This window comes from Rattus norvegicus, chromosome 15 (genome assembly GCF_036323735.1).
Source record: "Rattus norvegicus strain BN/NHsdMcwi chromosome 15, GRCr8, whole genome shotgun sequence".
NCBI classification, from domain to species: Eukaryota; Metazoa; Chordata; class Mammalia; order Rodentia; family Muridae; genus Rattus; species Rattus norvegicus.
In genome coordinates this window covers 10,697,227-10,841,405 of record NC_086033.1, presented here as the reverse complement: position 1 = coordinate 10,841,405, position 144,179 = coordinate 10,697,227, and the positions used below count along the sequence as shown (strand labels likewise).

General features: G+C 41.4%; 1 protein-coding gene across 1 annotated transcript in view; it reads right to left on the bottom strand.

The window, feature by feature from the left end:
- Rarb (retinoic acid receptor, beta) overlaps positions 1 to 4,154 on the bottom strand; it is a 644,786-nt gene extending 640,632 nt beyond the window's left edge. The window contains exon 1 of the mRNA XM_017599578.3: positions 4,053 to 4,154. The gene's annotated coding sequence lies outside the window, so the exon portion shown is untranslated. The remainder of the gene's footprint in view (positions 1 to 4,052) is intronic.
- Between the last annotated feature and the right edge of the window lie 140,025 nt (positions 4,155 to 144,179).

The following is a 144,179-nucleotide window of genomic DNA, read 5'->3' as shown; positions in this document are numbered from 1 at the left end:
TCCTCACATCAGTTGGCTTTTATTTCTACTCTGCCAACGAATCTGTATGCCAATATGTAATAGCCATACAACAGTCTCTTAATTATATTTTAAAATTAGGTTCTTGGCCAAATGTACTATGTTTACCTAGACAGAAAAAAAATAGTTCATCCACCACTATGATTATGTTAATCTCATTTTTAAGGTGGCAAAACTATCTAATGTCCTTTCTATAAAAGATAAAAGTGAGCTTTCTGAGTCAGCCTTTTGTCACTATTAGAAAATACTGAGAAAAATCAACTTAAAAGAGAAATGACGTCTTTTGGCACACAGCTCCACAAGTTTCAGTCAGTATCCTTGGGTAGCCCTGCCCATGATGATGCGAAGATCATGGCTGGGACATGGGGAAAAGCAGGCTACCTCATACAGGTGGAAAGAGAACAGAAGGCAGGGAAGGGAATTGCTTAGGACAAGATGCAGGAACAGGTCCCATGCATGCCTCCGAGGAAACAGGTCTCAACTGCTCTGCTTTATCACCTCAGTAGCTCCCAGCAGCCAATGCAAATCTCAGCAGAAGCTGACTCTGTGGGTGGTGGATGGAGAACACAGCATGGCGTGCTGACGGACAGCATACTACAGTAAGGCAGGGAGCAGGACAGACCTCATGCAGACTAGCTCAAAACATGTTTGGGTGACAGGGAGCAGAACCCAACCCTTTGCATTGCAGAGTTCCAGGATGCATTGCAAATATTCAACTGTGTTTGTTTACCCACATATCTATCTCTGTTGTCTTTAAAAACGGCAGGATGTACTTATATAGATTACAGAACCCACTTCTCTGAAGTACTGCGACTTTAAATCCCTAGTACATAGTTCAACCCCTGGTTTCCAGCACTGCTCACCGGATCAAGGAATGTGTCAAGAATCAGTAAAGTGACACAAATCAGATTTGTGCCTTTTAAGAACACTAAAGGACTCCTGTAGGGCTTCTGTGAAGAATGAAGAGAATGCAGAGAAATTGGTCACCGTGCAGAACACATAAAATATAACAGTAACGACACAGAGATGCTGGTGTGATGGTGAGTGCAGTGACAGAGCACTGACCCAAAGGGTTCTTCATTCACACCACTGTACCCCCAAGTTTCTTAGCAGTAAAATGGTAAGAACTTGCTCCAGTCTTACATATAACCATCTCCACGGTGAACAATGTAGTCTTTTAATATTTCTCTGTTCCTAAATACACATAGGAGGTTCTTGTCCTCACAGGGAATCCATTCCTAGGTAAGGCTGAATTTACAGTGTTGTCTCACACGAGACCCACATGTTTGCACGGGGAAGGAAAGGCCCCTTCAATCACTGTGGTGTTGTGTGTGCCTGGCCAAGATAAATGGACCCTTTACAAAGCCATTCATGTGATTGACTGATCACTCCCAGCTACCACATGTGTGGCTCAGCTGTTTTCCTGGCATGTACTTCAGAGGCCTTTTAATACAGTTATTAATTGTTCTCTTTATCATATGAGTAAAGGCAGTTATAACAAATATTCCAAGGTCAAGATAATTCACGATCATTTTTAAGATGAGTGAATGCTGATTTTTTTCCCTTGAGATGTTAATAACTTAAATGTCTGCTGAATTTCGACTTGAGTGTTTTCCAAAAGTCATCTGCCTTTACCTCCAGATGATCTGTCCTTGGAAACTCTGAAGAGCAGAAAGGAGTTTTACAGTCCCAACACAATTGCTCCGTGCTGTAATATGTGTTCTTAATACTTGGTTGGTTTACCTAAGATTAGCTAGAGTAGGGGTATAAAGTCTGTCCATCGACAACTTAAATGCACATCAAGGCAAATGATCTGAGTGAGGTTAAATAAAACAGCTATGGCTATGGTTGGCCTAATCTACGATCCCACTCTCCTTAGGAAGCTTCAAATCTTATGAAAATTACAATGTCTTCATGCTGACCGGAAGGATAATCTCCTAAGGTTTGTACCCCCCCTACCCTCCCAGTATAAGTGTCAAGTATCTTTTCTTTTCCTTGAAAACAGGATATACTATACAATTTAGCTATTCACTTATGCAAATGATGGTAAACAGAATTCTAAAGGCAGATAATAAACAGCAAATGAGGTTATTTTGTTTCACGCTTTATGTTGTCAGAGTTCTGAGCATGGTTTAGTGTTTTCTATTCATGCTTTATATTACCAAATTACTCCCTGATGGTGTCTCAGATGTGCTTTTGTCTGCAAATGAGAAGAAATAAAATACCAGGACATTAACGTTAAATTACAATCGTTAATGGCGTAAATACGAAAATAATTACTGCATCATACCATCAATTGTTATGTGTTCATTACTGAAGTTCTTAGAAAGCCTTCATTTTCTTGTTACAATTATTTTTTTCCTTTATTTTTGTCTGGCTATTTTATAACCCTGACAGTACTTTAACAACACCCAGCAGTTACACAAGCCATTTAATCCCGCTCAAAGCTTCATTTAAACTTCAGTTAGCTACGCTTTATTTTCGTATATGACTTTTACTTCTTCCTTGGCACTCGAAGGTTTTTCTGGATAGGTGCAGGAAAGATGTGTCAGAGGGATTGCCTAAAACCAGTCATAAACTCTAAAGAGGATTTCAGACTTACTTTAACACCACTCTGTAAAACACCTTTGGAAATAATCAAGTTTATTGTGCCATAGCCACTGCAATGTCGGCTTCATCTTTTTTTTCTTTTCTTTCTCTGATGTTCTTTTAAAAGTCAATTTATAATTTTTCAGCTTATGCTTCAAATCCTAGCTCTCTTCTCCCCTGGGCACCTGTCTTCCTCCTCTCCTGTCAGTGTTCTCTCCGGAACTGGCAGGGAAAGGACCTGGTCTATTCACGTGTACACACAGGCAGAAGCTCGCCTAGGGTCTTCCAAGTGTGTCTTTTCGGAAGCTCTATTCTAAGACCTTCCTTCACTTTGCCTCTCCCCTGTCAGAGCCTGAAACAGAATGGCTCAGAATTCAAAAGCTGTCAAAAACGCAAAGGAGGCAGGGAGAGGGTACTCCTTTGGTCCAGCTTCGCAGTATCGCCACTCGTTTGTGTTCACACTCTCACAAAAGGCACACACACACACACACACACACACACACACACACACACACACACACACGGGCACATATGCGTCTTCTGTCACCATCACCTGTTCGCTTTCAAAGCCAATTCTAGTGCTAGCTAAAACTTATCCCTCACACACCACTTCTGCCATATTTCCAGCTCTGGGACCTAGGGTATAGGCAGGTACCCCTTGCATTGTTCTTCCAAAATATCCAAATGCAGGGCGCTAATACAATCCTGGTACCACCCTCCGTTTACACCTCTTACAGCAAGCCACCTTGCAAGCTGTGGCCAAGCACCTATATCAGTCACAGATCCAGGCTCAGAGCTACAGCCTCCAGGGCTCCGTCCTGGTCCTGCTCTCTCTGCTCATCCTCTAGCGTCTTACATTCTCTCCAACTCGTGCTACCAGTTCTTTAGACCCAGACTATGCCCCAAACTTTTTCTGGATCCCTCGCATGTCCCAAATCAGTACAACCCAGAGGTGCTATGCCTGGACTCCGGGTCCAGACCCTCAAGGAGCGATCATCACTGTTCAGGTGGGCACTACATCTCAAGGTAGTGAGCTTTGGACAGCACCCCTTAGGGATGCAAACCCAGCGGGCCAGCAGGTGCAACTTGCCAGCGTCTCTCAGGTTCACACCCTTGGAGACCGCGGGAGAACAAAGCTGGAGTCCGGGGAGCTGGTGAGACTGGAGGCGCTAAGACAATGGCAATAAAGGGAACTTGGAAGAGGAGCGCTGCGCAAAGTTGCCTCCGAGTCAGGACAGCCTAGCCTGGCTAGGGAGTCAGCAGCGACCCCACTCCTCCAGCCCCGGACCCAGGGCCACGCATGCCAAACCCCCGCTGGGCAGCCACTGCCCCTATGCCACACAGAGATGCCCAGGCACCTAAGCACGGCTTTTGTGACCCGGGACGCTCCGGGTTGGCACCTCAGCGACCGGGCAGGAGGCTCGCGAGCTCGCTCCTGTCTTTACCTTTCGCGGGCTGCTGGGAGTCCACGGCGCGCCGCCCGCTGGCTGTGCCCTCAGCCCCTGCCGCCGCCGCCACCAGCCACCAGCGGGAGCCCCGGCCTTTGTGCCCCGCCCCCGAGCGCCAGGCCCCGCCTCCGGGCGCCAGACCCCGCCTCCCCACGCTGGCTCTTTACCGCCAGCTCCAAGCTAGCTGGTGGGTTTTCCTTGGAGCTGCTTCGGGTGCTACCGTCACTACTGCCATTGATGCCACTGGCTAGGACATCCCAAATTGCCAAGTGGTATCACCTGACCCAACAAAGGAGCGCATTGTAATTGAAATCAGCACCTTTGCTGCCAAGTGCGGACCTTGTATCACCTGTGAGCCCCATAGAAAGCTGAATCGCTGACTCCACCCCGCACCTACTGAATCTGAATATTTGTGAGCTGGTGCTGGCTGGGGATATTTCAGCACGCTGGGAAGGAGGGTTTCCCCCGAGCGTAGTAAAGTTAGAAACCCGCTGGCTAAGAAAGGGGCGTAGGAAAGTCAGTCCTTCTTCCTGTGCCTGTCTGAACCCAGGAGCTGCCCAACACAGAGCTTAACTTAGCACCTTCTGTAAGGCTCAGGAGCAGATTGAGTACGCCCTGGATGTCGTTCATCTTTCTTTATTGACTGTAAAGTCTTTAGACATAAACAGAGAGAGGAGCACATTTACTTTTGATCTGACAGCTCTAATGAGCTCAAGGAAGAATTATGTAAACATTATTAAGTGTAATAAACACATGTCGGCACCAGGCAATCATCTCTGGAAAAGAGCTAGCAAAAGTCGGCATGAACCACAGTTTTCTTCGTAATGTCTTTTTAACTTTATGTGGCCTCTGTAATAGGCCTTTGGCAATGCTGTTGTCCAGACGGAAAATCATTATCCCAGTAATGGATGAGACCTTTTGAAGGGAGAGCCACCGGGATGTGAAACACTTTCATTCATAAATGCTGAGAATCCAAGACAAGGGGAGCCATCTCTTTCGTTTCCCAGCTCTTGCCCGGTTTAAAATATAAAACTTAATAGAAGTTACCCATCACTTGCCTTACCCCTTCGTTATGTTTTCTCCCACCGTCTCCGTTTCTCCGTTCGCTTTCCCTTTCAACCCTCTTCCTCTGGGTTCAGGTATGATAAATTGATGGTCATTTGAGTGGGAGCCCATAGGGTACTTGCGGCCACCACAGGTACTGGATATGGATTTGGCCTACAGTCAGTGGTAGAAAGAAGCATGATGTACCTGAACATGCAACAAGAAAATGAGAGCAACAGCTACCATTAATAGGCACTTACAGATACTACCTTTGACACATCAGTTTACAGAGTTACTGCTAAGCGTGTCAGTCTCTAACTCAGAAAGCGTAACTTCCCCTTTTCCTACCTGCCCATTTCCCTTCTCCAAACACTGGGCCAAATCCTGCACCTCTTTTGGGGGGATAAGAAATCAAGTACTTGCGTTGATTGTTATCAAGATGATCTGTCCAAGAACAGAAACTAACCATGATCCTCAGTGCTCGTTGAGAGAAGGCTAGAAGTGGAGGTGAGGTTTATTTTATCAAGGAAGCAAGAGAAAGGGAAAGACTGGGAAAAAATGTGTAGTAAGAAGCTAGGGTCAGAGGGAGTGAGGAGGAAGAGGAGGGGAGAGAGAAGCATTCATAGCCACTCTGCCTCTGGAATAAACCAAAAAGGAAGTTGTAACAGGGTGGGCAGTAGTGATTGTAGAGTGAACACTTACCCAGCAGGCTGCCAGGGTGGGTTTTCCAACCTAAGTTCCACCAGGGCAGACCCTGAGTGACAAATCTTGAGGAATGTTGAGAAATTCTTCTCAGGAGACAAGAGTAAGGGCATTGGAAGGGTGGAGGGGTGGAAGAATGGGGAAGAGGAGTAAACTGGGGTCTCAAGTTCCCAGCAAGTTGTTTTGGGACTGACCCTGCATAGGAGTATTGGGATCTCAGTGAAGCCTCTAATGGTTTCTAACTGTGTAAGGAGAGCTGGACATTTGGATTGCTTTTCTGAATAATCTATTGGTAAACACCTGCCCAAGAGGAATAAATTTCTAAAGAAATAGCACTTCCTTAAGTTCCAGTAATCCAAGAGCTGACTTTCAAAGAAGAGACAATGTCTGAGTGATGGAAAGCAATGGACCTTGGGGTTTGGAAGGAGGTGGTAACCATTGCAGAACTACCAAAGCGGGTTTTAGAGTACTTGAACCGACTTCTGAGCCTATCTACTTGAATATGGAATTCTCTCGTTCTGCATATCAGGCACCAACTGGGAGGGGTAAGCCCCACCCAAGGAACAGCGCCTCAAGCAGAAGCAAGTATGGACCATTCTGTGGAATACAAAAGTTGGGGCACCGAAGAAGAGGGGCAGTGTTAGTGCAGAGAAGGAAGATGTGGGAGGTTTCAGTAGCCCAGTCCCAACTCTCAGTAGCCAAGAGAGCTAGCACCCTCATATCGAGCATAGAACGAACAGGGGGGGGGGCACATATAAAATTACGTAATGAATAATTACATAATTATTGATGGCAACATGAACAGAACAAGAGGATGTTATGATCAAAGCCATAAGTCAGACACAAGAACATAAATCCTCATGTTCTCATATGTGGAAACTAACAAAGTTGATCTCAATAAAGTAGAGAATAGAATGAGTAGAATAGTGGCTCCCAGAATTCATGGAGAGGGGTAGGCAGGAGGTTGGTAGAGCAAGGGGGCAGGGCTAATGAATATAGAGCCACATCTGAATAGCAGACATGACTGTGTAATTTTGACAATCTTCTACAGAGATGCAGTGTATTCTTCTACCCACATCCTCTCGTTACCCTCTGTGGCTTCCTCTCATTGAGCCTCTTCTTCTGGATTCCAGGAGGCATGTTTATAACATTCCTACAGGTTGTTATACGGATAATGATAACAGGCAATAATTAATCTGTGTATTTCAAAATGGCCAATGGAGAGGATTTTTTAATATTCCCACCATGAAGATAAGATAAATGTTTGAATTTATAGATAGCTAAATTTACCCTGATTTGATCATTGCATTTTTATACACAGGTATTTAGATATGACACTCTATCACTTCGATGACTATAATTGCATGCCAGTGGAAATGAGTAATGAAGACTGGATTGTGATTTAATAAAATTTCTCAGTATATACAAGCAAAGAAAGTCCTGAAAAGGACAAAAGGGATGGAAGGGAGAGGAAAGGAAGGGAAGGGACTGGAAGGGAAGGGGAGGGGAGGGGAAGGGAGGAAAGGGGAGAGAAAGAAAGAGGAGGAAAGGGAAGGGAAGGGGCAAACAGGAGGAGCTGGAGGGCAGGGAAGAAGATGGCAGGGAAGGGAACTTTTAACCTTAGAGGTTATGAGAACAGTGTAAGAAAAGTCAAGCAGCAAGAACTTGCCATCTTCCTCTTCTCTTTCCAGCCTCTATGGCCAAGGAAGTGAGTCGGGCTTTTCAATGCAGAAGAGGAGATTGCACCTAGGCTCCCAGTCGTCATGCTGCTGCTGGTTTCTCTACTTAACTGTCTGAGGCTAGAGCCCCACCTGAAAGCATGGGCCCCTCTGCCTCGGGGGTGAAGGTGCAAGTTTAGCTGATGGATGTGACAGCTGTAGGCGGATAATTGAAAGTGACACAGTCTTGGGAATGGGTGTTCTGCCCAATGCGAAGAGAGTTGGACATAAACTTCTGACACCTGCAACCTGAGGGACAATGAACAGCTCCATATTTACACTGAATGGGTTACTGCTGGAATCCTCTACTCCTGTTAGCATCCTGTGACAAGTCCTCAGTCAAGTATCCTCCTATCTCAGGAGAGCCTCCGCACCAGCAATCACTGGGACCACTGTCAGCATGTTTGTCCTGCTCAGCTATGCTGTCCCCTGGCACACTGAGCCTGCCAAAGAAGACACCAAGAAAAAGACTTTGAAAATGCCGTTCCATACTTTTACAAATCTATTTTGCTTTCTTTCAAAGAAAGTGCCTAGCTTAAAAACATGCACGGGATACAATCCTCTCTTTCTATATCAAATTTCCTTTAAAACGACAGTTTTAAAGGGATTTCCTTTTTTAAGTTTCCTCAAAATGGTTTATTTTAGTTGGAATGTTTCGCGCTGAGTCTATGGGCTCAACAATTCAGGAAACTGGTGTTCTCTTCGTATGGAAATGGCCGTGGAAGTCAATGCCAAGGAAAAGTCTTTAATCCATGATTTTTCCACTTTATGTATATCAGAGGACGGTGTATCATCACTACGGCACTTGAATGCCTTTGGAGTCCCGCCCATCTTGTCCGATTGGTATTTCTTAACACACCTTCCATAAGACTCCTCAGACATCACATGTTCCATTTTTCCCCTTGGACTACGAGTATGTGATACAGTCTATCCTGTTCTGCTGTGGATGTGGTAAATAGGATTCATTGGACAGCACACATCAGTACCAGGTTAGGGTACAAAACACACATTGGGCACAATGAAGTAGCGTACAGTTCAAGGTTTCAGACAGTACAGTTGTCCTACAGAGGGTTTTCAGAGGTGCCATCAGTCACAGAAGTAAAGCTGAAGTGGTTTGTGGTTTACTAGAACACCACAAGGACTCTCTCCTACCATCCTTCTCCATCTCCCAACCACAGACACCTGCTTTCCTTACATATGTAAAACCAAACCCTACATGTGAGAAACTCAGTAACCCCTTGCTTCTCTTGCAGGCACCCGTAGGGCATCTATTAGCATTACATTAATGTCCAAGTAAAGCTATCAAATATAAACTTCACAAAGGTATTCCAAGTCTGTGGAGTTCATGGCTTCAGATCCCAGCATCATAGAAGGTGATGGAGCTACTGATTGTCTGAAAGCAGAATGTATTTTAACAACACTTGGGGATCTATTCCCAAGTGTCAGCTTTAAAAGTTCCTGGGGCTGGAGAGATAGCTCAGTGGTTAAGAGCACTGGCTGCTCTTCCAGGGTCCTGAGTTCAAATGCCAGCAACCACATGGTGGCTCACAACCATCTGTAGTGGGATCCAATGCCCTCTTCTAGTGTGTCTGAAGAGAACAATAGTGTACTCTCTTTTAAAAGATTTATTTACACACACACACCCACACCCACACACACACACACACACACACACACACCACATAATAAATGAATAAATATTTTAAAAATTACTCTCAATACACAAACACAAAAGTTAAATCAAGATCAGATACACAATTCAAATAGACCTATAATTCCTAATTAAATAGAGGCAGTAATTAAAAGCTTCTAGGCAAATAAATCCCAATGCTCGATGGGTTTAGCTCAGAATTATACTAGACTTTAAATTATTCCACAAAATAGGAACCGGAAGAACACTGCTTAGTTCCTTCTCTGAGGCAGCAGTTATTTTGATACCCAAACCAGGTAACGAATGTTCTAACAAAAAAACAAAAAACAAAAAAAACCAAACAAACAAACAAACAAACAAAAAAAACAGGAATACAGAGCAATTCTCCTTATGAACACAGAGACAAAAATAAAATGCTTGCAAACTAAATCCAAGAGCACATCCAAAAGGTCATTCACCATAATCAAGTAGGATTTGTCCCAGATATAAGGGATGGTTCAACGTATGTAAATTGATAACATGACCCAACATATAAACAAACCAGAATGCAAAAAGCACGTGCTCATTGCATTAGATGTAGAAAAGGCCTTTGACAAAATTCAGCAGTGCCTTCATACTGAGAGTCCCGGAGAGATTAGGGACAAAAGAAACAAACCTAAACATAATAAAGGAAATTCACATAAGCACATAGCCAGTATCTTTTTTTTTATTTCGTCTTTTATTGGTTATTATGTTTATTTACATTTCAAATGTTAATCCCCCTCCCCTGTTTCCCCTCTACAAATCCCTCTATCCCATCACCCTTCTCCCCTGCTTCTATTGGGGAGCTCCCATATCTACTCACCACCGCCCTAGCATTCCTACATTGGGGAGTCCAGCCTTGGCAGGACCAAGGGCTTCTCCTCCCATTGGTGCCCAACAAGGCCATCCTCTGCTACATAGGCAGCTGGAGCCATGGGTCTGTCCATGTGTACTCTTTGGTTGGTGGTTTAGTCCCTGGGAGTTCTGGAAGGTCTGGTTGGTTGATGTAGTCGTTCTTCCTATGGGTTGCAAATCAATTCAGATTCTCCAACCCTTTCTCTAACTCCTCCGTTGGGGTCCATGTGTTCAGTCTCATGGGTGGCTGTGAGAATCTACCTCTGTATTGATCAGGCTCTGGCAGAGCCTCTCAGGAGACAGCTCCACCCAGTTCCTGTCAGCAAGTGCTTCTTGGCATCAGCAATAGTACCTAGATTTGGTGTCTGCAGACGGGATGGATTCCTAGGTAAGGCAGTCTCTGGATGGCCTTTCCTTCAGTCTCTGCTCCACTCTTTGTCTTTGCATTTCCTTCAGACAGGAGCAATTCTGTGTTAATATTTTTGAGATGGGTAGGACCCTCAAACAGGGCCATGCCTAACGTCTGGATATGATCTCTACAAGTTCTGTCTCTCCATTCTTGGGTATTTCAGCTAATGTCCTTCCCTTTGGGTCCTGGAAGCCTCTTGCATTTCTGGCATTTGGAACATTCTAGTGGCCACCTCCAGTTCCCTATTTCCCACTGCTACACACCTCTGTTCAATTCCCTGATCCTCTGTACTTCTCTTCAGTCTCCTCCCGTACCTGATCCTGCCCCCCTCTTTCCCTCCCTCTTCCTCTCCCTCCCAGGCCCCTCCCTCCCTCCTCCTCTCCCTCCCAGGCCCCTCCCTCCCTCTTCCTCTCCCTCCCAGGCCCCTCCCTCTTCCTCTCCCTCCCAGGCCCCTCTCTCCCTCTTCCTCTTTTGATTACTTTGCTCCCTCTTCTAAGTAGGAATGAAGCATCCACTCTTTGGCCTTCCATCTCCTTGAGCTGAAATCATATGGTCTGTGAGTTGTATCATGGGTATTCTGAGCTTTTCGGCTAATATCCACTCATAAAGTGAGTGCATACCATGTGCGTTCTTTTGTGACTGGATTACTTCACTCAGGATGATATTTTCTAGATCCATACATTTTCCTATGAATTTCATAGTCATTCTTTATAATAGCTGAGTAGTAGTCCATTGTATAAATGGATTTTCTGTATCCATTCCTCAGTTGAAGGGCATCTGGGTTCTTTCCAGCTTCTGTCTATTATAAATAAGGCTGCTGTGAACATAGTGGAGCACGTGTCCTTGTTGTATGTTGGAGTGTCTTTCAGGTATATGCCCATGAGTGGTATAGCTGTGTACTCAGGCAGTACTATGTCCAGTTTTCTGAAGAACTTAAAAACCACCAGACTGATTTCCAGGGTGGTTGTACCAGTTTGGAATCCCACCAACAATGGAGGAGTGTTCCCTTTTCTCCACATCCTCGCCAGCATCTGCTGTCACCTGAGGTTTTGATCTTAGCCATTCTGACTGGAGTGAGGGCAAATCTCAGCGTCATTTGATCTGCGTTTCCCTGACAACTAACAACATTGAACATTTCTCAGCCATTTAAGATTCATCAGTTGAGAATTCTTTGGTTGGCTCTGTATCCCGTTTTTTAAATAGGATTATTTGGTTATCTGGAGTCTAACTTCTTGAGTTCTTTGTATATACTGGATATTAGCCCTTTATTGGATGTAGGATTGGTAACGATTTTTTCCCATTTTATAGTTTGCCATTTTGTTCTGTTGACCATGTCTGTTGCCTTGCAGATACTTTCCAATTTTATGAGTTCCTGTTCGTAAATTGTTGATCTTAGAGCCTGAGCCATTGTTATTCTGTTCAGGAATTTTCGCCTGTGCCAATATGCTTGAGGCTCTTCCCCACTTTCTCTTCTACTAGAGTCAGTGTACCTAGTTTTAAGTGTTTTGATCCATGTGGACTTGAGCTTTGTACAAGGAGATAAGAATGGATCAATTTGCATTTTTCTACATGTGGATTGTCATTTGAGCTAGCATCATTTGTTGACTAGGCTGTCCTTTTTCCACTGGATGGTTTTGGCTCTTTTGTCAAAGATCAAGTGACCATAGGTGTGTGAATTCATTTCTTTGTCTTCAATTCTATTCCATCAATTTACCTGTCTGTCTCTGTACCACTACAGTGCTGTTTTTAGTCACTATTGCTCTGTGGTACAGCTTGTTGTCAGGAATGGTGATTTCCCCAGAAGTTCTCTTACTGTTAAGAATAGTTTTTGCTACCCTGGGATTTTTGCTATTCCAGATGAATTTGAGAATTGCTCTTTCTATCTCTGTGAAGAACTGTCCTGGAATTTTGACAGGGATTTCATTGAATCTGTAGATACCTTTTGGTAAGATAGACATTTTTACTGTTATTCCTGCCAATCCACGAGCATGGGAGATCTTCCCATCATCTGAGGTCTTCTTCAACTTCTTTCTTCAGAGACTTGAAGTGAAGTTCTTTTCATACAGATCCTTCATTTGCTTTACTAGAGTCACAGCAAGCTATTTTATATTACTTGTGACTATTATGAAGGGTGTCATTTCCCTAATTTCTTTCTAAACCCATTTATCCATTGAATAGAGGAAGGCTACAGACTTGTTTGAGTTAATATTATATCTAGCCACTTTGTTGAAGTTCCTTATCAGCTCTAAGAGTTCTCTGGTGGAATTTTGGGGGCCACATATGTATACTATCATATCATCTGCAAATAGTGATACCTTGACTTCTTTCTTTCAAATTTGTATTGCTTTGGCGTCCTCTTTTTGTCTAATTGTTCTGGCTAGAACTTCAAATACTATATTTAATTAATAGGGAGAGAGTGGGCAGCATTGTCTAGTCCCTGATTTTAGTGGGATTGCTTCAAGTTTCTCTCCATTTAGTTTGATGTTGGCTACTGGTTTGCTGTATATTGCTTTTACTATGTTTAGGTATGGGCCTTGAATTCCTAATCTTTCCAGGACTTTTATCATGAAGGGGTGTTGGTTCTTTGAGAAAATCAACAAGATAGATAAACTCTTAGCCAGACTAACAGAGGGCACAGAGACAGTATTCAAATTAACAAAATCAGAAATGAAAAGGGAGACATAACAACAGAATCAGAGAAAATTCAAAAAATCATCAGATCCTACTACAAAAGCCTATATTCAACAAAACTGGAAAAACTGGAGGAAATGGACAATTTTCTAAACAAATACCAGGTACCAAAGTTAAATCAGGACCAGATAAATCATCTAAACAACCCTGTAACTCCTAAAGAAAGTGAAGCAGTTATTAAAAGTCTCCCAACCAAAAAGAGCCCAGGACCAGATAGGTTTAGTGCAGAATTCTATCAGACCTTCATAGAAGACCTCATACCAATGCTGTCCAAACTATTCCACAAAATAGAAACAGACAGAGCAGTACCCAATTACTTCTTTGATGCCACAATTATGCTTATACCTAAACCACACAAAGACCCAACAAAGAAAGAGAACTTCAGATCAATTTCCCTTATGAATATTGACACAAAAATACTCAAAAAATTCTTGTAAACTGAATCCAAGAGCACATCAAAATGATCATCTATCATGATCAAGTAGGCTTCCTCCCAGGAATGCATGGATGGTTCAATATATGGAAATTCATCAATGTGATCCACTATATAAACAAACACAAGAGAAAAACCACATGATCATTTCATTAGATACTGAGAAAGCATTTGACAAAATTCAACACCCCTTCTTGTCTTTTCTAAGTTATCAGGATGACATGCCTGGCAAGATTTCTGGTGCTCTTCCATAAGGAATCCATTACAGATCATGGTAATTTGGGGAGGATGATCTTTATAACCATACTAGTTCTCACCATCAGTGAGCAGGAACTGTGTGTGTGTGTGTCTGTCTGTCTCTGTATGTGTGCCTGTCTGTCTCAGTGAGTATGTGTGTGTATCTGTAGTGTGCATAGGTGTTTGTCTGTCTCTGTGTTTCTGTGTGTCTGTCTGTCTCTCTGTGTTTATGTGTGTGTGTGTCTATATCTGTGGTGTGTATGTGTGCCTGTATGTGTATGTCTGTCTATATTGTGTCTGTTTATATGTAGTGTGTGTCTGTGTGTGTCAATGTGTGTGCCTCTCTCTGTATGTCTGTATGTGTATGTATCTGTATGTTTATAGTGCATGAATGTGTGTGTGTGTGTATGTGTGTGTATGTGTGTTTCTGTTTATGTCATTGTCTGTCTCTGAGTATGTTTGGTTTGTGTGTGTGTGTGTATGTGCATATGTATGTGTGTGTGTGTCTGTATATCTGTGGTGCATGTAAGTGTGTGTGTCTGTACTTTTATTTATCTGTGTGCATGTCTGTGTATGGCTGTGTGTATGTGTGTGTCTCTCTGTGTATATATCTCTATGTGTGTCTGTATGTTTATGGTGAGTATCACCATGCCTGGATCTAAATTTCACTGGGTAGGATCTTTCCCCCAAATTTCATATTCTGTTTTCTCTTAAAACATAGTATTCAGTTCTATTTCACTTACTGATGTCCCTTTAATACTTGGACCTTATATTTTATATTTTTTTCTTTCTAAGCTTGCTATGCTTATTCAAAACAGTCTTCATGAGATTAAGCATAGAACAAAGTCTTGGTTGGATGTTTTTGAGACTTCCTTTGTCATTGCAATTAATATAAATCTCTTTACCTTAGACTTAGGTAGACTCTTCAGACAAGAGCATCCACATTCTTTACTAAAATTCCACAAAAATAGTCTCTAGGCCACATTCTAAAATTCTTCTTCACTGGAATCTATTGGGTCAGGTCTATATAGTTCAAATCACGTTCAGCAACAAAGTCTTCCATATTCCTACTAGGATAACCCATTAAGCCCAGTTTAAAGCATTCTACAGCTTGCCAAATCCACATTCTTCCAAACAATAGCATGGTCAGGCCTATCACAGCAATACCCCACTCCTGGTACCAACTTCCTTCTTAGTTAGGGTTTTACTAATATGAACAGACATCATGACCAAGGCACTTAAAAAGGATAACATTTAATTAAGGATGGCTTACAGGTTCAGAGGTTCAGTTCAGTATCATCAAGCATGGCAGAATCTAGGTAGGCACGGCACAGGCAGAGCTGAGAGGTCTACATCTTCATCTGAAGGCTGTTAGTAGAAGACTAACTTCCAGGCACCTAGGAAGTAGGTCTGATAGCCCACATCCACAGTGACACACCTACTCCAACAGGGCCACATCTTCTAATAGTGACACTCCCGGGGCCAAGCATATACAAACCATCACACCTACTTATTCATGGTGAATGATCATTTTGATATATCCTTGGATTCTGTTTGGGAGAATTTTGTTGAGTATTTTTGTATTGATATTAAGGGAAATTGGTCTGATGTTCTTTCTTTGTAAGGATCTTTGTGTGGTTTAGGTATCAGCTTCATAGTACAAATTAGGTAGTGTTCCTTCTGTTTCTATTCTGTGGAACAGTTGGAAGAGAATTGGTCTTAGGTCTTCGTTTAAGGCCTGATAGAATTCTACACTAAAACCATCTGGTCCTGGACTTTTTTGGTTAGGAAACTTTAAATGACTGCTTATATTTCTCTATGGATTATGGAACTGCTTCAATGGTTTATCTGATCCTGATTTAACTTTGGTACCCGGTATCTGTCTAGAAAATCATTTGTTTCATCTACATTTTCCAGTTTAGTTGAGTATAGGAATCTGTAGTAGGATCCAATGATTTTTTTTAATTTCTTCAGTTTCTGTTGTTATGTCTCACTTTTCATTTCTGATTTTGTTAATTTGAGTACTATCTGTGTGCCCTCTGGTTACTCTGGCTAAGGGGTTTCCTATCTTGTTGATTTTCTCAAAGAATCAGCTCCTGATTTTGCTAATTCTTTGTATAGTTCTTTTGTTTCTACTTGGTTGATTTTAGCCCCAAGTTTGATTATTTCCTGCTGTTTATCCTCTTGGGTGTATTTGTTCCTTTTTGTTCTAGAGCTTTCAGATGTGCTGTTAAGCTGCTAGTATATGTTCTATCCAGTTTCTTTATGGAGGTTCTCAGAGCTATGAGTTTTGCTCTTAGCACTGCTTTCACTGTGTCCCATAAGTTTGGGTATGCTGTGCCTTCATTATCATTAAATTCTAAAAAGTCTTTAATTTCTTTCTTTATTTCTTCCCTGACAAATTATCATTGAGTAGAGAGTTTTTCAGTTACTATGAGTATGTGGGATTTCTGCTGTTTTTGTTGTTATTCAAGACCAGCTTATTAGTGCTTGGTGATCTGATAAGATGTATGGGATTATTACAATCCTCTTGTACTGGTTGCTACTTGTTTTGCATCTGACTCCATGGTCAGTTTTGGAGAAGATACCATGGTGTGCTGAGAAGAAGATATATACTTTTATTCTAGGGTGGAATGTTCTGTATATATCTGCTAAATCCATTTGGTTCATAACTTCTGTTAGTTTCACTGTGTCTCGGTTTAGTTTCTGTTTCCATGATCTCTCCATTGTTGAAAGTGGGGTCTTGAAGTCTCCCACTATTATTGGGTGAGGTTCAATGTGTGCTTTGGGATTTATTCACATTTCTTTTACAAATGTGTGTGCCCTTGCATCTGGGGTATAGACGTTCAGAATTGAGCATTAAACTTGGTAGATTTTTTCTTTGATGAGCATGAAGTGTCCTTGCTCAGATTTTTTGATAACTTTTGGTTGAGAGTCGATTTTATTCAATATTAGAATGGCTACTCCAGCTTTTTGGAACCATTTGCTTGGAAATTTTTTCCCACCTTTTGCTCTATGGTAGAGTCTATCTTTGTCACTGAGGTGTGTTCCCTGTTTGCAGTAAAATGCTGGGTCCTGTTTATGTATCCAGTCTGTTAGTCTATATCTTTTTATTGGGAAATTGAGTCCATTGATGTTAAGAGGTATTAAAGAATAGTGACTGCTGTTATTTTTGTTGTTAGAGGTGGAATTATGTTTGTGTGGCTATCTTCTTTTGGGTGTGTTGCAAGTTCACTTTCTTGCTTTGTCTATGGTGTCGTTTCCCTTCTTGTGTTGGAGTTTTCCATCTATTATCCTTTGTAGGGCTGGATTTGTGGAAAGATGTTGTTTAAATTTGGTTTTGTCATGAAATATCTTGGATTTTCCACTTATGATAATTGAGAATTTTGCTGGGTATAGTAGCCTGGGCTGGCATTTTTGCTCTCTTAGGGTCTGTATGACATCTGCCCAGGATCTTCTGGCTTTTAGAGTCTCTGGTGAGAAGTCTGGTGTAATTCTGATAAGTCTGCCTTTATTTGTTACTTATCTTTTTCCCCTTATGGTTTTAATATTCATTTTGCTCTGTGCATTTGGTATTTTGATTATTATGTGATGGGAAGAATTTCTTCCATGGTCCAATCTATTTGTCTTTCTGTAGGCTTCATGTAAATATATATTTGCATAAATATTATGGGCATCTCTTTCTTTAGGGTAGCGAAGTTTTCTTCTATAATTTTGTTGAAAGTGTTTACCAGTCTTTTGACTTGGGAATCTTAACTCTCTTCTCTATCTATTTTTCTTAGGTTTAGGTTTGGTCTTCTTATTGTGTCCTGGATTTCCTGAAGGTTTTGGTTTAGAAGCCTCGTGAATTTTGCATTTTCTTTGACTGTTATGTCAATGTTTTGTATGGTATCCTCTATACCTGAGATTCTTCTATCTCTTGTATTGTTAGTGATGCTTGCATCTATGACTCCTATTCTCTTTCCTAGGTTTTCTATCTCCAAGTTTGTCTCCCTTTGTGATTTTGTGATTTACTTATTGTTTCTATTACTGTTTTTAGGTCCTGGATGGTTTTGTTCAATTTCTTCAGCTGTTTGTTTGTCTTTTCCTGTATTTCTTAAAGGGATTTTTGTGTTTCCTCTTTAAGGACTTCTACCTGTTTACCTGTGTTCTCCTTCATTTTTAAAAAGAATTGTTTGTGTCCTTCTTGATATTCTCTATCATCACCATGAGATAAGATTTTTAGATCAGAACCTTGCTTTTCAGTGTGATGGGGTATCCAGGGCTTGCTGTGGTGGGAGAACTGGGTTCTGATGATGCAAAGTAGCATTGGTTTCTGTTGCTTATGTTCTTGTGGTTGCCTCTCACCATCTGGTTCTCTCTGGTGTTAGCTGGCCTTGATGTCTCTCACTGGAGCTTGTCTCTCCTGTCAACCTGTGAGCCTATGAGTCTGGGTGTGTCAACACTCCTCGGGGAAAAGTTTTCTCTGGGTAGGAATCAGGTAAGGAGTGCTGTGGCACAGGGGCAGCTCCTGGGCAGTGGTAGAAACTGGAATGATCCTGTCCCCAGCTGCCCTGTGGTTTCTGGGTCCACTGGACCATGGGTGGGTCCCTCTTGGGCCAGATATTGGGATGGTACTGCTGGTCTCACCTGTGAGCTTGGGTGTGTCAACAATAGCCAATATCTAGTTAAATGAAGGTAAACTCAAATCAATTTCACGAAAATCCAGAAGACAAGGTTTTCCAATCTTTCCATATACATCCAAGACAGTACTTGAAGTCTCAGTTAGATCAGTAAGGCACCTGAAGGAGACCAAGTGGATACAAATTAAGAAGAAAGAAGTTAAAACTATCATTATTTGCAGACAATATAATAGCATTCATAATTAAGCCTAAAATTCCACGTGGAAAATCCTACAGCTGATAAGCACTTTCAGCAAAGTGACTGGATTTAAAATTAACTCAAAGAACTCAGTAGCTTTCCTATATACAAATGACAAAAGGACTGAGAAAGAAATCAGGGAATTTATCTTTCACAATAACTTCAAATAATATAAATATCTTGGGGACACACACAGAGAGAGAGAGAGAGAGAGAGAGAGAGAGAGAGGGGGGGGGGGGAGCCAACCAGGATAGCTAAAAACAATCCTGAATAATAAAAGAACTGCTGGAGGTATCATGGTCCTGGATCTCAACTTGTACCACAGAGCTACAGTAATAAACACAGCATCATGTTGGCACAAATCCAGACACCCTGGTTAATGGAAACGAATTGAAAACCTACACATAAATCCATGCACCTATAGACACTAGATTTTTGATAAAGAAACCCAAAATATATACTAGGAAAAAAGACAGCGTCTTCAACAAATGGTGCTTGCCAAACTGAATAGCTGCACGTATAAGAATCTAAATAGATTCATACTATAACCTCACATAAAACTAAATCTCAACTCCAATGGTTCAAGACCTCAACCACTATTAGGTATGTTGAACATAATAGAAAAAAAAAGTGAGGAACAGCCTTGAATTCATGGGCACAGGGAAAGACTTTATGAAGAGGACACCATGAACACAGGTACTAAGATCAATAATTAATAAATATGATTTTATAAAACTCAAAACTCCTATAAGGTAAAGAACATCAGACAAAGTGGCAGCCAACAAAATTGGAAAATAACCTAATTAAAACGGGGTTCAGATCTAAAAGAATTCTTAAAAGAGGAAACTCAAATTGCTGAGAAACATTTAAGGAAATGTTCAACAATTTTTGCCAGCAGGGAAATAGAACAAAAAAAATAACTTTGTCACTCCCTCTTACACTTGAAATAATGGCTAAGATTAATCACAACTCATGCTGGTGAGGCCTTGGAGTATGTGGAATACTCATCCATTGCTGATGGGAATGTAAACTTATACAAACATTCTAGAAATCTTCCAGAAGATGGGAGTAGATCTACCTCAAGATCCTGTTACATCACTCTTGGGCATATACCCCAAGGATCCTCCATCTTACCACAGGGCCCACTTAGCTCCTTTCCTAATTCTTTTTTAAAATTATTAACTTTATGTCCTGATCACAGCACACCCCTCCAAGTCCCTCTCTCATATGCTCCTTCACCCAGACCCCTCCCAGTCACCTCTGAGAAGGGGAAGGTACCCCTGGGTACCAAACTACCCTGGCACATCATGTCACTGCAAGCCTAGGCTTATCATCTTCCACTATGTACAGACAAGGCAACCCAGCTAGGAGAACAGGATCCACAGAGAGGCAACTGAATTAGGGTAAATTACTGCTAGAGTTCTTGAGGGACCCATATGAAGACCAAGCTACATATGTGCAGGGGGACTCCAGACCTGTAAGCTCCTAGCATCCTGCCCTAGTTTCCTACACACACACACCACAAAAGAAAGTTTATTTGAGCTCACTTCCAGCCCAGGACTGTGTGTCCCTATTGCTTTGGGTCCAGTGATCTGGTCACTTCGGGCCATAGGGAGTCTCATATCAGGCAGGAGTTCACAATGAAGCAAATCTACTTACCTCACAGGCAGGAAGCAAAAGAGAGAAAGGAAGGGTCAATATCCAACAATTCCCTTTTAGCATCCCCTAATAATTTGAAGACCTCCCAGTTCCTACTCTTTCAGCAGCCTCCCAGAAGCATTGACCTGGAGTAGTCACACATACTGAGAAAATATAGATTTCTCAGGAAAATAGGGCTAGGCAGTCTATCAGTTGATGCTGCTTCATTCCAAATTTAGATTCCGTACTTTATAAACAATACAGGTTGATGTTAACAAAAAACAAACAAACAAACAAACAAAATCCCTCCACTCTCATCTCAAAGAGGACAAGAGATATTTTATTCAAGAGTCAAATATGTGTGAGTATGGCCACACTGTACAAAGGACACAGTCAAGTTTAGGGAGAAGCTCAGTGGTTAAGAGCAATTGCTGTTCTTGAAGACCCAGTTCAATTCCTGAATGCAAATGGCTGTTCACAATCAAGTCCAGGGAATCGGGTATCATTTTGACCTCCATAACCATGCATATGGCACTCAGACATACATGCAAGCAAACATTAACACATATAAAATGTAAACAAAGAAGTATTAAAAGAAACAAAGGACACCAGATCTTTCATATTATTTATATATGCTTTGGGGATCATTTGCATAGTATGGGTTTTATACCTTATTTGCGTAATCTAGGCTCTTTTTTCCTACTTTTTATTAACTCTTTGAGTTTCACATCATGCACCCCAATCCCAATCATCTCCCTACCTCTTCAGGTTCACCCTCCACTCTTGAAACCTTTTCCCCCAAAGGAAAGCAAACAAAAACAAAAATGTCTTGCCACAAAAGCTGCCCCACAGTATACACAGTTTTGTCCACACATTTTTCATTTCAAATGTTCATTACAATGAGTCACTGGTCTGGTTTGAAGCCTCTGACTTCTACTACACTATCCATACTGGCTTCCTACCAGGGTTCCTCTCAGACATTCTGCTGTTGCCATGTTTCATGGAGATCCTGCAGCTTTGAATCTGTAGGATCGTTACCTTCATGCATTCCAACAGTTTAAAGATGGGACAGATAGATGTTGGGATGGGTGAAGTCAGAGCCTGGATCTGGGCCTGGTTGGAAGCTGAGCTGGTCAGTCTACCAGCTATCCTGCACCAGTGCCACCAGGACCAACTCTCCTATTTTACTCAGTCAAGGGGGGAGTTGGGGCTATCCCTCCTGCTTACAGCAGCCAGTGAAGGGTGGGGTGGCTCTCCCTCACCAGCTCTCCCATACTGCCCAGGGTGATGTATGTATCCCACATCTCAGCAGCATCTTAAATCTCCACCCAGTGGTGTGCATTTTGGTATTATGTCAACCTCAGGTTCTGTTCAGACATTCTAAGTGCTTCTGTCCTAGCTGGTGACTCCAACCGTTTTCTTGGGCCATGACTTCATGTTTCCAGCCTTTCTCTTTGACAACAGGCCTCTCTTAGATGCTAGCTTTATAGGGGTTTTTTTTTGTAAGTCTTCCTGCACCTTACTCTACTTCCTGTTTCACCAACATAAAGAAAGAAAGCTGAGGAAGGAGGATCACTAAGCTTCATGATCAGCCTGAAGTGCTGGTCAGAATGGCTACAGGGCAATATTCTTTCTCTACTTAATTAAATGTTTTACCAATGTGTCAGACAGCTGTGTGAATCACTATTTTCTCTGGGCCTTACACGCTGTAGCCATTATGAAGAGTGGTTTCTGTGATGACCTACTGTGTACCTTGACCCAGTAGTCATGGCAATGAAATACACAGTGATAACTAGGCCTTATGGTAATGTCAAAAGGGGTGTTAGCACTCCTGAGTTGAAAAAGTAAAGGAGCACTTCTAACTAGATGTCACATGGGAATCCAGCTTTCCAGGAGCATGTGACCTTTGGGGACGATGCTACAGTACGTAGAAAGCAGAAGGTCACCCTTCAGTTCACGCAAGTTTTGTTTGGTTGACAGCCATCCTGAAGGGACACATTGATCCAGAGATTTTTTTGTCATCCATGGGAAAACCAAGACTATCATATAATATTTAATAATAATATTATGATATAATATTATAATAATATAAAAATAATATGATTTTATAATAACAAATTTAGGAGACTTCACATTGAAAAATTGAGCAGACAGATTTATTCCCTCTTCTACAGAAGGTACTTTGATATGCACACACACACACACACACACACACACATGCACACACATACACATATACAAACACACTCACACAGACACACATACAGACATACACATTCACACAGACATACACACAGACACTCAGACATATGTACATACACTCACACAGACACACACACACATGTACAAACACACTCACACAGACACACATATTCACACAGACACACACACTCACACAGATACACACACAGACACACAGGCATACACAGACACACACAGACACACAGTCGCGCCCGCGTGCGCGCGCACACACACACACACACACACACACACACAAATGCTGCTTTCTTCTTCCCACTGCCTGGTAGTTACCCCAGAGACTTATGATCACCCCTCTTATTCAACACAGCCCTTCCTGAAATTCTCTTCCCCTTTTCTGATACAAGGGCTTAGTCATTTAGCAAGCTACAACTTTTCAACCCTAAGATAAACTGAGAATGCATAAACAAGCAGGCACCACCCAGTTCCCTCTCTCCATTCATCTCCAATGTCTATTCTATTTCCCCTTCTGAGTGGGATTCAAACATCCTCCCTGGGGACCTCCTTGTTACTTAGCTTCTTTGGGTCTGTGGATTACAGTATGTTTATCCTGTACTTTATAGCTAATGTCCACTTATAAACTAGTCATACCATGCATGTCTTTCTGTGTCTGTGTTACCTCGCTCAGGATATTTTCTAGCTCCATTCACTGTCTGCAAGTTTCATGATGTCTTAGTTTGTAAATGTGCCGCGCTTTCTTTATTCACTCTTCAGTTGGCAGACACCTAGGTTGTTTCTGGCTATTAAGAATAAAACCGCTATGAGCACAGTTGAGTAAGTGTCCTTGTGGGATGGTGGCTTCCCCTTCTCTGGAGGAGGATTTTGTGAGGGTGGGAGTAAGAGGAGAAAGGGCACTGCTACCAGGATGTAAAATGAATAAGTAAATTGATTAATTAATGAGGAATAAGAAAAAGAAAAAGAAATAAAGGAGAACAAGGCAATTACCTAGCACACACACACACACACACACACACACACACACACACACACACACACACAAAACCAGCAAGTGTCAGTTGCTAGCAAGGGAAGATGGAGACCTAGTGCCTTCTAATTCTCTGAAGACTCCCAAGCATACTTTATACTGAACATAAACCATGATGATTTGTTTCACATGGCACATTTTCCTGTAAGTAACCACTTCCCCATTCCCTGCTAAGTAACCAAGAGCCTCACTGGCTGAAGGTGGATTATACCGTTTCTCTGTTCTCTCTTGCATGCCATGGATCTGGTGGGTACCCATGTTTGTTTACATCTCCCCAGGAAAAGTCACACGGCAGCAAGTGGCGATACTTCGCTGTGGTGGTGTTTTGCATTCTTCTAATTATTCATGGCTGTTTAACATGCTGCACTTTCAGAATTTTATTGACCTCCTGTATTTCCTTGTTTGGTGAATGTCTGTCCTTGTCTTTCTGTGTTCCAGTGGAACATTGATCAAGGGAGACTCTGATTTAAAAGCTTTAACGTTGACAAACGGGAGCCTTTAAAAGAACTTGGTGATATTAAAATGAATATAACTCACCCTTCCCAATACACTTAAAAATCACTCCACTTGATCTCAAATCCCCTTTAACTTCTCACTGCCAAACCCAACTAATCATAAATTTTAAATGCTGGGAGAAAATTAATTCACTTAAATTCATTAATGTGTCTGCATCTGGAAGATGGATTAGACAAAGCTCTTAGATACAATCTGTAAAACATAAATATAGTAAAAACTTTTAAGTTAAGTAATATTCTTGCCTAAAGTTTTATTAAAATATCAGAGATATTTCATTCTTTCTTTTAGGCAAAGGTGTACATTTGGAGTAAATTCATGCTCTATAAATTCAAAAGTATAAATAGCAATGTCATTTACTGAGTTTTACTTCAATAAAGGCAAAGGATGTGGTGTACATTGTTTTGCTTTCTCTTTAAGAAATAAAAGACTATCTCTGAATAATAAACAACTTCAAAGTGCTAAACAGAAACCATTTGCTAAGGTAAAAAAAAATAATTGAATTCATTCTGTTACCTAAAAAAAGAGATGACATTCTAAAATCTAATTCTGTATGTAGTTAATATATAGTCCCATTTCAGCTTTCCCAGTGTCAAGAAAAGAAAGATAACAGAACTGATGGACTCGCTTGTCTGAAGGAGAAGAGATTGGTAATCATGTTGCTGAAATAGCTAAGATTGTGGGGTATGCACCTGGGAGATGAGAGCAATGCCCACCCCACCCCACCCCATCAGCTCCAGAGTGTTAAGGAGCAGTTTGTAAGTTATTAACAAATGACAGGACTGTAGAATATCAGATGGATTTTATACTAAGCTAGGAGCAGAGGGCACCCAATGTGAAAGTCACAAGGCACCACCCCAGATACCATAAAAGACCTCACTCAGGGCCATGTCGTTAAATCCAGAGAAAAGGGTTCTTAGAGTCAACTCTGTGCTCTAGAGTGAAGACATGGCCCAGAATGAGAGTGAAACTGAAAACGGAATTTAAATAGAGTTCTAATAAAAATAAGTCCATCCTATAAGAACAAAAATATCCACCACTGATGTAGCTATTGACTAGAAGAAGCCAACATTTTTTAAGTAAAACAGCCTAATCTAACTTTTCAAACTTTAGCATATCCAGCATATAATCATAGAACTAGAAATGATTGAAAAGATTAAAAAACAAACAAACAATAAGACATACTGGAAACAAAAACAGTTTACATAAGTCAGTTACAAACAGATGCTAACATAAGCAGATGAAAACTATATGATGGTTAGTGTTTGTTGTGAGTATGACAGAATCAAGAGTCATCTGCAAGATGGGCCTCTGACTACGTAAGTGAGGGATTTTCTTGATTATTTTAATTTTGGTAAGAAGACCAGCCTCCTGTTGGTGAAACCATTCCCTGAGCAGGAGCTCTAGTTGCTTCTCTGTTGCTATAATAGATACCTTAATCTCATTCAATTTCTGGTTGAAAGGGTTTGTTTTAACTTAGAAACTTGTACCACCACTATGAAAATCAGTTTGGCTATTCCTTGGGAAGATGGGGATTAATCTACCCCAACATTCAGCTACATCACTCTTGGGCATATACCCAAAAGATACTTCATTCCACCCTGGAAACATTTGCTCAAACGTTTTTCAATGCTCCTCTGTTATCAATAACCAGAGATTAAAAACAACTTAGACACCCCTCAACAGAAGAATAGATAAGGAAAATGTGGTACATTTACAGTGGAATATTACTCCACCATTAAAAAAATCATGAAATTCACATATAAATCGATAGAACTAGGAAAAGATTATCCTGAGCGAGGGATCACAGTCATGGAAAGACAAATATGATATTATTTGCTTATAAGTAGATATTATCTGTTAAGCCAACAATAACCAAGACACACTCCATAGAAGCATAGAGGTTAGGTATAGAATGAAGGGCTGGCACAAACAGATAGATCTTCCTAGGGAAGGAAAATAGAAGAAAGTTATGCATGTGTGGGGAGATGCTGGAATGGATGGATTAAGAGAGAAAGGGAAGGAGAACAAGAAATGAGGGGAAAAATATGGTGAGAGACAGCTAAAACTAAGGCCACTTGAGGGGTAGTAAGGAGGAGACCTAATACACTAGAAACTTCCTAAAATATATATACATATATGAAGGTGCTCTAAACGAAATCATCAAACAATGGGAAAGGCAGAGTTGCAACTGGACATTTCTTGTCACCATATGAAGCTTCCAGTACCAGGATCATGCTGCATTTCATTCAGTTGTTGGCCAGTGGGGTCCCATGGGAATCCCCAAACAACCCAGACTGTTGCTACGACTATAGTTTGCTCTCTGCAACTCCAAAATCTGAGAGCAAGACTCTACTGTGAAGATAATATCTATACAACTCACTTAACATAGAGAAGTTGAGCATACAGAGAGGAAGCCTTCACCCCACTACAAAGATGTGGTAACATTTTTGGTACTCTGAATGCTATCAAAAGAGAAACAAACACCAGCCCGGCCACAAACCCTTTTACCTATGACGGTGTCCTGCCTGCAAGATGGGGTAGGACAATGGAGGCACAGCTCTTTGGGGAACCAACAATTACCTGATTGACTTAAGGCCAGTTCCACAAGATGGAACCCATTCCAAACACTGCATGGGTGACCAAGAGCCAGAGACTAGATGTCCTAGGAACCCAGGGTAAAACCAAATACTCCTGTTTTTTAAAAAATACAAGGTATCTCCTAATGACATTCTGCTTATCTTCATAGATCAGGGCCTTGATCAGCCATAATCATAAACGTTCCTCCTGCAGCAAACGGAAATAAATACAAGGACCCATAGCCAGACACTATTCAGAGAGTGAGAGACCCTGGAATACTGGGACATCTTCATTAAATCCCTCCCCTCAGGGTTCAGGAATCCCAAAGTAGAGAAGGCAGAAAGTAGGAGCCAGAGGGGATAGAAAACAAGATCTTCTAAATCATCGTGAGCAGAGCTAACGTCAACTCACAGACGCTGAAGCAGCACGCACAGGGCCTGCATGGGTCTGCACCAGGTCCTTGCTATATATTATGCCTTTCAAGTTTCCTGCTTTTAGGGAATTCCTCAGTATCAAGTGAATCTCTGATTCTTATACATTCTCTTGGGCTCCATTCCTTATGTTCTGTTCTGTTTTGTCCAATTCTAATGTGTTTTTTGTTTTGTCATATACGATAATGATATATCATATATATATATATATATATATATATATATATATATATATATATATATATATATATATATATATCCCTTAGAAACCAGGTTGTTTTCTAACTAGAGATAGAAAGAGAATGGATCTACATGGAAGGGATTTAGGGAGGAACTGGGAGGAGTAGAGGGAGAGGAAACTGTAATCCGATTATATTATGTGAGAAAAATATCGTTTGTCAATAATAAAAATATTGAAAAGATAATGGCCACACTTTTTATGACTTTTGTGAAAAATAACGACTTAAATTGCTAACCCTGTATAAGGGGAGGTTCTGTCACTAACGTCATTTCCCCAGTTGGCTTTTGGTTTGTCAATAAAGAAGGTGGGGAGGGGGCAATTGCTGGGCAGAGGATACAGGCGGGATTTGCAGGTCCCAGGAAGAAGAGTCAGTTGCGAGGAAGGAGAGGGGTTTTTCTTCCATGCTTTGGAGGAAGGAGGATGCAACAATCATGTAAGGTCTATGGGAGAGCTAGGGCCTGCCACCTCCATTCTGCGGTTTAGGTGGAACAAGCCACTATCCGTAGGGTGGACATAGAGATAATACGTTGGTGAGGGCACGCTTTTCCAAGGCGGGAGCTGTGTGCACCCAGCAATTGTGCATAGTAGTAAAAGTCAACAAGCTCTATAAGCCTGTGTCTTTTATATGCAAATTCAAGGGTCTCAGGTGGGGGCTGGAAGCTCGACCCCTGCAAAGGCAGGTACCCCCGCCCCCTGGAACAAAAGCAGGTAGAAAGAGAAGCTGTGTTTGGGCGAGTGGCAGCCCATTCCTCCGGAGCTAAGTCTGGTGGAACAAAAGGAAAGCTGCAAGGGGCTGGTAGCAAGGTCACAGTCCTGGGCTTTTTAAAACTACATGCAACGACCCTGTAAATTTAAAGTTTTATATTCAGCTGAAGTCATTTTTAAAATGAAGACGAAACTATGGGTTTTTTGATAAATGAAACATAGACAAGTCCTGTGGTGGTTCTCAACCTTCCTAATGTTACACGTCTTTAATGCAGTTCTTCACATTGTGACGATTCTCAATTATAAAATTATTTCATAGCTACTCCATGACCATAATTTTGCTACTGTTATGAATCATGATGTAAATATTTGATATGCAGGAAAATAGTTGACATGCGCCCCCAGTTTGAGAGCCACTCTGTTAGACCATGGGCTTCTCAGTATGGGCATTACGCGTGTAGAGAGGTGCACTGTAAGAGAAAACATGGCTTAATGAAGTCATCCAGTATTTTCTATTGTAGCTACCCATGTTCTCAAAAAGGTATGCTTTGTAAACCTATAGAACAATTACTAAAACAATAGCAGAAAGTATCTTTTATTTTACTTTTAATTACGCTAAAGAGCAGGAGAGAAAAATTCTAGTCTCTCTTCCCAACCTAACACAGTGGTAAAGGGCAACACACAGTGAGACGGGATAGCTAAAGAAAAGCTTAACAATTGAAGTTTGACATGACACAGGAGCTTTCCTTCACACATAAAAAACTAGGGTAAAATTATTATTCTTAGTCTGCTGAGAAGTGGAGAAACACAGAGAAGTGTGACTGTGTGAGAGGGTGTGGTGACAGACCAAGGGGCGACCAGGTCAGGTCTGTTCATACAGATGCTGTTTTGTAAGCCGTTTCTCCTCTGGGTCCAGGGCAGGACAGGCATCACACAGGACTTCAATGAGGCAGAAAGGTCCTATGTCTTGTTTTAGGAAACAGAAATTCTAGTCTCCGAGCTACAGGGTGGTAATGGCATGAAGAAGAAAAGGGAAGACGAAAGTCAGCAAGATTTCTCTTCTAAAGCCACCCCGTCTCGTCAGAGCAAAGCATTTAACATGCTAAGACATCATGCTTATAAGTCACATGTTTTGACTCTGACAGATAAATGCCATAAGCAAGGTCTAAAGTAGAAAAATATAAGAGGCTTACTTACATCGATCTTAAATCTCTGTATATTGCATGTATGTACGTCTGCTTGCATGTGTCTATCTCTGTCAATATATACATATATGATACATACAAATATATTCTTCCCATCCTGGGGTGGGAAGAACTTCCCCTGATTGCAGTAGCATGCCATTGTTCCCTGACTTCCACATTCTGAATCACCAACAGAGCCATCTTCCCAACCCCTCATTTAATTAACTATCGAAGTTATCAATACACTATGCGAAGTTCTCCTGTACCAGTGTTCACTTGCATCACTTTCTTACAACTGATGCGGTTTACACATAAGCAAAACCATTTGATTTAGCATTAGACTATACATTTTCCTTTCATATGGGTTTCCTTGCCTTTGAATTATTTTTTACAGGTTTGTACAACTAGTTGGGAAAAGTACAATCACACATAGAGATGAGGAAAAACACGCTGAATTTCAGGGTAAATAAACCTACCATCCAAAGTATTCATTTGTGTGACACAAATCAAACAAAGTACTCCACAATTAAATCTATAAAAATGTTTCTTAATTACCCAACATTTAGTTTTATTTTATAATCATGCACGTGCATTCTTTATAGCTGATAATCACATAATTCTTTGCAATTGATATGTAGTAAAGAATTGATGTACAACCTTAGAATGTTTATTGAAACATATGTATTGGTAGTAAAACAAGCCTGTTTCCACAGAGCCGGGAGAAGAAGCACACTTTTAGGTGGTACACATGTAATATGAAGGCTCACAGAACTCTAATTTTTAAAAACAAAACCCAGATTATACCAACAGTTTTCATTCAAAATGCACAGACCAACACAAAAAGACACATTAATTTTCTCATTTTGGTTTAAGTTAATAAGTCTTCCTATTGCTGCCAATTTAAAGTTACTTCTTAAATAATAACTCGAAACTAAGTCACAGAACAGAGTTGACAAGGTAGGGTATTGGCTTCTAGAAACAAAAGGAAGAATAAGAGATAAAAGAAGCCAAAAGCATTGGTTGGCCCACGACCTTTCTAGTTACCTTTCCAGATTTAGAAGTCTCAAATTATGACCAAGGCCATTAAGCTTCATAACTTCCATAGTTAGTGGTTTGGAATCAGTGTGAGAGTTTCTGGCTCGTGGTTCCTTAGGAGGCTGCTGTCAAGATATGAGCCCAGCTGTGGTGGGAGGATGGCTGACCTGGGCACCGCCCACTGCCCAGCTGTGGTGGGAGGATGACTCACCTGGGCACCGCCCACTGCCCAGCTGAAAGGATGGCTGACCCGGGCTCCGCCCACTGCCCAGCTGAAAGGATGGCTGACCCGGGCTCCGCCCACTGCCCAGCTGAAAGGATGGCTGACCTGGGCTCTGCCCACTGCCCAGGTGAAGGGATGGCTGACCTGGGCTCCGCCCACTGCCCAGGTAAAGCTAACAAGAGCTCCTGGCTTCCCTCATACTGTCTGTGAGACTCTTCCCATCACGAAGAGAGCAGTGGCAGCTCTTCTTAAGGCACGCCTTGGGAGTTAGGAAGAATGATTCCTTCTTGTGATTGGAAGGAAGGTACTCTGTCCAGTCAGTGGGGACTAGTGAGATAATAAGGCACCATCTTTTGAAGGAAGGGCTTTCACAGTTGCAGGCATATGTGGACACTCGCAAGGCAGCCGCACGACAGCTGCTGGTGGAACAAATCTGTCCTGATGTTCTGCTCTGGATTTTTGTCACTCGTTATGGTGACAGCTAAAAGTAAAATTGTCACATTTTCTTTATAGGTATACCTTTTGGTGACAATAGCAAAAATGTCTTGACTGGTATTTATATTAAAGGTCTATACCTCTATTATTAAAGATCTCTCTGTGTGTCTCTGTCTCTGTCTCTCTGTTCCATATATATATATATATGTGTGTGTGTGTGTGTGTGTGTGTGTGTGTGCGCGCATGCGCGCGTATGTGCGCACGTGTGTGTATGTAGAAAGATAGATAGATAGATAGATAGATAGATAGATAGATAGATAGATAGACAGAGATAGATATAGAGATAACTGTAGATATGGATATAAATATAGACACAGACATAGATATATCTTAGGAAATTATTGATAAATTTCTAAAAAGAATTGAAGATTTTATTTTTGACTGTGTCTTATATGTGGTTTTGTTTTTCAGATATTCACCAAAATATAAAAACTTACAATATGTAGCAACATTAAAATGTCAAATTATTCACATAACAAAACCTAAATGTATAAACACATACAAACCAAATATGCTCCAAGTCCTAGTGCACATGCTTTGACTAGTACAGCACATCAGAGTGTTTTTGAAGATTAAGACCACAGACTGCTCTCCAATCCAAATCTCAGGCTACATTAGATTTCCCACCTTACACAGCTACAGGGTTTCCACTCTTCAGCGTGTCCTCCCAGCCTATGGTGGAACTGCTCATAAAATTGTTTCCTCTTACTACTGTAGTTTAATTAGTAGTAGCAGTTTCCTCTTACAAATTATTTAAATTAATTATACCATCAATATAGCAATTTTTACTTTATAGCACCGGTTCTCAACCTTCCTAATGCTGGGACCCTTTAATACAGATTCTCATGTTGTGCTGACCCCCAGCCATAAAATAATTTTCTTGCTACTTCATAACTCTAATTTTGCTACTGTTATGAATTGGAATGCAATTTTCTGCTATGCAGTATATCTGATATGTAGCCCCCAGAGGGATCACAACCCATAGTTGTCTACTGCTTTATAGGAAAATAAAATTTCAAAATACTTTTTAATCTGGCACTGTTAATTTCTCAGAACAGGAGATATTTTCCGTAACATTGGTTTTTTTTTTTTTTGGTGTAAGTGTATAACCCTGAAAACCTAACTAGGGGTCTGGGTGTAAGCCCCTCAAGGAATGCAAGTGGTCAGCCCCAACCTGCACCCTTATTCCCCACACCTAGACTACTCTAAGGGCTTTAACAACCGTTTCCAGCTCCTGGAGATACAGGTGGACTGTATAGGGACTCTTTTGTGCAATGTATGAAAGTTTCACCTGTCAATAAAAAGTCATTGGCCAATGAGATGAAGCAGGGTTAGAAGGTGGGGCATCCAGCAGAAGGTGGGGAGGATTATGGGAGAGAGGCAGACAGGCCTGAGAATGGGATAATTAAGTTATAAGATAATCAGGGGACAAGCCAAAGCTATTAGCCTAGGCATTTGTTCATATATAAGAAGTCTCAGAGTCTTTATTTTCGGGAACAAAGAGGGCAGGTAGAAAAACACGAGATTACAGATGACACCAACTGCAGATGGCACACTGAATGCGAGGCTAGAGTCCAGGCCTGAAGACACTAGGAAGGACAGTCTAGCACTCTGCAATGTGGTGGTGGGCAGGCTGCTCTGTGAGTAGAGAAGCTGGAGTCCAGCTGGTCCCTTGAGCCAGCAAACTGGAGGCAGCAAACCACTAGAGAAGCCACCTGTGGAAGTGCAGCCTCCTCACCCTCTGTGGTGCAGCATGGCCGGCTGCTGGGGAAAGCGGAGGCCTGCGAGCAATGGATAGTAAGCAGGGAACCTGGGTGACAAAGCAAACTTCCCAGGTAAAAACAGTTCCCAGAGCTCGGGCGAATAGGCTCCGTTCCTGGCCAGTGAGCACATGGGCACAGGCATGAGACTCCACTTTCACTGAAGAGCAAACATCTCCAGCATAGAACCAACAAGGAGGCGGTCTGCTAAATTAACAGGAGGGAGGTGGAACCAAGAGCTAGGAGCCAATGTAATGTGCTAGCTGAATAAGAATGAATGAATGAAAATAAATAAATAAATAAATAAATAAATAAACAAACAAACAAATAAAATATTTTTTCTATGTTAAGTGGAAAAAAGAGCAATGGCACAAGGCATCTGGATTCCATATAATTTTGCTGTGTTTATCAGCATAGAAATACCTATTGTTCGGTAATAATTATAATCTTGTATCTTTTTAAAGAGAGATCGAAAGAAGGTAAACTTAGATAAGGAGAGAACCGAAAGATGGAATACTATGTTACAGGCCAGAGAACAGAGACAAGGAGATCTGGAACCTACAACAGCAGAAAAGACAGCTCCAGATGAAAAACATCCAGAAAGGTTCGAGGAGTTGGAATGGCAACCCATAGAGATGCAATATTCTGAGTTAATTCAGATGCTGAGGTGGGACTGGTTGAAGGGGGAGCATCCTCACAGAAGCAGGGGGATGGGAGAGGGGGAACCGGGAAAGGGGATAACATTTGAAATGTAAATACATAAAATATCCAATAAAAATGCAAAAGAACCCAATAAAAGAAAAGGAAAGAGAAGAATCCTGTTTGGTGACGTCATCTTAGAGCAATGTCGTGTAATAGTTATCTATTTCATTTTGTAGAGTTTGAAAATCTAAAATATGTCCATCGTACAGTTTATGTCTATTCAGACTCTCGGTGGGCTTCTGCCTTAAGTTCTAGAAAGGATGATTCTGAGATTGCACATTTATTAGGGATGGTAGCTATCTTGGAGATGTCTTTACAGATCTGAGCTGACGTTGCTTCAACATTTGCATTCATTAGAATACAACTGTGTGTGTGTGTGTGTGTGTGTGTGTGTGTGTGTGTGTGTGTGTGTTAGCCAGGTATGCCCGACTCACTATAAAAGGGGCTGCTTGCGCCCTCCTCACTCTCTTGCTCTCTTGTTCTCTTGCTTTTACCCTTTCCCCCCTTTGTCCCTTCTCTCCCCATTTTCTTCCCCACGTGTTCATGGTCAGCCTCTACTCTTCTACTTCTCTCCTCTCCTCTCCTCTCCTCTCCTCTCCTCTCCTCTCCTCTCCTCTCCTCTCCTCTCCTCTCCTCTCCTCTCCTCTCCTCTCTTCTCCTCTCCTCTCCTCTCCTCCTCTCCTTCTCTCCTCTCTCTCTCTCTCTCTCTCTCTCTCTCTCTCTCTCTCTCTCTCTCTCTCTCTGCCCCTACTACCCTCTTAACTCCCCTCCCCATGCCCTGAATAAAATAAATTCTATTCTGTACTATATCATGTGGCTGGTTCCACAGTGGGAGGGGATACCTCAGCATACGTCCATAGAACATAATCCCTACTCTCTTTATCTTTTTATAAACACATCAGTGTGTGTGTGTGTGTGTGTGTGTGTGTGTGTGTGTGTAGCATGTTACAGTACAAGGCAAGCTATTGCAGAGAGATCTCACATGACTTTAGAGGCAATGCTCATAGAACAAAAGGGAGATATAGAATCTCCCAAGATAGTTTAAGGTTTATTAAGCTTTATTTAAGCCTTAGCTTTATTGATTTTAAACCTTATAAATGTCAACGAGAAGATAACTGCTAAAACACACTGAATTTTAGAAAAAAAAACTGCTAAATTAGAGCAGCATAAATGTGTCCTAACTTCAGAACGGAAGGGAGGAAATGTGTTACATTAGAGAAGCCTTGCATTTGTTTCCACAGGAAAAGATAACATGGATTCCTTCAATATTATTAAAAGTCAGATTTGACAGGAGGAGACCCCCTGACTGCAGAAAGACAAAAGAAATAAAGAAGACCAACAAAGCAGGTAACTTGTACTCTTGTCCCTCTGCAGGGGAACAGCTCTGAGGCTGGCTGAGACATAAAAGTGTCTCCAGCCAGACCTTCAGCCATGCATAGCCAATAATTCGTTTTGGCTACAGAATCCTCAAGGCTTATCATCCCATCTTTTTAAATGGCATACATAGAAATTTAATTTACAGTTTGGTTTTATGACCCAAACTAACTTATAAAGACAAATGTGTTACCGGTTCAAATAGGGAGAAAAGAGTCATCTTTAACTGAATTGTTCTCACTGCACATTTCATACACATGTTATTACAGAAATGTATATTACCTGTGAGAATGTGTATGTTTACAGAGAAAAAGGCTCAAACACCAAACAACACAAGACAAGTAGCCCAGGTGATTCTACCTCAAACTGCCCCAATGCTGTTGTCCTCAAAATTCTGCATCCAGGACAGCTTCAAAGAAAACTGCTGACCCAAATTGGTCCAGCATCACAGACTGTTTCAGTCAGGACTTCAGTTAAGCACCGGACTTTCTCAGTATGCAGAGACTGGACAGCAAATGCTGCAGATGGCTTTTTAAAGTCTGACCAATATCTCAATTTGGGAGGGAGTAGGGGGAGTCAAAGAGAAACAATGCCCTAAGTCAGCAGGAAAAAAATGTAAGAGAATAACACTCCATTCCCCAAAAGTGGGGTAGGTGGCTTTTGGTCACTCAATGAGTGGTGGCTGTTTATCCTTGTCAAAGGGTGGTGGCTACAAGTTGTAATGGTCTTTGATCAAGGAAAAAACAAAGTAACAGAGGGATTTGTCTCTTTTCCTTTCCTCTATCCTTCTTTCTCTCTAATCTAGTATTAGGAGGAATAAGGGAGAGAGGTAAAAATAAAAAGTGGGTATAGGAATAATAGGACTAAAGGATGGATTGTTGGATCTACCCTTAAACTCTAGAGTTGCTACTAGCTAAAAATCTTATATTGGTATAGATCTTTCTACACTGATAAAAATATTAAGATTATATTTAGTTACACCATACTATGTATCAACTTTCTTTAACTTATTGTACCTAAGTAATTCTTAACAATGCAATGTTGAAAGTTGCCATTACAAAGTGTTTAGACCTTTAAACTCATGGTCATGTTAGATATTAGCCTACTTATATTTTCCAGGTTGAAAACATAGTAAATAGCTAGAAACAAACAATATTTACCTATTCAGATATACTATAGATCGATAGATTATCTTCAAAAACCTCAGAAATCCACAGAACATGCCACTTAAGAATATAAAAGGCTTTTGTGACAAAGAGACAAGTCTGTTCTTGGCAGTGCCCCCATTCTACTTCAAGGAAAATGATGGCCATCAAAGAACTTCCATTGGGACTTTGCTTTTAATGTGGCAAACAAGCCATTGGGCGAGAAACTGCCCTTGCTTCAACTGTGGACAATATGCTGTCCAAATTGGACAAACAAGATATATGGAAGGGAACTACAAAAGTTTGTCAATACAGGGCCAGCAGTCTTTCATAATTCCTGCATCACAGAAAATATACCAGGCCAGTAGGCTTAAGACAGATGCTCCAACATTATAGAGAAATTTGGGGAGACTGCCAGGCAGCCAGATTTCTCTGTCATTTCAGTAATTTTGGAAGCTACTTGCCTGCACTCAGGAGGATATTTTCTTTTTTTTTTAATTTAGAGAATACTTTATTAGTTTTTGTAATCAAACCCACGTATATAAGACCTTACATATTTAATACAGTGTGTTACCCCTGTACAAATGGAAAAAACTTAAGTTCAACATTTCTAGACCAATATGGCTGTTAATTTCTGTACAGTGCCAACTCAACACAGTAAACAGGGATACTTTTTTCCAAAGTTGACAGCACAGGTAAAGTTTCAAAAAATTCAAATTATATATCTGTATATATATATTTATATTTATATAAAAAGACCAATAATAGCAGTGTTATGCATCAACAGCAGCAACAGCTTTTCCAGGTTCTGCAGTCATCTGAACAAAACTGTAGAGACATCCAGCATACTCCATTAAAAAAAAAAAGTAAAAAAACAAAACCTGAGAAAACAGCACAGTTCTGTTACTCTTGTGGTACCTGGCACCATTTTTTTTTAAATTAGCTTCTCAATCATCATCTGGAAAGAAAACATTCTGAGCAACATCATTAAAAACAGCTCTGATAAAGCACGGTCACTACTACGTATCATAAAGCAGGTACAAGCTATTTTACATCCACAGAGGTATGATACAGTACTGTCCTACATCTATAATACTAGAGGATACAATTTAAAAGGCATTATTTGAGACTTGATTCTACTTTTCCAGCAGAGGGCCCAAAGGATGGTATGACACAGCTTTGTAAAGAAACATACTCTAGACAGGATTTCCTTTCACTAGTGGCACAGTTCTAAGGATTCATTCTCTCCATGAATGTCAGCTAAAACCGTTATTAAAAAAATGAAATATCCCTAGAACAAAACCATATAACCACCGGATTCACATGAAGATGACCTAGTGGAGACAAGCTGGACCTCACCTTACCAACAAGCTATCAAATCTGTTATGTTTAAACAGTGAGACCTCCAAGGAAGGAGATGCCAAGTAGTGCTTCAAAGCTTCGGACCACAATCAAACACAGCATCCTTTTCAACAGAAGCAGAAGCTCATCTGAATATGCTCATGGATGCTGACATCAACATTTAATCATCTCCTCACTCATCCAGGAAGAGGGGGAGATCAGTTACTACTGTACTTTATTGTGTTCAACCAAATCACCATGTTACAAAAATAGCAAGCTGCCATAATAAAAAATAAGGCTCCTCTATCCAGCACCAGATAGCATCATTTTACTTTCAAGCCTAGAAATTGCACACTTGTATATAAACCAATCGAAGATGAGGATTGAGAGTTCATCTTGGTGGATTTTTCCTTTGATGAATATGAAGTGTCCTTCCTTATCTTTTTTGATGACTTTTAATTGAAAATTGATTTTATTTGATATTAGAATGGCTACTCCAGCCTGCTTCTTCTGACCATTTGCTTGGAAAGTTGTTTTCCAGCCTTCCACTCTGAGGTAGTGTCTGTCTTTGTCTCTGAGGTGTGTTTCCTGTAGGCAGCAGAATGCAGGGTCCTCATTGCGTATCCAGTTTGTTAATCTATGTCTTTTTATTGGGGAGTTGAGGCCATTGATGTTGAGAGATATTAAGGAATAGTGATTATTGCTTCCTGTTATATTCATATTTGGATGTGAGGTTATGTTTGTGTGCTTTCATTCTCTTTGTTTTGTTGCCAAGACGATTAGTTTCTTGCTTCTTCTAGGGTATAGCTTGCCTCCGTATGTTGGGCTTTACCCTTTATTATCCTTTGTAGTGCTGGATTTGTAGAAAGATATTGTGCAAATTTGGTTTTGTCATGGAATATCTTGGTTTCTCCATCTATGTTAATTGAGAGTTTTGCAGGATACAGTAACCTGGGCTGGCATTTGTGTTCTCTTAGGGTCTGTATGACATCTGTCCAGGATCTTCTGGCCTTCATAGTTTCTGGTGAAAAGTCTGGTGTGATTCTGATAGGTCTGCCTTTATATGTTACTTGACCTTTTTCCCTTACTGCTTTTAATATTCTTTCTTTATTTTGTGCGTTTGGTGTTTTGACTATTATGTGACGGGAGGTGTTTCTTTTCTGGTCCAATCTATTTGGAGTTCTGTAGGCTTCTTGTATGCCTATGGGTATCTCTTTTTTTAGGTTAGGGAAGTTTTCTTCTATGATTTTGTTGAAGATATTTACTGGTCCTTTGAGCTGGGAGTCTTCACTCTCTTCTATAGCTATTATCCTTAGGTTTGATCTTCTCATTGAGTCCTGGATTTCCTGTATGTTTTGGACCAGTAGCTTTTTCCGCTTTACATTATCTTTGACAGTTGAGTCAATGATTTCTATGGAATCTTCTGCTCCTGAGATTCTCTCTTCCATCTCTTGTATTCTGTTGGTGAAGCTTGTATCTACAGCTCCTTGTCTTTTCTTTTGATTTTCTATGTCCAGGGTTGTTTCCGTGTGTTCTTTCTTGATTGCTTCTATTTCCATTTTTAATTCCTTCAACTGTTTGTGTTTTCCTGGAATTCTTTCAGGGATTTTTGCGATTCCTCTCTGTAGGCTTCTACTTGTTCTCTAAGGGAGTTCTTTATGTCTTTCTTGAAGTCCTCCAGCATCATGATCAAATATGATTTTGAAACTAGATCTTGCTTTTCTGGTGTGTTTGGATATTCCGTGTTTGCTTTGGTGGGAGAATTGGGCTCCGATGATGCCATGTAGTCTTGGTTTCTGTTGCTTGGGTTCCTGCGCTTGCCTCTCGCCATCAGATTATCTCTAGTGTTACTTTGTTCTGCTATTTCTGACCGTGCCTAGACTGTCCTATAAGCCTGTGTGTCAGGAGTGCTGTAGACCTGTTTTCCTGTTTTCTTTCAGCCAGTTATGGGGACAGAGTGTTCTGCTTTCGGGCGTGTAGTTTTTCCTCTCTACAGGTCTTCAGCTGTTCCTGTGGGCCTGTGTCTTGAGTTCACCAGGCAGGTTTCTTGCAGGGGAAAAGTTGGTGCTACCTGTGGTTCCAAGGCTCAAGTTTGCTCGTGGGGTACTGCCTAAGTCCTCTCCGCGGCGGCAGCAACCGGGAAGATCTGCGCCGCTCTTTCCGGGAGCCTCCGTGCACCAGGGTTCCAGATGGCATTTGGTGTTTTCCTCTGGCGTCTGGATGTGCACAGAGTGCAGTCTCTTCTGGTTTCCCAGGCGTGTCCGCCTCTCTGAAGGTTTAGCTCTCCCTCCCACGGGATTTGGGTGCAGAGAACTGTTTATCCGGTCTGTTTCCTTCAGGTTCCGACGGTGTCTCAGGCGCAGGGATCCTGCCGCTCCTGGGCCCTCCCCCACGGGAGCCCAGAGGCCTTATACAGTTGCCTCTTGGGCCAGGGATGTGGGCAGGGGTGGGCAGTGTTGGTGGTCTCCTCCACTCTGCAGCCTCAGGAGTGCCCACTTGATCAGGCGGTGAGGTCTCTCCCCCACGGGGTTTGGGAGCAGAGAGCTGCTGCGGGCCGGGATCCGCGGGTGTGGGACTTCTCAGGAGGATATTTTCTAATTCCATCCATTTGCCTATGAATTTCATGAAGTCATTGTTTTTAATATCTAAGTAGTACTCCATTGTGTAAATGTACCATATTTTCTGTACTCATTCCTCTATTGAGGGACATCTGCATTTTCTCTAGCTTCTGGCTATTATAAATAAGGCTGCTGTGAACATAGTGCAGCATGTGTCCTTGTTATATGTTGGAGCATCTTTTGGGAGTAGTGCAGCTGGGTCCTCAGGTAGCACTATGTCCAGTATATGGAGGAATCACCAAACTGATTTCCACAGTGGTCGTATGTGCTTGCAATCCTGCTAACAACAGAAGAGTGTTTCTCTTTCTCCACATCCTTGCCAGCATCTGCTGTCACCCGAGTTTTTGATCTTAGCCATTCTGACTGGTGTGAGGTGGAATCTCAGGGTTGTTTTGATTTGCATTTCCCTGATGACTAAGGATGTTGAACATTTCTTTAGATGCTTCTCAACCATTCAATATTCCTCAGTTGAGAATTCTTTGTTTAGCTCTGTTCCCCATGTTCCCCATTTTTATTATGGTTATTTGATTCTCTGGATGCTAACTTCTTGAGTTCTTTGTATATATTGGATGTTAGCCTTATATCATATATAGAATTGGTAAAGACATTTTCCCAATCTGTTGGTTGCTGTTTTGTCCTGTTGACAGTGTCATTTGCCTTACAGAGTTTTGCAGTTTTATGATTTGTCGATTTTTTTTCTTTTTTTCGGAGCTGGGGACCGAACCCAGGGCCTTGCGTTTGCCAGGCAAGTGCTCTACCACTGAGCTAAATCCCCAACCCCCCATTTGTCAATTCTTGATCTTAGATGATAAGCTCTTGGTGTTCTGTTCAGGAAAATTTCCCCTGTGCCTATGTGTTCAAGGATCTTCCTCACTTTCTCTTCTGTTAGTTTCAGTGTATCTTGTTTTATATGGAGGTCCTTGATCCACTTGGATGTGAGCTTTGTACAAGGAGATATTAAAAACAATGACTTCATTAAATTCTTAGGCAAATGGATGTAACTAGAAAACATCATCCTGAGTGAGGTAACCCACTTACCAAAGAACACACATGGTATGCACTCACTGATAAGTGGCTATTAGCCCAAAAGCTCATAATACCCAAGATACAATTCATATGAAGCTAAAGGAGGAAGACCAAAATATGGATGCATCAGTCCTTCTTAGAAGGGGGAACAAAATATTCATGGGAGGAAATACAGGGACAAACAGTAGAGCAGACATTGAAGGAAAGGCCATCCAGAGACTGCCCCACCTGGGGATCCATCCCTTATGCAGCCACCAAACCCAGTCGCTATTGCTAATGACAAGAAGTGCTTGCTGACAGGAGCCTGATATGGCTGTCTCCGGAAAGGCTATACCAGAGCCTTACTGATACAGATTAAGATGCTTACAGCTAACTGAGCATGAGGACCTCTGTGGGGGAGTTAGAGAAAGGGCTGAAAGAGCTGAAGGAGTTTGCAACCCACAGGAAAAACAACAATACCAATCAACCAGACCCCCTAGAACTTCCAGGGACTAAACCACCAACCAAAGAGTAAACATGGGAGACCCATATGTAGCAGAGGATGACATTGCTTTGCATCAATAGGAGGAGAAGCCCTTGGTTCTGTGAAGGCTCCTTTTCCCAATGTAGGTGAATACCAGGGAATGATGTGGGAGTGGATGGGCGAGAGGAGGAACATCCTCATAGAAGCAGGGGGAGAGGGAATGGAAGAGGGGCAAACCAGGGGATAACGTTTGAAATGTAAATACATAAACTATCCAGTAAAAAATAATGGAAAAAAAGGGATGTGCCTATGCAGACACTTACTCGATGAATCGAAGAAGAGGACAATATGCTCGCTCCTGCGTTAGTTTCAGGCTTGTTGTAAGTCTGGTGTTTCTAAGTCAGACACTCAGCTGACCGTGTTTCTGGTCTCCTCTGAGTTCTTCACAAATGGATAGATTCAGTTGGAGTGGAAGTCTTCATTCCAGTATACTCTAACTCCAAAAGAGCAATTCAATTGTGTGTTTCTATTGATTTTCAAGTTTGATTCTAGGCGAAGAATTTCACAATTGGCCTAAGGCTGTGACAAGCATGAGAGTTAACACACACACACACACACACACACACACACACACTCTCTCTCTCTCTCTCTCTCTCTCTCTCTCACACACACACACACACACACTCACACACTCTCTCTCTCACACACACACACACACTCTCTCTCTCTCACACACACACACACACACACACACACACACACAATCTTTCTCTATCTCTGTCTCTGCCCCCCTCATTATATTAGCCCTGTTCTATAACTGTAATTTTTCAAAACCTATTTTTAATGATGGTTCTTAAATGCTTTAACCTCCCTTTTAGCCCACCACCCACCAGAGGTAGTGGGAAAAAAAAGGATACAGGAGAAGTGAACCTGTTTCAAAATGATTCTTTGGAGCAAATCCAGTCTGTGTTGTCTGGAAATTGGCAGTTCAGCTCACAGGTTAACAGGCAGTGGCAGCAACATCCACTTGCAAACTCCTCATGGAAATATCATCAGTCGAGTTTGGTAGAGTAAGGGCAGCAGAAGCGGTGGCACAATCTACCTACCCAATTCATCCAAGCCTCAGCCTCAGCACAAGTCAAAAAGAAAGGCCGGGTCAACAGGGATGTTGGGAAATTTTCTCAGCTGTGACTCTCTAAGCAAAGTGAAGATCATTAACGATGCTAGACCAAAAGAAAAAAAAAGCATTTAGCTATGCAAGCAAGCCAAGCTTAGCCTCTCTTTTTGTCCATCCAGTTCTATTTATGTCCCTCCAAACATCAATGTCCTCTACAGGTCTTTCCTCAACACATGCATCTGTCATAGCTACCATCACTGTGCCAATCAACCTGGAGTCCAAGGAAGTAGCAAGAAGCCCCAGCCCACCACCAGAAGTTTATTTTTGTAGACTCTTTCTTTATAAAGTCCTGACAATACAGCTCAACTACGCAATGTAAGGTGGCCCGACACATGAGTGCTATTAGCAGAGGGTCCCTCATCATACGCTTTTTACATATGGTTGCTTTAGCAGAACATCATTTCTCCTGTATCTCCTTCAGTGAAATATTTCTTCCTGAGTCTGCCTTAGCCTTTCACCCGTGTCAACTTCAGGAAAACACTTCTTCACATGTTTGCCTCAGCAAAACACTGTCCAACACAACTGATCTTCCAAAGAGACCCTAAGTTTCCACTTCACTGTTCCTTCAGAGAGTCATGTTTTCTTCAGCAAGTATTCTTTTGGTAGTTTCTTCCGCTGTCATAGCTCTATAATGTCCTTTTATGTTTCGCCCTAAAGAAAATGTAGTGAACATTCCGTTTGTTTACCCAGAATGCCCTCTGTTCACTCATAGTTCTCTGCCCACCAAGATGCTTGTCTCAACCCAGCTCTCCACACCATATGTAAAGAGTCACTTCAGCACTTTTATAGATGAGAAGCCAGGTTAAATAAGATGAATGGTGTACTTTTTCTATAAAATTCTATAAGGAAAATGTTCCTATATGTAGAAGATGGGAGAATAGCACACTCTTCTACCAGAGCAGCTCCTGGAAGCCACAGTGAACATTCTACAATGTGAGTGTTCATTCAGCTCTCTACCCAAACAGCATTATCTGGAAGAGTCTGGAAACAGCGTTACGAAAGTGGCCAGCTATCAAATTTTACTATAAATTATTTGGGCAAGTCCTTCGTTTACATTTTGCCATTGTATATCCCCATAACTAAGATTATACTAGTGCATTATCCACTCTATTTTGTATTCTTGGCTAAAATTAGAAGGAAAATTGGTAGTACAATGTGGACATATCGATAATTTCTGCATGTCTAAGAATGTATTTCCCAGCTCGCTAACTTCAGAGGTAATCCTTTTCTAATGTGAGAGCAGTCTGCCCAGTTCCATTCAATGGGATGAATACTTACTGAGCGTTTTACATGCCAGATAGAACACACGGAACTCTTACCCGCCAGAGGTGTACTGCCTAGGAGAGTGATAGAAGACCACTGCATGCCACATCTAGTTATCGTGAAGTTTGTGTTATGAACCCAGAGTGGCCCCAGTGATGTATAACCCTCTTCAGGACCACCACACTCGTCCCTCCCAATATGGAAAGTAGAAGCTCAGCCCTTCTAAGGTGCAGCTCATGCTAAAATCTGGAATGTGCAGTACTGTAAAACCTCATCGTCCAGTGTTCCTGGCATCTACCGGAAGGTCCAGCCATGGTCCAGACTGCCTCTGGGAGCATCTTCAGAGAAGCACCAATGCTCAGGTATCCACCTCATTTGTGACACTATCCTAAGGTTTTGTCCTACAGCAATGTTCTCATAAACATCATATATGCACACCTCTCCCTCAGAGCCCATATTTCAGGAACCTCATTGCACAGAACCTGAGTCTATCATTATGTGGGCAGATCAGTTATTGTCTTCATTTGTATAACAACATTATGCATATTACAGATGCATACAGTCTTGGTCTACTCTGGGATGGTGTCACATATAATACCATTATCCCCATTTTGTAGGTCAATGGAAGAAGTGGCTTAGTTTTTTTTTTTTCCACTCTGACCATGTGTCTTACAGGAAGCAAAGCCAGAAAAGGGAAAGAATCTTTGCTGCCCAGGTCTTACCACACTGCCGCCTTTAACATTGCTGACAAAAGATTAAGGGGTCAAGCTAACATTGTGTTTGTTCTACACGTTGCCACACTTGGTATTCAATCAGGATGTCACTACCCAGCCACTACCTGAAGATCAAGAGCATGAAAAGAGACATCGCTTTGTGTAATACTTATTTCGGTCTTATCTACAAAATGTTGCTGTGTTGGAAATATTGCCCAGGGAAATGGCTGTCAACCAGTATAGCTAGCCCTGTGTAAAGAAATGCTATTTTGTCATTCAGTCACGGTTCAGTGATTTAAGTGTGAATGTGAATCAGCTGCAAAGATAAGAGAGAAAACAGGGAGTCTAGGTGAAGGTGAAGCTAAAAGAGACAAATACAATGTTACAACTCAGGGCTCCAAAATGAAACACATCAACTTCGAGCCACTGAGGGAACAGCAAGTGCTGCCAATCATAAAGCAAAGATGACATCACTGCAGTCTGCTTCCCATGCAACAACAGGTCAGCTTTTGAGTTAAATATCCTATGGTTAGTGTGTTCTGTGGTATACAGAAAGAAATGTACATCATTATGTTCAAGAATGCTAGTTAGAGTCCCCAGGGGTGACGGGTAAGATAAATAGAAGGAAGGTGGCACCCTGAAAGTGTTCACAGCCTCCTCTGGACATGCCTGATGACATACAATATTTCATTTGTTCCTACTTAATGCACAGATCAGCCAACATGCACAACATTGCTTCTGTAGACTCCAAACAACACACGGTGAAATAGCAGTTTCAGCACATGCGTACAAATTGCTTTCGGATGATTTCATTCTTTCAGAGGCCAATGGACTTTTGGGTGTACTGTTATAACCTTCTAAGTCGGGAAAAGAGAAGGAGATTGACCAACAAAACACAGACAGGAAATTGTGCAGTCACGATTTAGATCTGAGCAAAGAGGTGAGAGGGTCAGCCCCTGCCTCTCTTGTTCAGAATCAGACCTCATCCACTGTATGATCCTACCATGGAGTTGTTCTCATTACAGGGATATGAGTGACTGTTGCCTTCGCAATAGAGGCAGCAGCCACAGAAATATTTATGGAGCACTTACTACCTGTCAAGTCTCACGTCTCATGAGAAGCACTTTACATGCTTTTTGTCCCAAGATTTAAAAAAAGAAAACGTCTTAAGGGAAATGAATGTGCTTGACAAGAAGTGCCCAAGATAATGTAAGTGGAGGAATCGCTATGAGTTAAAGTGACTGAGGGAGGTAGGGAATGCTCTTTCCAGCTGAGGAGAAATTTATTCACAATCAAAGGGAATATACATTGAAGGCAAATTAGGATTTATTAAAAACTGCATGCCAGACTTTAGTCTAAGCTGCTTTGCATGCATACTGTCACCAGCATTAGTCAATATTGTTTCCATCTACAGATGAGAGATTTGAGATGTAGCCAAATTACCCAACCCACCCCATTCTGTGGCCAGAGGTGGCAGCCAGAACCAGATATGCTCTGTTTGACCCCAAGGCTACAGTATCCTCTGTCATAAGAGTTGAGGAAAGTTGTTGACTACAAAAACAGGTATGTAATGAACAGATGGCAGTCAAGGGACTATGTGATTAAAACATTCAGGGAGGAATTGCGAAGGGATATACATGCAGACAGATACACTAGGGCAGTTCCTGGGTTTAAATATTTGATTATAGAATACAAACTTTTTGATCAAAAAAGTTGGCATGTTACAACAGCATAGGAAACAAATGGACATTTAAAAACTGTTTTTAAAATTTCATGAAAATACCATGTTAACTCATTATATCTTTGTTGTTGCTGTGCTTATGTACCTATTGTTAAACTCATGGTCTGACCGTGATTTTCATCCTGAAGGAGGGACAGCCACTAGGAACATCCACTGCTGAATCACTTTCTGGCTATGGAAAATAATGGCATGATTCTCTCTTTTTACAGGCTACACACATTACAACATGCATGCTCTTCTGAGAGCTTGAAAACTAAGCTACTTAGAAATTACTTTAGCATGTACTTTTAAAGATCATAGAGATGAAAGTTAGAGAGATGAGAGATGGATGATAGATACAGAGATAGATACAGAGACAAGTAATGGAAGATAGATAAATGGAAAGATATAGATAGATAGATAGATAGATAGATAGATAGATAGATAGATAGATAGATAGATAGATGTAGAGGTAGAGATATACTGATATATAGCACCTTCAGTTAAGCCCCTGTGTCTTTGGAGCATCCTCTATCTAGGCCATGTGTCTGTGGATCAGTCTTTATATAACCCGTGTGTCTGTATTGCATCTTCTCTTCAGAGCACCTGTCTTCTACCCAGCCAGTGTGTTTGTGGATCATAGCCCACTAGTCTGTATATATGTGGAACATCTTCTACCCAGCCCATGTGGACGTGTTGGATCTTCTCAGAGAACATTCTGCCCAGAATATGCATTCTAGATATGTTTAGAAACCATCTTTCATCGTGCCCCTCTGATTGGGGATCATTCCCATCACATATGTCTGTGAAACACCCTCCATCAAGCCCACAGGTCTTCAGAACCTCTAACGTTCAACCGAGGTCTATTGAGCATCTTCTACTCAGCTCGTTTTCTACTGCCCGCTGCCAGCATCTGAAATCCCACCACAGAACACGGCAACTGATTACGGCCCAGCCTTCATCAGCTCCTTCACTGCCAAACTGAGCCATCAGGTGATCTTTGCACACTAAGTAAGACACATGCATCTAAGCTGAATAGGCATCGTTAAAAATAAAATTATGCAAATGTTTTACTAGATTTCCAAAGATGTAAGCTACTGGCTATTGGGTGCTCTATAATCTCATGATCATCTTAACTGACCCAAACACTGGAGAAATTCTGTATTCCCAAGTCAACTGAAAATAGAGGGTGGTCAACTTCCATATCTATATCAACCTTTCTGTTCAAAGTTCTTGTGTAAACCCCCTTCACTGTAGAATATGAAGAATATCTTGTCTCCCCTCTGCAAGGACTTGAATAGAAGCAGTGAGCTTTCCTCTTCTTGCGGAGACAGTGGCAGTGGCACTAAGACACATCCATGGGAGATACTGTGCTTTGAACAGCTCACAGCATTAGTGGACTGAGGGGTCCTGTCTTAGCGTTTTCTATTGCTGTCACAAATGCATTACTAAAAGGAACTTGTGGAGGAAAGGATTCATTTAATTTATAAAACTCTTAGGTCACATTTCACTGCTGAGAAAAGTCATGACAGGAACAAAAAAAAAAAAAAAAAAAAAAAAAAAAAAAAAAGCAGAAGCCAAGAGACTGGCTGGCTCAGCCTTGCCTTCTCACACATCCCAAGAGCAGCAGCCTTGAGGTGAATTCTACCACATCGATTATCAATCAAAAAAAATACCCTAGTCTTGCCAATAGGCCAATGTGATGGAAGTCTTTCCTCATATCAGATCACCTCTTCCAAATGATCAGGTTATATCAAGTTGATATCAAGCTGGCCAGAATAGAACCCTAAACCCAGAGGTGTGTTTTCTTCAATTTAATTTTTCTTATATCCTATTTTTTGGGGGACAGGATCTCACTTTCTAACACAAACCAGCTTACACACTTTGTAGCCCAGGTTGAACTTCCTGGCTCAGCTTCATGTGTTCTGGGGTTATAGATATGGACCACCAATGCCTGGCTTTATAGACACAGTCTTTAAAGTGACTTCTGTAATGGTCTGCTGCATTAAAGGAGGTAAGTAATTTGACTCCTTCCCATCCCATACCTGCTCTAAAACAACAAACCCCCAATTTCCATTAATTTTAAAGCCCAAAAGAATAAAGATGATAATTAAGAAGCAGGGTGACCATGAGAGGTGCTCTGTTTGACCAGAGGCCACACAGGCTGCCAGAACTCCAGGCAGGCTACCTACTCATGGAAATCTCCCACTCTTTCAGTTCCCTCTAACTAATCCCCCCAACCCTCCTCATTACTGTGTCCCAACCCTCAACTCTGGTGGATACCCCTTGTTCAACCATAAGCCACAGCAGCTAAAAGACCAGAGAGGAAAGGAACAAAACACCCATCCAGCAAAGACAAACTCAGAAATCAGCATGGAGAGCCATGATCAGCCCAAAGCAAGATGCCAGCATAAGAACGTGATCAATAACAGCCAACACAGTGTGAAACCACACAGCTCACTGTTATAAAAAGCCTTGGGTGTTCCAATACAGATGAAGCACAAGAAAAACATCTTAAAACCGACTTTATGGAGACGGTAGAAGTTCTTAAAGAGGAAATAAATCAACCCCTTAAAGAAAACCAAGTAAAACAGTTGAAAGAAATACCTGAAAAGTATTCATTGTTAAGACCTGAAAATAAGAATAAAGCCAATTAAAAAAAATCCACAAACTGAGGGATTTGTGGAAATGAAAATTTTAAGTATACAAACAGGACCTACTAAGGCAAGCTTCATCAACAAACTATAAGATATGGAAGAGATAATCTCAGATGTAGAAGGCAGAATAGAAGAAATAGATACATTGGTCAAAGAAAATGTTAAATCTGAAAATGTTCTGACACAAAACTTCCAGAAAATTTGGGACACTTTGAAGAGACTTAACCTATAAGTAAGAGGAATAGAAGAAGGAGAGGAATCCTAACTCAAAGACCCAGAAAATATTTTTAACAAAATCATGAGAAAAAACACTCTAACTTAAGGAGTTGCCTATAAAGGTACAAGAAGCTTACAGAGCACCAAATAGACTGAGCTAGAAAAGAAAATGCCCTTACCTCATAGTAATCAAAACACTAAACATACAGAGCAAAGAAAGAACACTAAAAGCTGCAAGGGAAAAAGTCCAAACAACATATAAAGACAAACCTATTAAAATTACATCCAGCTTCTCAACGAAGGCTCTAAAAGCCAGAAGGACTTGCACAGATGTTTGGCAGATGTTACAAGACCATGGATTCCAGCCCAAACTATTATACCCAGTGAAACTTTCAATCATCATAGACGGAGAAAACAAGATATTTCATGATCAAATCAAATTTAAACAATATATATCCACAAATAGAGCCATACAGAAGGTACTAGAGGGGAAACTCCACCCAAAGGAGGTTAACTGGACCCATGATAACACAGGAAATGAATAGTTTCACACAGACAAAACCAAAGTTGACTTTACCCCAGAGATGCAGGGAAGGTTCAGCATATGAAAATCAGTCAGTAGAGTCTACCGTATAAACAGAATAAGAGGGAAAAAACACATGATTATTTAGTGCAAAGATTTGACAAACTCCAACAACCCTTCATGATAAAAGTTAGGAGAGAGTAGGGATACAAGTAACATTTCTCAACATAATGAAGGCAGTTTACAGTAAGACTGGCCAGCATCAAATTAGATAGAGAGGAAATCAGAACAATTCTACTTCAGATTAGGAACAGGACAGGGCTGTCAACTCTCTCCGTATCTATCCTCCATAATAGTGCTTGAAGTTCTAGCTAGAGCAAAGGGACAATGATTGAGACAAGAGTGATGAATATTGGTGGGCAGGAAGTCAATGTGTTGCTATTTGCAGATGACATGTATGTAGATGACCGCAAGAATGGTACTAGGAAACTCCTACAGCTGATGAACACCTTTATTGAAGTGTCTGGAAACAAAATTATCTCAGAAAACAGTAGCTTTTATGTATACAAATGATGGCTAAGCTGAGGATATCAGGCAAAAAGCACCATTCCCAACAGCCACAAATTTACAGAATATCTCACTCAAGCAAGTGAAAGACTTGTGTAATGAAAACTTCAAATATTTGAAGAAATAAATTGAAGAAAATATCATAAGATTGAAGGATCTTCCATGCTCTCAAATCAGTGGGATCAACATATTTGGGTCAACCGTCCTACAATGGGTAGTAAGCAAATTCAACAAGTAACAAATGGGACCTCATGAAACTGAATAGGACTGTCAATAGGACAAAGTGACAGCTTAGGAAATTGAAGAAGATTTTCACCAACTGCACACCTGGCAGAGGGCCAATATTCAAAATGCACACAGAATTCAAGAAATTATATATCAACAAACCAAAATAATCCAATAAAAATGAGGTGCAGATCTAAACATAGATTTCCAAAAGAGGAATCTTAAATGGCTGAGAAACCCTGGACCAAGTATATCCATATCACCATACTCAAAAAGACAAACATCACGTACTTTCAGATACATGCAGGATCTAGATATTTGTGTGTAGGGGAGGGGGAGAAGGGTAGGAAGAAGATTATGGAAGGGGAGGGAGAGGAGTATGAAGGGAGGCAGGAGAGAGGATACTAGAATATATCAGACAGAAAAGAAGAATGAGGACCTTTTTGGATAGAAGAGGAGCCAACAAGAGGTGTACAGGGAGATGTGCTATGGAAGTGGAATGAGAAAGAACAAAGCATAACGCTTGAAAAGGCCACATTAAAACTAGTGATCGTGTATACCGCATTTAGAAAATAACTCCTGTATAAATAACTATGTTTTGAAAAAGATAAAATATCGTTGCAATGTTTCTGTCTGAAGCATCAAAAGGGAGTTTGGACCACATTGGAAAGGACAGTGGGGATTTTATAATGAGTAATAACACCTTAGTTCTGAACAGTAAGTCTGTCCCTGGTTCTGGCTCACCTTACCTTCTACTCATGTGTGCAGAGTTCAGGGAGAACCGAATGAGTTTGATTTGCTTCACACTCAGACAAAGGTTAGCCATGTTTAAGACACACCAACAATCTTTTGAAGAATGTAAGGGAATTTAGGGTTGTGGTGGTTTGAATGAGAATGAATCCCATAGGTTCATGCATTTGCTCAGCTCGTAGAGCTATTCGATGAGAAGTAAAGAAGTAAGGGTGTGGTCTTGAAGAACATGAGTCATGGGGTTGAGTTTGATATTTCGAAAGCCTCCTGTTGTTTCAAATGTGCCCTCTCTGTTTCCTGATAAGGGTTCAAGATGTAGTCATTCTGTACTAGTGAGCCTTTACTCCGCCATTGTGGACTTTAGCCCTCTGAAACCATAGCTGAATTAAACTTTTTTTGAATAAGTAGCCTTGCTCATGTTGCTTTATCACAGCAATACAAAAGCAGCCAATACAGGAGTCAACAACAGAACATTCACAATGCTCAGGATGAAATAGATCCTCAGGTAAAATAAACAGAACCAGAATTTTCTTTCTCAAAAGAAAACATAATGTAAGAAGGAAACCCATAACTTAACCCAAATTTTATTGCCCATTAAATTAAAAAAGTTTGTAAAAACCTATACACATATGTATGTATAGAGTAGCATATATATGTATAGATAGATGGTACAGCCATGACTAGAGGCAACTGGTGAGAGCTGTGAAGCCGGCACAACTGTCTGACAATACAGAAAGGCTGAGCTGGATGCTGTTTTTGTTGTTATTCTGTCTTTCACCTTGGATTTTGGATCTTGGGTGTTGCATTTATGGGGACTTCATACATTGTGTCACACTTATGTCACTTTCCCAGGAAATTTTTTCTACTCTTAAAAAAGTAACTTTGTCTGGCCCTATTCTGGAGTCTTCCTTGCCACAGAGATTGTGAAAAGCACAAAAATGTTGAGTGCTCCTGGGTTCTCTTGGCATGCCTGTCCCTAAGCAAACTCAGAAAGAAACAAATTTGGCAACAGATCAGATTACAGGCCTTCTTCCCATATGTGGCCTAGGAGACATTGTCCTCAGTAAATGAAAACCTAATAGCAAAGTTATTTTTATGTTTGCTTATAACATCTTTTGATAACATAGATAGATGATATACAGTTAAATTAAAAGAAATATAAGAATTTGCCAATCATAAAGAGACTGGCTCACATTAAGTTATAGTGATATCTCTTAACTGAAAATAAAGAGAAAACAACTAAGTAGAACAAGTCAGCCTGCAGCCTGGGAGAGCTTTCAAACCTTTACACTAGGCTAACTCACAAGTAGCACTTCAACCACTGTGGGAACTTGTCTAAACTGACTCGCGTATTTATAGATCTATTTCAGGTTTCACTTTGCTGAAGAATAGAATATGTAAGCATAAATGCTTACATAGTCTAAAATGATTAGAAATTGAGAATGCTTGTTCTCTCTGTACTTGCAACCCTTGTCCATGGACACAAGGCTATCATCTGTATTTCCTTTAAAATCACAAATCTGTCTCTTTTGTGGAATCTGTACACATACAGAAACTCCTGGTGGATAGTCAGTCAGAGATGCAGGATTCACCCACCATGGTCTCTGATTCATCCATCCATCTCTGCCCTCTGCCTGTTCCTTGTGTCCTCTGCTAGGATCTGTCTGAATGTTAGGGCTGGCCCCCAGCGTGCGCGCACGCGCGCGCGCACAGACACACACACACACACACACACACACATATGGAGAGATGAAAAACCTACCATAACAATGGCAAAGGTAGGACTCTTACCATAAAAAAGAAAGTTAACAAAGTCAAATAGAAATTCTAGAAATGAAAAAATCAAATCTCTGAAATAGAAAATTATTTGGCAAATTGAACTGACACTAGCAGAATTGAAGTGATGAGGAAAAAGAACGTTGAGAAGTTGAGCTCTCCTCCTTAGACTATGCTGGTTAACCAAACAGTAGGACAAGCCCGAGAAAGGGAAAATGTTCCATATGTAATATATACATCATGTTCTATGGTTGAAATATTGGAGCTATATAATCAGACAAATAATACTTTATAGTCTGAATATATGAGTAACTCAAACCAGTTATACAAATGTGTCATAATGTGACATATTAAATAATGGAATACTGTCGGTCGCTGCAAAGAATGCCATTCAGTGGAAGATATTCATGTGGGAAAATCACTAAACCACATTATTATGTGAGCCCAAACCAAAACAACACAAAGTAGAAGCGGAGCCCACAAAATAATATCACGTGCTATTATTTGCATAAGCTTAAAGTCTTATACACGGAAGGGAGGAGGGCTGGGAGTGTGCATTGAGGCAGTGTCCTGGCAGAAGGACTTAGGAAGAAACTGCTAACCAGGAACTTTGGCCTGAAGACTCAGTATGAGGGTTCGAATTTAAGGGGTCCAGGACAGTGCTGCTGCTGCTGAGGTACTGCCGCAGTTAAGAATCCATAAGAGGACCTGAGAATGGTTCCCACCCCCCCATTCACAACCCTGTAACTCAGCTCCGATTGGCCTGAAGCCCTCGTCTGGCCTCAAGGCACAGAGCTTTCTTTCTAATTGCCCTCCAACAAACCCATGTTTTTATTTTGTCTTTTTTACATTTACTTTCATTTTTATTTATGTGTATTGATGTTTTGCTCCATGTATATCTGTGAAGCATTTGTGTGTCTAGTGCCCACGAAGGCCAAAAGAAAGCACCGGAAGCCATAGAACTGGAGTTATAAACGACGTAAGCTTTCAGGTGGTTGCTGGGAATCAAACCCGGCTTCTCTAGAAGAATAGCCAGCGGCCTTTACCAAGAGGCTGTCTCTCCAGCCTCTGGCTTTAAGTCCGTATGTGTGATTTATTATGACTTATGCTAGGAAGAAGAGATTCTGTCCTACGTGGACAGTTATATTTAGGGATAACTTGTCACATAAAACTACTACTAGAATTTAATTTTATAAAAATGTTGAATCAAGATTTTTTTTCTTAACTTTTTGTTTGTTTGTTTTAGACAGAATCCATCGATGCCTCACAAACCCATCTTCAATCCCTGGATGTGCACAGCCCCTTGCCTACTAGTCTTATGGGTGGGACTAGGGGAAGGGCGCACCATTGCTGGTGAGTTTTGGCTTTCGGTTTACTTAGTGCTTTCAGTTATCATACATAACAATGGGGTTTGCTCTAATACGCTTGTGTTTATGTAACTGGATTTTGTTCCTGTTTGCTGGTCTTTGACCATGTTCCCATCTTGCACAGTCCCCCCTCTCCCCAGTGATTATCACTATAAATGGACTCTGCAGGTGACTGCTGCTTTCCAAAGATAAATGTCAAAGAAAATCCTGCATCTGCAAGACGCATAGCCTTATCGGGTTACCTGGAAGAGTGACAACTAGACCTAGACTTAGCAATACTTTCACGGAGCAGCCACGAAAGTTTTCATCCTCTCTCCTTCAGGACACAACTTTCTTAAACATTTGGTAGTTCTCACTGTTGGGGTTTAAATCTCGGCCCGCTTCCCGGACTTAGCACACCGAACCAACACAGTTCCAACACGGTGGAGAGGTTTAATGAGAGAAGAAGAATAGAAGGGGACATAGGTAAAGGCCAGCCATGAGCACATGGAGAGGAGGATGGAGAGAGAAGGGACAGGGACAAAGAGGGCTGCCGGAGAGCAAAGAAGAGCAAGGGCAAGAAAGAGCAAGAGAGGAGGAAGAGGAATAGGAGGGGGCAAGCAGGAATAGTCAGGCACAGCTGGCTGTTGCCAGGCAACTGTGGGGCGGAGCATACCTGGCTGTTCCCAGGTAGCTGCGGGGGTGGAGCTTAGACAGAATACCAACACTTACTCTCCAAGGTCGTTGACAGCCCAACTGTTGGCTGGCTGAGCTGCGTTCAGCTTGTTTGTGTCAGGCTGTTCAGAGGCGACAGGCAGAGCCATTCTTTACCTCCCGTGTAACTATCTCATGGTCTCAGAGTGGGAAGGGCTTCTCCCTAATTGTGTGTGTCCTACACTGCCTGTGTATGTTTAGGGCTCACTCTGATGTTTTCATAAAAAACATTCCTCATCTCTTGCGTAGAAAATTTACTAAGATGTGTTTCTTTCAATTCTGGCAGAGGTAGGGAGGTGCCTGTGCTTAGCTGCTCCCCATTGAGAGGCCTCTGTGGGATTCTGTCAGAAGGTGGAGAAGCCCCTCAGAGAGTAACCAGTCTGTCTGCTTCCTCCAGTCACCTTCATTTACAATCATGATACATGTTTATAAATTGCAGAAATGTTCTCCTGAGTCTACCTCAGCCTTAGACCTTCACTGAAACCTTCACAGCAAGAAAGCCCACCATCCCAACAAACCACCTTTGTTTGGAAGCATAAGAACTAACCTTAGAAGAAGGAATTGGCTGTTATTTTAGCTACATATGTGCCTGGTCAGGAAATACAACTGAAAATGTCAAAAAGATTTTTGAAATAAAAAAAAATCAGTCGTACCAAAGAAACATAACTGTCCCACATTGGTTGTGTCACTGGAAGCCTGTGTGGGAACAGCTTGCTTGATCGTAAGAGTAAATGGCAACTCAAGAACAGAAGTTAATATGTCCATCCATAAGTGCCAGTTTTAAGATTTCACCTCATTCCTAAGGGTTACCTGACACTGCCTATCAGCACCTTCTGTGGACCACCTTTGAGTTGGTGTTTCTGTCCTGAGACTCCACGGACACTGGGGTGAAGCCTGCTCTTATATTTTATTTTTCCCAACTCATGGGCAAGTACAGCAGTCAAGGTTTTATCTGACCCAGTACCGCAGCAGAAAAACCTCTTGACAGTGCCTCTGCCTTCTCTCTCCCTCCCTCCCATGCCTCACCTAAGATGTATTCAACGCTGTCTTGATCCATGCTGAGAGAGTGAGGAGGTGCAGGAGCCTGGCAAGCTTCCCAAGGTCATGACCTTTATCTCAAGGGCAGCAAGAAAGTCTTGTTCCTTTCACACTGAAGAACTTAAAAAAAAACCTGATAAACATAAATTAAACTGAATTCTGTTGAGTGAAGCATTTTGCTTACCCTGAAACACTCAAAGGCACCAATTTAGATAACCTCGGCTCACCTACAAGGCAGGAAATTAAGAATGTTCTCATCTGAAATTCCATAGACAGAAAGAATGCACAAACCCCAATTTGCCCAGGTTATTACACTGCCTAATTATTTATTCAACTTCATATTCTTCTTAGGCAATAATGTTAAGTGTATCCACTTCTCTGTTTACCTTCATTTCTGCCACAGATGTTCATGGGGAACTGACCATGAGTGACCACTCATCTAGCACCAGGAATGCAGCAAAGAAAAGAAAAAGGAAGCCTCTTGGCTGTGAAATCGATATTGTATTTGAAGATAGAAGATCGAGGCAACACCAAAATGCCAGAAAGGGAAAAAAACAGTCAAATTATTATATTTTTATAGTTTGGAGGGAATGGGATTCATTGGTTCTAAGAAGAGAATCCCGAAAGCTGTGAGTGCTTCTTGCACGTGGTCCCAAAGAAAGGGACTTTGTGGCATTGTTGCCAAGGGGATGACTAGTGATAGAGACACTGGCACCTGGGCATGGGACTAATCAGGGCGACAAAGACAGGCAGGATGCTGACAGCAGCTGCAGAGCTTGTAGCCCTGTCCATAGCCGTCCTCCTATGGATATTTCAAAACGAGTCAAACCATCCAAACATACTTATACCTACAAACACAGAGGGCAATTGCTTACTATTCCTGACTGCATATGGCCTTACATGCAACCCAATCTTGAAGTACTATGATTCAAAGAGACAGTAAGATTCCAAAGAACAGCCCTAAATTGTCTGTTACAAAACTAAAAGTCACTTGGTCTAGTCCTATCCTGGAAGCCTTACGGAGGGCAACCGTGAGCCAGTGATCTTTTACTTCTTCCCATATCCTTTTAATTTGCCCCAATCATAATGTATGTCAAAGCAACTAACTTGTAAAATGTAGGGCCTCTGCAAATGGCAAATTACATCAGCTAAGCTTCATCTCTATTTGTATTGGCTTTGTTCTCAAAAGTGTAAAAATATAAATCACAAATAATAGACTTATCTTACTAAACCCAAATATTACCTTGCTTGTTTGGCTCCTAACTGTGGAGAAAAGATTTAAAAAAACAGAGTTGGGGGAACAATGAATCAGACTGTAGAGTATCCTGGGTACATCTGCTCACTCCATTTTTCATATCATGTCAGCTCAGAAAACACCAAAAAATGTGGACAATAAATTGAGAGAAGAATATCTGTCAATGTAATCTTCGAAGCAACTATAAATAAATCCAATCAAGGGAGAACAAGGATGACCTAATAAACTCCAGTGAGAATCAAGGAACCATTCAAAAAGCAGAACAGACATCAATGTACCCCCTTGAAAACATTTGTTTCATTGACCAGTCTACTCATAACAAATTCTTAAATGTTTGGGTTTAGGCAATGGCTTTCGGCAAGTGAGTGAAGGTGATGCCGTGGACTAAACATTTTACTTCTCATCCTCTGTGGTAGAGGGGCAAGCGAGGTGCAGAGATGGCAACCTATTCCATGTATATCAGGCAATAGATAAAGGCATGATGGCAATTAGAGTATTTGGGGAACTTGTTCCCTCTCTGCTTGCTGGTACACAGCTGTCTGTTTCTCATTTATAGGGATGGAGAGCGTGATCAGATTGAGAACGGGTTATTAAAGGGAAGGTTGTATGCTCTGACGTGATCAGCTCCCTGTGGTGAATGGAAAGGCCTTCCAGTGTCCTCAGGGAACGTACGGCCACATTGGAACATCTTCCCAGAATCCTGCAGGTCTACAGGAGGCACAGAACTGTAAACTATAAACTGAGACAAACTCATTATGGGAAAAGGTATCCCTGAGCAGGCTGGATTGAGGGCTGACAGGGTGGCCCCTGAAGGAAAGTCAGGTAAAGAAGGAACATTTGGGATACTCTGCACTGATCTGAGAGGGAGAGCATAGCCAAGAGGAGCAGGATCCTAAACACAGCTCAGGACTGACTTCCAGCCTGGTTCTCTCCCCTCTCCCAGAGAAAAGGCTATACTCCCTGCAGGAAAGAGGTATGGCTATGTGACGCTGATCTTCAAGCTTGGTTGAGCATGAGCGTCGGCTAGAGCCCTGGTTAAACGTACAGATTTCTAGTCCACAGGGCATGGCAGTGACAGAAAAGGGATGACATTTTTACCACTTTCCAGGTGGTGGCAGAGCTGTTAGCTCACAGGATGGAGAGATCAAGAAGGCCTTTCTGTCACTTAGAAGAAGGCTTATCGTGAAAGTCACAGAAATGTTCCTTGAGCTGTCAGGGAGAAGAATGGCAGTGATGACCAATGCAGAGGATGGTTGCACCTGCCAAAGCAGCTGTGAGCAGGGAGAGTAGCTCGCACTGGGCATGGTGGTGCACTCCAGTAAACCTAGTACTTGGGAGGTGAAAGAGCTCAAGCTCAGCCTCAGCTACATACAAAAGGCCCACCTGAGCCACATGAAACATTGTCCAGATAGATAGATAGATAGATAGATAGATAGATAGATAGATAGATAGATAGATAATAACTCAGCAGGTAAAGGCCTGCTGACCTCATTTAAATACCCCAGATTCCTCGAGTGTCCGATTTTATACATGGTGCATGGATGCTCTTATACATACACAGGCATACACAAAATAGATTAATGTAAAATAATAATAGTCAACAAATTACAAATAAATACCCTCACCAGAGGCCTTTAAGGGAACAAAGCTCTTTTATAGCTCAAGATTTAGAATCAGAGTGATCCCAGATGCACCCGTATTGTAACCTATAACCATGCAGTCGTAGGCACATGGGTCAAATCCAAGTCTGCCTTCTCTCTTAGCAAATGGGTTTACTGTGCCTACTCTGCATGGCTGTCATGAAGATTAAGTGAGATGATGGAGGCACAATCCAGTTACCTCTTAGTGAACAGTAAATAAAGGTGTTGGAAACTTACCTATACCAGAAGCAGGATCACCCAATCTATCTTAACTGTAAGGCCCTGTAGAGTCTCCACTCATCATCTCAAGATGTTGGTGAAAGAGTAACCAGAAGGAAGAGAACCCATTTTTTTTCTTTTTTAACTGTGGAAGTGCAAGCAACAGGATAGCTCAGGGACTCAGTACAGCAGCTACAGCCACAAAGACAATAGCAAGCTACTGTAAATGACTTCCAAGTGTTGTGTTAGTGGCACAGTTATGGCAGCAACAACATAGAGACAGTGATCGCCAGCTGCCCATCCAGCAGTGTCATGGAGACTGGGCTCCAGGACCCACTCAGAGCAATAGTGAGACTCATGGACCCCTCATCCCACCCACACCTCAGTCCTTGTGATGTTATGAAATCGGTATCCTTTCTCCCTCCTGCTACAAGAACACAGAGGCTTATTTTCTGCTTCTAACCTCTGAGCAACGTCTTCTCTATTCTCCAGTCTTTCCAACTCTTTTCTAAGATATGCACTCTGTTTGAAATAACTAGAAAGCTGCTGGACAGGTAACTCAGCAGGTAAGAGTTCATACTTCTCTGGCAGAGCACCTCAGTTCAGTTACCAACGCCCATGTCAGGCAACACAGCGGCAGGTAACTCTGCTTCCAGGGAAACTAATCACTTCTGGCCTCTGCTGACACCTGCACACAAGTGTACACAGAGACACATGTGTACATAAATAAAGTAACTCTTTTAAAATAGTAACTAGATTAATTCTGATTTCCATAAAAATCATGCTGGCAGGTACCACAGTTATGGCTGAAAGTAACAGTTTACTGGGCTGGGACAGGATAGACCAGGAAGTAGAAGCGGCATCGGCCCTGCCCATAGCGAGGTTGTACTTAGCATCCATACACTCATCCTTCACTCTCTCCACAAAAAGCACGTTTATTTAGATGTTGTACACCAGGAGTTCTGACTACAGGACTTACTCATCCAAATCATACCTCATTTAAAACACAATAGTGGAATTTGTTAAGGAGTTCCAAAACTATTTCTTAATATTTAATGGAAGCAAAAAAAAAAAAAAGAATGTAAAACAAGCAAGTATAGAAAATATGAGAGCCAGTAGGGCATTCATGTCCCCAAATAATGATGGCTGTAGGGAGAGAGACAAAAGGAAAACAAAACCGGAACCAGGTATAGGGCTAGCATATGCAGTGTTATTACTCCAGAGGCTGAGGCAGGGAGGTTGTTGCAAGTCTGAAACAGCCTTGATGTCCAGAAATCTCTAGGTCAGCCTGAGCTACCTAACATGACCAGGGCACAGGAGCAGTTACGATGACATCCAACTTCCTGAACACAGTCTTCAGAACTTGGACGGCAATGGGGTAAGGACTTTGGCAGTTGAAGAGATTTGGGAAATTATTGCAATTTTATATAATTATTATTTTTAACCTGAATATATACAAGGTCTGTATATAAAAATAGTAAACCCAGTGTGACCACTGTCTTTCAACACCCACGACCCCAACATGTTATGTTTTCTTCCATTCAACTTTTGGAGCAAGTGACCAGAAGCTGCATCTTACTCATGGCATGTGTGAATGGCAAGGCAGGCTCTGAAGGACAAAGTCCTCTGGAGAAAAGGAGAGGTGCCTAGATAGCTACCACAGGCCCCAGCAGGCAACTGCTACCCACTGTAAGAGCCACCTCCTAGTCCAGCCAGATAGCAAACACTATTTTCTGCCCTGATGGTGTACTCTTTAACCTACTAACAGCCTGTGAGAAAAAACAAATATTTATACCATCCTTCACATGGCACGAATAAAGACCTGTGATTGATTCTTATGAAAATTGGCTCATCAAAAGGACTGTCTTTCACATGCTCAAAGAAACAACAGAATTTTATCCTGACTAGTCTGCACACCCTACATGGACTAACACAATGCATACAGATATCTTGATGATAGTTAAATTTTGTTTTGAGATTTGTATACTGCAGAATGTACAGCTTTGGTGAGATCATCGTCAGACATGTTGAACTGATCTGCTTGACCTCCTGATGTCCTGAATCTAGTCAGAATGCAGACATCAGAGACTAATAGCAATTGTTGGTGTGGCCTTCTTAAGGCCTAAGGAACTCGGGGTTGGGGTTTTGGCTCAGTGGTAGAGCGCTTGCCTAGCAAGCGCAAGGCCCTGGGTTCGATCCCCAGCTCTGAAAAAAAAAAAAAAAGGCCTAAGGAACTCCCTCATTTTCCCTCCCCTCCCCCCTTCAAAGATATCTCAATGCCCATATTCAGCAGGAAGAATTTATGAAGAGTTGTCGTCCTTGTTCCCTAAGCTTGGGGGCCTAGAGGTGATTATCGTAAGATTGTCTTTCTGGGGAATTTAGAAATGATCAGAATTTAACAGGGAGTATATAGCTAGAATTGATTGTGTAGCCATAATCTCATTTGGTAAAAATCTTTATAATTGTTACTGAGTTGAAATTATAATTTCTTACATTGATTCAGAAGTTATTTTGATACAAATTTAAGATTTTCACTGGTAAGAGTTTCCTAATGATATAAAATTGGGATTAATATTGTTACTCTTATATAGGACATTGTGCCTCTATTACACATTTAAGAACACAAAGCCTAGACCCAGTCCTTCTCTATCATTACAAACTGATTTTAGATGATTAAGCATGTAAGTTGAGGGCCAGATAGCAAATTCATTGCTCTGAGTTCATTGTTAGACTGTTTTCAAGATATTTTTTTTATTAACTTGAGTATTTCTTATTTACATTTCGAGTGTTATTCCCTTTCCCGGTTTCCAGGCAAACATCCCCCTCCCCCCTCCCCTTCTTTATGGGTGTCCCCTCCCAATCCTCCCCCCATTGCCGCCCTCCCTCCAACAATCACGTTCACTGGGGGTTCAGTCTTAGCAGGACCCAGGGCTTCCCCTTCCACTGGTGCTCTTACCAAGATATTCATTGCTACCTATGAGGTCAGAGTCCAGGGTTAGTCCATGTATAGTCGTTAGGTAGTGGCTTAGTCCCTGGAAGCTCTGGTTGCTTGGCATTGTTGTACATATGGGGTCTCGAGCCCCTTCAAGCTCTTCCAGTTCTTTCTCTGATTCCTTCAACGGGAGTCCCGTTCTCAGTTCAGTGGTTTGCTGCTGGCATTCGCCTCTGTATTTGCTGTATTCTGGCTGTGTCTCTCAGGAGCGATCTACATCCGGCTCCTGTCGGCCTGCACTTCTTTGCTTCATCCATCTTGTCTAATTGGATGGCTGTATATGCATGGGCCACATGTGGGGCAGGCTCTGAATGGGTGTTCCTTCTGTGTCTGTTTTAATCTTTGCCTCTCTATTCCCTGCCAAGGGAATTCTTGTTCCCCTTTTAAAGAAGGAGTGAAGCATTCACATTTTGATCATCTGTCTTGAGTTTCATTTGTTCTAGGCATCTAGGGTAATTCAAGCATTTGGGCTAATAGCCACTTATCAATGAGTGCATACCATGTGTGTTTTTCTGTGATTGGGTTACCTCACTCAGGATGATATTTTCCAGTTCCGACCATTTGCCTACGAATTTCATAAAGTCATTGTTTTTGATGGCTGAGTAATATTCCATTGTATAAATGTACCATATTTTCTGTATCCATTCCTCTGTTGAAGGGCATCTGGGTTCTTTCCAGCTTCTGGCTATTATAAATAAGGCTGCTATGAACATAGTGGAGCACGTGTCTTTTTTATATGTTGGGGCATCTTTTGGGTATATGCCCAAGAGAGGTATAGCTGGATCCTCAGGCAGTTCAATGTCCAATTTTCTGAGGAACCTCCAGACTGATTTCCAGAATGGTTGTACCAGTCTGCAATCCCACCAACAATGGAGGAGTGTTCCTCTTTCTCCGCATCCTCGCCAGCATCTGTTTTCAAGATATTTTAATTAGGAATAGCTGAGAGTAGTTAAATGTCAATAGCTCAGTTCTTTGCATTGTTTCCAAAAACATCAGAAATCCACAGATGTGACATTTAATGTTATTTAATCACTCGGTATTGAGACATCTCTGCTCCTGACAGCTCCCCATTCTTGGATTCAAAGAAGAAAACGGAGCATCTTTACCTCCAGGTGAGGTTGTCCATTAGGACAAGGTAGCCATTAGGCAGAAATTGACTATTAATCTACAGGCAAATTACTGTCCATAAAAAAGACACACTGTGCAGAATAGTTGACTGATTATCTTTGCCAATAGAAAGTAGTCAATCCTTCATAATTATGTGTTACAAAGGTCTGTCAGATGGTTCTGGGCCAAGCAGCCACGATTCGATGCTCTGATGTGTTGAAATACAGGGGACCGTATAGGTAGGCCACTGTCTCTACAATTTGTCTCAGTTCTAGAAGCTGTATTAGGCTTCCCATATTTTCAGGTAAATTTTATGTCGCTCTTAGTATTCTGGCAGGATTAAAGATTGTAATCTCGTAGCCAATCAGAGCTGTTTAACATTGAGAAAGATGTTATAGATTTGAGAAGATGGTTTTCAGTTTATACGCAAGCTGAACCAGGATATAACAGGTGTGGAATTACAAGCCTTTTGAAGTTAAGATAGATGGCAGAGTGCTTTATTTAACTGACAAATGATGGACTGGGTGGTAGGTGTACCTTATATTTTATAAACTACAATTTCTTTAATTGCCCTTTAATTGGACAAAATGGGGAACTGTAGGTTGCTGTCAAGATTCGAGAGTCTGTGATTGGGCCATGAAAAAGGAAGGCAGGGCTGAGAGTTTCAGAGAGAGAGGACAGCAACAAACAGACAGAAGGACAGAGAAGATGGAGGAAGAGGATGGACCAGATCCATGTGGACTGAAATAGCCACAGGTAGCTATAAATATCATAGAAGGGATAGAATAACATAGGACAATTTGTCCAGTCTAGGTGGGCAGCTTGTATCAATGTCAATTGGCTCTGAGTTCATTGTGTGGGCGTTTTGTGAGTTGAGAATTTACTGATATAAATCTGACTGATAAATTACAAGCCTCTAGAGTTTTGACTTTACTGTGTTACTGGGATTTGTGACAGTAAACCTCAGGGGCCAGATGGGTGGGAAGATATGAGAGGCAGAAAAACCAAAACAGGGAAGACCGCAGCCTACAGTTCCCAACGTGGGAGGGGAGACCTAGTTACTAGAGTGTAGCCAGCGATAGCATAGACTATTTTTTAACAATTACCACAACACCCTCCTTGCTCTCAGTTGCTGCCTTTTAAAGATTTATTTAGTTTATTTTATGTACATGAGTGATGTATGTGTGTACATGTGCCATGTTCATGCTCTATGACCTCGAAGGTCAGGAGTTGGGGTTAGACTCTATGGAAATAGAGATACAGATGATTGTAAGCCAATATGTGGGTGCTGGACACAAAAACTAGGTCCTCTGTAATAACAGCCAAGGCTAATCATTGCTTAGCTTCTCCAGCCAGTGCTCTCCACTTCTAAGCTGTCCTCCAGCCAGTGCTCCACTGCTGAGCTGTCCTCCAGACAGTGCTCTTCACTGGGGAGCTGCTCTGCTGCTGCAGCTACTGCCTTTTAAATTGGCCCTGTTTCATAAAAAGATGTAACTAGTGACAGAGTTGTCAGTTTAAATTTAAATAACCATCAGCAACAGTGAAATGAATCCAGGAACCACTGTGTTGAATTTAGTTTAACAAATAGTTATGGGGTACTTTATTTGTGAGATATCACCATAGGTAAGGACATTTTCAGAGCTTGATCACATGAGTAAGAGTTGGAGAGGCATACAAGTTGGAAGGAGAAAACTGATAGCTACAAGTTGTCCTCCAACACCCACATGTGTACTGTGACCTGAAAGCCATGCACGTGTGTGTACACACTACATGTGTGAAACAAAATTATTAACAAATTATTTATGGAATTCCTTCTTTGGTCGACTTTTAATGATAAATGGAGCATATTGTCCCTTCTCACTTCTAAATCATCTTGCCCCATAATGAAAAAGGACATCTCATATTGGTGCAAGATTATATTATGCTTCATGGGACTCAGAATATCGTGACTGAATACTTTTGAGCTAAACAAGGCCTGAAATGGATGAGTAAGATGGAGCACAAAATCTAGAATCGCTCACGTAAGGAAGACTTCTCTGGTATGACCCAGAACACATGTCATCTATCTCTTGGGCAAGCTGTTCTCAAAATTCCCACCACAGTGATTAGCTCCTCTCTGGGTGTCCCTGACACTGTATAAAAAACACAGAAATGCATCTCTGGGTTGTATTTTTGATACCATTTTGCCTCATTTGTTTTCTCCAGAAAACTTGAAGGTCCTCCAGGGCAGGGACTGATGCCTTTGGTGGTGATTCCAAGGATTATCATGAAGTTATCTCTCAAGGATAATCTCCCATGGACCAGATATGAGACAGGAAGAACTTACTAGTTCAGTCAATGACCACTATTGGAAGCCAACCTTGGCCTTGGTGCTGAGAGTTCTCAGGGTGATGTTTCATGTTAACTCTTCTACAGGTATCTGATAGAAATGCTCTTGGGAGCTAAGAGGTGGTTCAGTGGTTAAGAGCACTTGCTGCCCTTCCGGAGGACCTGAATTCATTTCACAACCACCTGTAACTTCAGCACCAGGAGATCCATGCCTCTTTTGGCCTCTACAGGCATCTGCACTTATGCCACACACACATACACACACACACACACACACACACACACGCACACACAAACACACACACACACACACACACACACACACACACCCAGAGAGAGAGAGAGAGAGAGAGAGAGAGATGTATTTATACAAAAACAAAAACAAAAAGAACTTTGAAAATCAATGCTCTTTATAAGCTATGACACCTAATTGTTGGTTTGCTTGTTTTGCTAGTAACTAATGATGCATAGTGGGTAATGATGGTGATGCTAGTGATGATGGTAGCAAGGGCAATGGTGATGAGGCTATTGGGCATCCTCTGGTCAATACCATACAAGTATGTATAGAAAAGTCACCTCACAAAAGTTCCTGACTTGCTGGTAGATGTCATATACCCTTACCCAGCTCTACAAGTTACTTAATGCTAGCAATTAACCCCTTATTCCTTCCAATACTATTTCCTCATTCACAAAATGTCAAGAGTAACCATTGATGCAGTTGTAGTAAGAGTAAAAAGTACATGAGACAAAACAGTAAATATTGCTGAACTTTGAAAACCTTGCAAATGTGCTCCTATGTCTGGAGTTAAACTGGACCTAACAGTCATGACCCCCTCTTAAGTAGTTCATCATTTTGTTGTACGCCAACCCCAGAAAGACAAACAACTTTCAGAGTCAGGTTTAAATGGTGCAGGTATAGACAAATGCAGTAAAAGAAACAGAAATGTTCAAAAGCACACACAAAGGCACAAAGAAATTACTTTGATAAGTATTAGTTTTGAAACCATAAAACTTCTTTAAATAAATGTTATCAATATTACTAATAAGCATAGATGCTAAGTACAGGTTAAAAGAATGAATAATTTTATTCATGTTTCCAAGATCTAAATCTCAATGTAAATATATATATATATATATATATATATATATATATATATATATCAGAGATAACAGGTGACTCATGCAATCAAAACACACTTTCTGTTAGCTATTTCTTTAGTTACTTATCACTAAACTATAGCCAGCTATATCTCTTTCAAAATTCTGAGAACTCAAATTCTAATAAAAATTCATTATTTCCAACAAACTGGGCAAAATCATAATTCTATACCTAAGTGATCATGAAGATATGTAGAAGTTATCATCTTCAAATATTACCAAAGGCAACCAAATTAATACAAATAATATGAGGATGTTAGCATAGTTGCCAAGCACCCACATCCAAGCACTGTTTGCTGGGACTGAGCCTCTGCAGTCACTGATGTACTAGCAAAAGCTGCTGACTATTTTAATGCCTGTCACACATGATGATTAATATAATGGTTCTGGCCGCTGTAATTACACTCCTTCTGAACACTGTTGTCTCCACAGGTTTGTGTAGGTTTGAAGGACCATCTGACCCCAAAACAAACCAGAATTTCAGTGTCTGAACACAGAGTAACTGGTTTCTTACTCACATCTCAGCCCAGTGCGGTGAGCTTGGTAATGGTAGGGTCAGTCATTAGTGGGTGGGCTCCTCAAAGCCCTTTAGATTACAAGGGCACCTTCTATATCTGATTCCACAGTCATGGGGTCACCAACATATTCCTGACCAGTAGCACATGAGAGAAGGATATAAATAAGAGTTTCTCCAGACTTTTACTGGAAGAAGCAGAGAAACTTTCATGCCCTCTACTGGCTAGAACTAACTGGGAGAGCCACGCAAAGGGGTTGGGCAACACACTGAAAATGTAGTCTGTTGTGAATGCGGGAAGCGGGGAGGGGGGATGGTGTGGGTTTGGTGATTAAGATTGAGACAGCTCCCACATGTATGATGATACATTCCTTAAGGTCAGCCTGCTTTCAAAGTAGAAAAGAGGAAATGCTAAGAACCAAACCTCCTAAGCATATGCATAGGTGTGTATTATATTCATAGGCACGCAACTCTATGTCATCAGATTTGAAAGTGCATTGTTACAAAAGCTTATGCTGCTGTGAGCATTCATTTGCCTACACGAATAGTCAAGAAACAAGGAAGTGCTTATGAGGTTTCCAAAATGAAGACCGTAATTTTGGTTGTGAGCCTTTACGGGATGAGCCATCTTGGGCAGGAGACATTAGATGGGGGAGAGAGGGACAAAGGGGAAGAATACAGTGAGAGATGACCGGAATAGATGGGCATGTAGGAGCAATGTGGAAACCTACTGGAGCGGAACTTCCTGGAACCCAGAAGATGACCCTAGTGAGGACTCCTAGTAAAGGAGGACACAGAGACTACACTGCCATCTTTTGTAGCCAGGCTGGGCTCCCAGTGGTGGGACTGGGACACCAACCCAGCCATAAAACCATCAACTCACACCTGTCCTCCTGCAAGATGTGTTGGGGCAATGGTGGCTAGGAGGGAGCTTGAGGCCCAAGTGACAAGAGGGCGCCCATGCCCAATACTACCTGGATGGCCAGGAACCAGAAGCTGAGAAGCTGGATGGCTCAGAGACCTAGGGAAGAACCAAACAAAACTGACAAAAAAAAAAAAAGTCAAACAAAAGATTCCCCCCGATAGTCCGCTATACTCATAGATCAGTGCCTAACCCAGTTGTCATCAGAGAGGCTTCCTCCTGCTATGGGAACAGATGCAGAGACCCACAGTCAACCATTGAGCAGAGCTCTCTGGAATCTCAGAAAAGAGAGGGATGAGGGCTGTAAGACCCAGCGAGGTTAAAGACACCAAGAGAATATGGCCAGAGAACCAACTAAGCAGAGCCTCTAGGAGCTCACAGAGACTGAAGCAGCAACCTGCAAAGGTCTGTACTAGGTTCTCTGCATACTTCAGGGTGTATTGAGCTTTTCTTTTGTGGTAATACTAACAGTGGGAGTATCTCTGACTCTTTTGCCTGTTCCTGGGACCCTTTACCTCCTACTGGGTTGTCTCATTCAGACTTGGTATGCGGGTTTGTGCCTGGTTTCAGGGCATCTTATTATGCTTTGTTAGGTAAATACCCCTCAGACACCTGCTCTTTTCTGCCAGTTAAAAGAAAGCAGTGGATCTGGGGGAAAAGGGGAGGTGAATCAAGAATCTGGGAGGAGTGGGGAGGGCAGAGACTGCAGCCAAGATACATTGTGTGATAGAAATAAATGAAAAGACAAAGGAAATAAATGAAGACTAAGGCTGCTGTGGACACATCACTACCACTGTCTGTGGCTGTGGTAAGAGAGAGTGCTCTTTCCCATTGTCACATTCATGTGACGCATGTTACTTCAGGTGTCACAGGCCTTGTTAGGCATAAATGTCTAAAATGACATGCCTATGATATACATCCTTTAAAATTTTTTTGAAGCAATGACAAAAATATCAACTTGTAGGGATAATACTGCTGCACACGATTGAATTAGAATAGGGTTCACTGACAAATCCAAGTCATGTCCGTCTTTCATCTATCTACAGAGGAAATATCTCAGAAAAACTAAACTCACAAAAACATGAATCACCTAATAAACTGCATAAGTGATATGGAACCAAAGGGGATTCAATGAGGGGGAAATCAGTAGAGTTGCAGGGCTTAGCAAGACTTCCTGAAGGACACAGAATATGACTTTAGTCCCAGAGTGTGCCTTGATTAGACACTAATTTTATTTGCATGCTAGAGCAGAATATTTGGCAGCCAGAGGACTTATAAGAGGGGCAGGAGAGATGGCTTACTTGCTGCTCTTGCAGAGGGCCAGAGTTCAGTTCTAAGCACCCTCACCAGATGGCTCACAACCTCTTGTAACTCCAGGGCTGGAATCCACCCTCCTCTGGCTTCCAGAGGCACCAGCACACACACACACACACACACACACACACACACACACACACACACACACACAATAAATCTTTTAAAAATACTTACAAAAAGGACAGTAATGTTCAGTATTACCAAGATCATTTTCTGTTCACTGACTTTAAATCAGCCATTTCTTGGTTTCCCCATCACAGCTTTTAGGACATTATAGTCCACTCAGTTGTTTTATTTTCCCGGCCCTCAATATGGCCAAGATTTTTCATTCCTGTTCTGTTTTCTGGGCAATTGTTCATTTGTTATTTTCTACCATCCCCTGGGTCTCTGCTACCTCTTATACGAGACTTCTAGCTTTTATGGGCGCCATCTTTCTGTGGACCGTTACCAGGAAAGGGGCCTGGGGACCGCAGCCTTGACTGCTCCTCGCCTCAACCCTCCTGCTTGTAATCATGTGTGTAATACAATTTTACTGATGGAGGTATATTTTCCTTCCCTTCAGAAACCTTTGTTTTGTGTATCATAGTTAAAATATATGTACACTGTTATGACTATTGTATTTTATCAGCCAGAGTAAGGATATTATGTGGGGAGGAATGGGTGGCTTGTAAAAGATATTATATTGCTTTCTGCTTTTGCTCTATATCCTGCAGGTAAACTGACTGATATTTTAATTTCCTCAGACTCCTTTGAAAGCTCTGTAAATGAATGTTCTGAAGAAAATATATAGCTTTGGTTATCATATGTTATGGTTATTACTGTGTACACATTAAATGTGAATTAATGCAATAAAACAGTGTATTTCACATAAAAATACTATGAATTTCACTGCTGCCACTGACACAGCACATGGATCAATGTAATTCTGGGTTACAAATCTTTGCTACAAGAGGAAGTAACTTTTACCTGATATTCGCTTATTGCAAGAAACGAGGAGTCTTGTCTTTGATGGCACACTCAGATCTGATTCATCCCCTCACTTGGGAGGCCTCTGGAGACAACAGCCTTTCCTCTAGCCTCATCCTTAGGTCAATAAGAATTGTGGTTTGGTAAACATTTAGAACAGATAAACGGCAGTGATAGTGCCTGTGCCACTAGAAGCAGATGGAGGAACCCTGGCCTAGCATTTAAAGGGATTCGGCTATCTCGCCTAGATGTCATTGATTTTAACAAAGCAATGGTAGATCAATAAGATAATATATATTATAACAAAATGTTAGATGTTGCTGCTTGTTGTAACTAACTGAAAGTTAACAAGGGCATACACATGTATTATTTGGAATTTCTATGTATGTATGCTAGGTTTACTTTAAATAAACCAGCCAAACTTCGTGAACAATAGAGTGCCTGCTTGGCCCATGGGAGGCCCTGGATTCAATCATCAATACTGAAAAACAGGCCAGTAAATGAATTGTGTTCCTTTTGAAGGGAAGACAAAACATGGGAAATATTATAGATTAGTAGCTGAGATTTCCTGCGAGAATAGATATTTCTGTAGGGTTATATTCTATGCCAAAATTTCTCCTTCTTTATAGAATTAAGGATGGTGTTCTATCATGGTTTCCCAAACCCTTGATTCTTATCCCCTTGATGCTCTCTTGTGACATCACCACCAAGTTCAGTTCCAGTATATATTCGGATGTGTCTGACATGAGAAGAAGCTTGATTTCTTCCACCAGACATTTGTCCTCCCTAGTTATGTATTGTCTCTATGTCCTCACTAACTGACCGCTATTTTACATCTCAACTTGGCAGAGATCTGATTTTAGGGGAGGTAAACTGGTCCTGGTTTAGTATTTACATAAGCCCAGTTCTGAACAGTGTCTCTTCAAAAGAACCATTTTTCTCTCCAACAAAAGAGGGGTTGCGGGAGGAAGGATGTTTCTACGGCATAGTGTCCTGCATCCTGCCTGTGAAGCCGCTGTGCTTTCAGGACTGCCTCAGTCCTGCAGCCACATATGCAAGACCTAGCATCCAACCCAGTACTGAAGCAGGGTCGCTCAGCTCATCTCTGAAAGTTCGCTACATCAGGCCAATAAGACTCTCTTAGCTCAGTGTCACTTCTTCACTGTGGCTGGTCTTTCTAGTTGAATTGAGAATCTACTTGAAGTTTATGGTCACTTTCACAAATTTAAGCCAGTTACTTTGACTAAGTGCTAATTTCCCCAACAGTGCTCAGATGAACCAATGCAGATGTGGAGAGACATTTGGGTTCAATGAGGACATAGTTTTGAATATGCAAGACAGTAAGGATGTTGAGGATATTTGTAAAAATAAGTAAGCAGTGATAGAAATAATCACAGACCAGGAGCAAGATAAAGAGGAAGGCACACATATGGGACAAAGTGTACTCAGGTCCAAGCATCCTCTGGAATGCTATGAGATAAACGGTTAGACATATATACAAGATGACATAGACTTGTCATAGGTATCAGAAGCACTAAGAACAATGACATGTCCATCATGTGTCTCCACAAGTGGTGGCTTTGGTGAATCAGAGAACATGCTGGCAACTACAGAGGTCAGGACTCAGGACGACCCAGTGACCCCCAACCAACATCTGCAAACAGCATCTGCAAACAGGAGCAAAGGCTCCCGGCTTTGTGGACTTTGCTTGCATTCAAACAAGGTGGAGGGCGACTTCCCTTTCTCAATTCTTTCTATTCCTATGTCTGGCAATGCTGAGCGCCATGTTGAGGTCCTGATAGACCTCAGCTCCATGCTCTCCCCAGATTCCCAGCACAGGTCACCCCCAGCATTGCACGTTCAATCCTGGGACTGGCAACGGCTGTGTGCGAGGTATTATGTCATCCCTATTCATTCCCTATGTCCAGCTCACTACTCTTAAATATTATAGTCCCGTTAGTGGTCTAATGTCTTTTCTATGTTTAAATCAACTGTGATGGCATCAAGTGTTAGCGTCTTTAGCAAGTGCTAAGGACCAACAGAGGTACTGTACATGGATTCATGCTACTGCCAAGTGATCAGATCCCTCAGAACGGGAGTGGGATACAAATACAGGTTTGCCCCCGTCCTTTTCGTCACCCACTCATCGGTCTGCTCTTCATACTTCTGTCATGGGATTCTGCAACACAAAAGCACCACTGTCACGAGAACCCAGCAGTGTCCTTGGACCTCCCAGCCCCTAATCCATAAGCCATAGGAATTCTTCATAAATTACTGAAGTTCAGATTATTTTAGAAGTACCAGCCAATAAATCAAGATGACTCCCTTCATTTGACTCTTGTCAATTAAACCATGCATTTGCTGCCAAACTTCTGCCAAGATATCCAGGACTCCAAATATTTGGGTGAGTTTCACAAACTACACTTACAAAGTGGTTAAGAACCGAAATGTGCCAAATTTGAAATATGAAATTGTATCATATCATGAGATAATAAGCATAATTTCTACTGTAGTTTGTCAACAGGGTTTCCCAAATTTAAACCGTCCTTAATAATCAAAAGACACTTCAAATGATTCATACTACAATGATCTTGTTTTAATACAGAGAAATTGAACAGGACATTTGGCATCATGGAGACAAAATTTATTTATTTTTTTTTACTATACCGGCTGCCTTTCTGAAATGAGACTTTACCACCTGTCTGCTCAAACCTAATTTTTATTTGGGAAAATAATGTAGTTTTTATAAAGTATAACTTACATATTTTAAACTTAGGAAGATAAATTGGAAATGCTTATCTTTTAATGTACCCTAACTCCATGGGTAACGGTCCTTTCTTTTGAGATATTACTAGAATTCCTAGATAGCTACAGATGACTTTGAGAAAGCTGAACCATGTCATCCAGAGGCCCAGAGGAAAACATAATCACGTAGGATTCCATTACACAACTACTTTATTTTTTTCAATTTTTCTTTGTTACTTCCATCTAATCCTGGAAGAATGCTTCATTAATATTATTGATGTTATCAGCAAAAAATCACATTTACCTTTACAGTAGCTAAAATGACATGTGGGGCTTTTATATCTCTATAGGACGGACCTCTGTAAAGATGAAGCTCTGATAGAAACATTTACCTGTCCTGGCAGACAGAAGAATAAATGTCACGGGCCTTATCTACTCTATTTGTACAAGCAGCAGAAAATATTTGATGACAAATATTCTCATTTCCATTTGTTACACAATATTTCTAACAATGCATTCCCATCAGGTCATAAACCGAGAAGTTGCCATTGACATAGTGTGCTGTGGAGGTGTTTACCCAATGACCTTTAAATACCACATTCCCAGAATGACTCTTTTTCATCCAAAGACAGTATTTTAAAAATTCAAATGCTCTGGGGCATATCACTGAACCTACCGTGAAGTATTATATCTTTTGCACGATGTTAGGAGAAGGAAAGTCTGTTAAACCTTAAATGTAGGTTGTTATTGGAGCGTGTTATGTTTATCATGCTTATATGCTGCATCTTCTTCGGGGGACAAAAGATTGTGTGCAGAATGAACACAAAAAACTCATCCTAAACTCTCTGGAGGGGCTGGGCTATTGAGAAAGAAGATTCACACCTACAATAAACTTTTTAAGGCATGTCCCCTTTGATGACAGCAACTAGGACAAACACTAGAGTAGACTACACTAGGCCATTTGACAAGTATTTTACATCATCTGTGAGAACTGCAAAGGGTCCAAATTCTTCCACTTGCAACAAGACTGATACTGAAGTAGTTGTCAGAGAAACATGCCACATGAGATGGATACTTCTCCCATTGTACAAGTCATATCAAATGAGAGAGCAATGGGGTCAATAGCTGTCGTTATCTCTTGTCATTCACCTGTAATAATATGGGGAAATACCTTATGGATTTGAAAAGAATCTTTTTAAAAATCATTTCAGGTTGAGAAGTCTCAAAATGCAATTGGGGGAAATTACTACTTGTTAAAAGATGTCTTTAGGTATGATCTTGGAACTCTTGTCTCCACCATTTAATTTCAGTTCTAGAAGTGTGAGAGTGGACTTCAGAAGAGGCTCGCTCAATAAAGTACCTATTGTACAAGCAAGCGATCACCTGATGCCTGTGACCTTAGTATAGGTAGGTAGAGACAGGGGATTCAGCCCAGCGATCTGGCGGTTGCTGACCAGAGTTACCCATGCACAACTCCAGGTTCAATAAGAGATATTGTCTAAAAATGAGTTTAGATAGTGATTGAAAATAACATCCAGCATTGATTTTCAGTCTACACATACATATGTATATTCATATAAAATAAATACATACATATATACACATGAGAGAGAGAAACAGACAGACACAGAGAGAGACAGAGAAACAGAGAAACTGAGAGACTGAGAAACAGAAACAAAGAAAGAGACAGAGACAGACAGAGGTATGTGAGGGAGTATTATCATAAAAAAGTATGTTGATCACTAAGCATTGAGTTGCACTGGAGAAGACTAAAACTTTCCAACTAATCAGAGCAACATTTTCAGTGGTTTGAATGCTTCCCCTTCAAAACCTACACATCACCAAAGCAATGGCAGCATGAGATGAAGTCTTTACCCTAGATGCACAGAACACATGAAACTCAAGAAGGATGACCAAAATGCAAATGCTTCACTCCTTCTTTAAAGGGGGAACAAGAATACCCTTGGGAGGGAATAGGGAGGCAAAGTTTAGAACAGAGGCTGAAGGAACACCCATTCAGAGCCTGCCCCACATGTGGTCCATACATATACAGCCACCAAACTAGATAAGATGGATGAAGCAAAGAAGTGCAGGCTAACAGGAACCGGATGTAGATCTCTCCTGAGAGACACACCCAGAATATGGCAAATACATAGGCGAATGCCTACAGCAAACCACTGAACTGAGAATAGGACCCCCGTTGAAGGAATCAGAGAAAGGACTGGAAGAGCTTGAAGGGGCTCGAGACCCCATATGTACAACAATGCCAACCAACCAGAGCTTCCCAGGGACTAAGCCACTACCCAAAGACTATACATGGACTGACCCTGGGCTCCAACCTCATAGGTAGCAATGAATAGCCTAGTAAGGGCACCAGTGGAAGGGGAAGCCCTGGGTCCTGCCAAGACTGAACCCCCAGTGAACGTGATTGTTGTGGGGAGGGCAGTAATGGGGGAAGGATGAGGAGGGGAACACCCATCTAGAAGGGGAAGGGGAGGGATTAGGGGGCTGTTGGTCCAGAAACCGGGAAAGGGAATAACAATCAAAATGTAAATAAGAAATACTCAAGTTAATAAAGACGGAGGAAAAGAGAAAGAGAGATGCTGAGGCCATGAGTGTTCCTCACGGCCCATCAGACACAGTCCATCTCAGTGTGAACCTGTTGTCTTGACCTTGGGATCATAGCTCTTCTCACATCTCTGAATCTCTCACAGAAAGAGAGAACTTTATTACTCAGTGAGGGATGCAGAGATGTAGAAAGAGATGTTATCCTACAATTGTGATAACTGTGAAGACCTGAGAGTTCTCTGCCAACGTAGGACACTTCTAGAATGTATCAGAAAGCCGATACCAAGGGAAACACCATCCAGAAAGCAAAAGAGACATAGATGCCCTTCTAGAACACTGAGGCTATGAGCACATACTACTAGTATAAATGCAGAAACTTGTAATTTAACAATTGGGTTTATATGTTAAATTCTCAATCCACAATTCATCTACACAATAAATTCACTGCCAATTGATAAAGATATAAACCATCCACCTAGACAACATAAAATCGATCTAGCTCACCTAAATCTGAACCACCCTCCTCTGCAGACTCCACCTTGATCTCCAGGGGTTGGTTTTTTTTTTTTGTTTTTTTTTGTTTATTTGTTTGTTTTTGTTTGTGTTTTTGTGGTTTTTTTGTAATTTTGGTTATAGAGATAATTTTCTATTTGCACAGTCCCCTGTCAGCAGAACGAGGGGTGTGTGTGTGTGTGTGTGTGTGTGTGTGTGTGTGTGTGTGTTTCTGTGTCTGTGTGTGTGTGTGTCTATGTCTGTGTGTCTCTGTGTGTGTGTTTCTATGTCTGTGTGTCTGTGTGTGTCTGTCTGTGTGTGTGTATGCTGTGTGTCTCTGTGTGTGTTTCTGTGTCTGTGTGTGTGTGTCTATGTCTGTGTGTCTCTGTGTGTGTGTTTCTATGTCTGTGTGTCTGTGTGTGTCTGTCTGTGTGTGTGTATGCTGTGTGTCTCTGTGTGTGTGTTTCTGTGTCTGTGTGTGTGTGTCTATGTCTGTGTGTCTCTGTGTGTGTGTTTCTGTGTCTCTGTGTGTGTGTGGGGGGGGTGTATACCAAGCATGGTAACTACTGCCTAGGAGACCGTGGGGAGAGGGTGGCTGAAAGGAAGACAGCCAGGAGAGGGCAGCTTGCAGACTGCGTGGCAGAGTAGCAGCCAGAGCAAGCGGATCTGGCTCGTGGGATCTTATAGCAAATGATCTTTATTTTTTACCCCTATGTTGGGCGCTAATTATTGTGGTAAGCATCAAAAAATAGGCAGACCCTGTTCTGCTGCTTTTTAATTTTTACTGAAGTGAAGAACCAACATGTTAGGCAAAAACCCACTAAAAATTGAAGTTTTCCAGCTTGAGGAAGCTTTATTTTCTAAGTGAAAAGGGCTGCACCATGTTGAGTCACATGATGGCCCAAGCTCCAGAACCTTAAAGGAACAGACAGGGGCAGTCTGCTAACAGACTTTAGGTCCCCCTGCTGTGAAAAGTGCAGACTTTATCTGAGTCACTTGGGGATTTCACCCATGATCTGGAACTGGGTAGAAATAAGTAAAATCTGTAACACCAGGCAGAGTGAATACAAACATTGCTTATAGAGTTATTAATAAATAAAGTCTGAGGCTCCAAGTAGAGAGCTTAACAGATAGATGGTATAAAGATATAATACTCTAATAAGTCTTACAGCACATTTCTTTCTAATGTAGGCTCCATGGGAATTCTGGGTTAAAATCATGGTTTGGCAAGGTGCCTGACTCTTAATGACAGGTATTAATGGAAATGTGATTAAATTTGTTTTTATAGTTAGAAGGAGAGAGGTACAGAGTTTATCCAGATCACATGGAGATTTTCACCCACAGTTCCCTATCAGAACTTAGATAGGGAAAATTAGTCACTGACTCCAAGAGTGGTGATATAGGTTTGACATTCAAGGAGAGAGCTTAACTGATGTATTTTGGGCTAAAATCTTAGTTTGACAATTACTTATTGGTATTATTAAAAAGGTGAACACATTGTTTTATGAACTACTCCACTAAGGCCATATGGCTCAACAATGTTAGCTAGCTAGAGTTCATGGTTATTTTGATACTTACCACGACAGGAAGCTCATGTTCTCTTAACGTGGGCTCCATAGGAATTTTGGGTTAATTTCCTGACATGACAGATTAGAAAAGTGGAAACAGGCTAGCTTACTTCTTTTTAAAAATTGTTTTAATTTTCATAATGGGTGTGATTTTGAGTCCTGTTATATTATTTCTCTGGGAGAGACTGCAAGATACAAGCTTTTCTGGTTAAAGACTAAAGGACATGGCATTTTGGGAGAAAGGTTTTGGTGATTAGGCTTTGAACTCCTTCCAGAATTATACTGATTAGATTTGATAAAGGCAGACCTCCTGAAAAACTAAATTCAAGAGACTCAAACAAGAAGTTATCTAGATACTAAAACTTTTATCTTGAGAATTTTATATTACAGAATGGACATGCTTGGTTTCCTGATGTCAAGCACTTTCAACTGGGTCCAGATGAGACAGATATATCAGGCTAAAACATTCGTTCCATTTTCCTTTCCTCCCTACCCCACCGAGGATATCTCAATGTCCATGTACAGCTTGAAGAATTTATTGAAGAGTCATCACCCCGATTCCCTAAACTTTGGGAGACTAAAAGTGGATATTCTAAGGTTGTCTTTCTAGAGAATTTAGAAATTGTCATAATTTAATAGGGAAGAATTAACTAAAATTGATTAAACAGCCATAATCTTATTTGGTAGAAATCCTTATATTTGTTACTAAACTAAAGTTGTAATCTTTTACATTGGTACAGAATTTATTTGATACAAGTTTAGATTTTCTTTGATATAAATTTCTTATCGAGTTAAAATTAATATTGTTACTCTCAAGTACAGGCATTGTGTGTACAGTTAAGTATACAAGTCTTATACCCAGTCCTTTACTCCTATTAAAAAAATCTGAGATGATTAATCATGTGAGTTAAGGGTCAAATAACAAATTCATGGCTCTAAATTTATTGTTACAGTGCTTTCAAGATAATTTATTAAGACAATTAACAGACAACAGTCTGGACTACTTACATAGTTAGATGGTTTTCAAAAGTGTCAGAAATCCACAAAATCTGACATTTAATGTTATTTATCTTTTGTCAAGACATGTCTGCTGCTAAGAGCTCCCCTTTGGTGGGTTCAGAGAGGAAATTGAACATCTCTACCTTCAGGTGAGGTGATGTATTGTGGCAAGACAGTCACTAGGCAATAATTGCCTCAATTAATCCACAGACTCAATACTGTCCAGAAAAGGACACGTTACAGAATAAGTTGACTGATAATTTCTGCCAAGCCAGAATGATCAACCCTTCAAAATTCTGTGTTTCAAAAGTCTGTCAGATGGACCTAGGCCAGAAGGCTGAAGACTTGCTCTCACATGTTGCTAACAGGGGACTGTGCTAATGGAGATTTGGCTCTACCACCTGTCTCAGTTCGGAAGCCATGTTAAGCTTCCTATGTTTATAGATATTGGCCATTCTCAGATTTCTGACAAAGTTGGAGACTAATTTAATCTGATAGACTACCCAAACTAATTAACTTTGATAAAACATAGTCATCTAGATGATTTTCTAATGATAATAGTTGTGCACAGCTTATGTTTGATGAAAAAGTTTTTTTTAATTAAACAGAAAGGATGATGTGTAGGATAATGTCATTATGCAGCGAGGCAGGTCCAAGATAAGGTGAAGCCTATCCTTAGATGAGAAGAAAGGTTAGGCAGAGAAAAAGTCTAGGAAGGAAAGGGGAGGAGAGGATGTGGGGGAAAAAATCAAGATGGAGACAGTGGAGCAGGATGACCCAGATCCAGGTGGACTGGGTCAATTTTATCTTGTCTAGGTAGGCAGTTTGTATCTTTATTAATTGGCAATGAATTTATTATGTGGATGTATTGTGGATTGAGAACTTAACATATAAATCTGATTGATAAATTACAAGTTTCTAGAACTTTGATTTTACCCAGCTACAGGGGATGTGAGCAAAGTTCCCAGGCAGAGAGACAGCCTAGAGAGGGTAGCTATAGAATTCCTGGAGCTAGAGTGGTGCGACCCCCGGAATGTGATGTGTGTTTCAGGTGTGGTAACAACCTGTCAAGGGAACAGTGAGAATGTGGCTGGCAGAGACGCAACTGGAGCACTCCGCACCCGCGGATCCATGCAGAGTGGTAATGTGCAGGTACCAGTAGCTACTGATCCATTTTTTATTTTAACTGCAGCAAGGAGAGATCAGAAATGTGTACTGGATCCAGAACTAGCTGAGGGATGGAGATAATAGTTCTTAGAACAACAGACACTCTACATGTTTAAGACAGTAAGCCTCCTTCGCCTCCTGCCCCAAGCACAGGACATCCTTCAAGGTTCTGGAGCACTGTTGGGGATATAAGTCACAAGAAACCTAAGACGGATCTCATCATCTTGGCTAGATAAACTTAGAGAAGCATATTAATGGAATGGCAGAAAAGAAAGGTAATGGTCTTTTAAAAGTAAGAAAAGGTGTAGGTATTTGTAGGCATGAAATCTACTTATGTCAGACTGTTGTACAGAATAAGGGGAAATAATAAAAGATAAGGCCTTCATACTTCATAGCTCAAAGCAGTCAAGGGACCATACTCACAGGGGACACTGACATTGGCACTATAATCAGGACACTGCATTGGAAGCACAACCACACAGGACACAGCATTAGGAACCCACTCACACAGAACACTTCATTGAGAGCACACTCACAAAGAACATTGCATTGGGAGCCCATGCACACAAGACACTGCATTGGGAACACACTCAAACAGGACACTGCATTGGGATCAAATTCACACAGACACCATATTAGGAGCACAACCACACAGGACACTGCATTAGGACCATACTCACATAGGACACTGCATTGGAGCAAGAGGGTCATTTAAATATTGATTCCTAAAAATATAAAGATATAAAAGGTAAAATAGTGGGAATTCTCAGAAGGGTACAGAATTAATAAGACAGTGATGCTAGAAATGAAGAAGACCTCTGTACAGATGAACAACTCTCAAGGTCCCCAGGAAGACTTGACCTGAAAGAGTAGAGAATCAGCAACATAGGCCGTTTGAAATCAGTCAAACTTAAGCTGGTAAAGAAGGGATGGGAAACTGGAAATTGCATTAAGAGCCTTGAGGGCCTGGAATGGCGGGAGTTAACATTCTCACTGGAGAGATAGAGAAATGGGCCATAAGAAATATTTGGAAAATTGATGGCTTAGGGTTTTCCAGAACTAGGTTCTGGTACCTAATCTCAGAAAATGCCACATAAGATATATATAAAAATCTAAGAAGCCTATGCCTTGGATAATCTATCAATAGTGAAACTACTAGAGAAAAGACACAGAAGCCATGGTGGGGGGGGAAATCTCTTTACAAGATGTAGATGGCAATTAGAACTACTCTCTGTCCTGAAACCACCCAGACAGACACATGACACTAATATTTTTAAATTGCTGAAAGAACAGTTAGCTTATTAGAACATAGTTACCTAGGACTGATACCCAATTAAAAAATTGTTTTCAAAAATGAAGGAGAAAAACCAGGATGAAATAACAGTTTATACCTAGTCTTAATACACCTTGTTATGCCATCTTTGGTTGATATCATTGGAAGACCTGCTCTTTTCTAAAGGAAACAGAGAAATGATGGAATCAGGAGAAGAGGGAATGGGAGGAAGGAGATACAGGAAGATATATTATATAAGAGAAGAATGAAGAAAAAGGAAAGAAGTCATTTCCAGATGATTTATGAGGAAAAAGACTTATGGAGGAAATTCTCATGAAGAAGCTGTACAAGACCAAAAAGACACCAATATCTACAAACACAGAAAGAATAGCAGTAGGAATAAATAAGCTAGCCTTTACTCATCTAGGATAGCTCTACACTCTGGCCAATGGCTGAGGACAATATCAGTATTACATTGTGTGTGCACAGCAAAAGAAAACTTAAAAACTACTAAATATATAAGGAGGAACAGGGGATCCACAGTGTAAATGCCAAAGTCTGCAAGCTACGTGTTATAAAATACTACTAGACTACTTAGATTAGTGAGACATTTGGGATTTAAGTCACCTATAAAAACTCTGAAAATGTTTAACAAGAAGCATAACTACTAAGTAGCTAAGAGTTGAGAGAAGTAGTAAATTATAAGTTATATTTCTAAAAGAAGGTAGAGAAGAAGAAACAGCGATAGTTGGGAGAGGTCAGTAACAGATATCACTGAGATGGACTTGAAAGTATTTCGAAAATTCAATTGTAGATGCTCTAAGTGACATTAAATGAAAGAGGTTGCCATGATCCAACTGTGTACTGTCTACAAGAAATCATCACAAAGATGTAAATAGATTAAAGGCAAAGGGTGGGAAAAGATACAGCATGCAAGCATTAAGCAAAGCAAGAGTGTGGCTGCCCTGTTACTACCAAACAGATAGGGCTCCAAGAGAGGAAGGAGTCCCAGCCAGACACTGGAAAGCACAGTGACTAGGTCAGTTCTATAGGAAATATGCCAGTCTTGGACGTGTGTATCCAGAGTTCTAATCATAAAAAATAGAATTGGAAGCATCAACTCCCAATAGTAATTAAATGCCATAATTTTCATCGTTTATTAATTGGTAGAACAAGTGGACAGAAAATCAATAACTATGTAGAGAGGCTAAATAAAACTATAAATCAATGTGATCTAATAGCAGTGCCGGAGAAGGCATCATGCTCGTCCATTGCAAGTACACATGCACATTCATCAGGATGTTCATAGAGCAGCAAATTGAAAACAGCACAGATCACACAAAATTGAATTCTAGAGCAATAACAAAATTAAAGCATGGACGAATAACAGAAATATACCTGGAGATTTTTGAAATATTATAAATTTACTCAAGACAGTTCTAAATAACCCAGAGCACAAAGAGAGCATTTTGAGGAAATTTGAAAGCATTTTAACTCAATGAAAATAAGAATTAAGCATGTCAGAGCTTGCTGCATGCACACAGCTGGGGACGAAGCAGATCAAATTATTACATTAAAAAGGGGGTGCTGCTAATCTAGCTTAGCTGAGATCTCTTAGCAGCCTGAATGTGCAAGGCCATAGACAGGAAGACAGTCTTTAAAAACAAGGACAGATGTTTGACAAAGAACCAACAATTAGGATAAGGTTTTTTGGGTTTGTTATTTATATCCTCCAAAACTCAAGGAGCAAATAACTCATTTTAGAAAACACTATCCAGGCAGACATTATTAAACAGGGTACAATAGTGGTACCCGAGAAAATACTCCATCGTTAATTATTAGAGAAAAATAAAATCACAGTAAGACGCATGTATCAGAACACTGTAGCTAGAATTTGTAAAGGAAGCCAATGAAGTGCTGGGTGAAGAGAGGCTGGCTGTTCAGAAAGCTGAGGCACACACGATCTCGAAAACACTACGTCAAACTCCAAAAACCTATACATTAAGTATCACATGGTTTATCACACCTAATCCTATAGTTTTGTCTCAGAAGATAAGAAATGTTCATATGAACACCGAACATGCCAGTGTGTATAGCCCCTTTGTTTCTAACTGCCCTAAGTTAGAAACAACGCTTATGTCCTTGAATCAGTGAGTGGACACAGGGCATGGTTCTTCTGGAGGATGAAGCGCTGTCACCAGTACAGGTAAAGAATCAACAGGTGCACCAAGCAGGCAGACCTGCCATGAAACTTGGCAATAAAGATGCTTAGGGAAGGCTGGAGCACAGCCTTCAATGCTCTCAATAACAATACTACTCAGTGAAGCCTTGGCTCTGGAAATTGTGGAGGTACCCTCGCCCTCCCTCCCTCCAGGGACACCCAGGGCAACCTGTGACTTTCCTCTCAGATGTTCTCCGTCCTGTTTAACAGGAGATATGAGGGAGAGATGTTCCTAAGTGCTCTAATTTCATTTCTGTTGTCATAAAACATACCGACAAAAGTGATTAGAGGAGAAAGGGCTCATTTGGTTTACAGTTTCAGGTCATAATGCGTCATGGCAGGAAGGTCAAGGCAGAAAGCCAAAGCAGCTAGTAGTACCACATTCAAGAGAAGAAAAAAATAGATGCGTTCCTGCCTAGTTCTCAGCTGCTCTTCTCTACTCTGACCCAGTCCAGAGCCCCAAGCCAGGGACCGGGTAATGACTACTTTCTAGTTGGATCTTCCCACATCAACTAAGACAATCAGAATAGTTTCACAAGTAAGCTCACAGGTCAACAGAATCTAGAAACTCTTCAATGAGACTCCATCCACAGTTGCCTCTAGGTTCTGTTACATTATTAAAATTAACCATAATATTGGGAGACATCTTATATGTGTGTCTCTAGTATGCACAGTTTGTCTCACTTTCAAATTATGTGACATGTGTGTGATACTGTCTTTCCACATTCCTCCTCTTCTAGTGGGATGTCCAGGCACCATGGTACATCAGCTCAGAGAAGGCAGGCAGGGAAAAGTCTGGAATGGATGGAGTCCTTAGTCTTCCCTTTCCTTCTGGGGAAACCTTCGCAGACCAAGAAGGATGCAGCAGAATCTAGGTAGAATCCAGGGTCTGCTGACCCTGGTCCGGCTGGGAATGCTGAGAGCGTTACAACTCTTAGAAAAGGAATAGAGGTTCGGGTGGCCGAAGTGGGACAGGTGGTCTCAGTTCAGGGTCCTAAGGCAGCAGACATTGTGGCAATGTCGGTGACCAGTACTCTGATGTAAGGCTGTGCAAGCCAAAGCCTGGCTAGGCAGGCAGGTCCACGATCCAAGTGTTACATCTCAGTAAGAACAACCTGTCTCAGATGGGCCTGGGGAAATAAGGTGTACTTATTCCATGAGGACAGCGACTCTATTCCACGGGGAGTAGGATGGGGTTTGGAGGGCAAACACCTCCTATTGGCTGAAGCTAAGACACTGGTGATACTGTTTGCATGGGAAAGAATTTTAGGTGTGGTGCTACATGGCTGATTGCCCTTGATCGTCTTAGTTGTGATTTCAGATCAGGCAAGGAGGTCGAGAGGGAGCAACCCTACTTTTGCCATCTCAAATCTCTGAGATTCCAGGGCTTTAAGCATGCTACATCTCCTGGTCTCATGCTCATCCACATGCCCTATTTTGATTTTTAAGTGTGTATTCATGTCGCTTTATGGTGCTTTACGTCTTTTAGTCTCTTCAGAGACCTATAAATAATATCAGCCCTCACTTCAGGCCCACTACAGGCTCACAGGCTGAGATACTGCAAAGTCACTACAAAGAATGAGAAATGCTGATTCAGTAGCTGTTTCTGGATTCTTTGTTGCTGCCCCCACCATTCATTCATTCACTCATTCATTCATTCACTCATTCATTCATTCACTCATTCATTCATTCACTCACTCACTCATTCGCTCATTCATTCATTCACTCATTCATTCATTCACTCATTCATTCACTCATTCATTCACTCACTCATTCATTCACTCATTCATTCATTCACTCACTCACTCATTCACTCATTCATTCATTCACTCATTCATTCACTCATTCATTCATTCACTCATTCATTCACTCATTCATTCACTCATTCATTCACTCATTCATTCATTCACTCATTCATTCATTCACTCATTCATTCATTCATTCACTCATTCATTCACTCACTCATTCATTCATTCATTCATTCACTCATTCATTCATTCACTCACTCATTCATTCACTCATTCACTCACTCATTCATTCACTCACTCATTCATTCACTCACTCATTCACTCACTCACTCATTCACTCATTCACTCATTCACTCATTCACTCATTCACTCATTCACTCATCCACCAACTTTTTGGTGGCTTTGGCCTCTCCTTCTTTCACTTTCTGCTGCTACGTTCAATGTTTTGACAAACAGTCTTGTATCTGTCTCTCCATGAGACCAGAAAACAGTATTATGGGGTGCATAACAGCATAGATGCCATAATGCATTCATCTGATTAGATAATGCAGAGCCTCTCCAGGGTGAGTGTGACTTTCTTCTTCCACATGTGTGCTAAGCATCTTTTCTTCTCTTCCCAAGCTCTAGGTGTGCAGTTTCTGGGCACAAACAGACTATGCACTGAATTAATATTCCTCACTGCCCTCAGGAGCCTCCCAATATCTTCATCATGGAATTTGTGTTTTCTAAGTGAAATCCGGTGGGGAAATCGGGGCTCAAGTGAGCAGAAGGGAGATAGTCCTCAGTTGTAGGGACATTGCATAGTCCTCAGCAGCTGGACAAGTGTGGCCTGAGTACTAAGACATCTCCAGGGCCTCAGCCAGGTCCATCTGGGTGACAGCAGCCAGATGGAAGTATTGTGGTAGGTATGATCCCCAATAGTAGGTAGATAGAGTTTGTTCAGAAGCCCTGCTCCATCTCCAGAAAACTCAACACCATTAGCTTCTGTCACTGTCAATCCTTTGTAGTTTCTAGAATTTGTAATAACAAAATTGCATGCTATGTTTTCTTTTCTACCTTAATTTTTTTCTATCAGCACATTTCTTCTGCAGTTCACCAATTTTCTACGTCAATGATTCACTCTCTTGTGTGGCTGCATAACTCTCCACTATGTGAGTAAACTATAATTTTCCACTGGCTTGTAAGTAGGCAACAGAATCACTTCTAGCTCATGACCCTTATGTAAACACCAAGGATCGAAGCACAGAGGACCCACTGCAGGACCATAGTTAACTTGTCAAACACTATGCTATTTCTAAGGTGTCTTTCCCTGATCTGCATTCTCATCCTCTTGAGTGGACTGGTTTATTTGCTCCAAAGTCTTCCTACCCTGACCTTAGCAGGAGAGGATGGATAAGCCAGACCAACAGCACTCAAACTTTATTTATAGTCCTGGTTTGTCCTAAGCCGAGATCTTGTGCTTTCCTCATTTATCTCACCTAATGAGTTGTCCGTCAGAAGCTTTGACCTCTATTTTTTACTGCATTATGGATTTCCTATGATAGAATTCTAAGAATTCTTTATATAATTAAGCTCCAAGAACCCTCCATTAGCTTTGCGGTTTGAGAATAGTTTCTTCTCTTTGGTAATGTGTTTGGGGTTTTTTCTGTTTGTTTGGGGTATTTTAGTTTTAAGGAGTTGGATGTTTTGTCTGTGAGGATTTCCAGAAGCTAGAATGGATCTTATTCCTAATAAGAGACCACTCATTCCAGTAGCTGAGAAGAATATATAGTTTGTCTGCAATCACTGCCCTGGGAGACAGAAGCAGAGAGATGAATGGGGAGGGGAGACAGTGTTTGGGAAGATGGGCACCATGGATGCTCGTTTCAAACACTGCCCATGTGGAACCAGCTGCCTTGTAGCTAAACAGCAGAGTGAAAGTAAACCATGGAGAGGAGATTACAAAGGCAAAGAGACAAAGCTTAATGATTTCAGACTTGACACTTGATGTGCCCACTAGGACGTTTTTGTTTGTTTGTTTTCTTTTGCTTGTTTTTGTTTGTTTGTTTTCTTTTGTTTTTGTTTGTTTGCTTGCTTTTGATTTTTGAGAGAGAGACTTTGTAACCCTGGCCTCTATGGATACTGAGATTAAAAGTTAGGCAACATTATGCCTAGCTTTCTTTTAGTTTTTATATGCATTTTTAGTGTCTTGGAACCTCATGGATGAGGAATTTTATGACTGTTTTGTGAATTTATTCATTCATATAATTTAAATTTATCAAAAGCAATCCTTGATCAATATGAAGGCAGACTGACAAACTGTAATCCTCTGTGGTAGTTTGAATGTAATAGTCCCCACAGGCCTATAGGGAGTGGTATTACTAGGAGGTGTGACATTGTTGAAATAGGTGTGGCCTTGTTGGACACAGTGTTGTGACACTGTGGAGGTGGGCTTTGAGGTCCCATATATCCTCAAGCCATGCCTAGTGGTATAGTCCCCTTCTGCTAACTGCAAGTCAAGGTGTAGAACTCTCAACTAGTCCTCCAGCCCCACATCTGACTGCAGGATGCCATGCTTCTTACCAGGACAATAGTGAACTAAACTTCTGACATTGTAAGTCAATCCCAATGAAATTTTTTCCTTTATTAGAGTTGCCTTGGTCATAGTGTACTTTCACAGCAATGAAACCCTAAGATAGACGTTAGTATCTGGGACAGGGATATTGCTGTGATTGGCTTAATCATGCTTTTGTTTGTAAAAAAAAAAAATGGGAATTTGGGGAATTTGGATTAGGAATTCAGTGGAATGCTTTAAGTGGAACTTATGAGCCATACATATGTGCATGAAAGACACGGTGCTGTGACCTGTGTGGGCCTGGCTCAAGAAGTTTCAGAGGAGACGTTAGGTATATTGCCCAGAGTTCAATCTTGTGATTTTTTTGGTGAAGAATGTGGCTGCATTTTACCCTGTTCTGCCTAGGGAAAAATGGAAGAGTTTTGGATTAATTTCCTTTGCAGAAGAGAATTCAAACAGCCTATTGTGGACTGTGTCCTGTGGTTATTAATGTCTATGCTTATGCAGATGTATAATGGAAAGGGGCACCAGAAAGAATGGAGCTAGACCCAGTGTTTAAGGAGATAAAGCGATGAAAGGAAAGCCAAATGTTAAAGGGAATAAAGGGGGTGATGACCTCAGGGCAAGACCCCACTCAGCTAAGCTTACAACTTGCGAAAAGGAATTAAAAGCTTACGTCCAGGCATGGTGGTACTCACCTTCAACCCCAATACTCAGGAGACTGAGGCATGCAGAACTCTTAGTTCAAGATCAGCCTGGTCTGCAGAACAATTTCCAGGACAGTCAAGCCTAGACAGTGAAAGAAACCATAGAAAACAGGAAGCTGGTGAACGTGTAATTTAACAAGGAGGCTGATTACATGGAGTGGAACAAGCCGGAGAGAAAGAAATGTGTTGTAGTCCACAAAGCTGAAAGAAATCGGGGCTCTAAAGAATGCTTTGATGTCAGATATGGAGATGCAGAGTTTGGAGTTTGTCCAGATGGTTTTCAATCTTGGTTTGGTCCAATATTTCCTTACTATGCTAACTTTCCTCCATTTATGAATGGTAATGCATATCCTATACCATTGTATGTTGAAAGTATGTGATCTGCTTTTTATTTTGATTTTACAGGGGATTACAGTTAAGAGATTCTAAGAGTCTCAGAAGAGACTTTGAACTTTGGACTTTTAAATAAATTTGGGCCTTTTATAGACTATGGGAACTTTTGAAGTTGAACTAAATGCATTTAGCATTATGATACAGTTATAAGCTTATGGGGGAGAGGGAGTAAAATGTGGTAGTTTGAATGTAACAACCCCATAGGCCTCTAGGGAACAGCACTATAAGAGACATGACCTTGTTGGAATAGGGGTGGCCTTGGTGGAAGAAGTGTGTCACTGCTAAGGCAGGCTTTGAGATTTTATATGGTTCAAGCCATGCCCAGAGGGGCAGTCATTTTCTGCTGCCTGCGGACCAAGACGTAGAACTCTAACTCTTCCATTGGGGTCCCTGGGTTCAGTTCCAGGGTTGGCTGCGAGCATCTGTATCAGGTGCTGGCAAAGCCTCTCAGGGGACAGCTATATTAGACTCCTGTCAGCAAGCTCTTCTTAACATCAGCAATAGTGTCAGGGTTTGGTGTCTGCAGGTGGGGATGGATCCCTAGGTGGGGAGATTTCTGGTTGGCCTTTCCTTCAGTTTCTGATCCATTTTTTTGTCTTTGCATTTCCTTTAGATAGGAACAACTCTGGGTTAAAATTTTTGAGATGAGTGGGTGGCCCCATCCCTCAACTGGGGGCTGTATCTATCTACTAAAGGTGCTCTCCAGGTGGTATCTCCCCTTTGTTGGGTATTTTGGTTAATGTCATCCCTATTGGGTCCTGGGGACCTCTTGCTCCCCTGGTATCTGGGACTTTCTAGTGGCTACCACCCAGTTCTCCATCCCCAGCTACATATTTTTGATCAATTTCCTGACCCACTGTACTTCTCTCCTATCTCTTCCCATACCTGATCCTGCCCCTTCTCCTTTTTCCTCTCCCTGGACCCTCCCTCCCTTTACCTCCTGTGATTATTTTGTTCCCCCTTCTAAGTAAAAACTGAAGCACCCTCATAAAGGCAAAGGGGCCAGGGGCCGGGGATGGGATGGGGGTTGTAGAGGGGAAGTGGGGAAGGGGGACAACATTTGAAATGTAAATAAATAAACCAGAAAAAAAAAGATATAGAACTCTCATGTCCTCCTCTATTACCATGTCCTTCAGCACGCTGCCTTGCTTCCCCCCTGATAACAGACTAAACCTCTGAGAGTATAACCCCCTCCCACAAGTTAAATGTTTTCTTTATAAGAGTTGCTATGGTCATGGAATCTCTTCCAGCAGTGAAACCTAAACTAAGACATCTAATAAGATGAAGTTTCATCAGTTGTCAGCTATTATCATTAATATGCAAGCCATTGTAGTACAAGTTCTTGGTCTCTTTTTGTAAAATAACACAAATGTGTCCTTTAGGGATTTTCCATTTTTCTTATAAAATTTTTTAACATTTTGCTTATGAGATTACTTTTTGTGATTATAACATAAGGAAAATCACTTCATTTTCTTTGGGTCATTATTTCTCTTTTTACTTCATGGTCATTACTAAAAACTTTTGTCACATAGGTAAGGTATGTTTATAAAGAAACAGCTCCGGTTGTCAAGGTACAGTAACCTGCTGGTGATTGACGTTAGTGCCTAAGAGATACAGCTGGGGAGGGGGGATTCGGGTGGCACTCAGTTTGTCAGGATCATTTTTCACCTGAGCAGCTGGAAAATCAGTACTGTTGAGTGCAGACCTGTGGAGTGGGTATTTAGTTTGGGACATGTACCACAGTCTGAGAGTTTTTCTTTCAAATGGTTTGTTTAAATTTCATACTCATGGTAAGTCATCACACTCAAAAAAAAATGTAGTATTATTAAGACTAATTTTAACATTCTATCTCAATTTTCCTCTTCATCTTACTTTTTCCTTTAAGTTTATTATCTTCTATATAATTCATCTAAATTTTTATTTACTGCTTTGAAAGTTATATGTGTTCGAATCTCAGTCTCCGCATTGCATATGCGTAGGATGTGTGAGAGTCCACTAGGACTATAGTGGTCTATGGACGTCATTGGGAAGTAATGAATACGTTCCCTTTGCTTTCATGTGGGTTCAGGCATTGGACTCAGAGTTTGACCGGCAAACCATTTACAAGCTGAACCATGAGTCTCGCCTTCATCGGTGTTCCCTCTGACTGCGAACAAATTCCACAAAACAAAAGCAAAGACAGGATAGACACTAAAGAGTTATAACGTATGTGTCGTTTATAACAGACGGTGCAGAGCAGTTATGCCGGAGCGTGAACCTGAAAATACTCCATGCCAGGAAGAGACAAAACCAACATGGCGCCTGGTGGGATTGCATTCGTTTCTCTCGGGAACTTCAAAACTCAGCCCTAAGAGCCAAGAGTTCCACCAGTAAGCACCTGATTACAGAGTTAAAACAGTATTTTTTTTTTTGAAGCAGTGAAGGAGAAGACTTAGCAAAACAGAGAATGTGAACAACAGGCTGCTCTTGGGAAAGAAGGAAACAGCTGGAGACTTTGGGTAGCACTTAAATGCTCGTGCTCAGGCAGCTGAGCCATTCTTGCTCTGTATATGGCCTCTGGGAAGTGGTACAAAGCCAGGTCTCTCCGAATCAAGAGCTGCGGTCAGGGTCTGCATGTCTCCTTTCCTCCTGCTTTCCTTTTCTCTTCCAAAGCTATGCCGACCTCTGGCCTCCCTCACAGAGGCAAGGGGAAAGTCAATGGGAGCACCCCAGTCAGAAGCCCCGAACCGCCATCAGTCGGGTCCTCGGCTATTTCCTCCAGACCGATATTTCCGAGGTCATCATTTCTTTCCATTGCAGTGACTGATGTACTCAACGAAGGGTTCATATTGCACCAAACACTTTCAAAAGTGATTCATGTTAATGGCATGTCTCAGGGGACTGATGCTAAATACAAGCTACAACTGAAGCTTAAAGGATGATTTAGCAATTGAAAAGCCCACAGACCCCAGCACACACTGGCTCCGCGGATGGTAAACATCTAAAAATAAATACAACTAAAAGTCGTAAAATTGGATAGACGATAAATCTGACAGTTCAAGACCTTTTGGAGCTTGAATCATAAAAAATAAAATTACTTACTCAGGCATTCCTAGGCTTATTTATTTATTTTTATTTTTGCCACGCATCTTTTACAGGGCAGTGAACTGAAGACAGTTTCATATTTCTGACATGTTAGTGTGGGTTCCTAAGGTGGTTGCTACAGAAAATAAAATCAAATGGACATATTGAAGAAATACCCCCTTCTGTCCATAATAGCGGCCATTCCTTGAAGAGAAAGCTTGTAGGGAATTTACTCACCAAAATCAGGCTTGAAGCTTTTATAGTCTTCCCACGACAGCCACAAAAACATAACGAAAAATAGAGCGGATATATCCAAGTCATTCTTGTTCTTATGTCCCGGTGGTGCCATTACTTTCCAAGGGGTCGTAATTGGATTAGTAGAGTCTGTTTTATAAGATAAAAATATTGAAAAGAAAAGAATTGTGATGTTTAGATGAACTGAAAAGAGAGGAACTCGGAAAACATAAGAACCTATTAATGTTAAAATCACCCGTTCCTCAAATGTAAAATGTTCCTTTAGAATAGTTTCTCTTACAGGCTCTAGAAAGAATGATCCTCCATGTATTTTTTAAATCAACGAAGAAAAGAATAAGCAAAAATCATCTTTCTCCTATCAAGTGTTCTGCATTCTAAGTAATTAAGAGTTTAGAATTAATTCATAATGCAAAGAGCGTTCAACCACTATGTAGAAGGCCTTGTATTAAGACCTCTATGGCATGTAGCAAGGAGCTGGACAAGCTTTGGTCAGACCACTCCTACAGGAAGCGGGTGGCTCACTGGTGTCAGGTCCCTGAGTCTTGCTGTCTCTCTCCAACTCCAAAGAAGCCTAGGAGAGTCTGATTCTACATGTCCATTCCTCCTTCCCTTTGCAAGAGTTAACATTCACAGTCATCAATTCAGTGTGTATTGATAACAGTAACCAAAAAGGTAGCCATTTAGGAAGATTAACTAAGGCCCCTGAGGGGCACTGCTGCCAAGGCTTAGGACCTAAGTTCAATCCTCACAACCCACTGAGTTCTGCAAGTTGTCCTCTGACTTCCCTTCTCACATCAACTCATGTCCACCCACCTCCACACACAATAAATAAATGCAGTACTTTTAGTTTAAGCTTTCAGGCAATATGCATATAACCATTTTTATCACTTTTGATTCAAAGGTAGCAATTTCCTTTTTTCAACTGGGTATTGTCTAGTAAATTCACCATATCTGTTTTTGTTTGATTGATTGTTTTTGTATCAACAGTGAAGCCACCCCCAGCAAACAAGACAGGATATGTGTTGTTGGTTACTTGTGAGATAAACCTTGGGCATTTCCTTAGACGATGTAGTCCAGCCTGGGTACTGTCCGTGAGAGCAGTGCTTCCCTTCAGAGCATAACACAGATATTCATACCATACATAGCCAGACATATGGCATATCTGAGATATTAAAATATGATGGGTAAGAAATTTTTAAAAAGTGTAAGAGATGTTTTAAATGGGTACTAATGGTGGAAAAGGTTAGAAAATATTGGTGTAGGGACCCTTGCTTAATAAGAATAGTCCTCATGTGTCTATCCAACACAGTGTCCTGACACTCACAGGAAGTGTGGCAGCCATACTGTTTGCCCTTAAGACCATGCTTTGACTGATAGGATGTGCAGGGTTACCTGGCAATGAAACATATACTTTAAGATAGCTGTGAACTATGGGTCTCTGGGTTGAATGGGTTTGCTCCTTCAACTGGTACTATAATTCTTGCACGAATAAAGATAGCAAGAGCTACCTTAATTGTGTGCTTAGCATGTATCTGATTCTCCCCTAAGTGCTTCCCTTACATTACCTCATTAATCCTCAATACCATTCCCATGCCACTTCATAGATGAAAAGGCTGAGGTGGAACTGGTCCAATAACTTGCTAAAGCGCCACTGGGGACTGAAATCCATGCTCTCCCATGTCAAGGACAGCAATCGTGCTATGGAGTTATCAGTGTAAGTTTTATTATTCCCTTCTCTCTTGGTAAGATGTTCTTATTTCTCCACAATCGGATTTGTGTGGGTCAGAGCCTCAACTCCATTCCTGTCTTTCGCTGAATTCATAGTTGCTTCTTTATTCCTCTCTGTTTCGTATCAGACACTATCAGGACTTGATTGTGCTTCCCAAATTCAAGTGTTGGAATCCTATTGCCAATATGCATGCATTGGAATCAGTAAATAACTGAGGTTAAATGGAGTTAAAGGAGCCAGCCCTGACCTGATAGGATTCATTTTGTTGCAGTAAGATGCCATCATCTTGCTTTCAATCCACACAAGGAAAGAATATGGTGAGAACATGCCAGGGAGAGACAATTCATGAGGAACCACATTAGATAGGCTGCCACCATTATCTTGTACTTCTCAAGCTTCATAAACATAAGGAAATAAATTCCCATTTTTTAGCTACCCAGATTCGGTTATAGCAATTTGAGAATGACACAATATGACACATGATTTTGAACTGAAAGAAATCCATAAACCATCAATCCCGTGTTACTCATTCTTTACTATCCAGTTGGGTTCATGGCCACCCAGAGAGGAAAATATTTTTCATCCTCATATTGAGATACGGTCAAGGTTTATATGGTCTGGGTGGAGACGAATGTTCAGCTGTCTGATTGTTTCCAGGAAGAGTAAGCTGTCTTTTTCTCCTTTCCTCTTCTAGATGGAAGACAGATTTCCTGCTCACAGATCTTGGTCCTGAATGGAAAGCCATCAGGAGAATAAGGCAGCTTGAGTCCTTGGCAAAGAGGACCTGCTCTCCTTGCTCAGGTACTCAGTAAAGACAGCAAATGTCCACACCTGAAAAGCCATGATGGATTGATTCCAACTTTCAGAAACCAAATGGTTATTCTCAATAACTTATCATCACTTTCTGAACTTAAGAGACACTATCTGTACAAGATCACCAAAGAACTGTTTATCAAAGAACTGTCTCGGCTTTACATTGCCAACATCCTCTGTCACAACCATCCAGTTTCACTATTGTAACATGAAAACAGTCATGAGCAGTATGGAGCTGAAGGAGTGGCTGCCCGGCTGCCCGTGGCTCCACAAAGAGGAGATAGACCAGATTGTACTGGGCTAAAGCTACCATCCCTTGACCTGTGATAACTTGTCCCATCATCTTAAGAATGATGAAATGGTACCCAAAGACTCACTCTGGTTCCTGTATCCTCAGGTTCATATTCTATCCCCTCTGATGATAAAGGGTCACAAATATCTCAATACAATTATCTCGCTTGTTCTCTACAGGGGTTTTATAAAAACAAAATTATCCAGTTTTCTTTTTCTGTCCCTGAACTACCTTCATTTTGTTTTCCTTTTCCCTTTTCTTTTCTTTGATATTCAAAAGGACGTGCTACTGACTGTACTCCTTGTTTTGTATACTGGGCATCAAACAGTGTGAGGCCACAGATATGCACACTTAGACCTGTATCATTGAAATAACAGCTGCCCATTATGTTTCCTGAAGTGAATAAATTAGGTGTTGAGTGAGGGAACCTGATTTATAACAAATACAACTTCAAGTAGAAGTAGATAGAAAGTCCATTGTGTTCATGAACTCTAAATGAAAACCAGAGCACTGCGTATTCACCAGGTTCAACACTTTCGCAATGTCCTCTAAAATTATTTAAGTACAATTAAATAGACTCCTATACCATCCCGACATGTGGAGTGTAGAACGGAACTTTTTAAAACCAAAGTATACTTTTTTAAACAAAAGCAAAACTGACCTTAATCACTACATCCAAAATCCCCCTTTAAACTAAAGGCCAGAGACTATTGGTGCCTAGCAAATAAATGTCCTTTGCATACAAATTAAAGGACAGGAGGTGGACTGCAGAGTTTGCTCAGATATTAAGAACCCTGACTGCTCTTTCAGAGGACCTGCGTTTGATTTCTCCCACTTGCCTAGCAGCCCATGACCATCTGTAACTCCAGTGTCAGAGGATCCGACGCCCTCTTCTGGCCTCCCTGCACACAAATCATACATACACCTGATATACAGCCATGCGTGTGGACTGTACACATGCAACACATAAAATTTACCTGTACACATAAAAATCGTTTTAATTAAAATACAGGAAATTTGGAGGTTGATCAGAGCAGCTCAGCTCTTTCTGGAAGTCCCATTCTTATGGGAGAAGCTGCTTAGATACGTTTGCGTTTTAGAGAAGCGATTCTAGTGCTCCGTGGCATACTCTTTGATTATGCTTCGGAGTCCTTGGTGGTTCCGATAAACCATACACATACACACTGACACCAACTAGAAAGGGCCACACATCCTGTAAACAATGGGTCATTTCAGCAGGAGTCCCCACTCTTCGCCTCCTGAAGGAGGAACAAGCTGCAAGCTGAAAGAAGAGAAGGGAAAATGCAAAGGCTTTAGATTTTTCTGGATCTTCTCCATTTAAAGTACTCTCAACTCCGAAAGTGTGTGTGTGTGTGTGTGTGTGTGTGTGTGTGCGTGCGTGTCTATGGTGTGTTGCTGAGACAAAACACCTGAGGAAAATAATTTAAAGGAGAAAACATTCATTTTGTTCATGGTCTCGCAGGTTTTAGTCTGCTTTGACTAGCTATATCTCCTTAGGCCTACAGCAAGGCAGGAGCCATTCCCTTTATGATAGCAGTACACAGGGAGAGTTAGGGGTTTCCTAGGACAAGATATAGATGCTGTAGGTGTCTCCATCCCCAGTGACCCACCTCCTCCAACCTTCCCTCTCATTAGTCCTTCAGATATGAATTCATCCTCACTGATAGAGTTAGCACACTCAGGATCCAGTCACCTCAGTAGCATTACCAGCTCGAGACCAGACGCTCCACATGTTAGCATTTGTAGGCAATTTCCTATCTAAACCAAAGCCGTAGCGTGCCGGTCTAGGCTCACTTCGGCCTCCAGTGCCCAGGCACAGTTGCATACCAGGCCAGGCTGGAAGGAATGAAGTTTATCCAGATTGATGGGTCCAGAAAACCTTGTTCAATGGTGCCAGGGAGGAAAAACCTTCTCCAAGTCAGTTTTCAGTGAAACAGCTCTTATTGGGGGTAACAAGAGCTGTATTAACTTTGGGGAGTGGAGGGGTAAGTGTACTTTATTGACTGGTGCGGGGTGCTGGAAATGCTTCATTTGCATGAAGCAGAATTCTAGGTGCTTGCTGACTTGTCCTTATTGGAAGAGAGGGAGTTAAACTTGTAACTTGGCCACCAGGCTTTGTGACTACCTCACGGGTGACATAGGTGGACCTGGTACAGACCAAACCAGAGCGTTCAGACCCAGGAAGCAAAAGAACCGTTCTTCTTCCTGCCAGGCTCAGAAATGAGATCTGGGGATTTGAACACCTCTTGACCTCACTTTTATTCCAAGCAGCCTCCCCTATTGGAAAGGCTTTCCAGCCCCACACTATGATCCCAAATATATCCTCTGAATATAGGTGTCTTAATTTCATCTCAGACATTTTGGGAAAAGATATCAATGTTTAGGACCAAATAGTAAGATTTTTTTTAACAGCTCTGGTAATAGAATATCCTGTCAAAAACTAAGCCCTAATGTTTTGAGACTAAAGTTCAGACTTAAGAATGTTCCATAAACCTCTGAACTAAGCCACCCCAGAAACCTCACCCTGAGCCCCGCAGAACCTTCTTAACTTCTCTGAACCATTCCTGCTTCCATTTAAGGGGAAGTTTTCTCCCTCTCTGCTGACATCCTCCTGCACCCTACTCACGTGTGATACTGAGTCTGTCCTGTAAGAAGGCACCACAACACGTCTTTTGATAGCCTTCCCTGACGGTGCCCAAGGCACACTGCCAGGTGGAACCTCTTCCTCTACAGGCCGTGATTCCTCACATGTCCTCTCCTCAGAACTCAGCGAGCGGCATCTCGATTTTCAGGTTTAAGTAGACCTTCTTTGGTGGCCCACCTCGATGGTTCCTCACACTCAACTCCCTCACATGGTTTGAGTCAAACAATAAAGTTCAGGGAACAAAGAGTAGAGCTACACACACAACCCACGTGTGTGTGTCACATACATAAAGTATATTCTATGTGCCTTTCAGCTTCTAATTAACCTCTAAAGTCAAAGTGAAGGTCAAACCCTGCCTGTTTCTACCTCGAGTCTTCCTGACTCCGAGCACGCTGTCAGGAAACGGGAGCTCTGGGCTGTTTGCAGCGTTGTTCATGCCCTCTCCTTGAAACAACAGCGCCTCTAATTTATGAACTGTCACTTTGAACCCACTCCTATTTCAGTTCAAATGACTCAACAGTTATTTGAATAGCTCTATACGGGTCCAAGCATTTTTAAAAAATGACGCCATATCTCATAAAGCTAGTTGATGTTGTTATAAATTCCAGGAATGAGGCTGAGGCTTTTGTGCAATCACATCTGGGCTCAGGGCACATTCCAGCCATGGCACCTTATTCCCTGTAAGTGGCTAAAGCCTATCTCTGCACTAATTACCAACCCACACTGGAACATCTTCCTATAAGATAAAGGCTTTGGCAGCCTTTGAAAAAGACACTTCAAAGTCTCCCTTGCAGAGGGTTGAGAAATCTCAGCCCATTGAGACTGTCACAGCTTGACATTCATCTACATTTGTCATGCTTTCTGGAAGGAATCCTCCAACCCAGGACCTGGGATTAGCTGAAAGCTCTCCCAGGATGATAACTCTTGCTTAAGGAGAGAAGGGGGTGGGGAGGGATAGCACACTGTGATAAGATAGGGGGAAATGACTCTATTTGCTCCAGGAATTTTAAACGCAGATATCAGTCCATGGTATCAGAAGGAAGGGATTATTTCCAGCTGAGATGTGTCCCTGGGCAAAGCAGTACCAGGTCCCAAGTAGACTGTGCTGGGTGGTAGCATGCCAGGACCTGGCAGAACCGAGAAGAGAATACAGTTGAGAATCCTTTAAGGAAAACTTGACAAAGGTATAAACAGGATTTAGGGAGGCCAGCTGGGGATGCTACAGCTTCCCTGAACCACTGCTGTGAGGGAGCCCTAGACTCCTCACCTTAGAAACACAAGTCACCTTAAGTATGATAGAGCAGACAATGATAAAAGGGAACCCTGACACTGCATGATCCAGTTGCCCTCACAGCTAGACAACATGGCTGTTCTTGGGGGAAAAGCACTTGTGAGCTACAGCTAAGAGAAAGATGCCTTCTCCTGGGCATCTTCTTCCTTCATCAGAAGTCTGCAGAGCCTCCGGGGTCTAGCAAAGCGTGCTGTTTCCATGGTCAGCACTTCAAGAATGGTTTCGTTTTAGTCATACTTCAAGGAAAAGAAAAACTCAAAACATTGCAATTTGCAAGTCAGACACATTAGAGGCCTGAACACGATAATTACTTCTTAGTCAATAAACCACATCTATCCTGAAATTATCATTAAAGCAAATCAAAAGAAGCATGCTGGGATCTGAGAGGATTGATAATTTGGGAAATTAAATTCATTACAATGTATGCTCCATGAGTACATTTTCCCTTCTTGGTCTGTTCTGTATCTGTTGTGCAATGGAGCTGAGATTTGCATAACAATAGCTGGTTATTTAATAATGTACAGAAGCCTTTACATGGTGCTCAAGGGGATCCTCACCTCCAATGTGCTGAGGTTGGGCCAAGGGAGTGATGGTACAAGGCTATGGGATGCTTGTTGTGGTACTAGAAACAATGGGTAAGAAGCTAAGTGGAAATGAGAGATTGTTGAATCAGAAATGTTGAGGTTAGATAGAACTTTGTGCTGTTCTTCAAATGCTTTCACTTAGGCTAAGCCACTTCATGTGGGAGACACTGTGGTAAGTTATAGAGTCTTCCCTCAGGATGAAGGGAGTCCATTCCCAGCTCCTGGGAGTGTTCCCAGAAAACAGTCTTAACTGCCATCTCATTCAAAAGACACCTCATCCAAAGACTGCTACCTCATTCCAACCCGAGAGGTTCATGGGTAGTAACTGGTAGAGAAGTCTGATCTATGACTCTGATTGGATATTTTACCTCCATCACCTCACCCCATCTAAGGTGTAGGTATCAATACAGGTCTCTTTTAGTAATGCATGGCAGATCAACTTTCTTTGTACTTTTCTGTTTTCTTCCTTGTCCTTTCTAGGGGAAGTGCCATGGCTTCCACATGGTCTTGTTCCAGGGCAATCTACCTGTAGTTTACATCTAACTTAATGTCTATGAACCTGGAACTCTGGTTAGCCTTCAGTCTAAGCAAATAAAAAACATAGCAGGAGAGCAGTTAAAAGCACTTGCTGCTCTTCCAGAGGTCCTGCATTCAATTCTCAGCAACTACATGGTGGCTCACAACCATCCGTAATGGGGTCTGATGCCCTCTGCTGGTGTGTCTGAAGACAGTGACAGTGTACTCATATACATAAAAAATAAATAAATCTTTTAAAAAACAGAACAGAATGGTACTGAGGTAAGGCAAGAACTCTGGATGATGTGGCACTGTGGGACAGTGCTAATGTGGTGGGACACTTCCTGAGAAGATGTCACATGTCACTCGTGTGCTTTATACCATGGGTGAAGAGGGTCTCCTGGAGGTGACTCCACCATTTCTATAAATTCACACGATGGCACCCCTAAAGCAACCACACTCCGTGATCAATATGGAAGCCAGTTCTGAAGCCAGTGACAGCAGTCAACCCTCATACAAACCCATTCATTTCAGCAGGACTCTAGACAGAACCTTTCTAATCTTAACAGCTATATCTCTGATCTTTGAAAGCCTCTATTACTAAGCATTTAAAATATAGAAGAGTCGATCCAAACTGTCTGGGGAGAGAGGTTATTAAGAGCAGACTTGGGACCCCTAGTCCTATGACTTTAGAACACATTCAGTGTCCCCCTGCCAAAACCCACTAGTATGCAATTACTTACATACACGATTTGTAAACTCAACACATTTCACAATTTTACCCGAGAGCATAAACTAGTAAAACTAATTTGTGGTTGTGATTAAAATATTTCTTGGATTCCTCATGTTAAGCATTAGTTCTAACTTTGAAGTGTCTGCCTTCTTAGGTTGACTGACCCGTGTACCCAGTTTCTGTTAGGAAACAGTTCTTGAGCTAAAATGAGCAAGAGAATAAAGGTGCACCTGTCATGCTCACACATCCAGGAGTCTTTCTTCTCCTGGTGCCAAGCGAGTCCAGTAGAGGTTTCTACTCGAATAGCAGTTAACCCTGATGGAACAAGCTGGATGAATTCACAAATTATGTTCTCTTATGTAGAATGTGAACCAAACATTCCACTGTAGTCTGTGTCCCTTTTAGCCATTTAATTTCTAGTATATTAGACGCCACTCATAGACTCCAACAGCTGATCTCTGGTCAATCCCCAATTCCCATAAGACAATTATCACCTCCAGCATCAGCAGCTGTATTAGCCCTATTCAAAGGCATTAGTTCCTTCGAGTTTTCTAAATGGGATACAGAGGAGTCCCGAGGGACCTTCTCTAATGTCAAAGTTTAAGCATGTTTATTAGCATAACTATAAGTACTTAACTGGTTGCTGATGTCTGTGCTGGTCTAGGGTCCAGGCACAGTGTCTCTGGCCATCTCCATCCCAATGGTTTTCCTTAGGAAAGTCTATATTGGGCTCCCACAGTTCCTGTCTCTGGGCCACAGGGAAATGCACGTGGACCCATCTGAACCAGACAGGAAGAACTGCTACACAACCTTGTTCATGAAAGTTCCCCCAGCTACTATCCCAGTTACAGTTTCTACACTTGGGTGTATTTATGAACAGTTTGCTTGGATCCTCACTTACATCCTCATCACTTTAGGTTATGAGAACAAAATAGCATAGTCTAGGTGGCTCATGAAACAGTAATGTCTTGCTGGATGTTGAGAGTCCAAAGTGCCAACAGAGAGTTCCTGATGGGGACTCACTTCTTAGTTCATAGATGGCCTTTCTGGTGGTCCACATGTTAGAAGAAGGGCTGCCTCCTTTACAGAACTTCTGGGGATCCTGCATGAAGGGCACTTTCTTGAGTCCCTCACCCTGGTGACCTGAGTTCATCTCCCAAACTTCCCTTCTGAATGCAGTTACAGTCAGTGGTGCAGAAGACTACTATACAAACACATAGTTTATAGCAGTAACTTTAATAAGAACACTATCAGCTCTTTATCTGTAAATAATATGTGACAACTTCAATTTATACCCTCTCCCTAATCATGCCATCACCAGTGTGATAGGCCAGGTGTCATTACCTCCACTATAAAGCTGATGTTGGCAATTTAACCGAAGGGATTCCTCTCCAAGGCTTCATACTTTCTTTTGTCTTCTGTCATTCCCAAACTTTAACAATGTGTAAAGATAACCCAAATCCATGTAACTGACACTGTCTTATTAACCCTTCCTGTTGCCTCACCTTCTCCCAGTCTCCCTGTGGCTTAGATTCAGCGAGCTCTTTGGTTCTCAAGCCAATAAGAATGCTCCGTTTCAACCCTCTGCCCATGCTCCCCTACTATTTATTTATTCCATGACAGCCCCACTAATTGCTTTCAAAAAAGATGGCCCAATACCTTGTCTGCAGAATCACCCTGGTTATTCTACATCTTCTAACACTAGATCACTACTGTTTATAGTACTCCATAGTTCATTCATAAGAACCAGGACTGTCTTATGGGGGTATGTGTCAGTATATTTGTACTATTCTTATTTCTTGTTTCTTGTCTTTAAACATAAGCTCGATGAGGCAGGAATTCTCTGTTGTCCCCTTGCCTATGTTCAGACCCTAGTAGAATGATTATTCTCAGTCTGGTATAGTACCATGTCAGTCCTACTAAGTGAACAGAGACACAAATGTGGGAAAGTGTCTACAGGGAGGAGAAAGCGATGATGGGAAGTGGTAGTGAGGAAAAATAGACATTAGCATAAGTGCGATTCATTGTATACATGTATGAAGTTGTTGAAGAACAATTTAATAAATTATTCTTAATTTTAAAAGTCAGAGAAGCTGTCAAGATTGCGCAGAGAGCCAGTGTTTTCCTTTCCAAGAACAGAGATTTTACAAGAAAGGATTTTATTCTAGATCCACTATTTATACATCATAGACTTCCCAATGATTTATTTAGTCTTTCTCAAATTCTAAGATTTCCACATATGTATAACGGACAGAGTTGTATTTGTTATGGAGATTAAAAATAAAGTATAAAACACGGGCATAGTGCCTGATACATTGTGTGTATTCCATGCATGTTCATCAATTGAAATATTACAATCAGAAAGAATTATACACACAAATAACCATCATTGATTTACCTGTTTGTTTTCCATGTACTAATATGCAAGACACTGCATAGAAGGATACAATAAGACCAAGACTGCTGTGTTGGAAAGGCCAGAGCCGTGTTCTCTTCAATGCTTCCAGAAACTTCTACCATTTGCAAATGATTAATACAGTTTTGAGATATAGTAAGTCTGAACCACAATCATGTTCTCAATATTATGTTAAGCCCTCTTCTCATTTAAAACTTAGATGTCACTGAAGACAGAATTCTGGCTGAACAGATATGTGGCTTCATAGGGAAGGGAAGCCTCCTGCACCCTGACCTTACCTTAGTTCCATGGTCCATAGGCCCTGTGCTGTCTCAATGACGTGGAAGTCTAAACTTTCACACTACAGAAAGAAGATCTTACCGAAGGTCAACATGAAAGGTTTTAAACCTCCATGACTTGTCTATATCCTTTAGTCTCCCACGGGACTACAGTTCATTACCTCCAAGAGACCATCGCTGATGGTTTGCTGTGCTAAATTCATACACATTCATAATGGTGACATACTGGATTGGACTTTTAGCACAATGTGGGTCATTTATGCTCCTAGCAGTGACTTTGCTTCAGAACCTGACTCTGGCACAGCCACATGCTTCTTGTTTGATTACTGTCTGCCAGTTCTGTCCTTCTCAATTTTTCTTTCCCTTAGTCCTCACCCTGCTCTTGCTGTCTAGGAGTTTTGAAAATATCTTCTAATTGCCTCAGACCAAAGAGCCACATCTCACATCATCAGCTTTGGCTACCCTCTGTGAGGCTCCTGAGGACACTGCAGGTGGATCCCACTGCAAATGGCAGTGAGCAGATATGGTAGAATGGCTGTGTTGGCTTCCCTGACCCCTCAGATTCTAATCTCTCCTGAAAATGTTCTCTTTGAAAAGGGCTGTCATGATTGTGTGGGGCGCTGAAAGGCTATCCATCAAAGTATAAAGCCATTAAAACATAAAGGACAATATCCAGAGTGTGACAGCAACCATGACAGAAAAGCACACACCCATTACATCCTTGAGCCCTACTTCAGTACAAGCAAAGAAGTTGGATGGCTTATGCAGGTTCCCAGAAGGGCCTCATTCTGTCCTTCTAGCTAGAGAGTAGGCACCAGGATATGAGCACCATTCCCTGAGCAATCATAAAATTTAAGGGCAGATGTCTTGAAGTCAGTTTTATATTCTCAGTTTAGGGGCTATATAAGTGTTTCACTAGACGATTATACTCCTAGACTCAGGAATGTGTCACAGATCCTTCAACCACTCCATTAACACATTCATTATTGCGGTACTTAATAAAACAGTGGGGCAAAGGGAGGTGTGGGGGGAGGGAGAGGGGATGAGAAAGGATGAGAAGAGAAGTGGGACTGGTAAAAGAGAGCTGGGAGTTAGGAAAAAACAATTTACCATGGAGACTTTTTTTTAAAATGTATAAATACCCCCCAATGAGTCTATAAATAGAAATTCACCCTGCCTGCTTTGTCCATCCGAATTTCCTTAATCTAATTGTCTCAATTTATTGCTCACTAATTAGGTAAAATTGTTGGCCAGAATAAAGAAGTCACCACCCAGTAATTACTTCATTGTAAAAGGTAATGAGCATCGGAACACTGACACACACTGTAAACACAGCAGCACAATAAATACAACACTGTTTTCCAACAATCACCCGGCAGTGAATTCTGTTAGTGTATTTCTTTGTGAAACATGTTTATGTGATAGTCTTCCAATTTTATGGTGGGAGTTTATCACCATAAGGTGCATTTCATGACAGCCGAATAACTACATTCAGTTAGGCTTGTCACCATGTGCCTTCCCTATCAAGACACATGCTGATTGTATCAAACACTGTTGACTGTCTTAGTGCTGCAAATAGAAAAGATGATTACATTGTTCTGTGCAGATATGATGCAATGTTATTCACGTGGCGAGAAATTGAAGGTCAGAGATGCCTACCAGCCTTAGAAAGATTGGTTGCTGAGAGACTCTTAATGTAGAGATGATTCACTAATGGGCAGATGGCAGGTGGACCTTAATGTGTGGGTGATCCTTTATGTAAGCAGGTAGCTGGAGGAACGGCACACTGACTTGCTATATTTTGTGGGGGATGGTTTGAGTTATTAATTTACCCTTTAGAAGTAAATCAAAGAAAGGATTTCGTTGTCTCCTATAAAACAAACATATTGACTTAGCCCAAAGAATTAGACTGCAGGACAATGGGTATAAAATGATTTCTTCATCCTGCACAGAAACCGTCTGTGAGGTGGCTGACGAGTGATGAGATTATCTCTCACTTTGGCATTCACCGTGCATGGGTTCCCGTACAGGAGCTATGGAACTTCCAGTGGACCTAGCGTGCATTACAAAGTGCACCTTTGTTATATTATTCACTCATTTCTGTGTCTCAAAATTGTAAAGATCAGTAAGTTAATGTCATTTAAAATTTGTCTGCATTATCTTATTAAAGAGTGGGTATGACCTTGGCCCAACTCCGCCACTGATGGTACAAAGTGTGACCCTAGAAAGTATAATTTCTCATGATTCTATTTGACATCTGATAAAGAATGACATGGGGCCTTCAAATTCTTTTATAGTCATGTTGCTTTGCTCAAAGAACAGAAGAGGAGAGTGTGAAGAGAGGAGAGGAGCATAATGTTTACTGGATAACTTTCAAAGCAGAATATTTTCCAGCAAGTCTCCCACAATGTCATATAATTATAAATTTACTTAAAACACAACAAGATGTTATCTCAATATTTATCAGACTAATACATAGTTCACTCACATGGTTTAGCACTGTCAGTCCTGAATTAAGTAATAGCTTAAGTGATGACATTAGAAATTCCATTGACATACAACTATGCCATGGACACTTTCTATTTGCTTATAGTCTGGTATAATCAGAAGCCATGTATTGACTTTTAGCTATAACACTTTAACGGATATTGGTGATTCTTGTATTTCATGGCATTTTCTAGCATAGTCCACAGACTGTCATGGCAAGATTCTACTGATAATACTCAAAAAGGTAAAGTAGAAGGCATTAGCCTGAGTTAGAGCAGGAGACTCTGGGTAAAGGGCCAGCCTGAAGTAATAGGAGAGCACAGTCAGCAAGTAGATCAGTCATAAGGGACAAGAAATGAAGCAGGGACCATCACGTGATAATCCTACCTTCAAAGAGTTCAGAGAGAAATGACAGGCCATTTCAACTGCTGGAAAACCCCAAAGTGCTGACAGAGGAACATGTGACAAGTGACAGTTGGCTGACTGTCTTTGCTCCAGTCTGACTAGAGATTAAGTACTTGACCAGAGCTACAGGTCTCAACACAATGAGGGAGAGACCATGTAGGAATAGCATTGTAGATGACTTGGACAATGATGGACTGAGACACCTGAAGCAGGGAAGCAAAAGGTTGTAGAAGAGTCTGTTCCATAGGCAGAAAGATGGGAATCTGGAAGAAAAAAAGCAGGGATTTGCCAAAGAAGAATAAGACAGAATGAGTTCCATAGCCCCCAGTTTAGTATTAGGGATTTAGAGTCCAGAGAACCCTTTCATCTGTATCTGACATAGGTGTTCCTGTAATACGACATGAACACATTAAAATTCACGACACAAACTTTACCTATGCAGCCAAGAGTGTCATTCAGCCATCATGAATTAAACCAACACAGAAGCAGTACAAAATCACATAGAGTGCCTGATAGAGATATTGAGGTATAATGGAATATTGTAGGGGAGACCAATTGACCTTACACATAATTTACCTTCTATTGGGGTAGCTGTATTTCTGAAAGTTAAGAAAAGAATGCAAATTTTAATTAGCAAGAGATACTGCTCTCTATATTTGTTACGAAAATAAATCTACAGTTAATATAGTCAGAGTCCCTAAAGTTTCAATTAGGAAGCATAATTGAACTATTTTCTGGGCAATGCTACTTGACTTTTTTTCATCAGTTTAGCAGGGTCTAATGTGAAAACAATGTTCACAAGCTGAATACTCCAAAAGGCTTCTGCTGCAAACTTCAGCAGCGATACTTCAGTCAGTGCTGCCTATATGATATTATTTGGAGTATGGCTTAAAGAAATGGAAGACATAGTGCATGAATGTGTGTGTGTGTGTGTGTGTGTGTGTGTGTGTGTGTGTGTGTGTGTGTGTGTTAGTTACAAAGACCTGGTTTATATAACGATGGAGTTTGATAAGTCTCAGTTTATGTTTGCCAAGCTGAGGACCCAGAAAAACCAATGATGTAGTTCTACTATGAAGGTAAATAATCCTGAGTCCTAGGGGAAAAACAGATGTCTCTTTGGTCTCCAGGAACCACATGTAAGCAGGAGAAAACCGACTGACATGTTGCCCTCTGACCTCAACATACATGCCTTAGCATGTTAAAGAGATGACTCAGCAGTTAATAAGGTGTACTGTTCTTGCAGAGACCGAACTTTAGTTCCCAGAGCCTACATCAGATGGCTCACAACCACCTGTGTCACCCCAGCTCCAGTGTGCCCCATGCCCTCTCCTGGCTTCTGTAGTAATGGCACTCATGTGTACAGATACACAGACAGACAGACAGACAGACAGACAGACAGACAGACAGATAGACAGACATGGACACACACAATTAAAATAATAAATCTGAAAAAGGAATAGATGTCCCCGCTCAAAGACAACTGCCCACACTTATAGGCAAGTCTAACATTTTGATCTTCTCAGATTATTGGATAAGGCCTGTTCATATTAGAAGGGGCAATCTGCTTTAATCAACCAACTTATGCAAATGTTAATCTCACAAAGAGAGCTACACAAAGTGTGTAGGCACTCTGAGGTCCAGCTGAATTGACACATGAGATTAACAGCCTAGTTCAGCAACTAGGTTTTGTCTAAACTGAGGTCTTTGACATTAGATTTATAAACTGAGAATATGACTGCTCCAAGGTATGGTTGAGGAGGAAAAACTTTTATTGTTCATATGAGGAATAGAATAGCCAGAGTTATCTGGAACAGTCCAGAAAAGGGAGAGAAAGATATAGATTGAACGTGGCCAGCAGACTGAACTCACCCATGATGTGGGGGGAGGAGCAAGAGAGGAAGAGAAAGAGATGACCAAGAGAAAAGGTCAAGAGAGAGGAGACCAAGAGAAGATGAGAGAAAGGGGCATACAGGGACAGAGAGAGAGAGAGAGAGAGAGAGAGAGAGAGAGAGGAGAGGCAGGGCAGGGGGAGAAAGAGAGAGAGAGGAGAGGCAGGGCAGGGGGAGAAAGAGGTGGGGGGAGAGTGGGGGGAGGGAGAGAGGGAAAGAGAGGGAGAGAGGGGAGAGAGAGAGAGAGAGAGAGAGAGAGAGAGAGCGCCAAGACACCATATACCCAAAATGGCAGGGTTATGTGGGAATGAGAAGCTGAGGCAAGGAAGCACATGAGCTGGAGAAGCTCCAGATAGAGGGTGGGGTGAGTAGAGCCATGGGTAGTTGTAATACTGAGCTATCCTGGAGGTCAGTATGAACTTTCATATGCTTATAGGCATAACACAGATAGCCATTTGTCCCCTCTGACAGGGATAAAGAATGGACCCTTTGAAAGGCAGGGAGAGATGAAAGGAGGCTGTGCCGGGAGCTGTCCTCTGCTGTGTAGGTTGTACAGGACCTCCTAGAGCTAGAAAAGTACAGGCCACATTGGAGCAGTCTGGAGTGCCGGCTCAAGCCAGGATCTTAGGCCTGTCATAAATCCATTAGAAGTATTTTGTTTACACCAGCATTCAGCAAGTCCGTCGCTCACTGGTACCACAGGATCACCTAGAGCATTGTGCTTTTGGAGCAGTTTGAAGTCTGCAGTTGCCCAAAACTCTGCTGAAATCAATATAGAATAGGGACAGACAGTGTTGCCTGTGCCTGCCCTGGACAGCTCTCTGCCCAGCTCTACCTGCTCTGGGAGTTGGGGGCAAGTTGACTCAGGGTCAACAACACAGACTCCTGGAGCAGGTGAGAAATGCTGCAACATTAGCTCATCTGAGCACTGCTGCAAGCTCTTTTAATACCCTCCACCCACGCCCCCATTGGTTCCAAGACATTATCTATTCTAAACACCAGTTCCTGATTGGCTGGCGTTATTTGAAGCACTGGCAATTCTTGCTCTCTTAGGCAGTCCTCAATTAGGTCCTCCTGCAGGAGATGCTTTTGTAGCTGTATGGCCCCCCAGTGTTTACATAGAGGCGACCCCACTGGTCCTGCTACATATCCATCCTTTTGCTTTTAGATTTTTGATGGCCTGTAAGAGTCAGGGTACCACTGCCTCGACATTGATGACCCCACCTCAGAGAATTCCCAGTATATTGGACAGTCTTAGGTTGTGCTGTCTTCCAGGATCTTACTCATCACTGGCTGCCAGCCCTTGAAGAGATATCACTCTGAAGGCATGTTACACAAGTGGGAGATGAGGAATAGCTTACATGGTGGTCTCACGATGCTCTGCCATCCATGGTTTGATCACTTCCGAGAGGGGCACACTTAGGATTTTCAAGAGCCATCAGCACCTGGAGGGCCCCCTTATTTATGGAACGCTGCCTGAAAACATGCTGGGTAAAACACTTAAACAAAATATTTATTGGTATGACCATTTCTTCCATAGTAGCATCAGTGACTGTCCTCAAGGGGTCAAACAGCCTCTTAATATTGTCCCATTAAAGAGACAGCCACCTTTAGGAGAGTAACAGGGCATCAATCAAGACAATTAGAGGAGCCACATAAATCTTAATTGTTCCTAATGAGGTCATATTGGAACCTAATGGGATCCATGTTAACATAGGGAGTAACAGTGGAAGCTTCATGTGAGGTGAACCTCCACAGACCAAGTGTGAGGTTAGAGGACAGCATCAAGTAGTCCCTGGCGAATTTTACACCTTTCCATCACACAGTCCCATCTGCTTTGATATGACTGAAGAATGACAAATGCGGCCACAGCTTTTGCTACGATTGTATTCATCAGAGTTTGGAGAACAATAATAGATGTCGGAAATGTAGCTATGTTGTGGATAATATTGACCATGTCTACCTTAATTTCTTGGTGAATGAGCTCATTCTCAAACAGAGGCAAAGATTTGAGGGAAAGAGTTTCAAACTGGACCACTCAGTGAATAGTACAAATGGATATAGGTGGCCTTTTTTTTTTTCAAGATTTTCTGGGAACTGATCAAGATAACCTTGATTCGGTCAATGGCAAACTTTCGTTGGAATTACTAGTATGGGCTGGCAGTGTTCACAGAGGATAAGAAATCTAATGAAAGTGGGCATTTGAAGGACCCTTGGAAAGTGAGGAAGGGGTGGACATGATATGCTTGGGGGTCCTTTGGGGACTTGGAATCAGTAAGGGGACTGTGAAGTTCCATGCCTAACATGGTGCCTTAAGTCAGATTAGCATGAAAGTCCCCCTAAATCACAGCAAGAGTAAGCTAGGGGTACCTCCGATGGAGCTGGGAAACTAGGACTAGTGAGTGAGGGACCTGGAAAGCAGGGTTAGAGGATGGCTTAGAGCCTAATGGCTGGAGGGCTGAAGCAATGGCGGCCCATCCTCATCGCTAAAACCAACCTGTTTGCCCGGAGAAAGTGGGACGGGGTCTGTAACAGAAAGAAGAAAATTAGCCTGATCCTGGCAGAGTTTGTTATGGGCAGCCACCACTTCCTCTGGGGAAGAATTCTTATAACTGGCAATGACTGCAAGGAGAATGGGGTCAAAGAACAAGGGAAGGATGATCCCTGACTGTACCTCGCGCTTTCAGGCAAGGAAGAGAACACGCATCCAGAGGTCAGGGTCCCACATGGTCTCCAATGTTATCCAGCAGCCTTCTCCCAATATTGGTCCAGATCGTGAGTCTTAACCTTGAGACCACAAGTAACCAGAAGGGTTTTCAGAGCCTTAATCTGGGGTTCCTTGATGGTAGAGGGGAGGGAACCCATGACAACGAGCACAAAGAAAACAAACAATGAACAGATATAACGAATGTGACAGAAAAGGCAACAAAATTCACAGTGTACTAAGCAGGGGACTCCCCCAGGTGTAGCTCAAAAGACACTGTATCCAGGAAGCAAAAGGCATTCAGGAACTGATTCCTGGTACCACGACCTAGGAAACCAGGCTCTGTGTCAGGTACCAAGTTGAACCCAGACTGAAAATGAAAACGAGAAGACAAAGACAAAGAAGACAGAAAAGATGGCCGCTGCACTCTCGCTACATTGTTGGCCTCGCGCTTGGCTCACTTTCACCGCGTGCTTGCCTCATGCTCGCTGCACGCTCACCCTCGAACCGAACTGAGACCGAACCCGAGAGTACCAGGGTGGACAGACAGAAAAGACAGAGAAGACAGGAATGAGGTCCATGTGCTCACCTTCGAGGGACCCACAACATAAAACACTAAGAGGCCAACTCACCGAAGAAGCAACCAAAGGGATCCCAACAACAGCACCACAAGGAGAAGAAGAGCAGATCAGGCTGAACCGTGAGCACCGTCCTTGCAAAAACAAGTCCATAGATAAGGAGGTTCGAAAGGAGCCACAGAACTAGAACGATGAAGTAGTCCATCGATCACATTGGATGCCAGATGTTGCCTGTGCCCCGGAGAGCTCTACACCTGACCCTACCTGCTCTTGGGGGTTGGGGGTGAGTTGTCACAGAGTCAAGGACAGAGATTCTGGGAAGCAGGTGGGAAATGCTAAAGCAGGACAGACGGTAACATTAAGGTTCTTAGGAAAAGGCCTTTTTCCTGCGTGTACACTTGAAAATTCCAGGCCTCTGGTCTTGGCAGCTAGGAGGGGAGGGGTACCAAGACCAGGAAAGGAAAGAGAAAGCCCATCCTTAGGGGAAAGCAGAAGGTGATAGATTAGAAAGCATAAGTTGTTCTGGGGTACTTTTCTGGGTTCGGTTTCCCCTGTGACAGGTAGATCCAAGTTATGACTCCATGGAAAGTATAAGAATTTTTTTTAAATTTTGCACATTAGATAAAAGTTTGAGATACATTAGCATAACCACTGTTTGTATTCTGTACTGAAAACCACATTACAGAAAAAGCAGCTAACACGTGACTATAACCAGCTGTAACAGATTCACCTTCGCATCCTAACAAGAGATATGATTTGGGTTTAAAGGCAAGAGTACATCTTTCCTCTGTCCGGAGAGCTGAAGAGATAGTTTGGACAGGGATGCTTTCAACACAATGAAAAGCACTTTTTTTTATTTTTTAATGAAAAGCACTTTTAAGTCTGTACTTAGAAAAGGAAATTTAAAACTTTGATCTGTAACTATAACAGTAGCCAGAGCTTTACCAGACCAAGATCAATAGCTTATCAGAACCCTATTGATTATCGTTAAAACTCTGGGCTTGTGAAGTCTTTGTATAACAGTAGCAGAGAGGGGGAAAGGTCTGACACATTTCTCATTTTTCACACACCTTAAATCACTTCCTCAGACCTTTATGACTCATGAGCCATAAATCACTTTCTTAGACCCTCACAACTCACTTCAGCTTCCAGTGTTCAGACCTTCAAAGCTTGCATTTAGACACCTTAGATTATCTTCTTAGAGACTCACAACTTACATACACTTCAGCATCTTTTCCCATCCAATCGTTTATTATGAGATCCAGTGGTTGGTAACTGAGATCTTTAAATAAAAGAATAGTAAAAAGTGGCATTGAAACCTGTTTATCTTTCAGGGTGAATTCTGCCTTTCTCAACAGGAGACCTAGAGGCTGTAGAGAAAACTAATGAATAGATAAACAAGCAAGAGAGAGAGAGAGAGAGAGAGAGAGAGAGAGAGAGAGAGAGAAAGAAAGAACCCAAGGCCTGATTTTTTTGCATATGATATTCACTAACCAGGCAGCTGCAGGGAGGAGGGGAGCTGGGTTCTTGCTGTTGTTAAGCTGATAATGCTACCACTAGCCATCGACATCATCAGAGATCTGAGAAGGATAAATCAGAGCAGGAAGTATAATCTAAATGGCCTCTGAATCAGTTAAAATGACAGACTTACGACCTACCTGAATGGTTATCCTCCTTCACGGTCACAAGGGCTTTGCTGGAAGAATATGTCCTTAGTCTTTAGGACTGTGTGGCAACCATAAGTCCTCAGCTGCCACATGGAGCCACACTATCTAGTCAGCTGCCAGAGCCAGGAGATCTAAGAGATTTTCCTGTAGAACCTTAGGAAACATCGTACCTTATTGAGGCAGAGTAGGGAAGAGAATTCAACAGTGTTCACAATTTGGACAGGATCCTGGTGACCGGCAAGTCATGGGGCAGTTCGTTGCTCAGTATCTGGCTTTGACAAATTTGAAGCAAGCTTCTCATGGAGTTCATCTGTGTCCTCTTCATCTTCCTTGGAGGAGCCCACCCTGTGGAGCTCTTCCATTAAGTACTTTAAATGCCATATTCAGCAGATCTCTGAGGAGTTTGGAAGGCCATAGTCTCTTAAGTATCCCTGATTTTAAACAAACTTTACTAGCTTTTAGGTGTTTCTTTTAGGCTTAACCTTGAAAACATACACAAAAGGATAAATAAAGCTCATTCCTGTAAATGAATTACATTTCTACTTAGACTACAAATCTCTGAGCACATTTTAGAATTTAGTCATTTATACAGTGACTGTCCATTAACTTGCATGCCCTATCTTTAACAGTTTCTAAGTTAGTAGCTTTTACAAGACTAAGATTTTATACTTCTACCCTGTTAAGTTTGTGTCTGAAAAACATGAAGTGAAGATTTAATTGAAGACTCTTTAGCATCAAAATAAAACTCTGAACCACAAATTCAGTCCACAGACACACTAGAAACTTTACAAGGCTATACATACAGCACACAGAGGAATTGGGAACCCCATTTTCTTGGTTCTTTTATTGTGTAGCCATATAGGATATTGCTGTTTTTTTGTTTATTATTGTTGTTGGGTTTTTTTTGTATGATTCAGTTTATCCACATAGCTAAAGCTAACAAAGTTATCAAAGACAAAGAAGCTATATATCTTCACGTCAGTTCCTGATAGCCTGAATAGACCTTAGAAACTGATAAACCTTATTAATCAAATATGCCTCATTCACTAAACATATGCTATTTATAATATAAAATTTGTACTCTCAGAACCAAAGAATTAATCCAAATCCAAAATGTCTTGTACATCAGCAGCTACCTCCTCAGTCTAAAAAGTCTGGTTATACAATGATAACCAGAGAGCTCAGTAGGACTAAGAAATCTTATGGATATTGCCTTAGTTGGTTTTTACCAAGTGGTTAATCAAGATGGTGGTTAAAGATGGCTCCTAAGCCACACCATTCTTTCTATCCTAATGAGGTCATCATCCAAGATAGAGCCAAGGCACATGGTTGCTTTTTAAAAGTATCTATTTTTCTAAGCAAGGGTTTAATCCAAGTTGCATATAAACCATACGTAATAGTAAGCTTACAAATCCTAAGATAAAGAGTTTCCACAACGGTCCTAAGAGATCTCTTTGAGAACAGAGAACAAACAAAGCATAGAGATTTTCAAATGGGAAGTAGGACAAGCTTAAAGATATGAGATGTTGGGGATCATTTGACTGTGCGGTGACGAATGTTGGTCTAGATGTTTCCGAGCAGGATCCATGTTGAACATAGATTGTAGTCGTCCAGCACGTCCACTATTTTAAATGTTTCTGAGCAGGAAATGGATTTCTTATTGAGAACAGATGTTGGAACATTCAATGAAGTAGTCAGAGTTCGGTGTGGGAAAGAGAGCTTTCCTAGATGACTGACATTAGTCACCTGCCCAGTCACCCAAAACCACAAGCTAAACTGATCAGAAATAAGACTTGGATTCCTGTCCTTGACCCTGACTATTCTGTGGTGTGGAAACTAGAAAAGTATTGGCTGAGTCTACTTCCTGGGCTGAAATTAAAATATGCTTGTGAATTAAATAAATCCTTGTGTTTTAACCACCCATTATCTTTATTTTTCTCTTATTACATTTTAGGCCTCATATAGCAAAGGCTGACCTTGAACACTCCGTAGCAGAAGATGGCATTGAACGTTTGATCCTGTATTCCATCTCCCAAGTATGCCAAAAATAGGAAGTGTTTTTTCCATTAACTGCTTATCCACTCATCCAACAGATAATACCAAACACATCTGAGCACCAAGCACATCATGAGAGAAGACACAACCATTGCCACTTTACTTTGTAGCCAGAAGGGGTGTGCACGGATGAGCTGCCATCACAGGAGCCATGAAGTAACACAGGACATAGAGATATAACAGACTGTAGGTAGGAATTCATCCAACTAAGATATCAGTAGAACACTTTTCTTCTACAAAAAAAAATGTGTTTTGTGAGGAGAAGTACATGAAGAGAAATGTCACCTACAGGCAAATGAAACAAGAGAGAGGAGAAGTCATTCTTAGTACCCAAGGGCCAGCATGGCCAGGACACCAGAGTGCAGAGGTATATTGAGATGTGGTAGGAGTTGGATTGCCCTAATAAGGATCTGGGAGGGCTTTATTACATAATTGAAAACATGAATGATTTTGCTTTCTACAATTTGTTTCCCTGGTAGGGGAGAGTTTTACTGAATCAATCAATTTACAGAGGAGACTTCTGAGACTTAGGAAGTCCAAGCACATTGTTCAAAACACTCACTTAAGGAGTCACACACCAGAGCCTTGCACACTCATCTACAAGTCCTTTTTTCTGACGTTTTTGCTTATATCACATTAGCTTTCTCGCTAATGCCTCCTCTGTTCCTTAACTTAGGCCTGGTATGGCAAATCTCAAGGGCCTGAGATATAGGCAACCTTTATTCAAAGGCCTTCAGTTCCCCCTAGAGAATCTTAAGCAAGCTATTTAATTTTCCTAGACCACTGAGGTTCATAGTTTTTGTTTGCTTGTTTTGTTATTTTTAAGTTACCAAAGAGATAAGGATGACTCTTTCTGGGGAAAAACATGGGACCAAGAATATAGTGTCACCCATGATGTTTCCCAGAGACTCCAAAATAAAATATAGAGGCAATGTGTACTCATGCACATTATCTAGCAGAGGTAAGCAGTCCCCGACATCTGAGACACTGACATTGAACTGTCTGAGAATTAAATCACTCATTAGCAAGACATCCCCGACCCAGACATCCCAATTCTTACCCAACCTTGGAATTTACACAGACAGCAAACCAGGCAGCAAACCCCTCCTACATCCCATAATAAGGGGAACAGGGTTTTCATTTTCCCAAAAGTATCCATCTCAGCTTCCAGGACAGTGTTGGCCTCTGAATTTTTCTCATGTTCATTTGCTTCCTGTTCTCTGTCTCCCTACTTTGGGTGGTAGAACCTGTTTGCTATGCCATTGAGAAAAGCACTGCCATATTTTGGGAACTACCAACAAGAGGTGAAGACACCAGCAAGAGGTTGAAGACAGTTAATGGCCCCTTAGTTACAGCATTGTACTGGTGCTTGCTGTATGGGCTGCCCTTTCCCAGAGGCTCCTCCCTGTATAATCCAAACATTTTGTGTGATCTCTTGCTTGCTCTCTTCCTCTTCATCATCTTCTTTTTCTTCCTCTCCTTCTCCTGCTCCTGCTTCTCCCCCGACTCTGTGTTTGTGCCCAGTCTCTCTTTCTCCACCCTACCCCCTCTCCTCATGGCAACTCCCCTGGCCTCAATACTTGGGGCCAATGAACTCACCAAAGAGCAGCTTCCCAACGAACCTGCATTTAGTATAATCTAATCTTGCTTGAATTGGCTCATGTCACTGGCAGAGAAATAACCTATCAGAAGGTGCCAAAACTCGGCATCAGTTGAGTCCCCAGTCTAATGGCCCGGGTCTTTTCTGGCTATGGTAGGGACCACTCTGTCCCTCTGTCCTTCTCCTCTGGAAACACCATTTCATCAAGGCTGCACCAGAATTAGCCCCATGTGAACAAAGACCAGTTCTTCATTTGGGGGGAGCCTTTGATACAGAGATTTCTAATCTGAGGTTACCCACTGCATGCTGCATAAACCCTTAGTTAAATTCCAGACTATCAATCCATAGTTTGGGGATCTCTAGCAAACACTGGGAAGATGGGTATCAGGGGATCTAAGACAAAAATTTATTCAAACTGGCCTGAACTCCTGTATCCAATTTTTTAGAAGCTGTGCTCTCCCATTCTCCCTTCACAGTACTGAGCTCAGGGATCCAGGTACTGCCTAACCTCACCCTCCCCAACTCCCACCTGACCTCTCCCCTGTCCTTGTGTGTCCCAGACCTGGCAGCAGCAGCAACGATTGCTATGTTGATAGTGAATGACCAGCCTGCTCATTTTAAATCCCCTGCTGCACCAACAGGAGAAGAGTATACAGGCTAGGTAAACAGCATTTGACTGGTCACCATCTTGACTTTGGGATGAAGAGGGTTGAATTATGGCTTCACTGCCATCCTGTCTAAGAGCAGCAACATGTGACATAGGTAGACTAGGGAAACAGGTCACCAAAAGATACTTTTGAATTTGGATAAAATTTTTGTCTCTAGTCTCATAAAAGCTACTATAACTAAAAACTGCAAGTTGATATCCAGAAACTTTATAAATGATCATATCCTTTATTTAATATGTCCGGAATTATATTTAAAGTGATGTCGAAAATAGATGCAATTAATTATTAAGCTTTATTTAGCCTCCTGTTTTATGTTTGCTAGATGTACAATTTAGAGCAGCTAACTATAAACAGACATAAAGTGTCTAACCCAGATTGCTTACTAGGTACTGACCATCAAACCTGTCACAGACCTGCTAAATATGGCATTTAAAATCTTAAACTTAAGATGCTTAAAATGACAGAGACTCCCAAAGCCTAGCAGTGACACCCTAAGGTCTCCAAGAAGATGCAGATACAACAAAAAAAGGACTTCAACCTCGATTGTGGTACAATAGTCACTGAAAAATTCTGCTCCATTGACTTGCCTACTGCTGAGGCTCTGCCAGACATGTCTCACAATGCTTAAGACAAAGCAAGACTAGTCTGCCAAGGTCCTCTCCTACAGGAAAGCCTCTCTGCCGGGCCCGGCAGCCAAAGAATGATCCTGCTCTGGGACCCATGTCCCCAAAGAAGCCATCAATGTCACAGGAACTTAGTGGGATGGCTAGTGGGTAATGGGTAAGCAAGTCTGTCATTTTAATTAATTGTCACAAATTGAAGTAAGTCTGTCAATTAGATTACAATAAATCCTCTCAGATTTCTGAGGGGTTTGAAACCAGTAATCAACCACGTGTGTCTCATGGTAAATAACTAGATAGGAAACATTTATGTAAGGTGTGAAGATATAAAAACTTCTAAGAAACTATTTAAAGTTCTAGAGAGGTGTTTTGAGGTGGGTGAACGCAAGTTATGAAGAATTTATCTTTTTGTAAGCTTAAAAAGATTCTTGTTAAGTTTCAGAGAATCTACTGGAATCCACCTCCCACCATCAAATGGACTCAAAGTAAGTACTATGAATTAACCAACTGCCTATTCCTGAGGAGAAGGTCTATTTCCCTTTCCCTGATCCTAGGAACCCCAACCCCTCCTCCAACTACCAAGGCCATGGGCCTAAGAATTTCAAATCTACACCCAAAAGTTTTTCTCTCTAAACTTTGTTCTCTGCCACCATCATCCACGTGATCTCTCAGAATCTGCATCCAGAAAAGCTCCAGCACAGTTATTAACAGGTACTCTGGCCCAGCCTCACAGACTGCTTCAACTGGACCTACACATACCTACTCCAAGATGATCCAACAACCTGGACAGCAGTGAAACAACCAGCTCTTGCTGGATTTGGCCAACCTTCCAACTTTTTACCCACACCCCATAAGTGCTGTCCTAATATCAGCAAGAAGTCGTCATGGATAACTATGGCACCACTTAGTCATTTATAATCAACAAAAGGCTGAGATATGTGGACCTGTGACAAGGGATTGAGGTGTATATTTTACTTGTCAAAGCAGACCTGGCCTCCAGATTCTCCCAGCATCCTTCAGTCCCTACCTGGCATATGCTACCCCCAACTTTGAACTCTCCAGCCCAGCGGCTAGACTCCCCTTATCCTAGAGGCTTCTCTATATATAACCCAGATATCTACCCCCTCTCTCTCCACCCTCTCTTCCTCTCCCCCACCTCCTTTCCTTATGGTTATTCCCCTATCTTGAATCCTTGGGGCCAGTGAGCTCACCAGAAAGCAGCTTCCCTATAAACCTGCCTTTAATATAGTCTAACCTGGCTTGCATTAGCTCATTTCACCAGCAGAGAAGTAACCTATCAATGATGAGCAGGAACCCTCTGCCTACAAGCTGTGTAGGCACACAGAAATGTTAACCCCTCTGAAACTGCTTCGGTTATCAAATGGGGCATTCACCTCTTCCTGGATCTCATAAGGATCCAGTCAGGCCATGTACAGAACACCATGGAGCAGGTGCCCTTCCAGTGACATGTGCCTTGCACATTCTGTGAGAACAGTGCTCCTGAGTGCTGAAACACTCCTTCATTACCCGGGGGGTTGGGGGGGAGAAGGCACCATAGTCAGTGCATTTACCTGCCTAGTGGGCGGGCAATTTGACTAAGGAAGGGCTTCCTTTCCAGCCTCTGACCTGCTAGAAATAGGCAGCCAGCCACTTGGCAAAGTCATCTTCATTATCCCCAGAAAGAGAGAAATAAAAACTTAGTTTCTCTATAATAAATTTTTATTATATTAAAAAATTTATATTATAATAAAAATACTAAATCTAAAAATATTAGAGGAGAATACAAAACTGCTATGTCAGCTGGCCGATTTTAGATTATAAGTGACAAGCAGGGGGTAAGTAGAATAAACTTATCTCAAACAGATAATAGATGCTTATCTTAATGCTTATGTTAATTCAAGTTATATATGACAAAGGAAATATATAACCACAGAAATATTTAGAGAGAATGAACAAGTAAAATACTTTAAAGAAAATTGGAAAAGGTCTATGCCTCAGGATCTTTGAACATGTGTGACAAAAATTAGAGCCTCGAAATAGGCTTATATAGGAAGTAGAATGAAATTTATTTAAAGTTAAATACATAGATGAATAAATACTTTTGATCTTAAATTGTAGGTCATAAGCGAGGGATAGGTACTATCTCAGAGAGTAGAAACTCAGGTCTTGATCTCACTATGAACAAATAGGAGATAGTGGAGGAGCACTATTATCCCAAAAGACCATCTTCATTTAGATTGCTTTAATTGCTTTGAGTTGTTTTAATTATCAAAATGAAGATGATTATAAGCCTGATAGTATTTAAATTAGAAATTCTCTGGGATATATCTTGCCAAAACTGTACATTCCATAACATATTCATCTCATAACCAAAATTCTAGTACTATAGAGTTATTCATATGTATTATACAGAGTGCACACAGATCAGTTAAGGATGAATTTTGTTCTTTCTTTGAGATCGTGCTGTTAATCCGATTCACTCTAAATCTTTAATAATTTTCTGTTACTGGACCAAGGTTTTGGGAGAGAGGCTCTGGATTTGTATTAGCAGAAAAGTAGAAAAGGCTTTGGACCCCTTCCAAAGTGATATGGATCAGAAATAATAGGAGGAGACTCCCTGAAGATCTTGGCTACAGACAGAAAAGAGAAAATCAAGATCAAACAGGACAGGTAACCTTGATCTGCTGATTCCTCAACATGGGAGCAGCTCAATAACTGGATTCAACATAAAATTTTAGCCAAACCTTCAGCTAAATTTAGACAATAAATCTTGTTGGTTATGGAATCCTTGAGATTCTTCATGCCCTCCTTCACATGGCACAAATGAAGATTTATTACAGTTGGTTATTGATCAAATTAACTCATAAAAAGACAATTACCTTTTACCTGCTCAGAGAAGGAACAGAATTCACCCTTAACTGATCTGTGCGCACTTTGTACCATACATATGAATATCTTTATAGTACTAGAATTTTGGTTATGAGATTCATATGTTACAGAATGTACAGCCTTGGCAAGATTTATCCTCGGGATGTTGAAATAACCTGCTGTTCCAACCCCCTTGTAAGGGGAGATTCTGATACTAAACTCTAGTTCCCTAATTGGTTCTTGATTTGTCAATAAAGCAGGCTAAGAGCCAATTGCTGGGAGGAAGATACAGGTAGGACTTTCATGTCCCAAAAGGAAAAGGGGATGTAAGGAAAAAGAGAGGAGTCTTTTCTGCCATGGTTTTGAGGAAAGTAGACACTGCAATCATGTAAGGCCTCAGAGCATCTAGGACCTGCAGCCTCTGCTATGGGTGGATGGCCAAGGATTTGGCAGAAGCTAGCTAATACAGGACTCTATGTTTAGGGCAGAGGGAGAAACTGAGATAATCAATTGGTAAGGGCACGCATTACCAGCCAGGAGATATTTGCACCCAGCAATTGTGCTTGCAGGCAAGTTAAAGTAACAAGTCTGTCTGTCTTTTATCCACAGATTCAAAGTGAAGCTGGGTTTGGGCTGGTTGAGATCAATCCTGGAGCTAAGCCAAGTGGAACAAAAGGGAGTCTAGAAAGGGAGTTCCATGAAAGAGTGTGGGCTGCAGTCATGGGCAAAAGGAAGTAGCGTGTTTTCAAAAACTACACACAACACCTCCTACCTCCTGAAGCTGTTTTCAGAGAATTGCTTACAAAACAGCTTCAAAAGTAACTCATAACTCCAGATGACCTCAGTTCATCCAGACTTTCAGACAGATCTAATCGAAACTTCACGTAAATCCTGAGCCTTCTAATCATACAGAGACTGAATAGCAGATGTTAAAGCTAGCTCTCCACCCTTTTAAAGACATTCTTATTTCCCCTATTTAGCAGGAAGTTGTGGAGAGTCATCACCTTGATTCCTTGGGTTTCAGTGTCTGGTGATAGTTATTTTTATAAATTCTAGATAGGTTGTCATTTTAAGGGATAATTTGAAAATGGTCATAATTTTGAACAGGAAGAAAATAGCTTGGATGGGTTACTAAATTTATTCTTAAGCAAAGCATTATATAGCCACAATCTTATATTGGTAGAAAACTTTATAATTGATTCAAATTTAAGTTGTAATTTTACATTGGTACAGAATTTATAGATTGATGCAGATTTAAGGTTTTCTTTGATATAAATTTCTTATATTGAAACAAAATTTGAAATTAATATTGTTACTCTTAGATAGGCATTGTGTGTATGCAACTCATTTAAGAATATAAGGCTTATATCCAGTCCTTCTAATAACTGCTATTAAAAACTGTTTAGAATGATTAAGTGATGGAAGTTAAGGGCCAAATAATATACTCATGGTTATATTAGATTCTGATCTAATTACATTAAGCTGCTCTCTATAATATTCAAATGGAAATAGCTAAGAATAGTCAAAGGTTCAACAATTCAGATATACTTTATCTGCATAGTTTTCAAAACATCAGAAATCCACAGAATATAACATTTAATATTAACTCATTTTTAAAGATCATTTGACTAGAGACATGTCTACTCCTGATAGTGTCTCCTTCTTGATTCAAAGAATAAGTAAACATCAAAACCTCCATATGGAGTTGCTGCAGTTATGGCAAAATATCCACTGGACAAAAATTACCCTATTCATCTACAGACAAAAATTACTGTCCAAGAAAGGACACATAACACAGGTTAGTATACAGTTTAGCTCTGCCAAGACAGAGTAAACAATTCCTTCATAATTCCTGCTTCATTTTAACGTCTGTCAGATGGTTCTGGGCCAGACGACTGAAAACTGGTGCTCCAATATTTTGAGGAATGAGGGACTGTCCAGTTAGTCAGTTGTCTCTACAAGTTGATTAAGTTTGGGGAGCTATATTTTATGTTTCCTATATCTTCAGGTAATTTTTAATTTGCTTTTGGATTTCTGACAGGGTCGAAGACTAATTATAGTCTCAAATTAAACTCAAGTTGTTTAACATTGAGGAAGATGATATAGAAAGGATGGTTTTCAGATGATAATACAAATTAAAGTCAGAACATAATTCAGATATAGAATCATAAACTAAGTCGGGATAAATAGTACTTTAACTGACAAATATGGGCTGGGTGTTAATATATATAATACTTTGTAATTTGCATAATTATTATGGTCTTGCTCAATTTGTATCTAAGAGAAGAGCTTTTTGTTGTTTTTTTTTTTTAAATTGGACAGAAAAAGTGAGATGTTGGGAACTGGTTTTACTGCTTTATCTTACTTTGGCTCCCAGAAGCCATGCTTCTGGACCTGAGAGTCCCTGGCCCCAGCTGTCTTTGATTGATAATAAAAAAATTGCCATACAGCCAATGGCTAGGCAAAGAGATGGGGTAGGACTTTTAGATTGTGCAGGCAAGGGACTGAGAGAGAAGTAAGGAGGGGGAGAATTCCCTTGACTTGGAGGCAGAGGTATCTAGTGCAATAGAGAAACCATCCAGCAAGGTAGGTAGAAAGGAAAGCAGCCCTGTGAGAACCCTGTCAGAAATAGCAGGTCACCACCCTGCCTGGGGGAAGGAGAGATAAGGAAATGGCCTAAACAGGGAACCACCCTGCCTAGAGTGAGGACAGAGAGGGAAAAAAAGACAATGCCAGGAAATACCACAAATTCCACAAAATGGGCAGGATGGGGCCAAATAAAGGAGACAACCTTCCCATTCGAGTTGGCCAATAATTTTAAATATTGTTCAGGATAACCAATCACAGCTGTCCAACTCAGGTGACCACTGAATTCCCTGCCAAAATGTTTATAAAACGTCTGTGCTTTGTGAGCTCAGGGTTTCCTCTTGCCTGCGTGCTGGGGGACCCCAACATACGTTGGAACAATAAACCTCTTGCGGATTGCAGCAATTCCAGTCTCTGTGGCCTTATTGGTGGGGGTCTTCCAACAGACTCTTACAGTCCTAAGGGGTTCCGGTGGCAGAGGGTACTGCCCAAAAGGTAACAGGTCATAAAAAAATAGATTTAGAAGGTGTTAAGCCAGGAGGGAAATGTATGCTAGCTTCAGGGAGGATTATAAATGCCCACCCATTGAGCTAGTCAAGACATATCAAAATTAGCTGGCATATGTGTCTTTCATCGAGAGAGCTGTTGGGCAGGTGCAGTGCATATACAACCTTCTGGGAGCCAAAGCAGTTTAACTAATTTGCTGCTACAGGCAATCTTGTGGCAGGGCAAGATGGTGCAGAAGTTCCTCCATCTTGTATTCTTGCTGAGGCTATTTCAGGTTTAATTAGAATTTGGTCTCTTTGGTAGAGAATGTCATAGAAATCCACCCAACTCTATTATAGAAGCCAAAGGTCAGGATGACCTAGCTAACTTACCTTAGCTTCTGTTAAACTATTTATATTGAACCCCCTAACAGCTCTCTTAGCTTCTGTTACAACTGCTTCCTTCAAACCATTTACTTCTGTGAAACTCCCTGTAGCTGCTTAGCAAGATTGTGGGATGTGGTGTCTAATTTACAAACCTCAGGTTCTGAACACTCAGAGACACACTTAGATTCCTGAATATCTATATGTGGTCTCAGCTGTTGGGCCCTACCTTAGAGTGTTTCCCTTTCCCCTTGCTGAGCCTTTCAGCTTGTTGTGGTAAGATGTTGTTTACACCTTTGGCAGCTGCTCTAGGCCCATTTTGGGGCCAGGACTTTCCACGATGCAGATATTTCCTGTTTTCTTGGTTGGGGATTTTTTTTCACCTGCTCTAGTATGTTTCCACTGCTTTTGCTTCTTTTATATAAGGAGATCTCAGTAAAGCCTGGACAGCATTCTCTTAACATGGATGGCCCGAGCATGTGTTTCTTCTTAAATCACCTGGTTAGCAGGCATCATCAAATGGAGGTCTCACTGAGACCAGGAAAAATAGGACAACCTGACGAAATCATTCCAGGAAGCCGGCCAGCAAAGAAGGAGGGACATATTGGGGAAAATGGGCCAGCAAAGGCCTCACAGTAAGCAGGATATGGAATGACCATAGGAACTGAAAGCACGTGCAAAGAAAAATAAAGAATCGGGCTAGTGGTGAGTAAACCTTGTCAATAGGGACAAAGTAATAATGGTAAAATGTTTTTGTGTATGTGTTCTTTTAGAGTTATGCTAAAATCTAGAGAAGTGAAGTCAATTCTCACAGATGCTTTTAGTCTTCGAACCCTGACTAGAGACAGTTTACACCCTAGACAAGAGAAAGAATGGGTTTGAGAAATAAAGCCCTCCCGGACTCTCCACAGATGCTTTGGTGAAAGAAGGAAAATGAGCTTAAACTTTTTAAGAGCTCTCCTAGGGACAGAAGGAGGACGGGAGACGTCCCGCATCCTTGCTGGCTCCCATTGGAGAAGTGCTTATTTCTGGTTCTGGGTCCTTTAGGTAGGATATCTGGGTCCCTTTGGTGGGGTGTCATCTAGTTTTTTCCCTCTATGTCTATTGTCTGTCCTTGGTGCACCAAACTGTCCATGTATGTCAGTTTATGTCTGGGTTTTTGCTTCTCGTTGCTTCAATGTTTTGTGTTTCATGTTTAAAAGAAAAAAAATGGTTAAAACTTTAAATGCTGGTTGATTCACCCCTTGATTTAGTTTTAACTCCTTTCAAGAAAGGAACAAATAAATAAAAAGCAGTTTCAATTGACTTTTGGAGCCCTGCATCTGTAGCTAGAAGCCTAGGTCTGCTGGGGAAGCTCCCCGAAGGGGGCTGGCTAAATGTTTACACTAGCCCATCCTAAAGGGACCTAGAGTTTCACAGCTTCTATGGTAATGGAGCTTATGGCTATTTCTCTCAGAAAAATCTTTGACTGTGATTCTTGGATTCAACTGATGACAAGGTATTGATCTAAATATTAAAGATATGTGTAGACACTTGATTTTTTGTTTCTGATGTTTTAAATGTATAATATGCTCTACATGTCTTGGTTATAGGCTTTTAAGTTAATGGGCATGGTTAAAAATTTGTAACATTGGTAACATAAAATTGGCTTAAAACTGATAATTCGGATGGAATCATTTTAGACAACACGTGGCATGAAACAACCCAGGGAAACAGGTCTAAATTGGGATAATATATTTTAATATAATTTTTATCATAGGAACCAGACTTATAAAAGAATGTAGGGCAATGTCTTTGTTGAGGTATTAGAGCCTGCACCATCGTTGGTTCATATGCAGGAACTGGCAGTCAAACTTTAAAGCATGAGGAATGGACTTGGTGTTTGGAGAGACTGGATTTTGGAGAATAGATGGTTTGTTGGAAGTTGAGTTTTGCTTTCCAAAGTTTTGGTTGTGCTCTGATGTTACAAGGGAAACTTAAAGATTATGGTTAATGATTGCCATACAGTTTACAGTTCAATCACAGAAGGCTCAGGATTCTAACTCACATATTTGTAATTAAGAAAAAAATCAAACAGGTGGAGATTTTTACAGGATTTACAAAGGGTTGATGAAGCTATGGAACTTATAAGAGCATTACAGCCTGTTTACTTACTCCAACTGCTATTTCAAGAAATACATATAGAATTATTATAGATTTAAAAGATTGTTTTTATGCCGTTTCTTTACATCCTGGTGATTGTGAAATAATTTCATTTAGTGAGCTTGCTTATAATTTTGGAGAGCCCATGAAGTGATACCATTTGAAAGTTTTGCCTCAAGGAATCACTTATGGCCCTACATTATGTAAAAATTTTTTGTCCCTCCTTCAATACAAGAAGTTAAGTCTTTGAATCTTTCAATATATATTATTCATTATATATTTTATTAACTGATTCCTCCACAGGAATTTTACTACAAGCCTTTACTCTTACAATGTGCTTTAAATTTTGGGGAGTAGCTGTTGATCCAGAAAAGATTCAATATTCTTTTTTAATGTTTTAGACATTGGTTATATCCTAAACAAACTGTGGCACAGAAAATTCAAGATAGTTTACTTTAAATTGTTTTTTAAAAAGCTTCTAAGATATGTTAATTGGCTAAAACCTCACCTTAAGTTCACCACAGGAGGACTTAAGCCTTTGTTTGATATCCCCAAGAGAGATGCAAATTGTATTACCCTAGACAATTAACTGAGGAGTGACTGTATAGCTTTACAGAAAGTAAAGAGAGCTAGATGTACAGAATTCTAAGATTGAGTCATGAAAGTATTTTAGAAGAAGAACCTGATGAAACATACCTTATTCCAAACAGCAATCAAATTGGTTATCTAATGAAAAGGCAACACATGTAATTGGATCACGTTTATTCTCTTGAGTTTCCTCCTGCTTCAGCACAGATATTGAATTACGTGCTGTAGCCACTCTTGTTAAAATGTTAAAAAAAATCAAGCTTTCAGTTAGTATACTGATAGCCAATGTGTAGCTTATGGTTTGTAATTGATTAAAAATTTTCCTCTTTTAGATACTGTTAACCCTCGAGTTTTACAACTATTTATGCTAATACAACTGACTTAAGAGAAGTGTACTTTTCCTTTAAAAGCCATTTAAGAACTCAGACTGGATTGCCTGGACCCCTTAGTGAGGGCAAAGTCACAATAAATTTATATACCAGGCAGATTTTGGGCCTTGCATAGGAACAATTAGACAATCTTATTCCTTATATCATCAAAATAGTAATAGCTAGAGTCAATAATCTGGTATTTCTAGATTTATTTGTGACTATTGACACTTTTTCAGACTTTCTGGCTTTAACAAGAGAAGCAACTAAAAATGTAATTAGTCATTACGTACTTTCCAACGAATGGGGACAGCTACAGCTCCTCAAAGTAGTAAAATACTTAAATGGAAAGATGAGGAAGGACATATGGGATATTTTCAATCCTTTATCATCGATAATATTCCTATTAATCTATGGAGAAGGGATGTTCATCATGTGAGCTGTCTTGACTATGCAACCTGCTCAAAGAATGATTACCTTATGATCAAGAACAGGTAAATAATTTGATTAGAACTTTTGATGATTGGTCCATTTTTTTTCATGTTCTACTACTAGTCAATTTGATGACCATTATCCTGAAAATTAAATTTGTCAGTTTTTTTAAGTTACATCCTGTGATCTTTCCCTCTATAGTTAAAAAAAAAATCAGCCTTTGAGTAAGGCTAGATTAGTTTTCACGGATGGTTCTTCTAAGGGATACGCTATGACCCTTTCAGAGGGCAAGGTGGAGAAAATGATGCTTGATTCTGTCTCGGCACAGTTGGCTGAATTAAAGGCCCTATCATTAGGCACTATCAGTTTCCTGAAGAGCCCTGCAATATTTATACAGACAGTGTTTATGTATCTAATATTATTTTACCTTTGGAAACTGCTGCAGATGTTGCTCCTGTATCCCCCATTTGCTCTTGTCTTTTGCAAGTGCAGGCGTTATTGTGGCAATGCAGAGAGCCTATTTATGTAGGGCACATCAGAGGTCATTCTGGATTGCCTGGTTTCTTGGCAGAAGGTAATGCTGCTGGTTTGTATACTAGGCCACAATTTGTAGCTATAGCTCTTGATCCTTATGATTTGGCCCTTCAATTACATAGAAAATTTCATGTAAATTCACAATCTTTAAGACATCGTACAGGATGCACCAAGGAGCAAGCTGTTCAGATAGTTACTCAATGTCCCTCGTGTGCTCCGTTAATTCCCTCACCTAGCCTAGGTGTTAATCCTAGAGGATTGATGCCCAATGATATTTGGCAGATGGATGTTACACATGTACCTTCTTTTGGGAAACTGAAATATGTCCATGTGTCCATAGACACCTATTCAGGATTGAGCTTTGCTTCTGCTCATAGTGGAGAAAAGATCAAAGCTGTGAAAAGCCATTGTTTACAAGCCTTTGCCTTTATGAATGTGCCTAGGCAAATAAAAACTGATAATGGACCAGCATATACCAGCAAAACATCTCAACAATTTTGTGCCTATTTCGATATTCCTCATAAAACAGGTATCCTTTACAATCCTCAAGGTCAATCAATTGTAGAGCAAGCCCATTTGACCATAAAAAACCAACTTGAAAAAATATAAGAGGGAGAGTATACAGCCCCTCCTACTAAATTATCAACTATTCTTTATATCTTAAATTTTAATTGTGGATAAGGCTGGTCTCTCAGTGGCTGACAGGTACTGAAGGAAGGACAGAGCACATAATGGTTTGGTTAAATGGAAAGATCTGGCCTCGGGAGCCTGGAAGGGACCTGACCCTGTCTTAGTCAGGGTGAGAGGATCAGCTCGAATCTTTCCCAAGGATGCTGAGGCCCCTGTTTGGGTTCCTGAGTGTTGTGTGCATCCTGTGGACGACAGTCCACCCGGAGATATACTGAAGCTTCCTGAAGAATTCCCCAATCCTGATGCCAGTGGGAATACATAGCACGGCATGGCCTGCCGTTATTACAGCAAATCACACAACAGGTAAATCGGCAGCTCGAATAAAGGTAAAACGAATAATTCTTAACCTTGCCTTTCATCTTAAAGGATAGTCTATGTTTTGTTAAGATTTATATAAAGCCTCCTTAAATGGCTCCTCCTTTTTTTCATTCATGTTTACTTTTTAGTAATGTTTCCATAGCTGATTTTAGTATTAATGCTACCAATGCTAGTGTTGTAGGATTGAGAGATATTGTGTACCCCATTAGTCTTGTTAGACATGATAGTTATCTGCCTCCTAGACCAACATATAGGTGCTGGCCTGGACCTTTAAGTACTGCCTCTTGAAGTGTATCTACTATTTTCAAGACCTCCCTACATTTTAGCCCAATTAAGGAGAGTAAAAATTTTACTCTGAAATCTGAGCCATGCGTGTTAGCACCCTTTTTTTCCTTTTTGGTTTGGAATGAGACTGAGGCAGTGTCTAGGGAGGAGATTCTCAATTGTTCTTCCAGGTCCTGTCTACTGACCAATTGCTGGGAACAGGAAGATTTTCCATTGATTTTTCGAGTTCCTGGTGTGATCCCCATGCCTCTGGATGAAGGCTGCTTCCCAGTGGTACTCTACAGGCATAAAAGAGACTTTGGTATTACTGCAACTATTTACTAAGTTTCCACCAGGAGTCAGATACACATGACACATTCTAGGGATGTAACTGAATAAAAGCCACCAAGCGGGATATGCATCATTCAAATCATGTTTGGACATTTAAACCATCAAGAGACCCACTGCTTCTACAGGAGAAAAACTTGTAGTCACCTGTAACTCCAACAGCATCATTGAGGACTGGTTGGATCTGGAGGCTCTTTGAGGTAGAAACGGAATGATGCAGATGTTGGGAGGATGGCTAGTGGGACCTGCTGTGTTCCAGGCTTGCCTGAAATTGCATGAAGCTGGTATACTGCCTTCTCCTTGGAGTTTCCACTTCATCCCCATAAGGAGACTACTTTCCTGTTCTAACATGATACATGAATGTCTGGTTTGTGGAAGCTTTAACTCAACTGCCAATCAGAAGCTTGTGATCCTCTTTTAGTATTTTGTGCAGCCGGGATAAAGCCACTCTTTTTTTGTGTTGTTCGAATTCTTTCATATAGGACTTTAAAGTACACATAGCAATCAGGACACTTCATTGAAGACTCCAGCTGCCTGACTTCTTTTGATGAAGTACGAGGATACTTCTCAGGGAGGCATCAGCTTAGGAACTTCAACATGGCTGTCTCCTCGGAAGGTCCTCAGAGTCCTCCTACTGATGCAGTGGTCTGTTTCTTCTTCTTTCTCCTCGAGAGCCATCTCTAAGGACATTTTCTGTTTTCCCAGAACACTACACTGGCTCCAGTTACCTACCAAGCATGAGACTGTGTTTCCCATCTCCAGGAGAAATCTAGAACCATAACCAATGTTTACCAGGGGCTCCTTGAGCTGATTAGAAATCAAAGCACTCTTCTCACCTCCGGTTCACCAGACCCATCTTGGGAACATGGGAAACATTCATTTCCCAGACAACACCATGGCTGATTGTAAGGAGGAAGAAGGACTCGGTGTTGTTGAAGGACACCTGAAGTGGAGCTAACTGGGTGCTGCAATGGCGATGAGAGCCTTGTCATCAAAATGCTTTAATGACCAAAAGTTCTTTTGGGCTCCGGAGACTTCTCTCCCTCGACTGGCTTAAATGTGAGCATCCAAAGGGCTGGCACCATGGTGCTGAGGAGGGCTCTATGCTTGACTTAATACTGTTGGCTCCACCGTGAACTTCTCCAGGGTCCCTGCTGTCACTGAAACCCCTGTTGCCAGAGAACCACGTGGAACTCCATGACCAGTGCTTGCTCCCACTGACTGTAAAAGGCAAGGAAGTTTCTTTTGTATGGATGACTGTAGACTCACAGTTGAGAAACAGAGACATAGGCTTTGGTGGCAACCTCTACCTACACCCCATCACACCACACCACACCACACCCTCACCCCTCAACCCTGCTGAAGTAACAGTCTAGACATAAAACCATCGAAGAGAGCTCTTGAAAACTGTAGTAAGGATAATGGAGTAGCTTTCCACACCTGAGGCTTCTCGCAGGGGTGAGGGTAGGGAAGGAATCCATTTTCTTAAATGGGCTGGCCGTGGGTCATGATCCAGGGAGTATATGAACAAAACAAATTGGACTTGTGTTTTGTTTTTATTTCTTTTGGGAGTTGGGCATGTCACAAATGTTGGTGGGACAAACCTGAGGGGGCCGGGAAGTAAGTGTGGTCAGGGTTCATGATATGAAATTTCCAAATAATTGATAAAAATTATTATGTTAGAAAAACGTTTGTACATAGCTGGTGACTCCAAATACCTGTCCAGCTTGCTCCCATTCTAGGGTTGGACTTACTCCAGTGTCAATCAGACCTCATCTCTGGTCTCTAACGTGGACTATGTCATTGGCTTTTCTTAATATTATGCAAAAGTGGGCTGCCTCTTAGAAAAACTTTTCCTGTCTGTATTTACTGTTGAGAGAGAGAGAGAGAGAGAGAGAGAGAGAGAGAGAGAGATATCATCTGTCCCCTTGAAGGGACATTGCCAATATTTCATTTACTTACCAAAGAGTGGCACCTCTACTTGGTATGACTTGGAGGAGCTCTGTCAAGATCCCTGCACAGTCCAGCAACAGACCACATCTACATTCCAGGCCTCACATCCTATTCAACTTCCCCATGGCTGCCTTTGCAAGGAAAGATTCTCTGCTCTGTCTGCTCTGCCCTGGAAGCTACTGTAGCCTGAACATGTACATCTGCCTTGAGGCAGCTTCCCAGGTATGAAAGCTAAATTTCACAGGAGAGACAGCCTTTGGCACGCGGAATATCCCGCCATTCCACTTAAATAAAGTTCAGCTAAGGGGTTGGCTGAGCCTTGTTTCTCATGATGGCAGTGATTCCAACATTTGAGAAACTGGCTGGAGGCTTACCAGTTCAAAGCCAGGCTTGGCTAGTTAGTAAGACTGTACACCAAAGTGTGTGCGGGAGACAAAGAGGAGGAAGAGGAGGAAGGGGAAGAAGAGGAGAAGGTAAAAGGAGCCTCCACGTCCCCCCAGACCGTCCACAGCCACCAAGCCAAAACAAAAATGCCAGCATCAAATAAGCTTTTACTATGTTTTACTGACTCTAGGATACATATTAAGTTATAAGCACAAGATATCGTCACGTGGGAGTTGGATGAGGTCGTACTCACAGAGGTTAGGAGTAGGACACCCACTGAAGACTGGGGCCCCATCCAGGTTATTTCCTGTGCAATGTAGTCAGTCACGAGGTTGACTTTTTGACCTCTGGCTCTCATAAGTGTTTCTCTTGTTCCTTTAATCTGTGACAGGATGGCAGGAAAATACATGAGTGCTAGTCTCCTTAAACCAATCCATGATATTGGGAGATTATGAGCTGTACTTTGCTCCTCCAACCTTACTCTCCTGTGAACATATGAACTCACCAATTCCCCCAAGAGACTGCCCTCCTTCAGCCTGCCATCCTAGAGTCAGATCTACTCCAGGGAACGGAGAGAAGCTACCAGCTGACCTTGAATGACGTGACCAAGCAAACATGTCATGGGGTGTTCTGCTTGACTGAGGCCAGCAAAGAATGGGCTTCGTGAGTCCCTGGGCTTTGTGGGGGATTCTGCTGCATATTGCGCGCGTGTGCGTGTGCGTGCGTGTGTGTGTGTGGCGGGGGTAAGAGCATATCTGACCACATGGCCACCCAGCTTCTCCCACTTGCTCCTACAGAGCTATGGATTTCAGACATGAGTCCTCCTCAAAGTTAATGGGTAGTGGTTACAGAGGCAAAAGAAGCCGCTGGTTGACCATGATCAACAGGATGTGGGAAGGAAAAAAGGGAAGCAGAGAGAACAAAAAGAGAGTGGAAGCCTTTCTCTGTGTGTCTAATTCCCTAGTGCCCGCGAGGGTGAGCAGCTATGCCGACAGCATACAGGCAGGGAGGCAGGGAGGCAGGGAGGAAGCAGGTCATACAGGGGTCTCCCCTCCAGGAAATAGCCTCTCTTTGCAACATTGTTTCCCAGTATGGAGGGTAATGAACACCACTGTTGATCCAATTTGCTTTTTCTCCAATGTAGAACCCACCCTGTGCTGTCAGCCGGTGAATTTATCGATACTGCAGGGAGTTTGGAGAAATACAGACATTGTTACGGCTTTCTGCTTCTTTGTTTGAAGAGAAATGTTTGAATTGTCCTATTTGACAAAAAAATAAACGAAAATAGGCTTGACAGTCAGAATGCCTATTTCTTACACCGAAAGCAAGAAAATGGGAAGATTAAAGAGGAAATAAAACGTGCTTCTATTCTATAGTTTTTCAATTAATGACATAGAACTGAAATGATTTTTGTGAGAAAAATATTATGTGATAAACTAAAATACACACTTCTAGTAATGGAACGATCTTAGTTATTACGTTGGTGGCTTTGCCCTGCAAATATCATCAGAGCAACTGGTCAAAGAGATGGCAAAGAAATTGGTGTGTGTGTGTGTGTGTGTGTGTGTGAGTGAGTGTGTGTGTGTGTGTGTGTGTGTGTGTGGTGTGTGTGTGTGTGTGTGTGTGTGTGTGTGTGTGTGTGCGTGTGTGTGTCCCAACCACTAATAACACAGAACAGCTTGGGTCAGGCCCCATTACTGAACACACCTAATATTGTTTCCTAAATTTGCAACAACTATTCAAATGGAAGCCAGAGAAGAAAAATGGCCTCTCACAGGAAAGCCTTAAAACACACAAAAAGGCACCATATTGCCACTTTAGGGACACATTTGTTCCCTGCTGTTGCTATTTTATATGTCATTTCAGTCCTGCAGTTAGCTATAAAGCAAATCTTTTCTTTTTCCAGAGAGGAATAAGAGCTGCCTGAAGGGAAACCAGAATGGGAAGCATCCTTAAAATGACTGATTTACACTTGGCAAGGAGATCCAATATGAAAATTGTAGCTTTCCATTTTGAAGGTAGGAGCCTTGCTTCTTACTCTAAAACCTTACCCTGAGGGCCCCCTATTGGTCAAGCAGAAAGGCTGCCATGAAGGGGCTGCCAGTTTTTCTGAAACTACACTAGGTGGTAGGGGTGGATGCCAGTGGATGGGGTGACAGCAGAGAGGTGGGGCTGGGTAGCAGTAGAGTGAAAACCTTAGCTATTTATTTATGCCACAGCTCACCGCCCACCAGAACTGCTCTAGCCCAAAGGCAGTTTTTAAATTCAGACACCTGGATCCATGACCCTTATTCTGACATAGGTACCCTTCAGCAATTCCCCTGTGTCTGGACACTTACATATTCTGTGCAATAAAGAAAATAGCACCCACTGGAGAGGACTATTATGGAAACTTATTTATATTGCCAAAGGATAGAGAAGACCATCGGGCCATCCGTGGAATGCCGAGGACAAACCAAAGACTGCCTGTCAACGACTCACATGTAGCTCATGTTTAGTTTTCGAGAGGTTCACCCTTTTCTTCCGGAAATATCCCCCTGGGATGTGGCTAAGTGAAAAAGACTCTACTTTGTCTCTCAAAGGTGGGAAAGATTTACCCAGCTGAGTGTGATGACAGGCCTCGAAGATGGCTCCAACCATCTCCACCTCAGAGTATTCCAACTCTCATGCTCTCCTCTCCCACAGTGTGTCACGGCGGACCTGCTCACTCACAGCATGCAAGCATGCGCATTCCGGGGAAGGCATTGTGATTCACTTTATCCTACTACTTTGTGTTTTTCCTCAGAGGGGTGTCAGTTTTCACGGCTAAGGATGTTGAAGAAGCCTCAGGAAAGAAGTCCAAATCTAAAAGAACCAATTTGCAAGGTTATGACTGAGCCACAGTGGATATGAATCTTAGCAATACCAGAGCCTTCACTGATATTCAGATGGACTAACCCACAGCACATTGGAACGAGGACAATCTAGGGCCAGTCTGCTCATGAGTCTATCTTCAAACTACTGTACTGTTTGGCATGTTCGCTAGCAATTGCGAGTCCTCTATGAATAGTCTACTGATGAACTCTTTCATTCTGTAACTCAATATTTACCAAACTGGCATCCGCCATGTCCTATATCCTGAAAGAGGTTCAAGAGACTATCTCCCAATTAAGGATAGTCCCATAAGGTGCCTCGTCCAGTCCTAATGGAGACAAATCATGACAATCATAACATTTATAGTAGAAATTAGAATGGGGTATACACAGAGTATTGTGTATACCCCATTCTAATTTTAAAGCATATGGAATGGCTAGTACAGGAAGGGACATTTAAGGTCACCTTCAACAGTCAAACTGAAGAGTCAAAGTGAAGCCAAGAAAAGGCAGGAGGGACTGCATTGTGGAGAAGAATGGACTGTTCGTATGAGAAGAGATAGTGTCACAAGGTGAAAACTCAAGGCTTGAGGGCAGTGTTGGCAAAGAAGGGGAATTAGACCTTAGCAAATGGTCCTTCCTAAAATAATGACCTTGCTTTTATAAAATCAAAGGTTTCAACAAGAGAACCGTAGCATAAGAAAAATGAAGCCGGGGGTTGGGGATTTAGCTCAGCGGTAGAGTGCTTGCCTAGCAAGTGCAAGGCCCTGGGTTCGGTCCCCAGCTCCGAAAAAAAGAAAGAAAGAAAAATGAAGCCATTCATTTCCAATGCAGACAGTCTTCAACTCTCTCCCCAGACCTCTGCCTCCATTGGACCACATGCTCCTCTTTCCTTTGTGTGCTAGTGACGAGGTCATCCTTACCACAGAGATGGTGCTTTGGGCACTTGAAATCTCATTGAGTTTTCTATCTCTGTCATGGTGATGTGTCACCTCCTCCTCAAAACCCTCAGGTTCTTTCATACAAAGCTGGGCTCTTAAGAGTCCACAGCAGATATCACAGGACATCACATCTAGAGCTATCACATATTGGTTCATCTGTCACCTCCCTGAATAGACTGAAGATCTAGTGTCTCAGCCTTGAATGACAAGCCTATTGTCCTCAGGTTAGTGTAGTCTCAAAGACTCACAGAAATGACAATGTTCAATTTTCTTTTTCTTTCTTTCATTTTTCTTTCTTTTCTAAGACGGGGTCTCTAGTATAACTTCAAATTTATGAGGTGGCTGGGGATAACTTTGGAATGTGATCATCCTGCATCCACCTCCCAGTCACTGGGATGACAGAGCGTCCCCCATGTGTTCTGACCAGAGTTTGCACACAGTCCTTGATGAACATCAATAATGTTGTTAACACAAACCTAAAGGTATTCACTTTGGCTTTCTTATGAGAAGCTGGATCTGCGGGTAGCTCCCTAGGGGCAACCAGTCTATATGAATGGCAGCAAAGAGGTTTCCATAAGATCCTAACCAGAAAGCCCTCTTCACACTGCTGATGGGAGCTTGGGGAAAGAAAACAAACCAGACTCTCTTCTAGAGGAGGCAGAGCTGAAGAGATTGGAAGCTCTTCTTGAAGTGGCCGGGGTCAGGGGAAAGGCCTCAGGTCCTTGATGAAGAACTGGTCATTAGACCCAAGGACACAAATCCTTAGAATAGAATTGCTTAAAAGAAAAGAGAAATGGAGAACTGAGAGGGACTTTATCTACCCCAAGGGAGCCCACCTTTCAAGACTCACTTGACGGTCTCAGAGAGCAAGGTGGTGGTGATTTAAGAGCTAAGGGGTTTCCAGAATACATACCGATGCTGGGGGCGGGGGGCGATGTTTTACTGACATGGTATTTCCCACAATCTACTATGGAAAATACATGTGTGTCTGCTCCAAGAATTTCAAAAGAAAAGAACAATGTCCCGGAAGAAAGGCCAATAAAGAGATATTTGACTACTTGAATATATCTTGTTGCTGTATCTAAATATAGCCCTGAAGTTAGATATTTTAACTCAGAATTATAGTCACAAACCATAGATTACAGAACACAGTGATTGAATTGATGATTCTAAATTGAGCTTTAGCCTTTGTAAGAAGAGGATGAAAAGAACTAAATTATAAATGTATATGTTACATGGGGATAAAGAGAAGGATCCCCACATCAAAATTTGCCCTCATCATTATTCCATGAATCTTTAAAGCGTAATTCCAACAAGTCGATGAGATAGTTAGCCAATCAGCTGTTTGAAATTGTGTATGTGTGTATGTGAGTGTGTATGGGAAAGTGTGTGTATTTGTATGTATGTGTGATGTGTGCACATGTGTGGTGGTATTGTGCGTGTTTATATTTGTGTGTTATGGTATATGTGTATGTATATTTGTTTGTTCTCAGGCTGTTCTGAATGAGATGAAGTTTCACCCCTACAACTATTCAGAGGCATTGGTGGAACTCCTGCTATGCAAGGAGGCATGGTGCTGAGATAAGAAATCCATAAAGCTTGGTGTCTACCTACAAGGACATCCATGTCAAGGTCTAGGCTTTGGTCTTGGTTCAGCATCTAAACATATTTGATGGTTGCAGTGCTTCTCTTCTACCACACCTCAATGCAACAACTAAAAGTGAGCCATGCTTAGCTCATAAGTAAAGCCACTAAAATATCACTTCCACGAGGATCCCAAAGCATTCATACAATTTGAACACATCCATTTGCAGTTTTGAAGGTTCAACAATCTAGAAAATCAATTCATGTGTCAAAGTCCTGATTGAGAGAGCTGAAGAGCTTCTAGGCTTCTTTTCCAGTGCCCAATATCACAGCCATCAACCACTGCTCACCTTCTTACTGTCACCTCTGGCTTGTTCTTTCACAGGGAAAAATGTTTTGCCTTCAGATGCTTCAAATCTCTTGTAAGCTCAGTATACCAAGTACTTGGGCTTACACAAAGTATGACACTTCCTTATCCTAACAACTTATTTTAGCCATGAGAAGCTAAGGTGTCAAAACAGGACTTGGCCTACCTCTAGATGGCAAACCCAGAGATTCGTCTAAGTATAACTATAACTAAGGTCTTATTCTTCAGAGATAACCAGAAGGAATAGGAGGTTGACCATATCTTCAATACACATGAGTGACCAGGCCTCCCTACAAGATCCATAGGGACGTGAGTCATGGCTTTCACTATGAAATGCTAGCCATTGTAAAGCAAGAGCCCCATAGACACATTCATTAAGTGTCACATTAATCAAGCGTCAGAGTCTAAGGAGACACCAGATGTTTTGGACTGGGGTGTTCTCTGATACACCGTGTTCCAACACACTGATAAAAAGGAAAGGTTTCTACATGACCACAGAACCCTCTACTCTCTTTTGTTTGCTGCTGTTTAGCACAGAGCCACACTGTTGTTGGAAACTGGAACGTTGTTTTCTGGCTGCAGGGAGTTGATCAGCTCCGTAGCTCCACAGCATGAATTCCAACCTCACCAAAGGCACCTGGCCAGCGGTGACCTGAGATCCAGGAAACAGTGCAAGGGAAAGTCCCTCTCTTCATGTGGCTTGGCTGCGGGTGTTTGTCAGAACCATGGAAATGTGTCTGATGAGGCAGTCTTTCCCAACCTCTGTACTGCTGAGGCCCAAAATGGATTACAGTTAGGGGTTGGGATGTCATGTGCACCGTGGGATGTTTCTCAGCTCCTGGGAGTATATCCATCCCTGCCATTTGTGTCAACCCAGATATTGTCTGAAACCTTGCATGCAAAATCCTTTGTTCTAGAAAATGAGAGCCCATTATTGTTTAGATGAGAAAGGGACTTTGTAATTGGATAACGTCATAATCAGCTACCAGCAATGCCAACAAAACCATCAGGAATTTTCACCTTAGAGAAAGAAGTGTCCTTTGGAGTCCATAGAGATGAGACTCTGTGCTCCTCCCATGAAAGGTTAGGGTGGGACATGAGCAAAAGAGCCTCTTACTTATTTTTAATTCTCTTGAGATCCGGATCCTTTCATTGGCTGACTTACGGACACAACCTACTAATTTTTGAATGAAAATCATCTAAATTTTCCCTAAAGCAGTGTTTCCATTAGCTAGGATAGAAAGAAAAGAAAAACACTTGGGTAGGTAATCTATGACTTAGCTTTCAGACTTGTGCAGACATTTTAAATGTAAGGGTTAATCATTACTTAGCTTACCATCATTTTAAGTGTGCTATCCCATCGGGCTTGACTTTAAATGCCACAGGAGAGGATGTTGTAAAAGAATTTATTAGATACGACCTTTTGATTCAGTAGGCTGAAAACATTACTCTGCATTTTGTAGACAGACTTTGTCCATTCAGTTAATGAAGAAAGTGACTGACATGCTTGGAGGAAGAAGAAATTCTGTCTGAAAACTGCCTTCAAATTTAACACTTCAAGATTACTTCCTGTTAAAGCCCCAACCTAATGCTGAAGGTGACAGACTTTAGACTTCAGCGCTTTAGGAGAAATCAGGCCAGTTTCCTAAAATCTGTAGATAGATAGAAGAGAAACAGACAGGCAGGCAGACAGAAAGAGAGACAGAGAATATACAGACAAATGACATATAAATAATTAATAATTAGATGATAGAACTAGATGATAGATAAATAAATAAGAATACTAGAAAAATAGATGGTAGATTATAGGTAAATATAGAGATGATAGCTAATAGGTAGGTAGGTAGATGGATGGGTGGATAGATAGGTAGGTAGATAGATAGATAGATAGATAGATAGATAGATAGATAGATAGATAGATAGATAGATAGATGATATTTAGATTCTTTTAGCTTAGAGACTTCTTGTTAAAATACTATTGAACCACCATCTACAGCTGTTGAAATGCTAAGATTTTTCTATACCACTTACAGAACCAGGGTTTTAAGTGAGAGTTCAATGTTTCATGAGCACTGTCGCAGCCTTTGCCAGACTTAATGTGAGACTCAACAACATACAAGTCAGAGACATGAAGTATAAGGCCATAGACTACTTGTAATCAACTTTCACATAAATCTCAGCCACTGTTTATTTTTTGCTCCAAATTAACATCATAAACTGCAATGTTTATGGTAACTCCGAATAGTATAAGCAGTCTAGTGAAGGTCTCACTCAAAATGTAAATATTTTTCCTTTGTTTGAGTATGCTTTGTTTATATCCATAACCCAAGATCCAAGATAAATACTTTTTATAATGTAACAATTTTAGTTTATTTAAATATTTATCATAAGCAGTGTTTTAATAGAAATAGCATTATATTACAAGGTCATACCCTAATATTATATATATATATATATATATGCAATATTGGACACTTACTGCTTCTAATTTCCTCTGTTTCAGAAACCTCTGCCCTGAGTACTACTGGGTATGCATCGCTTCTCAGACTTATTTCTGAGTCATTTTTACACTAATAATTGGAATCTGTGGCTGAGAATGTCCTTACTCCTGTTCTGTTCTAGCTAGGAGAATCAGGACAATGAACTTGACTGGGCAACTTAAATGCCTTTTGAAAAAAAAGAAGGATTTATTTTTCCATTTTTAATTATACATAGTCTTGGGTGTCATTTGATTTATTTGTTTGCTTATTTATTTATTTTTATGTATATGACTGTTGTACCTGTGTATATACCTGTGTGCCAGAAGAGAGCATCAGATCACAGTACAGATGGTTCTCGGAACCTTCAACTTTCACATTTTCACAAAAGAATAGAAACATGATCTGAATTACCACACGAAGGGATTGAGGACAGGGCTGTGTAGTGGACCATTGAGGCTACATGAAGGTATGAAGGTTTATGACTCTCTAACCCTCATGATACCTCATAGTCAAGGCATGAGAGTGAAGGGGTTAGAGAGGTGGCACAGTAAGCTTCCTGCTGACTTTAAGATATTATGGAGTTTATTGGTTGGAGAAATGGAAGTGTTCAGTTTGAAGATGGACTATTCTTAAAATGCCTGGAGTCTGAGGGTAGAGCCATGAGGGTGCTGTGTATACTGCTATTGGAGGAGACAGATCTCTCCAAGTCGTGGTCGAGCATGCTGTGTGTTCATTCAAACCTCTTGTCCTAAACCTCTGTTGTCAGCCAATGTACCAATTACTGCTTTGGGGAAAACAAATCTGTAAAAACTTAAAAAAAAAAAAAAAACAAAGTGTTTTTCATCCAGAGTCTTTGTTGGGATTCATGACGTTTTATGAACATCTACAGAGGATGGAAAATCCCTAAAATACTAATGAGAAAAGAATCAGAAATTGTGAATGGGCAAACTCTTAAGAACAAAGTCAGAAAAAAAGATGGGTCAGGGGGGTCCTCTGTATGGCAAGGACTCACTTCAGCCCTCCTCAAAGTGATATGCAGATTTGAGTGGAACACATAAAATACCTGTTGTGGGTGGGAAGAGTAAGGAGACTTGGGCAGTGCATCTGAAGTGACCTCAACTTGCACATGGATCAGAGAGCTAGAGAGGCAACAGGTAACCCACCAGAAGAACATCAGTGAAGCCACAGCTCAAGTGGTATCTAGAGAATGGAGAGAGAGGAGGGCAAGCATCAAAACCACAAACCATCCAAACTTGTTCCCAGGTGCAGCTTTCATTGTAGAAACCATCAGCCCCACAAATAGGGACTAAAACGAATTTCAGAAAGAATCCAAAGACTGGCATTTTATCATGAAATCATTTATGGGAATGCCACTTGATTAGTAAGAGGTATTAAATAAAATATATAACCATGGGAACGTTACACTCAGCAGGCTGAAGATGGAGTAGCCATGCCTCTGTCTCCCTAGCTGCTTTGTACGTCACACTTGGGAAGAGCAGCATCCCCTTTGCAAAATCTGGAAGAGCCACTTTAACCCACAGAATCTGGAAGACCTACTTTAACCCCTCACCGTGCATCGCTTAAAAGAGTTACTCACCAATAGATGAAGGTCTGAGGAAATGTAGTGCACACATTCCACAGGGTATTACACAGCCGTGGGAAGAAGAGAATGCAGACACAGGACCAGAAAGTACTAACCCCAAGGACGTGGCACTGAGCAAAAATCAGTCACCTACAGAGTCCACCCAATCCTATGTGATCCTGTTTCCATGAGATGGCTTCCTCGTGAGTAGGGTTTTATAATGCATGATAAAGAAAATGCTCAAGATTTGGTACTAATAGTTCGTGATTTTCACTTCCATCAGAAAATTTAATAGAGTGCACATTCTGTACTGTTTTTCATGGCCTAAAACTCTGATGTACATTATAGTAAAAAATTAATTGGGAGTTTCTATAACACCTCTGGCATTCAGTTCCCAAATAAAAGGCACAAAATTTTGTACTAAGCCTGAAAACACTAGGACTGGGTGGATATCAACCCTCTAAGCTATTTTGTCTACTTCCGCTTATCATTTTGTGATAAATGTTTACTCACACTTGCCATGTTCTGTCTAAGCTTCTCTTACTCCAATTGGCCAGCTCTCATGGCCACGTTCTCATGGCTCACCTACCCCATGGCATCGTCTCCCTTCTTTCCTCTTTACCTCATGATCTGTGCTCCAGACCCCAAGCCCAGGAACCAAAACCTTGTCTACCTTTTCTATGCCCAGCTTTAGGCTGTAGGCATCTTTATTCAACCAATAGGTTTTGTTTGTTTGTTTGTTTGTTTGTTTGTTTGTAAGCTGTGCACTTTTATTAAAACAGTCTCACATCAGTGTACAGGCCAGTCCTGGCTGCCTCAACACCTCAAACCACTCCCAGGGAGACCAAAGCCTTCATACATCAAGTTGGTGGGACAAAAATAGGGGGAGGCCACAATGGCTGACCATTCAGAAATTAAAAACAAAAATGAAGTATTAAGGCGGAAGATTTAAAAAAATGTTTGCAGTACATAATTTACACAGAAGCAATGCTGTCACCTTCCCCGGTGTGGACTCAGGGCATGGATGCAGCCATCTTCCCCTTAGGAGTGGGGGTGGCTTTTGGGAGGGTGGGGGACTTCCTGTAACCATCTATGCCGTGGATACTTGGAGTGACTCTTTAAAAAACCAAAAGCAAAAAACAATGTACAATCAAAGTCCTCAGCCACATTGTAGAACTTTGGGTGATGTTTGCTCCAACCAACTGCAGTTGCCTTTGCCATTCTGGAATAAGAAGCAAGGTTACAGACATGGGAGCCTTTGGGGATTTAGCATTACAATACATAACAATAGACCAAGCCTGGACAGATGTATGCTCTATTTCTTGCTTTGTTATTCTGTGCTTGTAGGTGGGCCCAGGTCCTTATGCATTCTAGACAACTGTTCTATCAGTGAGCTTCGGCCCCAGTCTCTGCATATTTACTATTTATGTGTATTGAGGTGTGTGTATGCCCCTGTTTACAGTATCTTCAGAAGCTAAAGAGAGCATCCGATCCCCTGCAGCTGGAGTCACAGGACTTGGGAACTTTGGATACTAGGAACTGAACTCTGTGAGGGTGAGTTTTCTTCACTGTAGATCCATCTCCCCTGCCCTGGGTTTTCGGTGCTCTGTCACAGCTTCTGTTGTACCTGGCAGCTACTGAGTGTATTTTCATTATGCTCCTCACAATTCAGTCAGAGGACGAGACAGAGTCAGGGAGAAGTCATGTGAGTCACCTCATATCCATGATACTCTGGCTACATACGTATTCTTGTCAGTAAGTCTTCATTTGAAGGAACCTCAAAGTCTAG